Source organism: Anopheles aquasalis, chromosome X (genome assembly GCF_943734665.1).
Source record: "Anopheles aquasalis chromosome X, idAnoAquaMG_Q_19, whole genome shotgun sequence".
Taxonomy (NCBI): Eukaryota; Metazoa; Arthropoda; class Insecta; order Diptera; family Culicidae; genus Anopheles; species Anopheles aquasalis.
This window is the reverse complement of record NC_064876.1, coordinates 1,867,396-2,004,460: the sequence shown is the minus strand read 5'-3', so window position 1 is coordinate 2,004,460 and position 137,065 is coordinate 1,867,396. Positions and strand designations below refer to the sequence as shown.

Below are 137,065 nucleotides of genomic sequence, written 5' to 3'. Positions count from 1 at the left end.
ATCCCCCATCCCCAGAGGGACCGGGGTGGATGAGAGGAGAGACCTCTTCCTCGTCGTCGTCGTCGTCGTAGTCGTTTTGATGTTGGACGCGTGTTCTAAGCCAGTCCGTGGCCAGTCTGCCAGTCACGCGGGGTGGTCGGTGGGTGGGTTGGTGACGAGTAGGAAGGGTAGAAGGGGGGGGAACCGTGGTGGGTTGGTGGGTTGGTGCGATGAACCGCATGACCGGTATCGCATCGTCGCCGTCGCTTTCCCCCTGCTGGGCCCACTGCGCTTCCCCGATTCAAAAGACATCAACGACCCCCGAAATGGCACAAGCGACGAACCTGCCCGGCTGCGGAGCGAGGGGGCTTGCGATTGAAGGGTAATGTGTGTGCGCACACTGGAGCGCAGGGCATAGGCCCCCCCCGCCCGCCCCCCCCCCCCCCGGGAGAGGTGGGGGAGCCCGACAGCCCGCGAGGTTGTCGACCGGGTCCGCGCTGCTGCCCGGAAACCCGGAAGAGCTAGAACGAGAGCGACACATGGGGAGAGAGAAAGAGAGAGAGAGAGAGAGAGATAAAGGGGGGGACGGGGCCTAACCATGCGGTGGAAACTGCGAATAAATACATCAGAAAGTAATGCGCGTCAGTCAGCGTGGCCGTGGCACAAGAAGAAGAAGGCAAACGTCAGCAGCACCAGCACCAGCAGTAAGGGTTGAGGAGGAGTACGGGGATGTAAGGGGATGAAGCTTTCCAAGAACGGTACATTTCGATTTTTGGTTGGAAGAAAATTGCCCCCCCGCCCCCCCCCCCCCCCACGGAAAGCCCGGGAAACGAATTGAAAACGAGAATTGGCCGTTTTTTGTTTTCTTTCTCCATTCGTCCCCTCAACGTCCCCGCTCCTTCCTTTGCGCCATTAATTCACGAGAGGCTGGAGTTTTTCGGGGGATGGGGGTGCAGTTTTGCCCAAAACATCGCAACCGGGCCATGCGCGCCCTAAGATTTTTCTCAATTTCGCCGTCGCCATTTCGGTTGATTAGCAGCAGCGTTCCTGTGAGCGTTCTACCACCCCCTTCGCCACCCTTTCTCAACAATAACCCTTTCTCTCTCTCTCAGTCTCTCTTTCTCTCTCTCTCTCTTTCTCTCTGTTGGGTTTTTTTTGTGGGAATAACAATCAGGACATCATTCCCTCCCAGTGACTCCTAAACTTCCACCACTCCACTCCACACTCCTTCTCGCTCCAGCCACTCCAGCCACGAAGCAACAGTCGGCTCCTTAAAGGGGTTTTCGCTCTTCGAGGACCTCTCTATCATTAGTTCGGGGGGTGGGAACTGCCAGTGTGTTTCGGGTGGCTCGCACTCGCACTTCAAACCCGCATCATTCAGCAGTGCTGGCGGGATGAGGAGTCCGAGGGGGGTGGTTGCAGTGATCAGCGATCAAAACCATCGCGTCCCAGGCCTCCCATATGCTGCTATGCGAGGTTTTTCGGGAGGCCATACCGGCCATATGCTACCTGTCAGCCCTCCCTTCCACCCTCCTTTCTCTCTCTCTCTCCCATCTTCCATCTTTTACCTTTTTTTTCGTGTTTTTTTCTTCTTCTTCCTCTCTCTCTCTCTCTCTCCCCATCGGCATTCATTCTCTGCGCTCCATTCTCCGCTGCTTCGTCTATCATTAGCTTCATTTGGCCGATTCCACCAGCCAGCCAGCCAGCCAGCCAGCCCGCCATCTTCCTAGCCGCCGGAGCGACGCCAACAACTCCGGCAGCAAGAACCTGGCCTGCCAGCGGGCGCTGCCTGGCCTAACGATAATTTGTGTAATGAAAATGTACGGTACTCTTGCGCCTCGCTCCCCCCCCCCCCCCCCCCCCCCAGGGACCGTGCCCCCACCGTGGCAAGGGGTGGCCATTTTTCTAAGGGAAACGGGGGGGTTGATTTTCGCCGCGCGCCGCAGCACAAGCAGGCGCCTCTTACACTCCCCTTTATGGCAATTCTAATAGCCTTCCTCCCGCCACCCCCACCACCAGCAGCAGCAGCAGCATCCCCTCGCGTCGTCAAAAACTCACAGAAAAATAACAACGGCGCAGCGGTCGATTGGATCGACGGTTCTGTTGCTGCCGGGTGAACTGAACGAAAAAAAAAACCCCGGGATGCGCAACGGGCAGACAGGGAGAAGGCGCGCAGGGCACTCTACCCCCTAACCCTGCACCCGTGCGTGCGGGGTTAGGGATGGTTTTTTTTTTTTTTTTTTTTTTGTTACCTTCCTTCTATTATTATTTTTTTTCTCCCCCTTACCTGCTTTCGCCTTCTTCTCGCCCTTCGCGATTCCCGAGATTCCCGAGCGAGAGAGATCCGATCCGAGGGATGCGATCCCAAAAAGGGTCCCCTTCGGCGAGTTCGAGATCGATCGACGATGGACCAGGGACCAACCCCTTGATCGTCGATCGTCCGTGTCCTTGCGTGCCCGTGAAGGCGGCGTTTTCCCCCGGGGCGTTGGCGATAGCGTGAGAACCGGGAACAGGTGTGAGGTGCCCACAGCATCAGCATCAGCAACGGATGGCCTCAACCACACCCCCTCGCTCCCTCTCCCCCGGGGGCTGCGGGCATCGCGTTCTCGGCATCCCAAAAAAAAAAAAAAAACCAAAAAGGCGTCCCGATCGGATCAAGTTGCCAAATGTTGCTGTCGCTGTTGCTGCTGCTGCGTGTGGGAACCGGGATTCGTTCAGCAGCAGCAGCAGCAGATACCTTCTGTGTAAGCACTCCCGGTCGGTCGCACCCATAGAGCAAAGCCGTTGTCTGCCGCATCCCCGGGAAACGGAAACGCATCGAGCTACCTTCGGATCACTTCCGGCACTCCCCCCCCTCCCCCCCGTCTTTTGTCACACACCACCGTCTGCCTTGCGTTCCCGTTTTGCCACATTAATCGAACGCGAACCGATCGCTTCTGTAAATCTGTACAAAATCAGGATCAAAAGGACCTTTGTCGATATTTCGAACGGGGTGTTTTAATGCCGCCTAGATGAGAGCGCGCTACCCACGGTACGGTTCGCGAATGCTCGCGATTCTCGCGCCACAAAACACAATTAAATCCCGTTAACCACAGGACCGCAGGAGGATCCATGGGTGGAGGGGTGGAGGTGGGGGTCATGAGTGAATGCGCACGATCACGTTGCATAGAAGGGGGCGCGCGGGGTGTGAGAGGGGCACTCGCTGGCTGCCTGGCGCACAGAGAACAAAACAAATTTCGCGACCGAGCGCGCTCTACTGAACGCGCAGACGCCAGAATGTAACTCGGGTTAGGGGTGGAGGAAAGAAGGGATGGGGGGGGGGGGGACGTGGTGGCTACACCACACTCATTACCACTTCGGTGCGGCTCGAAACTTCATCTACTATCTGGCGTGTGGTTGGCTTTGGGGAAGAAGAAGAAGAAGAAGAAGAATAAGAAGCGGGGGGGAAAAAACTCATTAATTGAGGGCCGGAAAAAGACGCGCGCGAGAGAGAGAGAGATGAAGAGAAAAGAGGGGGGGGGGGGGAGGGAGAGCAGTAGCAACAACAACACACTCGCGGTAGCGCTTCTTCATATTCATCATCATCGGCCGGGTCTGTTGCCGTCCACCGAGGCCTTCCACCGAGAACATTCCAGCAACCAGCCGTTCTGCAGCCCCGCCAACCCCTGCTCTTCCCCCCTCCCCTCACACAAGACACAAGCACCCATACACTTTGGCTTCTTCTAAGTCGAGCGTGAAGCGTGAGGAGATGAGCAGCATAAAAAAATGTACCAGCGTGTGCGATGACCGCTTCTCACCTCACCACCACCACCACCACCACCACACTTCCCGGGGGGGAAAATGGTGAGGAAAAGGCTTCAGGAAAAATCGGACGCCAACGATTCGTCTATACGGTGCCACGGTGGACCCGCCGTGAACTTAAAAATGGTTTTGAAAAAAAAAAAAAAAGCAGGATTCGTTGCACTTTTCTATCGGCGTAACCGTGCACGTGTTACCTCAAATGGTTCGTTTTCCAACGTTCGTGCTGGACTGCTGGATCGATTGGGAATTTAAGGTATCTAGTTTTCCAAAAAAATGTTGATTTTGTTTTTAAATAATTCTGTAAAACGTGTTTTTCTGGAGGTAAAATCGTCAAAAACCATCTCCTTCTCAACTTCAAAATGCTGCCAAAAATAGGAAATTGAACAAAATCCAGTACGAGACTACCAGGACAATCTTATATTCTATTCAAAAGAATATTGATTAGCATATTTCCGATGAGCCATCGCCGGGCTACGATGAGCACCGGAAAGAGTGCATTTTTGCAGACACGCCTGTCTTAAATTGATGCCACGGATCAAGTTTTAAACAAATCTTCACCAAACTACAACCAAATATTCTTGAAAACTTGTATTTTAATATGACATTAGCTTGAGAAAATACTATGGAATGGTTTGTTCACAAAAACATCGTCAAAAATGAGCCGCAAAATTGTAGAAAGCTTGTTTTTTTTTAAATTATTTTCCCAATGCTACCAAAAAATGAAAAATTGCATAGCAAACCCAAACCCACCGCCGCCTGGACAATCTCATAATCTAACAAAAAAAAAAAACAAACATCGATTCCGATCTCGTAACGGTGCAAATGAGTCCGTAAGGAGTTTTAATACCAAGCTCAAGCTCACACCCTGTTTGCTCGGTCCCGGTGGCCGAACGCGGATTCCATTGACAGTTAGCTGGAGTGTCGTTAAACCTAGCCGTTGTGGCCAATTCAGTTGGCCATAACCCGCTCGTCTGTGCCGTCTAATCTTGCAAATTGTCAACTGGAATGCGCACAACCTGCCAAAGCCCAGGGCCCCGAACGGAACCCAATTAAAAGGACGGGCCCAACGGTTTCAATTTTCCCCGGTAATGCATATCGCCCTGTTCGCGGTATTAAATTCCAAATCTCGCTTTTACGGCCCGTTGGTAAATAAATGTTTTTTTATAGATGGTGACGCACGTCCTGGTGCATCGGTGTGTGCAAAAAAAAAAAACAACAACCCATCCAACGAGCTGCAGGCTGGGATTTGCAGGACTCCCGGGCCTCGGCCTCGAAACCAACCGGCGACGAAAGTGGGCGGTAATAAAATATTGCTGTACCGGAGTTGCAGTTTTATTGCACTGGGAAACAGTATGCCCCGAACAGCGCGGCACCTTCTCGTCCTGCTGCTCCGAAACCGAGTCTCCATTTTCCCCCATTGGAAGGGATGGAGGGGGGGGGGGGGAGGGGCAGGGAGGTTTGGTCAACCAATCAACCGAACAAACCCCGTAAAAGCTCATAAAACTCTAAACAGAAATAACGCATTTTATGGCACCCATCCAGCCAGCCAGCCAGCCAGTCAGCCAGCCAGCCAGGCCGACCCTCGACCCCACCGCACCCATCGGTGCATCGCATGCAGCATGCGATGCTCCTCATCTGCTGAAGCTCCGATTTTTATGTCTTTTTGCAATGGTTAAGGATAAAATGGCTTCACTCACTACGCGTGGCCACCGCTCTGGGAATGCGATCGAAACCGGACGGCTGTTGATCACGGCAATCGCCAAATCCGTGAATGTCGGAAGGGGGGGGGGGCCAAGGAGAGAGGGTTCGAGTGGTGCTGCACTTAAACTGCGGTGCACCAGATTATTACAACGGAAGAGACAGCACAGCATACTAGAAAGGGACGTGGACGCACGGGTTCGTCATTTGCGCGCCGAGCTTTTAAGGGAGGGGAGCTTCGATTATTTCTGAAACAAAAGGATCATTTTTGACGATTTTTTGTGACGCAACCATTCAATTTTATGCTTTCAAATGAATGACATATTAAACTGCAACTTTTGAAGAATATTTAATGCTAACGAATATTTAATGCACGATTTTTGACGATTTGTTTTAAAAAAAGTATCAACAATTTTTATACAATCTTGACGGGACTATCTGGCAAACAGTGTACAAATTATGGGCTCAAAATTTCAAATCGATCGGTACAGTAGTTTTTATGCTACTGAGCAACGACTACGAAACCGGTGACGAATTTGTCAAACCGGGTTCGTCGCTTTGAGTCTTTTGAACTGTACCAAAAAACGGCTCATTTTTGATGATTTGTTTCTGAAAAAGTATCTATCTATATGTATTTCTGTAAATGCCATAATAAACTACAACTTTAGAAGAATCCTTGGTATCATTTTGGGGAAGATTTGTGCAATACTTTATCCATGGCATCCAAATTAGAAATGCGTGTCAGTAAATGCATGAGGTGCGCAACTTTTCAAAAATCAGTATCATTGTCAGTTTTGCTTTGATTGATGCAAAACTTTTACACAATATTCACAAAAGGATCAGCATTCAGGGAAAAATGTTAAAAACATGTGTCACAAACACAAAATTAAGTACCGAAGGCGCGAAAATACGCATTATTTTTCTCCATGTGCGTTTTCTTTTCTTTGCCCTATCATCACCATCCATCAGGCACCCCTTATCGAGTGCCATATTGGCGCAGAAATCGTTCCGAGTTCCGAGCAGGCGGCCGCGGCATGATTTCCGGTTCCGCGCATCACCCAGCACCACCTGTCGTTGATCGATGAAAGGTAGTGATCGTCAGTTCGATTCGGTTACGGCCCCCAAGCCGACAAGGTACATCAGCTGGCTCGCCAATCGCATTGCCTTGCCGCACGAACATCACTATCCCTCCTTTCCTCACTGTCTGTTCCTTCCTTCCTTCCACTCCAGCTGGCGTTCTTTTGGGCAGCATTCTCGCGGAGCGTCAAGCATTAGCAGCAGCAGCAGCAGCAGCAACAACAACCCGGGCGGGCCGTCGCACGATCCGAGTTCATTGACTCACTCGTGGCACTCATGCTGGTGCCGCGCTGTTGGCGTAGTGGTTGGCGTTCTACTCGTTGCTTAATCGGATGTTGTTGTTGTTGTTGTTGTTGTTGCGTTCGTGTGCTTTCGTCCATTTCAGTGCCTGGCATTTTCGGCATTGCCTTCTGTTCGCACGAATGCCCCCCCCCCCCCCTCATCCCAAGCTTCTTACGTGGAGGAAGTGAAACATCAGCAACGCTCGCCTGCCTAGCGCAACTGACCCGATACCCCGAAACACTCCTTCCGTGTGTGCTTTTTCGTCGTTGTTTTTCTTCTTCTGCTGCTGCTGCTGCTGCTGCTGTTGCACTAGTAGCGAGTGAGTCATCGCCTCACTTCTATCCATCGCAAGCACGGAAATGGCAACCGTTCCGTTAAGAAGTTCCTGTCGAAAAGGATATTGAAAGGCCCAAGTTTTGAGCCTGCTGTACTTGGCTTTTGCGGCAAAACACTGACAGCACCATCCAGATTTTCATCACTTTCATCTCCTGTTTCATACTCTCGTTTCTGGCCATTGTAGGGCATTTTGCCATCGCTTAGTGCATCTGCAATCAACCATTTTCAGCTGCTGTTTTCTTCAACTGAAAAAATGGTTTTTAATCCTCCCCGAAAAAAGGAACTTATCAGCCACCAAACTTAACATTTTCAGCTCTGGAAAAATAAAGGTTATAGTTTATATTTTTAGTAGTAGCTTACTGCTTTTTAAAGGTATTTAGATATACTTTAAAACGATGTACCATATGGGGCTATGAGGCTTCCCGAAAAACAATGGAACCATCGTTTAACAGAAACATTTATTCCGGTATCTAATGCAGGGTGCGCCATCACGCGGTACCTTATTTTAAACGTTGAATAACTCTGTCATTTTTCAGCCGATTTTGGAAAATAAACCAGTTTTATTTAGGTTATTCTATGCCATTTATTGTGCCATACTCAAAATGTGATATCGATCAAATCGATCGCCTTCATTCGTGCATACAAAAAGCGCTCCTTTTTCGGGAATTTTACCTTTGTATTTGACAACATTCAGGGAGTTATGCTGGCAATTTCAGCTGCTAATATTTGCATTCAGTTGTTTCATAGCCTTCCACTTTGTTTGCACTAATAATAAGTAATAAGCGTTAATCGATCGGCAGCAAGATGAATGGAACCCCGTCCCATCTGTGTCTCAATTAAGGAGGAACGAGTTGGGGTACAAGCGATGCGTGCAAGTTTTTTGTCGGGCACCTTTTTTGGGGGGGGGGGGGGGGGGCGGAAGGTAGACGTCTTTCCATGCACTGCCAGAGTGCCAGGACATCCATCCACTCCAGCCTAGCATCGTCCACGCAGTCCTTACAAGCAGGCGGGTAAGCAGGCAGACGGGCGAAGCGAAGCGATGCAGCGAAGGAGCAGCAACCATTAATGGTCAGCTTTTAAACAGTTTTCCAAAACAAACCGCCCACCGCACACCGATTGATGATTGATGCGCATTATCGCATCCCCTCCCACTGTCCCGTATTACCTGTCCCCCAGCAGGAGTTGCACCCTCCCCTCCTACCCCTCCCAAAAAACCCCCGTTACCGCCAGAACTCTCGCCGGGATTGATTCTGTTTTTTTTTTTGTGTTTTGTTTTTCCTTTCGAAACCGAAAACCCACCTCGACCCACGTTTTACGACACCGGCATTGCAGGACAACGTTTACGCGCGGGGACGTTTGTTGTGCCAAAAACCCATTCGTCTGCCCGCCCAGCCCTGCCGTCGTGGCACCTACCTAGCGGACCTCACGCGAATACTTGGTGTAAATCCATTAATAAACCGTACGAGCCCGGTAAAACCTCGTGCTCTCACCCTCGCGGGGTGGGCCAGCGGGACACGGTACACAGGGTGCTGTCATAAACGAGATCTTAACGGGTCCGTTTTGTTTTTTATTTTTGTGTTTTTTTTTTTTTTTATTTTACGGCACCAGGCGAAGAACGAACGAACGTGCAAAAGGGGTTTGCAAAAAAAGGGGTTCTAAAAACAAAAAAGGGCGCAGGGTAGACGGGCGGTGGGTTTTACGGTGGGTTTTATTGAGAAATTCGGTAAGGTTCGCCAATTCCATCGATCGTGCAAGGGCAAGGGCTGCGGCAGGGATTGCTGGATGCTGGCAAGGTGGGGCGTTAAAGGGCGAAAATGCACCCTGCGCGAGCCAAGGAAGGGGTTTTCTTTCTTGTTTTTGTTTTTTTTTTTTTTTGGTTGACGCTGTTGCCGATCGTCGGTCGCACGGTGAGTGATTGCGGTAGCAATAGACGACGGCGATGATGATAAAACCTGTAAAATGCGTGCCCTGAACTGCAGGCTGAGGCTGTGGCAAAAAGGGGGTAGACGAGGGAGGAGGAAAAGAGATTTTGTGACGGGGGGTTTTTATTTTGTTTTGTTTTGTTTTTCTTTTTTGCGAATGGCGAATCCGCGGGCGTAAAACCAACGAGCAGCATCGAGCTGTTTTTTTTTCTCTTCTTCTTCTTCTGTTTGTCTGCCTGTCTTTGTCACCTCCTCTTCTTCTTCTGCTTCTTCTTGTTCGGCTTAGTCTTTTTTTACCGCTACACGGTTTCATTGAATTGAGCGCCCGAGCGCCGGTGCGATGAACAGAGAAAAGGAAAGACAAAAAACAGAGACAAAGAAAACAGGGAAAAAAAGAGCGAGAGCGAGATAGGACGAGTGGGGAGGAAGCATCCATCGTAAACTCGTGCGGCGTTTTACCCCGTTCTGGGTCGCAGCTTGTGCGCTTTACCCTAACCACTTTACCTATTGTTTGCTGCTTCTCCTCCTAACTCTTCTTTTCTTTACTTTTTCTTCTTCTTCTTCTTCTTCTTCTTGTTTGCCTTCTTGCTCATTTTTTTTCTCTCTCTGCTTTCTCATCATATTATTCTTCAGTTTTCGTAGTTTCTTTACATTTTTTTTATGAGCCGAAGCAATGGGGTATGTTTCGCAAAACATACTGCCGCAGCATGTGCGTGGTTTTTTTTTGTTGCTGCTGCTGCTGCTGCTGGTGGTGGCTGTTGTTTTGTAATTTGCTATTATGTTTATGTTGGGCCCCCCCCCCTCCCGTGTTGGCCTTCCCGGGGGCCTTTTGCGTGTACCCTCCCTGTACCGGAGAAGGTATTCGCAGCCGTTCTGAGCCGGAAACCTGAAGAAGAGTGAAAGAGGTGAGTAGTGAAGGGTGTATGGTGTATGAGGTTGAAAGAGGGCGAGGGTGGGGAGGGGGTTGATGAGTAGAACCGGCCACAACAACCTCCAGCACCACCACCGTCGCATCGACGAACGTCTGCAGCACCTGTAGAGTGAGCGCAACAGTGCGAGAGAGGGTGAGCAGTGAAGGAAGGGGTGGAGGGGGAGGGAGAGAGAGAAAGAGGAGCAAGAAGGCTGGCCAGCCAGAACGGCACACACACTCGCCTGGGGATGGGGCCCTGCCCAAATCGACACGGTGACCATCGATCGACGGGCGATATTTATAGAATACTAATAAACCAATCGCCCCCCCCCCCCCCCCCCTTTCCCCCCATCACCCCCTTCCTTTCGTGCCTTTTTTCCAAAACACAACATTCCGTCCCCCCCCCCCCCCCCACCCCCAAGCCGACAGCAGCAAAGAGGATGAATTGCGCGAGCGCGCTGCGTGGCCGAATGTGGGACGACCGGACGAAAGACTTCAATGCGCGCACAGCGCCTGGTGGCAGCGATGAACCCGACTTGTTGTTGTTGTTGTTGTTGTTGTTGTCGCTCTTCGTAGCGCGCCATTTCAGGAATTTGGGAATCGAAGCTTCGTCCTATCCCCTACCCCCTCCACTCCACTCCACTCCACCCCCACACCAATGGGGGGCGGGGGAAGGGGGATGTTTCGATCCGAACCGAAACCGTCGAACCGTCGACTAACTTTCTAATTTTCGTCGTCCATTCTCTGCTCGGCTATTCTGTGATCAAACCCACCCCCCTCCCCCTTTCTACCACCCCACCCCCCTTCCCGTTTCCCGGTAGCATCAAACCCAAAAGAACGCCACGAACGCGAACTGTGGCTGTGTTCTCTTCCCCGGATTCGCCCGGGGAAGCCTCCCGGGTTTTCTCTCTCTCTCTGGTTCTCTTCCGTGCTGTTTAATGGTGCCGCCAACCGCCTCCCCCTGCTCTTTCTTCTAGCCTGTTTTCCTTCTAGCTGCCACGGAGTGGCCTTACTGGTGGTGTTCTTACGGGTCCCCTTTCCTTTCCTCCGTTTTCCCTTGTTTTTTCCCGTCGTGCGCGCGCATACGTGTGGTGTGGCGGCACAACGCACGCACAAGGCGCGCGGCCAGTGATGGTAACGAGCAACGCATACAGACATCCGCCGTTTGGAGCTGGCCTAGAATGAAAAGGTTCTAACTCCGCGAGCAAACACGAAAAAAAAAACAAAAAAAAAAACGCAGCCCAGCGCCCAGGTTTTTCGGGCCGATTTGGCCCGCTCATTTGTTTGTTATTTTCACCGTCGCCGACGTCTCTCTCTTTTTTCCCCCTCTCCCCTGGTGACCACATTTGACCACAAAAGAGACCGAGATGGCGACGATCGAAGACGAAGAGGAGCAAAATCCAAGTCAAAATACCGGTTTGGGTTTCTTCCGCGGGCGGGCGGGCGGGCGGAGGGGGGCGGGGGGGCTTAGAACGTTCCTCTCTGCCACCGTTCCCCCTTCCCACCCGATTTTCTTCTTCACCATTCTCTCTCTCTCTCTGTCACTCGCAGAGACACGCGTGGAGCTCGCTCGAGCATCTGCCTCGCTGGCCTCGCTTCTATCTCTGGTTTCTCCTGGTAGCTGTCGTTGCGTAGCACGAGGTGGGGGCAAGTGGAGGAGCTGGATGAAGGCGGAAAAGTCGGTGGCTAGGTGGCAGAAGGTGGACGATCGTGTACGGGCCCCGTTCGTTCTTCCATTCCATTCCATTCCATTCCATTTCGGCCATACCGGTGGAACCGGCTCAGCACTGCTCAGGAGAAGAGGAGAATCCGGGGGGCACAATCCGGAAGAACGAACGCCACGAAGCAAGAACGCCGCGGAACAAGGACAAGCAAATCCCCTGCTGCGTGCGTGCGCGCCCGTCAGAGAGAGAGAGAGAGAGAGATTGAGAGAGAAATGGGGAGCGGGGATAGCAATTTGAGTGGACTACAGTTATACCAGCAGCCAGCCAGCCAGCCAGCCAACCAGCAGCTGCTGCAGCAGTTGATCGTGAAGCTTGAAATTCAACAACAACAACAACAACAACAGCGCATCCCGCATCCACTGGCCTCTGGCCACTGGCCACAGGGAGATAACGGTGGGGTGGAGTAAGATGGTAGGAATGGGGGGGGGGGGGGGCCAGAATGCTGCTCGACCTGCTGCGCTGCACTGCGTACGTCAGACGCTCTATGTGTGTGCCACGTTTGGCGTTTAGAAAAGGGAAGCATCGCCGTCTGTATGTGTGGGTGTGCGTATTATTTTTTTTCTTTTTCTTTCTTTTTTCCCATCATGTGGCCACCGTCTTGGAGGATTCTCGATTCGAATTCGATGGAACTGCGAGCGACTGATCTATTGTTTCACCACCATCATGATGATGATGATGATGATGATGATGATGGTCCAGCGCCCCCCTTTTTCCCCCCTTCACCGCACTTTCGCCATCTTTTCCTTTACACAAGGGGAGGGGGATGGGTTTGTGGCGCGGCGAATCGGAAATCACCATTTCCCGGTGGGGGGGGGGGGGGGGGGAGAAAATCCCGGGCCGTGGGTTCACTCACCTTTGGTTCTCGGTAGCAGTGCCTGCTGTTGTTGTTGCGGCTGCTGCGGCTGCTGCGGCTGCTGCGGATTTTCCGGTCGGGGATATTTTTTTTTCTATTTTTCTTCCTCTTCTTCTTTTTCTTTCCGCGAGCCACGCAGCTCGCTCTCCCCCTCTCTCTCTCTCTCTCTCTCTCTCTCTCTCTCTCTCTCTCTCTCTCTCTCTCTCTCTCTCTCTCTCGTTCTCACTCGATCATGTGGTGGAAATTTTCCGCTGGAGCCTCTGCTGGAGAAGCCAGCGGCTTGATGGGGTGGTCCGGGCCAGAACCTGGCCTGGCCTGGAGCCCTAAAGAACTCTTGCGAGCGCTGGATAGCCACCGCCACAGGAAAATGCCATAAAACGAACCCTTAGAAGCGTTTACGTGCGATCTGAGAGCTTTTTTGGGATTCGATTGGAGCTCGAGCAAAACAAAAAACAAAATAAAAAATACTAAAAATAATACGAAAACAAAAGAGCTCTACTGGTGACATCTCCCCGTTTCCTCGGTGCCTTGGTGCGTTCTCCGATCTCCGATATTTATTTATAGATGCAGTGGTCGGCATAAGCAAAAGCCCACCCCTATACCACATTTTCGCCTGAAAATTCGACACTTTCGGTCACAAAGGGCATGTGATTTTTTTTTTGCTAGAAGCTCAAACTTTCTTCCTTCCAAATCACCAGCTTTGAGCTTGATAGGTTTGATAGTCTCTGTTTGAAAATTCGTTCAAGTGCGAGATGGTCGATCACGAATGTGACAAAAGTAAAAGCCCACAGTGCAAGGAATCATGTTTATCGATTCATATTGGGCCACTCATACCCCGGATTTTCATTTGTAACTATTTTGACATGGTTTCTGATATGTTGTTCTCTTCGTATTGTCCGGTAAAATAATTCTTTTAATAGACACATCGTTCTTAATGAGAATTCTTTTTAAAAACTCCAATGAATTCTCCATCAGATACAATCTGAGCATTGACGACGAGGATGTAAATAAGAACTTATGGTTTTTGTTCAAAATGAGCAGCAATGAACTCAAGGTTAAAGGCCTTACAACTTCCAAAAGGCACACGATCCTTACACCGCAGTAAAAAACACAAAAAAGGTTCGGTGAGAACGAGCAAAGGAGTTGTTGCGCTTGCACGAAGAACGTGGCCAAAATACCGCAAGATCTCCTTCGTGCAGGATCAACCTGTTTTTTTTTTTTTTCTTGTACCGTTTGAATGCTAAATTGAAGGCAAAAAGGTTGGGGAATCGAGCAAAAGTGAATGGTTTCCTACTAAAAATTTGATAATTTTAAAACAATTTTCTCTTTGAACACAATTAAAACTGGTGTAACACAAACAAGTGATGGCGTTTTGGAATCGGTAACACTTCACCCTGGTCCGTAACCCTGTATAGTCCCTGTTTGCGTCACCAGCAGTGACGCTCGCGTTCGGAGCGTATTGGTTGAAAATGAAATCATATCCCGTTACTTCGACAACCGAACAGAGAACTCGCGAGAGAGAGAGAGAGAGAGAGAGAGAGTCCGGATCCCGGCGGGTGCCTGCGATGATGACACCACGGTGATGATGCCAATGTTTGCCATTCCGCGGATCTTTCACCTGTTCCGTCGCCACGTCACGTCGTCGGTCCGGTCCGGTGCGGGGAGGTTGTGTGAGGAACTCGTTCGAAAGGATTCTCCGATCATCATTTCTACCACCCGTGGCATAATGAGTTGAGAAGAAGAAACGGAGAAGGAGCAACAAACAACAGCAGCAGCAGCAGCAGCAGCGACGACCTCAACCACGATGACCCCGGGAATGTCCTTCTTTGCGCTTTCGGTTTTCGGATGAGTGGTGGTCCTTGGGGGGGGGTGGCAAATCGTGGCCCAACGCATCGTTCGACGAAAAAAATCGAACCAAACGCTCGGCTCTCTGGCTCACCACACGCCAACAAGACGATTGTTTTGCTGGCTGGCCAACGGTTTAACGGTCCGGTACACGGCTCCTGCTCCTCGATGCTCACCTCCCCCCCCCCCTCCCCTTCCTTTCCTCGCGCCTTAACGCGCGTTCTCGCTCGGGATGAGTAACGTTATGCGAGCGCGAGCAGCAGAACTCGCTCCCTTCCTGTGTTTCACCACCACCCCCCTTTGGGGGGTAGGAATCTTGGTACGGGGAAAGGCACCGGTGTGTGTGTGTCGAGCGATGTGAAGCGCAACCAGCCCCAAACCATTCGCTTGCTCTGTTCTTCGCTCTACAGCGCTAGAGCACCGGAGTTCAATAACCGATGACAGCGCAACCGAGCCAAACGACGCCCGCTGCGCTGTCCATCATCCGCCACCGTCGTCTCAAACCGCTGAACAAGCAACACGTACACAAGGGGTTATTCTTTCGTTTTTTCCTTCTCCTCTTTTTCCTTCTCCTCTTTTGCTCCTCCTTCCGCGCGCTCTGGTTTGTCGTTATAGCGCTGCTCGCGGATTGTGAATTGCGTGATGTTGCTGCTGCTGCTACTGCTACTGCCGCTGTTGTTGTTAATGTTGTTGTTTGTTACCGCAAACGCTGTATACGAGCAGCAGCTTACAATGTCGCAGTGGATGCTGAAGATGATACACAGAAGCAAACACAGATGATGGACGACGAGACGACGAGTCTTCTTCTTCTTCTTCTTCTTCTTCTTCTTCTTCTTCTTCGTCTTCTTTTCCGTCTTCTTCTCCTTCTTGGTTGTTTGCTCGGTTTGCACAAACGTTTAATCATTACTCCAGATTTTTGTCTTTATTTTTATAAATAATATGTTTTTGTTTCCATTGCCAGCCAGACCACACTGCCACAAGCACCGCGCGGGGGGGGGGGGGGGCGGGGGTGGCGGAGCCTTGACTGACGCGAAGCATCCCCCCCCCCCCCCAACCCCCTCCCCACCCCTGTGGGTGTCGCAAACTTGTCAAACTCCTTCCTTGCGTGTAAATTGCGTCAAATTGTATCAACGAATCGTCCTTTCTACGCTCAGCACACCGCACCGCAGTCTTGCCCGTTTGTTTGTGGTTTCATCACTCCACCATTCACCACCCATTCATCGTGACGTGGCAGATTGCCGCAGATCGGCCGATTTCAGACGTTAACTGCTGTGTTTGTCCCGCGTCCTCTGTTGGTGGACGCGTTCCTGGCTCTCGTTTTTTTTCTACACATATTTACATGTATTGCCAACAATCTGCGGGATCTGCGCAACCCGAAATGCAGTTTTGCTGAAGCCTTATGTGCCCCCTGCTTCCCCATCGACTACTCCCCTGTTAATAGATACTTTCTTCTTTGCGCCTTTCTGCGTGTTTGCTCGCCCGTAGAACGTTCGTATGTTTGTATGTTGTCTCGGTGTGAGAGAAAGAAGAGAAGAGAGAGAAAAAAAAACAATCCAAACTCAAGTCCAAACCACCACAGCGCGCATCAGCATTCTGCTGTAGTTTGTGCACGGCATTGCTGAAGGTCTCAAGGTTTGCTTATGCCCCCAAGAGAGTCCTTTTGCCGGTCGCTCGTTCGGAGCTTCCGTTTCTGATCTATTTTAATCCACGTGAGGTCCTTGTTTTCCTGTGCAAAAAAAAAAACACTCTCGCGACACGCGACGCGACAACAAATCGCGACAATTTTGCCCAATATGCAAAAGCTTGCCAACAACAGAGGGCGCAGAAAACGAGAGACTGTTGGTCAAAGATGGCCTAGAACTTCTCTTCCTAGGGCAAATGTAATTGAGAATGCAGGTGCAGGTCATCATCGACTAATTTCGATCGACACTGGCCAAACAATGAATTATAAGAGCAAGATGCAACATTTTGAAATGAGAAAAAAAGCACTGAAAACTGGCTTGTCGCATTTTTTTTTTTATCGGACACCCTATACATACCCACTCGCTTACGCTCGTTACTGCTTGTTGTTCTGCTTTGTTTCCCTGCCACTCTCTGTTTGTTAAAACGAATGTACAATTTTGCATGTCCTTCACAATTCGCTAATTATAATCATACATATATATGTATACTTTTGTTGGAAAGTGTGTACATATACATATGTATACATTTTTATAGTTTGTTTTTCTTTTTCTGTTTGTTAATTGTTCACTCGAAAACCAACCATCCCACCACACCATCTCGCTAACTATTCTAGCACTATCTGTTTGTCATTTAGATTTATACAGGTCCTCGGTACAGTTCCAGTGAAATTGTAGGTCTGTGTTCGGATGATTAATTTGTTCTTCTTCGGCCCACGCCCCCTTCGCCCCCTTTGTCCTATTCCTGTGATTCTGCTGCTGGTTTCACATGTTTTTTTTTTCCACGCACGCTGTACACACGCATGCACGGGGGATGCATGAAAGCGAAAACGGAACCATCAGCCTGAGCGCTGAGCTATTGCATCGTGCATCTCTCTTTTGGGAAGGAAAACAAAAACGGAAGATGATGGAGGAGGAGGAGGAGAAGCTGGAACCTACCGGAAGGAAGGAAGGAAAGGACAAGGGGCAGAGGGGCGTGTATGTATAACGTCTATTGAGCATTGATATTTCGTAATTTACAAAGAAATGTTCTTTTTTTTTCTTCTCTGCCACGACACGAGGTGTGACTGGGCTAAAATTGCTAAAACGATTTGTGTGTTTGTATGTGTTTGTATGGCGTTCCAAGCTCACACACTTGTAATGCTGCGAAAAGTAAGCTTCCTTCCTTCGTCCTTTTCCCCCGCCGGTTGTTTCCATCGGAGATGATCATTTTCCTATTGTTTTCCTTGTATCACCTAGCTCTCTTTTCCCTTTCATTCTTTCTCTCTCTCTCTCTCTCTCTCTCTCTCTCTCTCTCTCTCTCTCTCTCTCTCTCTCTCTCTCTCTCTCTCCGTCTCCCTCTTCCTGCCTCTGTTATGCAACAACTTTTTTTTTTCAACAGCTGGCTTGCTTACTGGGCCGATATTGCTATAAATTACAGTCTTATAAGATATTGGCGTATTTGCGTTTTCCCTTACATTCTTCCAACAAGCATGTTTGATTTTCTTTCTCTCCATCTCTCTCCCCGCTTACCTCTCTGCCTCTCTTTCCCTCACAGAGAGTGACAGAGCTGGCGCCCATCATTGATGATGATGACGAGTTTACGGCTATATTATCTTCTACTCCATTATCTGTGTTAGTTAATTTTTTTTTTACATTAAGCTAATCCCCTTTTGTTCATTCGCTAGAGCGCTCCGAAGATCTGTTGAAGCGAGCGCAAATGAACGTTAAGCCGTTGTGCGGTCGCGCCACCTGCCACGTCGACGAATCCAATGCACAGCAAATGCGGACAGCATAATCGGAAAGCAAATGAAATGGAAGTATCGATGAGTTTGTTCGTTAGGGCACGAAGGAAAGCCGCCGATGCATGGCTTCCCCACGCTCTCGGTATTCGTTGAAGTTTGTCACCGGACGGTCAGAGTTTTCTTTATAAGAGAAGAATTCGATGATACGTGTGTACGATGTAAGGTATTGGGGCAGTCTAGGACCCTCCCCCTGCCCTGGCTTCCGCCTTCACCATTCTTCCGATCACAGCACTACCACAACAAACATTCATTTCATCAAACCAGCACACATGGAGCAGCAGCAGCAGCAACAGCAGGAGGAGGAGGTTTCCACCGACGGCTGCTTCGCCACAAATTTTAAAGAAAAATATAGCGATGAACGTGTTTCTTTTTTTTTTCAAATCACCATCATCGTCATCACGGTTGAGATGGCGACTTCGATGGTGATGATTTGCTAAAAAAAAAGGTTCTCCACATGAATCCCTAACCACGTGCCAAAAAACAGTGAAACAACGCACATTGCATAGCGTCAGTACGAAACGTTATTCCACTGTTTTCCTCTTGTGTGTGTTGTCTTTCAATCTGTCGAGTGTAGCAAGGAAGGTAGGGAGGGAGAAAGAGGAAATGGTATTGCAAGAAAAACGCGTAACTTTGCGGCCAGCTCAGTGCATTATGTACAGGCTACTAGAATGTCGCCGCTCTTGGTCTTTTTGCTGGAAGATGCATGCCAATGACTTCTAGCATCTATACTTCATTTAATATATCTGTCGTCCCGTTTCTTTATTCTAAGATTTGCCAATGGTTTGTTTTGTTGTATCATTTTATTGTTTATGCTGCTGCAGAAACCTGAAGAGCTCTCTCTTTTTTTCTTCTCCGCCTTTCTTTCATTTTCTCTCTCTCTCTCTCTCTCTCTCTCATACACACGCACACACAAACACACTGTCTCTGTTTCTCTCTTTATCGCTCTATGCTTACTTTACAGTGTTACTCTGTACTCAACTCACTGAACGTTGCCGAGACCGTATTGCTGTGTGGGAGCAACCGCAAGGATGCTGCTGCTTTCGCTAGATTCTATAATCGCATTTGAGTTAGGCCCCATTGGATGCTTCGCCATGCCCTACAGGACACGGTGCAACGGTGTTGGCCGCTGGGTTGTTCTAAGCACGCATGCGTTCGTTGCTTGTTAAATGTGCACAGTACTTTTTTGTGGTTATTTTTTTATTTAAAACTGAACATAATACTATTCTTAAATAATTGGACAGGGGCGAGAAATAAATCCGGGATCCCAATGGAGGGGCCCGATCTAGGTAAAAAGAGAGAGATAGATATGCGTCGAGGTAAAAAACCGGTATCTAACATTAATGAGATGTTTCAGGACAATTTAGCTAGGCTGGCAAAGCAACTGAACATAAACGTTGCTCTCGTTGTTACTCCTTGCGCCTCGTGGAGCTGCCTCACGTGTGAGCGTGCGTGAGGGCAGACTACTGGAGAGAATGATAAATTTATTTAATACCCCCGGTTGCTAGCCCTGTAAAATCCTCTCTGGCTTGGCTGGCCCTCTTTTCTCAGGAGACAAGGGAAGGGGGGGGAAATGGTGGTAGAGTGCAGCGCCAATGCACGCAAATAAGGGCTCTAAATTAAAATATAAATGCTATACATAACAACGATTCTGTTATTTTCTTCCAAAGCCTTACCCCCTTCCTCTCGCCGATCCTTTCTACAATTAATCTCCGCACCGTCCTCGTGCGACTGCTTCTTCCTCGCAATATATTCCACACCTTGGCCCTTGCTTCTTGACGCGTTCGCTGCTTGCTTTATTTTGTTTAATTGTCGATCATGTTTGTAATTTAAAATTGCATTTAAGTAAACCTCATTTGTTGCATAATCGGGCGGAGATTCCAGGCATACAGGTCTTTCCTGGGTTTGCTTAAAGATGACTCTCTAGCGAATAGTTCGCAAAACGATCAATTTGATTCATATACCATTTTTGCTACGGACATTCAACTTCCAGCACACATACACACAAGCAGTTTTTGTTTACTGACTTTGATTTTGAAACCGAAAAAAAAAACAACAAATGCTTCTGCACACACCCGATACACAGATGCACATGTACATGTATGTAGCTAGCGGTAAGGAACGCCATCTTCTCTGACACACGTGGAAAAGGAAGACTCGCGCGACATAGCAGCAAATAATTCGTTTTGTGTGGGGGGGGGGGGGGGGGCAAAAGAGAGGGGCGAGGATTCGTTCTGAGAGTCTCATCTCTTGGGAGGTCAACGGAATCAAACAGAATAGTAAAAAATAGAATGCATTGTACAGTTAAACCCCTAAACAATCCGGGAACGATGAAATTAAAAACCGACTACCTATTGCTATACAGTATAAAAATCACATTGTTGATATAACCCCCACTTCGTTCCATCTCACTCCGTTTCTCGTTTAGAGTATTTCTGTCCGTTGTTCTATCATATCAGGGCGCAATAGATCATAATCTCAGGGCTCAGATCATATACAGATCATATATACTTTTATATATATATGTATATATATCGATCAAACACAGTGCAGACCGTGTATCTCTCTCTCTTTTTTTCTCTTTCTATCTTTCTCTGCTCGCTTCACCTCTCTCTCTCTCTCTCTCTTTCTATTTTATTTCGTTCCCTTCAGTCATTAAATGCAGTTCGTACTCGCTCGCATGCGTCACCTTTAATTGCTAATAATTGTTGTTCTTGCTTGCTAATCCCTAAGTGGCGTTCGTCCTACTCATTCCAATCAGGGCGAAGGTCCTGACTCAAACGATATCGGCGATCGGCGAACAGCACACAGTCTGCGTTGCTCCTGTGCTACACCGTATGGCGCCGTTTAAATCTCTTCAGTAAAGAAAGTAATTCAGCTGCACTTGCAGCTGCACCGAAAAAGTTTCATTGGAAAGCAAGGAAATAGGCGGATATATCTCTTCATTTTTGCACCCCAAAACCAATGGAAACAAAAGAAAAAACAAAATAAACATCAGATATCTCTCTTGTTTGAAGCTGGCTAATACAGCGTACGCATGAACCATTTTGTTGGACAGTTTTCAAAAAACCCGGCACACTCCCTTAAATCATAGGAGACCGAAAACACTCCCGTTTGCCGTTCCGAGTTCGCCGCCGTTCCTGTTCCTGAGCTGTCGCGTTATTATTTTTTTTCTCTCTCTCTTTTTTTAACCTATGATTATCCTTCGTTCACGGTTTTTCGTTTTTTATTCAGTCGTAACGTGGCCATTACCGCTGGGGTTTTCCTGTTGCTGCTGCTGCTGCTGCTGCTGCACCAATCACAGTGCACACAATAATGGCCACACCAAAGAGAGCTGGGTTGGATGAGCGTGCCGACTGTCGGGCGCCACGAACAATAGCAAACATCCAGAGACTTAAATAATTGTGTCTATTTGCCTAGCCTGGTGCAGTATCTTTTTCTGGTGGCCCACCAGCGTAATACCCATGTCGGATAGCTGCTGTGCCGTGAGCCGCGAGAGCTGCGTGAGTGGTGGGAGAGATATGGAAGATGGTATCAGAAACCAATGTGGGTGGCAATTGGAAAGGTAAAGGCGGCTAAATCCGGCCTGATCCATACCTGCTGTGCTGTCACGAGACCGGCTTCCTTGAAGTGCTGAGAGTACCGGGACATCTTGATGCTCTCCAGCCACAGATCAGTGTTGATGAAGATCGCCGGAGCCGACGGACCTGTCATGGTGCCCGCATTGCTCAGTCCGCCCAGGCTAGAGCCGAGCGTACCCATGCCAGACGGGACGACGTTTGCACCACCAGCACTATTGAGCACGCGTTCACTCGTCCCACCTAGCAGCATACCGCCGACGCGTTGCTGCTGCTGTTGTTGCTGTTGCTGCTGCTGCTGCTGCTGTTGCTGTTGTTGCTGTTGCTGCTGCTGCTGCTGCTGCTGCTGCTGCTGCTGGTGCTGCTGTTGTTGTGAACTGCTACCGATTCCACCAGCACCACCGGTGACCATCATGTCTTGGGACAGATCATCGACAATACCGGTGGAACCCAGACGGGCGACCGGATTGTCGGGCGAATTGCGTGTGGTGAGAAGCACTTGCGGTTGCCGCGCCAAGTTGTCGAGCGTCTGGGTGATGCTGGCGAACGTGGGCCGGTGCGTTCGCTGCTTCTGCCAGCAGTCCAGCATCAGTTGGTAGAGCGCCTCCGGACAGTCCATCGGGGCCGGCAATCGGTAGCCCTTCTCTATGCTCTTGATCACGTCCTGGTTCGACCAGTTCCAGTACGGCCGCTCACCGAACGACATCACCTCCCAAAGCACGACACCGTACGACCACACGTCGGACGCCGACGTGAACTTACGGAACGCGATGGCTTCCGGTGCCGTCCAGCGAACCGGAATTTTGCCCCCCTTAAAAGAAGACGAGACGAGATCAGGAACGGGTAAGCAACTAACACTAACAACACGGGCGGCTAGTCGATATCGATCGATGCCGGGCTATCGATGCTCTACTAACCCTTGTCGTGTACGCATCGCTGGCATTCTCGATCTCGCGCGATAGCCCAAAGTCGGCGATCTTGCAGACCAGCAGCGAGTTGACCAGCACGTTCCGGGCCGCCAGGTCCCGGTGCACGTAGTTCATTTCGCTGAGATACGTCATACCGGCGGCGATGCCACGCAGCATGCCGATCAGCTGGATCGTTTGGAATTTGCCATCGTTGGCGCGCAGAAACGTGTCCAGGCTACCGTTCTCCATGTACTCGGTAATGATCATTACCGGGTTCGAGCGCGTCACCACGCCCTGGAGAAAGATGACGTTCGGGTGCTCGAACTGGCCCATGATCGATGCCTCGGTGAGGAAGTCGCACCGTGCCTTCTCCGACGATCCCGGCTTCAGCGTCTTAATTGCCACGTCAATCTCCTGCACAAAGTTCGGCGGCACCTTCAAGCGGCCCCGGCAAACATCGCCAAACTCTCCGCCACCTACGGGCGAGCAAATAATGTGAATCAGCAAAACCGTTCCTTCCTGATCACGGTCACCAGCCGATCCGGCACGCTCGAACCTACCTATGATGGCCTCGATCGTGATGTAGCTGGCGTCTATTTCGCGCGCAAACTCGCGTATTGCCTGGTTCGGGTCTTCGTACGTATGCGGGTCCACGTAGCTCCTGCTCGTGCCGAACAGCGGTGTTGTCACTGCAAAATTGTTACGACGATGACGGTAATACCCGTAAGAACCACCTTTTCTTTCCACCAATCAAGGAAAGCGAAAAAGGTAGGCATTTTCAAGCAAGTCACCAAAATAAATTAAAAACAAAACACCGAAAAGTACCACAAAAGCACGCAGATAAACCAGTTTGGGGAGCCAGTTTGGTAACGAAAAACAAAACATAACCACAACCAGCCCAACCAAACCCCAACAAACCCCCCGCACGAGTGTATTCAGGCACGATCGTAAGTGGGAACCGGGTAAAATCGTGTGCATAACAATACCATCGGAAAGCGGAAAACCGACATCCATCATAATCAAAGCGATAGTTAGAGAGCGCCGGGTGGGTGAATAGAAATTGGGATTGGGATGTGTTATGATTTACCCCACCGAACAATATAACAAGCAGCAACAGCATAGAAGTTTTGTTTGAGGCAGGAAAGGAAAGCGTTAAAAGGCAAAAGTACGTAAGCGAGACCGTCGGCGGTGTTACAGGCGTAGAGTGTTTTTAAGAAGCGGTAGAATTAGGATTTCGGGCATTGATGATAGCCAACCGAAGCAAACAAAACAAAAAAGAAAAAAAGAAGAAGAAAAAAAAAGAAAGAAAGCAATTAGTTACAAAGCAGCTTATCATACGCATACAATAGGGGGTAGCGGGAAACAAGGGAAACGCACAGGACGAAGCGACGAATCTAGCGCTCAAACAGTTTGGCGGCTCGTGGGACCGAATGACTCGTTGAAATGTGCAACACATTCACAGTGGGTTCACGCAGGAAAACGATTGCGAAATTTCCTTCTTTAGTTCATCTTTATCGAAGCTAGTGTGTAAAACCATCGCAAAGCGAAACAGAGTGAGCCAGATAGGGTGGTTTTTGTTGTTATGCAAAGTCGGTTATCGAAACAAAGGTGTTAGTTGGTGTAGCGGCCGCACATCCTAATGGACTTGTGCAACCCGCAGCGGTAGTACAACGATAGCAGCAAGCATTAGCATTACGGGCGAGCATTTCTTTGCGTTTCGTAAATTTTTTCCCAAATTTTTAATTCCATTAATAGTTAACGGCCTGTGAAGTGAAGATGGTAGAAGACCCCACCCAATAGCCAAAGACACTTCTAATAGACTTCTAAAAAAGGCAGTGAAAGTTGGAGGAAACAGTGGAAGTTGAAGTGAAACGTTACCGTTGCTTTTCATCGTTTTGACTATAGGGGTCGTATCCATCGCGTGCACTAAATGGTGAAAAGTGTACGAAAAAACACACAAACACACAAACACAGATACATATATATATATATATATTGATAAGAATAAATCCATCGATAGGTAATGGGCGAGTGGATGTGTAAGTAAAGAAAGGGCGCATTGAAGGACACTAAAGCAATTAGCTAAGCCATTCCGCCCGGATCGCATTGCAATGCCAACAGGGCGCAACGGTGGAGCGCGTTTTTAAACAGGAGTCAAACAGGAGCGGGCCACTATAAGGGAAGCTAATAGGAGGTAGGAGGTTGTTTGTCCATATTACACGTAGCAAGCGGATAAAGTGTTGTAAAACCTAAAACATCATCAAACTGAATCTAGTGGATCGGCAAGTGATGCACTACACCACGCGCAGTAACGCAGCAACACGAAAAACTGAAAATGCAGCAATACCGTGGCCTACAAAACTCAAATACTCGGCACAGGGCACTGCCAGGGATTCTGCAGAACATGAAATGCGAACAACGATACATTACAGAAACGAACAAAGCATTCTATTTGCGACACACGAAACAGACGACTGTTTCGACGACTGTGAAAATAGGAGCTACTACAGTTGAATGGGAATGGCACGCACGAAATATGGCAAATCTGGTGACACAGCGCCACGCACACACTTACTATAGGTGACTACAAGTCCTTGTGGTAGGAGTGATGAGTTTTTTTTTGTTTTTTGTTTTGTTTTGTTGACAAATTTTGGATCGAGATATTTGGTTTTGGTCCGGATTGCGCGAAAAGGAAAGAAAAGTAAACAAACAACAAGAAGAAGAAGATGAATCCGCTATCCGAGGACGAGAGCAGCTGATCTGTTGTCCCAAGAAGGTTTTAGAATACGCGGTGGGAGAGCGCCATGCAGTTGGGTTGCAATTAGTGATTAGGGCAAAACAGGCCTCAGCCCGGAACCGAGGTTCAATCACAAGATCAATGAACTCCTCTTTAATGTAAAAAAGGAAAACAAGCGCAATCGCGCGAATGGCTATAGCAAAGCAGACAAGAACGCCGTCACGGTGCTGCGCCGAAACGCTTCCCCCGCAAGTCTGCAAGTGAATGCAATTTCCCGGAATCGATTCGGGGATCGCGTACCTGCGAAGCGGCCAATTAAGCGTCGATGGCGTCTTTCTCTACTCACGGGCAGCAGCAGGTAGGCCACCACGAAAACGTAAACAAAGTTGTAAGCTAAAACAAAACAATCCACAACTACGCGGCAAATAGCGTACCAAAGCGGAAGGTACAGTCACAGCGCTGCGCCGCACTTGCCCCCCTCCCAAAGTCTCAATTCCCGGAATCGAGAGGCACCAGGTGCCGATGGCTGAGCGGTCGATGGCGTCTCGCTGTACTGTAATGGTCTCGATCGACGTTTAATTGTTTTGGGGGATTCCCTCATTATGTGACCATGGCTCTACTAGACGGGAGCCCAGCGGCGCAGGTAGACTGCGAAAACGTAAACAAAGTTGTAAGCTAAAACAAAACAATCCACAACCACGCTGCGAATAGCGTACCAAAGCAGAAGGAACGGTTACTACTGCTGCGCCGATACTATGCCTCCCCCTGAAATTCCCGGAATCGATCTGGGTCGACGTCGATGCCGAGCTCCGAGTCGTCTCCGACCCAGTTCGATTCCGGGAATTTCAAGGGGGGCGGGGGGCATAGTTTCGGCGCAGCAGTAGGTGACTGCGTTCCTTCCGCTTTGGTACGCTATTCGCCGCGCAGTTGTGGATTGTTTTGTTTTAGCTTACAACTTTGTTTACGTTTTCGTGGTGGCCTACCTGCTGCCGAGGCCTGCCGTGACTCCCTCCGCTGTTGCTTCAGTAGAGCCAAGGTAAGGTAAACGTTGATCGTAACCTTGCGCTTGATAATTAAAGTACAGACAGACGTTATCGCTTTTTGTGCATTTTTTAGCGGGGCGGAATCAGAATGAAATTCGTCGGTGCGCCCATCACTGGTTGCAGTGCGCTGCGCACGGTAATCACAGCTGTTTGGCAAATGCAACAGCACAAAAAAAAAAACGGAGCGGGTTATGTACACACGGGAATGCTAGCGGCGATCGTACAGACCACTGCTTCCGTTTGGGCGTAAAAATTATCACAGCAACAAAGAACAAGGAGGTTTTTTTAGGGGGAACAGGGTGCAGGGGAAAACAGGGGAACGAGTACGAGTGCAGAGCACACCGAGTGTGTAGCAATCAAACATACCTTCGTTGCTGGCATAGTCCAGCGGTAGCGGCAGGTGATTGTTGGTCTTTTTGTCGATATCATCGTGGCTTTTCGACTTCAGGAATACCACTGTGACGACGATGACTGAAAGTGATGACCGTGAGCGAGTGAATTAGTGCATAATTGGCACCCTTAGCACACCGCACTACCCCGTTGGAATACCTACTCAGCACAAGAATGACGACGACCATGACGGTAGTGCCGGCAACGATGCGCATTTGGAATGAATCATCATACACTGGGACGAGGGGAGATGGGAAGCAAGAGAGAAAATTCGATTAGTGTGGAATGGGGAGACGCTACCGTAAGGCCGTCCTTACCGGGGCTGACACTCTGGTGTGTCTGGGCGTAGACGATGTTGCTGAACGTGCCCCAACCGTTGAGCGTTTTGCAGCGCACCTGGAACCCATACTCGGTGTTCTCCAGCAGATCGCTAATGTGCACCTTCGACTCCTTCGTGCTCAGCACGGACTTGTTCATGGCGTCCACCTCCGACTTCGGGAACCAGCGCACCTCGTAATACTCGATCGGTGAATCGCTGTGCATCGGTTTGTCCCACACCAGATCGGCGTCCTTGTTGGTGATTTGGATGACTCTGTGTGTGTGGGAGAAAGAAAGAACGTTACCGTTTCGATTCCAAAGGGACACGCGCGCGCGCCTGCACTTACTTCACGTTAAACACGGTGCTCAGAATGGCCGACTCCGTGGTAAAGGTAATCTCCGCAAACTCTGTCTTGATCTCGTCGAGATCGGAAGCCGCCCGCACGTTCACGACCGGTGTCGGTTCCGTCGCATGGTAACCACCGTAGTGCCCACCACCGCCGCCCGTGTACCCGACCGTGCTGACGTTATCGAACGTGGTACCACCACCGCCCCCGGTCCCACCACCGGTTCCACTCCCCGGTGCGTCCGGGTTGACGATCGGGTACGAGACACCGTGCTGCGAGTGTATCTGCACGGTGTACGTCGTGACCGGTTCCAGGTTCGTCAGTGTCAGCTTCGTATCGTTGAACGTTTCACTCGACGGGTTAAAGACGACGTTCGACGTGCAGGCAGCGCACCGGACGCGAAACACTATCTCACTGCGGAACACCGGATCCAGCTGCTCGTCCGGTGCCCGTTGCGGTGCGTTCCACGACAGGATCGCGCTCGTCTGATCGATAAACAGTAGCGTCAGGTTGGTCGGCATACCGGGCGGTTTGTAGCACGGCATGTGCCGGCCGTCGCGCGGATGCCGATAGTGCCCGTTCAGGCACGGACAGTACGGTGATCCGCTCTTGATCGACTTCGAGTTGAGCGGACAGATCGTGCACGACTTTACCTCGGCCGACCGGAACTTGCCGACCGGGCACACGTTACACGTCTGCCGCTCGCTGTCCGGCTCGTACCCGACCTTACACCGGCAGCCACCGCTCAGGATCGTCCACTTGCCGTCACCCTTGCACAGGTACGTCGGCTGCTCGAACGCTTCCGCATTCTCCACGCACACGCCCATCTGCTGCTCGATAATGGTCACCTCCCGCCCGGTCGGTGTTTCGTTGAAGTGCGCAAAGTTCACGGTGACCGCCGGGCACGTAATGTAGTACACCTTGACCGCCAGCACCGAAATGCACGCACCCTGGTCCCGGAACGCAAAGTACACGCCCTTCTTCGTCACCGCGATACTCTTCACCTCCACGTTAATGTCGACGTCCGAGTTCTGGTTGAAGCGGCCCTCGCCGGCCGCAATGCGCCCGATCAGCTTGTAGCTTTCCGGCTGCCACGGTGGTGGTTCGCGCGTCGCCGCATCGAACTCGTAGAACAGCAGGCTGAACGTTTCCTTGCACGACAGCGCATTCCCGGGGAACAGCGAGCAGTCGCGGATCGTGAAATGGATCTCGATGTACAGCCGGTTGGCCGGTCCCCGGTCGATGAACGGTGACCAGAGCCAGTTGTTGACGTTGTTGTACGCGACATCGCACACCACGTAGCTGCGCCAGTTGATGCCCTTCACGAAGTTGGTGAACGATTCTTCGACCCACTGCAACGAGCAAGCAAGCACACCGAGTGTGCAAGTGTTAGGGTGGGGGAGATTGGAGGCTTCCAGGTGGGGGGGGCAGCGCCCCCCTTTTAAACACTTACCCCCGGAGTCTGGGCCTGTGGTCCGTATGGGTAGCGGGTCCATTCCAGCGTTGCCTCCTTCGTGGTGTCCAGTAGAACGACTGTGGAAGATACATGAGGGGGGAAGCGAGGTCAGAGAAACAGTAACACAAGAAAAAGTGAGCCACGATAGCCACGGCTGGCTCCTATTTCAATCCTTTCCGCAGACTTTCCGCCGTTTGCCAATTGTCGAAGCAACCACGGCGCCGTGTTCGCTGAGGCGTACATAAATGTACCATTGTTTTTGTGCGTGACACAGGTGTCCACCGTGATTCATCCGGTTTCGGTTTCAACCCGGGGGGGGGGCCCGGTGTTGGTCGCGAAGGCGCAAACGCGAAACGCGACTGGATTTCAATTATCATTTTGCAAAAAAAAAAAAAAAACTGCGCTATTGGGCTGTTTTTGTTTGGGTGGTTTTTTTGTTTCCCGCTGGAGTAACTGGAGAGAGTTTGGTAATCGGAGACGGATGAGCACCGTATCCGTATGCTACTTACCCTGATCGCCGTGGACGACATCGAGCCTCCGGTACAGCGCAGCATAGCACAGCAGTAGCAGGAACGACCGATATTTATCCATATTCGTGACGATGTGGGCGCCTGTGCAGTGCCAGACCGACCCCGGCCTGCCTTGGCCGCCGGGCGGAACGGAGAGGAGGGCCACGAGATCGAAGAACGCGCCTGGCCACCGGTCAGCCAGGTCCCCCCGCACCCCCCCTGCCAAACAAAGCTTTCTTTCTTTGAGCGTTTCCGGTGAGCCCCGGGGCGCAAGGACAACCGGGGCAACACTTTCTTCCCGGTACGCTACGGTCAATCTCGGGACACGGGACACTCGGCACACACACACACTGCTAGCCGAGCTGCTAGCTACTTCCAAACACACACTCGCACACTGCGCCCCCTTCTGGCGGGCGGCACTATCGCCGCATCGTTGGAGCGTTCTTGGTGGAACCGAGTTTGATTGATTGTTGATTGTTGCTTGATGCTTGGACGCCGTGGACAGAGGGGGACAATCGCGAACTGTGTTTTCGGGGCGACACTCAGAGTACTACTGCCGGTACACTGACGCTAACTGGCGATGCACGGTCGACGGTGCAGCAGCAGCGGCAGCACGGATTGGATCGACTGTCGTAGCCGTTGCAATGCTACCGGAGGTTGTCCTTGCGAGCGGCCACACCAACACCGGTGCCATGTTGTGGTGCGTGCGTGCACCGCAGTTTGGGGCAATTTGTGGGGGCACCCGCGGCGACGACAACGACGACGACTGCTGTTTGTCTTGGTTTTGTCACTAGGATCTGTATCACTTTACCAACCTAACGCGTGCGTGCACCAGCCACCGTACAGCGCGGCTCGTGCCGTTACTCATTATTCGAGGGCCTCGCGCCAAGCGTTTCCAGCCCCTCCCCCACCCCTCCCCCGGGACAGCGATTGTGGTTGATTGTGCGTCTTTCTACTGACACGTTTGATTGTGGTCGTCGTGGATGGCCTTCTCGCCCACGATTTAGCCACGCGCCCGCGACGCACGCGTTCTCCTGTCCTATGCTCCCGAGTGAAGAGAGACAGAGAGAGAGAGAGAGCGAGCGTGGGAGAGATGAAGAGTATCTAGAAGCAGGAAGAAAGCAGAGAGAGAGAGAGAAGAAAAAAAACGAGAAAACATGGGAATGAGTGAGAGCAATCAAGGGAAACAATAGTTTCAAGTCAAGACGGAAACAATTGCGAACAATACTAAACACAGCTGAAACGACTGTTTAGAGCGGTGGATTGGATCAATAATGGAGTGGAAAGAGTGTACAAGAAAAAAAAAATAAAAGAAAAAAACAAGCGGACCCGACATCGAGTCGCGCAATACCGCCGCCAATCTGTTTAAACTCACTCGCGCTCACTGCGAGCGAGCCGCCCTTTATCCCATTCGCAGGGCACCACATTGGAATTGGAAGGGCAACCGGGCAGAGCGAAGCTCCCCTGCGAAAGCAAGCGGGAAGCAAGCGCGGGATCCCTTGTAAATATATTTTCTCATACAATTTTGCTCCTTGTGCCTGTGCGTTTGTATGTATGTGTGTATGGATGTGAGAATGTGTGCTCGGTGTGCTGGAAGGATGCTGGCTGGCTGGCTGGCTGGACGGTTGATGCCGCCCGGATTCCGATGCGATTCACAATTACTTTCTCTCCGTTTCGTCTCATAAAAGTTTTCGTTTAGTTGTGGACGAGGGAGTGGAAGCAGCCGCTCAAGGATCAAACGGAATTCGTGGCGAGAGAGAGCGAGAGAGAGAGAGAGAGCGAAGCGTGAGTCGCGCGACTGATGTGTGTGTGCGTGTTTGTTTGCATATGCGAGCATGCTTATTGTGCGTCTGGTATGGTGGTGGGCGCACGCGCACCTTCGATGGGCTAGAGGGCAAGCCGCAGCCAACTGAACAGCATCGCATAGTGGAAAAAAAAAAACACCACAGAGCCCGTGATTCGAGCGAAAGAAGAACCGCGAGGTAACGTCTACTGTCTACGCCGTGTTTCTTCACGTTCGTGTGTATGGGTGTGTGTTTTGTATGCGCGACATAGCAATTCGGAGGAACCAGGACGAGGGAACAGCAAAACGGAAATAGAAAGAAAAAAAAAGAGAAGAGAGAGAAAAAAAAGAGAAAGAAAAAGAGAGAGAGAGAGAGAGAGAGAGAGAGAGAGAGAGAGAGAGAGAGAGAGAGAGAGAGAGAGAGAGAGATAGAACCAAATGTTCCCAGCGAAACAGGAAAAAGGAAAAAGCACAAAACGGGGACCGGAATGGGCCACAAAACGGCGTGCAAGGACCCACAAAGGACCGCCGAAGGAAAACGGTCCCGAGGATGGGTCGAAAAGGAGGGCCGCCAGCACTCATTGTTGGCACTGTACCCCGCCTAGGGGTCCCGCACCAGCCGAAGCATTCCCGCAAGCGCAATCCAGTCAATTCCCTGTTGAGTGGGTCGGGCGGAAAGCGAGGAAAGGAAAAGAACAGAGCGACAAGGAAGAGCGGTACGAGTGGGCAGACTCGCAGACAGACTGCCCAAGGAATGGAATGCGGGAGACAGCGCGCGCGCGCGCGCGCGCGAGAGAGAGCGAGACCTCGTTCGAGAGGAAGAAGAAAACCGCAGGACACCGCAACACCCCCGAGAGAGAGAGAGAGAGAGGGCGCCGAGTGCAGTGCCGGTGGAAAGGCAACGCGTTGTTGGTTGGCTTCTAAAAACACTGCGCGTCACGGGTGATCATCCGGGCGACCTCCTCCTCCTCCTCCTACGGCTGCTCTCAGGTGCTGCTGGACTGGAAATCGCAATCGCGGAGCATAAAAGCGTAGAGGGAACACTCCCCCCTCAACGCCTTCAACCCTATTCTTCCCTATTCTTCTCTCTCTCTCTGTGTTCTCTCTGGTGTAGAAGGGAGGTTAACAAACCGTAACCCATCGCAGTGTGAGTGTATGTGTGTGCGGTGCTCGGCGTGCATTCTGCTGCCATTTGCCACCCCCCTCACAACAGACAGCATCAGCGAGTGACGGAGAAAGTTTAGCGCTGGTACAACAGTGTCAAGCAGCAGCAGCAGCAGCACCAGAAATCAACCAACAAAAAAAAAAAAACCAACCAACCAACCAACACAACAACAACAACAGAAAACCCGAAAACGATGACCCTGGAGCGATTTATGCTCCGGTCGCATGGGTTGCGCTGCTCGCAAACGGGGGCAGATCAATAAGGAGGGCGACTGGGAAAAAGAAGACGAAAAAGAGTCTGGTCGGATCGGGCCCAGAAGGTTTTGGGCAAAAAGGGGAAGGGAAAAACGACCTGAACTAGCATTAAAGGTATGTGCGTGCCAGGCTCTCTCGCTCTCTCTCTCGCTCTCTCTCTCTCTCTCTCTTTCGCTCTCCTTATTTCAGTTTTCTTTACGATTTCTCTCATTCTATGTATGTATGGATGGGTGTGTATGTATGTTGTGTGTGGGTGTGCGCGCAGGTGAGCACAAAAGCACACCGAGAGCATGCGAACGGTGTAGCACTAGCATGGAGCACAGATCAAGACCAGTCCAGAAGGTGGTGAAGAACGGGAAGAGAAGGGAAAAAAAAGAGAGAAAGAGTGAGAGAGCGAGAGAGAGAGAGAGAGAGAAATGATGAAGGAGGAAAAAAGAAAAGAGAGACAGGAGGATGCGAGTGGAGAAGTACAGACTGGAAAAGAGATTTGTTGAACCAAAAAAAAAAAGAAAAAGAAAAAAAAAAACGAAAAAGGGATTTCGCTGAAGGTGTGCGTGTTTTTTTTGGAGAATCGTGGGGGGGGGGGAACCGCGAGCTTTTACTAGCTGGAGCTGCTTCCCAATCAACCTGTGGTGGATAGGGAGCTGCTGCTGCTGCTGCGGGGCGGGGGGTGGGTGAGGGCGCGCAAGAATCTCGCGCATCTCGCCGCCAATCGCCGTATCGTGTGGCCGCAGAACGTCAAACAACGTTTTGGGAGGACGCTTTTTTTTTCTTTTCTGGGAGTGACCATGAGACAAAACCGCCCGTCTCGGCCGTCCGGGAGCCAGCCTGGATCCAGGAGCGATCGGATATCGCTGGCTCGAAATGCGTCCCCCGGCCCGGGTTTTTTGCTCTGCTCCCGATTGTGGATCCCCATCGTGTTTTGGAAGGCCACGGGACCGACACAACAACCCAAAAAAGGGAGGCAGAAGAAAAAAAAACCTCCCCCCCCCCCCCCGGCCCAGCGCCGTTGTTACTTGATCCACTCCGCACCAGTTCCGGCAATCCTTCAGAGCTTTCTGATGCGAGACGGGATCGTCCACTGGGGGGGGTGGACAGCAGGTTACGGAGGTCGACGCAGCTCCACTCTCTCTCTCTCTGTTTCTCTCTCTCTCTCTGTTTCTCTCTCTCGCTTGCTCTCTTTACTAGTGCGCTGGCCTCCATTTAATGCTGCTGCTGCTTCTTGTATTGATGGATGGACGGATTGGTAGTGCTGCTGGTGCTGGTGCTGCGCGAAGACGCGCGCGGGGCCACGCCACACCATCCAAATATGGACGGGAAACCCCCGGGGGGGGGGGGGGGGATGCAACGCCCGGGGCTGCATTCACACCATTCGCGCCGCCTCGTTCCTCGTTGGTCATTTCGGTTTCGGTCAATGGCACACACTCACCCCCAGCGGTAACACCACACACACTCACGGAACACGGCACGGACAATAACGCACCTTAACGCCTTCTACGCCACTGTCACACTCCTTGCGCTGCCTGTCGATCCTTGGAGTCCAGTTATATTACACTGTTTTTCCTTTTTACGTTTTTTCTTTTTTACATTCGCATAATAACACGAAGCACTACACCATGGGCCGCATCCTCACAGGCCAGGATCGCCATCTTATTCTTCGGCTGCGGTGGTTCGGTGGTTCGAGGGTTCCCTGCACGACGAGACAGCGGCGGTTCTGCGGCCGGATGGGGCCCTACACCACATGTGGGGCATTTATTGCGTCCCCACTGATTTGTTGCCACACCAGCACCAGTAGTGTGGCACTCGGAACACGGTTGTGTGTTACTAGCTTTTGCCGAGCTATTCGTCCGTGCGCCCCAAACTAACGTACGCTGTACCCCGTGTGCTACGCTGCTGCTGCTGCTGCTGCTGGTGCTGCTGGGTTGCAGGAGGCCACTTTTGTTTCTGCTTCTTGCTTTTGTTGCTGCTTCTGCTGCTGTACCACCGTAGGCGCAGCATAAACGCATACATATGTGTGCGCCCATCTTCGCAATGTTGGTGTCGTCGTCGTCGTCGTCGTCGTCGTCGTCGTCATCATCATCTCGCTTCCAGTGCTCGCTGCGGCGCCACCACCTTTCCCCCACCCCTTCCACCTCCATCAACATGTTGCACAATGGTATTCGTGGAAGCGAATGCGACTCACACAACATTACGAGGGAGAGGGGGCGGGGGAACTTGAAACAAAATGCTGATTCCTGTTCTGTGTTTATGAATGGCGGTCGAAAGGGTTAGATTCGTCCTTTTTTTGCCCCCCCCCCCCCCCCCATAACTTTACGCTTTAAATTACCCGATAAATCGGTAGTAGACGTGTAGGAAGGGGCGAGCGATCAAGATGATAACGTACAGCCGAGGTGCACTCCCGTTGCTCTGTTCGCCGGGTTCGCACCAGCACCTTTTGGGAGAAGCCTACCGTTCCGGTGGGAACGGTTTGAATAACTGTGTTTTCAAACGTTTCAGCAAAACGGTCGCGGAAAGGAAGAAGAGGACTTGGAACTGGCACAGCAAAAAAAGGCTAACAATGGTGTGTCAAGGAAGACCCGTCCGTCATCTCGTCGCTATTAACGTCGGTAGAGGTTCCGTTTTATTTGACTCCAAATTACCTCTTCATGGCTACGTCAGTCGCACAGCTCGCAGTGCGCAGTGCGTGTTGCGCCATCCAACAGGACACGTTTAAACGTGGTTCTTTTTTTTTTTGAAAAATTGGCCGTTGGCATGAGATGAGACGAGCGGGTTGGATTTGTTGCTGGATGCTGCTGGCGCCACTCAAACCGACGGCACCGGTTAATGCGCCCAACCCGGTTTACGGTTTAGAGTTTTACGATATCGAAACGAACGGCCCGTTCCACTACCCAGCGGTCACCAATGGCGAGATGCTGGGGCCCGATGATGATGGACCGCGCACCGTCTTTCACGACCCCCAGTGTTCGTGTGCAGCACTCGGCTGCTTGTGCTGTACCGGGGTGCGGATGGAACGGTTTAATTTCAGCCAAAAAGGTATGTCGGCCCGCCCTATTATGCTCTACGGTGCAATCCCGATAAATGGTTTTTAATTTTCGCTCTCCAACGTCAACAGTTTGTTCGGCCATTAGCTACGAGCCGTACGATTTCGCCATCAATCTGGAGGTGTCAATGAATGACACGGCGGTGTACACGGGCACGCTCTCGGCGAAGAATCCGCCGGCACTCTGCCTACCGGTACCGGTACCGTACGTTCCCGTGATGGCCACTCTGTGTTTGCGGCTGTTCGATATCTACACGCCCGGGCGCAACGTGCACCTGTGTTTCGATCTGGAGGCCCGGATTTGGTCACAGCCCATCCTGGTGCTGCACTTCGAGTGTATGCGGATGGGGGCGGACGGGCTGCTGTTGCTCAAGCCAACCGACGGCGATGGCTTCCACCCGGCTCCGGCGGAAACCCGGATGCCCACGGAGGGGACGGTTGATTGAGAGCAGAGCTGCCGTGCTGCAACGAACGTTAGGGGGGGGGGGGGGGGGAGGAAAAAGAAATGTACGTTCCAGGGTGGTTACCTAACGAGTTTACAATATATGGTATATTCTTCCTGATAGCATCTACTTTTTGGAAGCTTCCTTGCTTCCGTACGTCATCCCCACGCCCACGATTAGCGCGATCACCGTGAACCCTTGCGCCAAGATACGGGCGCGCATCATGTACTGGGACATTTGGGACCGGCCCTTGCGGAAGTTCCAGAGCCCCAGCCCGAGCGCCGTCAGTGTCGCTGCGCAACCGATCGGCACCAGCGGGTTCTCCTTCACCTTACGAGCCATCTTTTCCTTCGTTGTTTCGGCGTGCATGCCGGAGAAATCGCTCCGCATCTGAATCCAATCGAGCTCTCCCTGTGACGGCAGATCCGCCGGGGCGGCCGCGTTCGAAACCTTTGCCATGATCGCCGATCGCCAAACGCTGTCCCGGGATCTCTGCAGGGTCGTGCGTGGAAAGGAGCGAGTGTTTTTTTTTTTTTTGGCTTATTTGATAATCACAGCCAAACCGGGTGCTTTTCCCAAGCACTACCTCCAAATACGTACCCGCGGATACTGCGACGCACTGGGAATTGGGAATGCGGAAAATGGAATTTCACCGGATTGCGTTACTGCCTGCGCCTTGGTTGCCAAAGAAAAATATTATGCTAACCCGTTTAGACCGACCCGGGTTCCAAAAGTTGAAGGTGCGGGAAAACTGGCTGCTCGCCTGCTAACGGCTCGGAAAAAAGGCGAAACATTTTCCCGACCCTCGGCTGAAACCCCTCGGCGAGTGCGGGGCGTTTTAAATTTTTTACCACGGGCGAATTGGTTTTGAAAAGTTCAAATTTAAATTGCACATAAAGCATGCACGACCTGTAAATTACATTGCTTCCGGGCAAAAAAAAAAAAGGACACTATTTGCTATGCATCTCAACAGGAAAGGGGAAAACTGCGTACGAACGAACCGCTGCTCTGTATGATTCATTCCATTCCATTTATTGCACCAAGGAGTCGCGCTTTACAAATTGATTTAATAATTTACTACTACGGTAACAATCTGTTTCGAGCCATTCGCTGTTGCCGGGTGGTCGCGACACTCCTTGTATCTTCAACAATAACATCAATAACAGTTCACGAAACAATTCTTATCATTTGTATAAATTTACCGATAGGGATACCAGTCGGACCAGTCTGGTGGTTCATTCCTGGTATTAGCTACAAGATTTTGACCCTCCCCCCCCCCCCCCTCTTTCGGAATCTACACATCTAGCCCGTTGGCATTTATATACCCTGCCCGAACGAAACATTGCACGCTTGTATTGTGTTGCTGCTGAACTCCAACATACCCATTCCTTGTCGGCGCGGTTCCTGATATAACTCTCACCAAATTGGTTAACATCCATTACTTAACATTTCTGGTGGTTCATGTGCGTTCACACACACACACAGATAATCTTATTGTCTGTCGTGTTGCGAAAATTAAATAAACGATTAATGGTTCATAAAAAAAACAAAAACCGAAAATCACACTGCATTCAATTACAAAACAGGTGTTGATTTTTCTTTTATAAATAACAATAACAACCATTAAGTGATTAAAATTACAATACTAGAGAAGCTTGAACATAAAATTAACACATTTTCGAACGCGGTGCCTTTACCTTTTCTCCTTTCTGTACACGCAGTATATAGGCAAATACATAAATAATTAGCAGCGATGAAAGATAACATCAGTATCATCAATACACAGCGCAAATATGCCCGCCGCTCCAATTTGATTGTTTCTATATTCCTTTCCTACCTACTTGAGATGAATTAAACATATTTGGTAAGACTCAACCATCACATCTCTTGTGTAATCATTCAGGGGGTTTGGGGTCCCAAAACACTACTGAGTAGAAACAGTCTGAGAAATGTGATTAAAACGTCTCATTAAAACGAATTCATGAACAAACAAACAAACAAACAAAAGATAGAGCAAATGGAAGTTCTCGTGGTAGCCACATTTGGAAACAGGAGAGCGAAGAGGTCTTTTCCAAACTCTATTCCGCGCTGCATGTGTTCCGCTTCTTTCAACAATCTACCCATGCGGTCATGGTCTATAGCAGCTATTCAATTCATGGTGTATAAAAATAACATTAGGGAAGCGTAATTGATTACTGTTGGAAACGAAAAGTAAGGTTCGCTTCGCTAGAGACGAAATCACAATTTTGATTAGCAGCTATAATTGGCATCATACGATCGAAGCCATTCGCGGGTAGGCTCGCTTAATTAATTAACCCTTTTCAGCGTTTCAAACCAATGGGGTCCATTCTTTGATTTGACTGCGCGCGTCATGACAGGTAGCGGATGGATAAAAACACATCTCTCGTCGTCAGTGGCGAAGTTTCCGCTCGTTGGCCACTCTTCCCTTGCGGTGATGGCGCCGAGGGCGTCCGGGGCGACCGGGGCGACCGGGGCGCCCGGGGCGCCGCTGTTGGCGCTGTTTCCGGCCCGTAGAGTAACGCTTAGCATCAATAGCAAGTGAAGCCATTCTGCTCCCTGCCCTATCGACAGTAGCGCGTGCATCGGTTGATGCCGTTGCGGCACGGTCCAGTTCCAGCATAGCCTGCTGGATCGCATGCTCGAGCTGTGGGTTCAGTTTACGGCTCCTGTTGAGTAAAAACCAAAAAGAAAAACCCCCACACATATTTCAGTATTAACATTTCGAGCATTACAATCGCAAGGAAGACGTTGACTGTTGAGTCGTGCATGAGATGAAAGGTCCGCACGTCCTATACGAAGGGGGGGCGCACGCTCATCGAACGGCCCGACCCGACCAAACCATCTCGGAATGTCAACCATAAGTTGCTCACTTTCTCGCATCCTTCTGCGCCCGGTGATGTGCGTCGAGGCCTTCGGAGAGACTTTTCAACGTGGCCACCGCCACCTTTTCGGCGCTAATGCGCCGAATGCCAAACCATCGCACCCACACACAATCGTCCGTTGGCCAGCGCTCGCGCTCTTCCTGCAGACCGGCGGCGGCGGACGGTCCCGGCCACACTTTGCCCGGCCAGGCCGGATATCCTCGTACCGCGCCCCACACCAAATCGCCAACGCCAAACCGGCAGGTCGCTGCCGGTGGTGACTCGGTCTCGGTCGGGCCGCAAACGCCGGCGGTATCCGGTGGGCGAATCGGCGGAATCGTACCGCGCTGCGACGAACATCCTGGACCTGGACTCATAGCATCTGAATTTCGCCCCACCCAAAAAGGTAACAGATACTTGGTATCAGTTGTTGTAAAATCGCATTGCTGTGGGTGAGTGTTAAACTATGCCATAGAACTTATGCCAGCGGCTAGGAAAAGGGTTAAACGGTTTAGTCCAGACCGTGAAATATTAGCAAGTGATAATTAGCAAGTGAGCCCCGCCCAACACACAAAAAGGCCGCATATCGTACCGAGTGCATTTGAAAGAAACTGATCTTTCCCTGATTAGGAAAACAAAACAAAACAAAACAAAACAAAAAAACAACAACAGTTGCAATCACAGCGATGTTTGGTTAGCAGAAAGAGAAGTGAAGTTGGATTAGGATCAAATCTCTACCCAAAACGAAGGTTACGAAGAAGGTTCATTAGCGGTAGAAGGTTAGATGAAATACTAGCTGAGTGTCGCTGATAGTCGGATCAAACTTTACTGCACCGTTACTACTGGGCGTCTAGCTAAAAAGGGAGGGGGCGGAGGGGGTGGTTTTGCTTACCGTTCGAGTGCTGTTTCGCTCGTCCCTCCAAAGCATCGACCACCATGGGAACGCTGCGTGGCACCTCCTTTAAGGGCGATACACCGATACCAATCGGTAGCGGATACGCTCGCTGGCCATCGCCACCGAATGCCAGCCCGTTCCGGTTCGTTTCGTTCCCATTGTCGTCCAGCATTGCGCAGCGGTTGTCGTTGCTCGTCAGCGACACGGTACGGTGGTCTGGTCCCGTTCTCTTCGCCGGTTGTTTATCACGTGCCGTGCGTGCTGCCGGTTCGACCGATTCCACGCTAGCAGTACATTTGTTGATTGTAGACTGTAGAACAGAGCAAAAGGGGGGAAAGGGGAACGGTTGTTAACTGTAGAAGGTGTAGTGGTAGGCAGGAAAGTAGGTAGACACTCACCGTACTACCATCGATGCCGGCTGCACAACCACCTTCCTTGAGGTAGTAAATGCTGGCCGTGCTATCGGCCACCTTTACCTCCGCCGGGGACCCACCGAACTTACTGAAACTCTCCGAGCTAATCGCGTGGCAGCGTGCCGTAGTGTCGCAGTGCACAAGCACTGGCTCGGCGAACGGTGTGCCCGCATCTAGTAGCGCCGTGTCCGCGGTAGCCGCACGTACACCGTCCACCTTACGCGCACCGCTAGCCGCCAGCGCTATCGGTGGTTGTAGCTGCAGTGGAGTGCAGTGCGGTGCTAGTTGGGTAATCGATTTCGCACCAACGACATTCGACGAAGTGGCCGCGTTACTTCCAACGTAAGCACCACCACCACCACTACCACCAGGCGCACTGTCACCACTTCTGATGCCATTAAAAGAGGTAGCAAAAACCGACGGCTGCAGTACGGTACCCGGCGAAACGTGTCTACCGTTGCCGTTCGCACCGCTACCGGCGATCAGCGTGAACGGCTGGTGGGTTATAGTGGGCAGAAAACTCGCGGTCGGTTTGCTGTGTCCCGTGGGCATGCTTTGCGTGCGTAGTACGAGGCCGGCCGGTGCCGTTAGCACCGGTGTCGTGCCACCGGTACACTGTGACACAGATTGTACCTGCAGTAGCGTCGCGGTAGTGTTGGTCGCATCGGCAGCCACTATCATGCCGGTGGTCGGTAGCAGGATGGTTTGGCTGTGCCCGAGCAAATTGTATGCAGCCGGTTGCCCTTGGTTGTGATGGTGCAGTTGCGTGTGCGTGTTCGCCGCCGCCGCCGCCGCCGCCGCCGCCATTACGATCTGTGTAGAAGAGCCGAGGGTACCGAGTGTGTTCGGTTTAGAGGCGGGCACGACAGTGATACCGGCTAGGCTGGGCGTGAGCTGAATGTTCTGCAAGCTGGCATACGGATTGACCTGCACAAACGGTCCTTGCAGCTGCATTGCTGGTGCTGGTGATGGTTGCGGATGGTGATGATGGTGATGGTGATGGTGTACCGGTTGCTGTAGCTCGACCGAGGGACTCGAGAGCAGTATGTTACCAGCACTGTTGTTTGAGTAGGTGGATACAATCGTTGGATTGACCTTTGCCCTTTTGATCGTTTGCAGCTTATTCGCTCGAATCGAGGCACTGTCTTGCGCACGGTCACGTGGTGCCGTCACGCTTGGGTTGCTATTGTGCACTTCCAACTGACCGGCGGCAGCGGGTTTGCAGAGGAGCGAGGTAAAGCACGATAATGCGGCACTATCGTTCGTGCTAAAGAGGGGCGTACTGGTGAAGCACGTTGAACCGTTGTTGGATGTATCCGCCGGCATGTTTACCATCGGGGAAGCGGTTGGCGGCCCCGGTGGTGACGCCAACGCAAAGCCAAGCTCGTTGGTCACCAGTGGCGCCTTCACACCCGGTTGGCGGCTGCTTGCTACGACGGTATTTGCCGTTTCGCTCGACAGTACCCCGTTGATGGTTGCTAACATTTGCGCCGGGGGCGCGGTATTGTTTACGATAATATTCGTACCATTGAGCAGCACGGGCGTTACCGTTCCGTCGCTGCCAACAACGTGATTCCGATTGATATCGTAGCCCGCCAGTTGCGCTGGCGGTTTTGCCGCCCCAATGTAGCACTGATCTGGCGATGGGCGTACCGGGTAACCCGTGAGTTGAAAGTGGTTCGCCTCAGCACTCGCTGGCGCGTTCTGATCGATGACAACGATGTGGCCGGTGCCGGTGGAAGCCATCGAACCTCCCGCCAGAGTCTGTACGTTGGCGGGATACGAAGTGGGCTCCATTTTGCCTGCCATGGTTCCAGCGGGCAGCATTTGCTGGCAGGACGCCAGCGACGTGTTTACCAGCTTCACAAACGGCCCAGCACCACCACTGGCTGGCTCGCTGTTCCGTGCCGGGTTCAATTTGGTTTGCTTTGCCGGCGAGCACGGATCGGGCACGGCGGAACGCGCCTCGCTACGGACAGCGAGGGACGCTTTCGGCTCAACATTTGCCGCGGGGGTGTTATTGGTTTTTTGGTTGCACTTTCGCCTCACTCCACCGACTAACTGGACTTCGGTGGCGATTGGCGCTGACCCAGACGACGAAGGCGCCCGGTTTTTGCTCGCCACCGGTGGGCGTTCCTTTTGCAACGTGTCCACCACCGTGTGCACCATCGGCACTATCCGGTTCACCGTTTTACTGCGGCAAAGTGGGGCGGCTTTATTCGCGGCCGTTTCGCTGACGGTTGCCGCTTGACGGTTGCTGGCCACACCACCGGGCACCGGTCCCGGTGACCGGCGGTCGGGCGAGTGGAGAATGGATATTGAACTGTGCAACATGGCCGTCTGCTGGTTCAGGTAGCCCGTTGGATCATCCTTGAACGTGACTTTCTTCTCCCCGGGTGAGCTCTTCGTCGCGGCGGCACTGCCACCATCCACCGCTCCCTTTGCCGGGTAGTCTGTGGTTTGAATTTGATTTTCACCGATCGATATACTGAGTGGTTTGGTTTGGGCCGCCTGAGACTGTGCTTGTGTGTTGAACACGAAGGTGGTGGAAAGAGGACCGGCAAGTTTCGTCGCTAGCGGCAGCTTCGTGGCCTGGGTGGTCACTGGGGCCGCCACAGCAGCAGCAGCAGGATTGGATAGCGATACCGGAGATACACTTTTGCGCCAGGATGGTATTTTTTTCAACGCTCCCGAGCGGGCTTTACGATTTGTGGTGGTCAGTTCGTGCTGCGCTCCTGCACTCGAGAAAGGATTCTTACGATCCAAGCCAACGGATGCTGCAAAATTAAAACCAAAAAACAGTCAGACGTGTGCACACTTTGCGAAGGTAAACACAGTAACATTTACCTGTATGGGCCGTTTCAGAGCGAACCGTCGACGAAGCAAACGAATGTGAACAGAGTGTTTTCCCATTTTTCGATGTTTCCAACATTAAGTTCGGTACCTGAATGTTTCGAACGGGGAGAAATTCGAACAGGAAAAATATGCAATTGGAAAACATATCTACAGGGTGTAACCCATAAGCAAGAAATATGAGAATGTTTCCATTGCTCTGTTTTGGATTTTGTCGCGAGTGTGCTTCGCACGCAAGAAAAAATCTCGTAGCAATAACAGCGGTTCTCAGAAGTAATCTTTGGCATTGTTTACAGGGTTAAACGTTCTATTCAGGGCTGTGTTCTGAAGGGCCAAGACCTAGAAAACACGCGTAGCAGGTCGGCAACGTTGGTTTCCCTAAACCAACGTTCTCAAAGTCGGTGCCCATCCAGTACCGTAAAAACTACTGGGCCGATCGTTTTGAAAGTTTTTACACATAATCTTTACACTCTTTGCCAGGTAGTCCCGTCGAGATTTTGTGAAAATTGTTGATACTTTTTTTTTACAACAGATTTGTGAAGTTCGTTTTTTATGGCAGAATCGCAAAAAGCATCACTTTTGCAACTTCAAAAATCAGGCCACAAATCGTAAAATAGGAAATTCAACAAAAACTCTCCGGGGCTACCTAGAGAAACTTATCAGCTTTCTAACGAGTATCGATTTGTACTTTTTCTGGCGACCCATCACGCAGCAACGATGGTTTTTGTTTTTATGGTACACCCTGTAATCCCCCCTTACCTGACAATCGAACTGAAAGAACACATCGGGATGAAACGGACACGGTAGACCGCACTTACAGGTGCCAGCGGAAAGCAGATACTCCCGTACTTGCTTCAAATTGTGCAGCATCTTCTCCGAGGGACTACAAGAAGGAAAACCCCAGAAAAATATAAAATCGTCAATCCCCCCTTTCGGACTCTCCCATGCCCCTCCCGGGTGAATTACCTTATATAAACGACTACTTGATTGCGCACCACTCGCCGCCAACCTGGAGCGACATTGTACTGTGCCTCGGGTTGGCCCGCAATCGTCTCCGATGCCGCTGTAGACCGCGGGCCTGCCGGCACACTGTCCTTCGCCTCACGGGAACATTTCGCAAATGCTATCGTCCGTACGGCGGCGGCGGTGGCGGCGGCGGCGACGGCGGCGGCGGGGCTTTGCGATTGCGAGCGCGCCGGAATGCTAACCTGCAGGGCACCACTGCCAGCAAAGCTGACAATCGCATTCAAGCCACCCGCTGGCGGGCCCGCTGGCTTTGGTTTGGCGGGTGCATCCACCGAGCGTGCCCCGAGCTGGCCACTGCTGTCGGTATTATCCGCCATCACGACCTTCCGCACGGTGCCAACGGTGCAAACGGGCACGGGAACCGCGCAGATCGGTGCCGTCGACTGGTGCATCCGTGGTAGCACCGTCGCTAGCTTACGCACCACGCTTGGTGTGGCGTTCGGTGGCAGAACATTCGTCGGTTTCCTTCTGCTGGCCGGCAGAATCATCGGGGAGGAGGGTTTTGCGCGCGGTTGTATCGGGTGGTGGCCTTCGCTAAACTTCCGCTTCTTGCTGTCATACCGAGCCGCTGCCATCGCCTAGCCTAGAAACGCCTTTGCGGAGTTAGGCAAGAGAGTGACACATTTTGATGAATTAGCAAAAACAAAAAAAAAACACACGAACGCAAACGCCGCTTCTTCTCGCTTCTGATGTTAAAACGAATCCAGCTGCAGCTCGTGCAGTGGGGCCGAGCGGTTACAAAGGGCTGTTAACGCAAACGAAACGTAAACTATCACCCCTTTTTGAAACACCACCACCCAGCCCAGGGGGGGTGGTGGCTGAGTCACAGGTGCATTGTGGTGCTCTAGCTCCCCCTTTCCAACGCCTTTACGCACTGGTCATGTTGTTCCCCCTCAAGGCCTTTTACATTACGCGACGTACGACGCAAGACTGGTGCCCGGACCAGTCCGGGTGAGTAGAGGGCCAGGGCGGGGGCGTAATTTTCATGCATTCACGTCACAAAAAAAAAACACCTCTTTCACCACACACTACACTCTCTCACACACAGGGGGTACACAGTTTTGCACGACGAGAGTGCACGAGCTCGGGAAGCTAGACGTGTGCCAGCCTGCCAGCCAGCCAGTTTAGACGGTTGTACATACCCTGCCCTACATGATATAATCCGGACGAACGGGAAACGGTTTGACACACATTCCACGGTGGCCCCCCCTACACACAAATCATAGCGTTTTTTTTTTGTTTTTTATTTGGTTGGAAGCTCCACCGACACCGCAGATTCCACAGCACAGCGCTTGTTTGCTTTCGTGCTGCGCACCTGCTCTCGTGGTGGCGCTCTGTGTATCACTGCATGCGCTCCGCGTTAGCTATAATATATGCTCTCCTTCTGACTGACGGGCGCACGAATCCGGGAGCGGGCTCGCGAGAGAGAGAGAGCGCATGATTTGTTCTCGCGAAACTCGCGCGCGCTCGCACACCCCCAAAACACGCCGCGAGTGTCACACCGAGGTAGCCCCCCCCCCCTCCCCCCGTCCCGAGGACCCTGCGTTTGGTGGCGAGCATCGGTGCATACAGCATAGCCACGTTTCCTTTGTTTGCGACGCCGCCGCGACGAAGGAACCAGCTGTGGCGCTGCATCAAAGCAAGGATACGGTGTTTTAATCGGTTCGCTATCGGGATTTTCGGGCACGCAACACGCAGCAGACTGAGAGGACGCAATAATGCTATTCATTTGTTCTGTTCGACTTGGTATTGGGTTCTTTTTGTTTTTTGTAATCTCCTTCCGCGGTGCTGATTTTGCTTTTTATTGTCCAGTTATTTAATTTTAATTTAATTTTAATATTTTCCCCCCCACAGTTCAATTCAAATTCAATCATTTATATTTTCTTAACGGGTGGACCAATTTCTATCATCAGAGTGTTTTGTTTTAAAGAGAAACTTATACAAATCAATTAAAAAATATGTTTCGGATTCACCCCCCACTCCTACCCTTTTTTACGAGCTTCAAACCGCTTCTAAACTCCAACGCACGTGTCACGGACGACTTTCAGTGACATTTCCTCCCATAGTTTTGAGATTGTTGCTTCAAAGTGAATAAAATTAGACAATTGTTTGTTCGTTTAGGTTCAATAAATATATAAACAAATGATAAAGGGTTAAGAGCTGGTGAACTGGGAGGCGATTCATTCTTTACTAAAAAATCAAGTTATATTGTTCGTGCACGAGGTTTGAACCCAAATTGCTCCTCCAAGAGCGCACCATCATGCTGGAACACATAATTTTCGTTCCTTAATGTTTCTGAACCACAATCTATCGTTTTTGGACATCACACCTTTGCTCTAGAACGAAAAAAGGCTTTTCATCAGAGAACACACAGTCGTGCCCAGCGTGCCGCGATACAAGAAAAGTTGCTGTTTCATTTGTTTTTTTTTTGTTGGTTAGCTTCCGAAATTCCGTGAGCTTTCTATTTTTCATAAACATTACATTCTAGCTCCTAATTAAAAAAAATGTATACGTAGTTGATATCAAAACTTTCAAATTTGTAACCATTCTTCGTATCGAACGTTGAGGATAACGTGCGGATACGTTCCCGAACGGTCTTGGTCACTTTTTCAGTACTAGCCGACCGCTTTCACCGCGATCTTTTTTTGTAATTTAAAGAGGAAGTCGTAAGCTATCTTCTAATGGTTTGATATACGAAATCGCGCTTGATTCCAAGATGCTTCAAGGTTTTGAAAATAGGGCTGAGACGCTTCCTTGCTCAACATCGTTTTTTATAACACAGACACGTAATTGTGTCATGGTTATTAAAATTAGACCCCCTACATGAAATAGACCAATTCAACTGTTAAAATCTTAAGTAAACACTACAATTTGAGAGAACAATATTGATACTTGGGCTAGGTGCAGTGAACATACCAAAAATCGTCCAGCAAGCAAAGTGTATGAGAATATATTGGACACGGTGTAAATATTGCTTTGACCAGTTCTTTTCCGCCTTTTTTCTCTCTCTCTTTCTCTTTTTTTTCTTCAATTATTTCCTAACAACATCACACACTGTGCTGCTGCCAACCAGACTCCTACTCCATACCGTTTACACATTAGTTAACGTATTTTTTTTTTCTTTAAATGAATGACATCCAAGATTCGCCCGGTGGTCCCGGAGCTCACCAACGAAAGGTGGGTGCCAACGAGAGGCACGATTGGAGTTCGGGAATCCCGGCGAATATGTGATGGCCCTGTATGTGGCGGCACTTATCACTTGCCCGCGCCTTACCGGGCACATTGACCAGCAGGGCGTGCCAGCCGGCACCCCGGGCCCCCTGGTAATCTTCCACGCACAGATTGCCGATGTGCAGTGCTTCGTGCGGGTGAATGACGCCTTCCGCCAGACCGTTCGCCCTTCGCAGAGCGGCGTGGAAAATGGTGGGATCAGGCTTTTCCCTTCCGATTCCATAGCTGGTAAGCACAAAATCGACGCCGCCGCCGCCGCCGCCACCGTCACCCGGTTTGAGCAGCTCATGCCGACGCAAGATCGTCGGCAACCGGGGATCGAAATTCGACACGATACCGAGGAGCAGTGGCTGGTTGGATGGTTCGGTGGTCTGCCGAAGCTGCTGCAGAAAATCATCCACCCCGGGACGTTTCTTCCAGCACACACCAGCGGCATCGCGCGTGTAGTCTTCGATCAGCTGGTCGGCGATCCTGAGCAGCAAACCGGATGGAAGTTCGTTCGCACTTCGTTTGGCCGCATCCAGTATGACACGCTCGACCAGGGTGCGCCACCACCAGCGCCAATTTTCCACGTTCGGTACACGTTCATCGAGGTGTGCGGGAGGGGAGCTGCACCCGAAATTGGGATGTTGTGTTTTCAACACTCGGAAGCAGCGCCCAAACGAGTGGGCAATCGCTTGCTCGTCTATCGTGAGGCCTAGATTCGGTTTCAGCACACCGTTTATCACCTGTGCATAGTAGCATTCGGGTGGTGTTGCATACTCCAGCAAGGTATCGGTTACGTCGAAGGTGATTAAGCGAAAGCGGGACAGATTTTTCCGCACTACAAAAAGAAAAACATCCATTTTTTTTCAAAAAAAAACTTCCCATCCAGCACCAAACGGGAACTGCTACTTACAGTGGTTCATCGTCGATGGAGACGCAAGCGAATGCTAGCGAATTGCTCAATTATGTAATTGGCGGCGCGGTGCTTTGCAAAAGAGGGTAGCTTTAGTTTTCCGCGGGCGTTACTGGCATACTGCTTCCGAATAACAAATCCACCACACACCAGTGTAATTACACTCGCACGGTTCTCATTCAAAACACTTCGACGAGGCGGCACCGCTCAAGCTAAAGCTCCAAAATGTCAATAAACACTTGTCCGGACGGGAGACGTCAGCTATCAGCTGTTTGAATCTGTATTCTCCACCCACCCTCTCTGGTCGCGGTCGGCAACGTTCGGAATAAAACGACCAACGAGCCGCGCTTGCTATTTGCTTTGGGATCTGCGCTTTATTGTTTCTACATTACCTGATATTCGCCTTATAAAGCTTGGAACACTTAATATTTGGCCGCACTCTTCTACTCACTGTAGCGCTCCTGGTGGTCGCTTTGCTACACTTGCGTTGGTGTCTTTTGAAAGGTCCAAGTGTTTTCTTTTAGTGAGGAAAAATGCGTCAAAATCGAACCACACCTTCAATAGTTATTGCGCAATAAAACACGAAATGAAATTTCCCGTAAATTACACATTTGGCAAGCGATCTCTGCAGTTGTCGTTTGAAAACGTAGGGGGTGGTTTTATGGCGGGAGGATTCATGAACGGCCGTTTGTACAAAAAGAGAATGCCTGGAAAAGATCGGTTTTATCTTTTATTAAGTCTCATAAAGGTCCAGTTAAATTTTGGTCCGCACTTAGCAAGCTGCCATTCCCAGTACAGAGAGCATATAAATTGGTTTCGAAACAACATTGCATTGATTTCATGCCAAAAATCCTTCAAACCACCAATTATAAGAGGGCTATTATCAACTAGTGGCTACAGAAACATTGTAAAATGATTAAAAATCCATTTGTAATGTGCAAATGGTGTGAAAAAATGGCCTGATTGAGTCTTCTTCCACCGACTGTGCAGAAAATGATGTGTAGCATAAAACCCAAAAGTGCATAAATTCATCCGCAACGACGGCACAACAAATTTAATCGCTATTTTGAGCTGGATAGCTAGATAAAATATCTACAAAAAAGGACACTTTTACCATGTGGTCTAGCTTATTTCTAGCCTGAGAGGTGACCTGTTTTATGCGGCACAAATATGAACTGTTCCATGCTTTATCGCAACTCACCGGTCCCGCGTGTTGCCGTGTTCGTTTCCGTTCAATGGGGCCACTGGTAGAGCATGGCGCTCGCTACCTTTTCCGCTACCTCCTGGCTCACCAGCGCTGCACCGACCGTCAAGGCAAAATCAAACGATGTCGCTGGGCCCATACTGGTGATGAGGTTGCCATCGCGTACCACCCGCCCGTTTGGCGATTGGTCCGGTTCCTGCCATGCGTATCCCGCACCGGTAAGCGTATCCTTGAAGGCCGGATAGGACGTGAGGCGGCGGCCCCCGAACAGTGAACCGTGAGCGGCAAACACGGTCGGTGCGGCACAGATGGCGGCCACGATTTTCGTTTCGCTTTTTTCATAGTGACGCAGCAGCTCGCCGACTGCCGGTGCCTGGGCCATCAGGCGGGATCCTTCGAGGCCCCCGGGAAGGATGATGGCATCGGGAAGGGTCGCTTCGTCGCGGATCTGCTCTCGCACGTATTTGGCCAGCGTTACGTCCGCTTGCACGTTAACGTTGCGGGAACAGCGGGCCACCAGATCGGCGTTGCTTGGGTCCGTGGCCCCGTCGCCGCCCTGTACCAGGGCGACTGTCACATCAATCTGTACGAAGGGTAGAAAGTGGGGGAGTTAAAATCTTTTTTTTTTTTTTTTGGGGCTTTGGCTTGGGCTGCGCTGCTCACATCGCAACGGCGCAGCACGTCGACGGCCACGACCAGCTCCATCTCCTCGGAGCCTGCGGCCAGCAGTGCCAGGGCACGCTTTTTCAAATTATTTCCCACCGAGGAAGCCATTGATTTGTTACTGAAATGGAGAAAAACACCGGTTTAGCAAACGATGCGGCACTTTAATTTAACTGAAATTGGAAAAAAAAAAGTTCATTCTATTGCTTTTGCGATCAGCTTTCCGCTCCGTACCCGTACGTGCGGCTATTCTGTTTGACCTTTCTCCCTTTAACTCTGTGCGTTGCAGCCGCACCACCAAGGCGATGTCAAAGCGCCTGTGTAGTGTGTAAGCACACTATGCTAAGGGTTATTTAAAAACTGGCCACATCAGGACTCACCCAGCAACGTGGTCGAACATGCAGCTCGCGGTGTCCTCGCACGCACTCACACTAATAGCATAATCTGATCTGGTGTTCGTTACAAGCAACGCATCGCTCGGGCGTACGCACAAGGTTTTCTATTTCTATTTCTATCTATTGCGCGCGCAGCGCTCTCTGTTTAGCAACCGGGCGAGGGTACACTCGCACCCAGCACAAGCTCTACCGACGTCACCATCCCTAGGCATGGACGAGACGAGCAGAAATAGTGCGAAGCTCGACATCGAAGGGGTTAGGCAGCAGTCAGTGAACGACGCGCTACGGGCGGACAGTCGAGCGAAGGAAAGCTACAAGCAAATTGGTGAGGCGGACATTAATCGCAACAGCACAAACGGTTGGTGGTTTTTTATTTTTAAATTACTGTAAGATGCACACCTAGTTTTCACGAGGATAACATTATTCGACTAGCAGTTAACCTAGGCTCAGTGCATGGTCCGTTGCTGGGAGTGGGTAGGGAAAGCAGGTACAAAAAAAAAAAAAAAATGCCCCATGGCGAGCGTAAGCTCGCAGGCAGCTTTTTGCACATTTGAACGTTCAACTGATGCTCTTCTACCACTCTCGTAGGCATACCAGGCGAATTTGAAAGTTAAAATGTCCCTAATGTACCTAGCTTCTATTTTTCCGCCACAAACATCTCTCGTGTGACCTTCGGGCATGAGCAAACTGGTTACCACATGTCATCATGTAACCTAGCGCGTAAATGATGGCCGTGCGTGCGTCAGAACAGCAGAAAACCCGTTCCTAAAATTATCTCGCATTATCTAACAAAATCTCTCTCTCTCTCTCTCTCTCTCTCTCTCTGTCGCGTTCCGTTCAGGCTTCGGTGATAAGTGTACTAGCAGCGGAGCGACCGATAACAGCTTCCAGATGCCACGCGAGAACGGCACGGGCGCCCGGGAGGGTGAGGACGAGCGGATGTTGAATGGTGGCGAAGGTGGCGGTGCCACCGTCGTCGTCCCGAGCAACGAGGACGCATCCGAGAAGGAGAAGCTTGCCCAGAAGGAGGTGGAGGTGAAGTTTATCTCCTCGTCCAACGGGGATGCCCGTATCGATCTGGAGGTGGAGAGTCAGGTATGTAGTTGCCACTGTTGAGCAAAAAAAAAAAAGAAAAAAATAGCGTAAAGCAAATTCTGGAGCGTCGAAACGAAAATAAAAGTTATTTAGTTCGGACTCGCAGCGCACTGGTCAGCGCATTACCGGCATGGTGCTGGAAGCGTCCTGATTTGGCGATGTTTTTTCTAAACTAAAGGACACCATGAATACTCTCGAGTATAAAGCAATTATGGCAGAATGTTAATGCTACCTCACGCAGAAGAAATCGTGGGTATTTCGCACAGGACAACGATCCAAACCATACATCAAAACTTATGGAAACATGGTTTGTTGGAAATAATGTGTCAGTTTTGCCTTGGCCATGTTGCGACACATATTATTGACATTTTTCCCGGAATGCTGATCCTTTGAAGAACATTGTGTAAAAATGTCGCTATCGCTACGATGGGCACCGATGGGCATGTCGCTACGATGGGCACCGTAAAAAGTACCTTTACGATGATTTGCCTACCAAAGTGTGATGCCATGGATTGAGTTTTCAATGAATGTTACTCAAAACAATACCAAATATTCTACAAAAGTTGTAGATTAATATGCAATTTACTTGAAAAAATAAAATAGAATGGTTACGTCACAAAAAATCGTCAAAAACGGGCTTTCCATTCCGGCAGTAACTTGTCCCGATTTGGTCGATTCACTTTCATAGCAAGAGTGCAAAAAGTTCCGTGAATGTTCCGAGGGCCAAAAGGAAAACCGTGTCCACTTAATTAATGTTTACCCTACCCTTCACTGATTTGCCTGATTGGCAAGCCATTTTTAATTGCCTTCTTTTATAATAAACCTTAAATTACTTGCAATTTGAATCCGTTGGCATTTTCTTTGTATTATTTTTGGCTCTGCTATGTTGTGCTATCATTGGAATACCTATAGATACAGTAGATGTGTGTAGGTTTTTCACCGTTTTCACCGGACGGCAACTGTTTTGGTGACTTTTAGCAAATTAACACCTCAGGCGCCCTAACGAGGCGTAGATGGTAAAGTCACGTCTCGTTAACTCACGTTAAAAGGGATACCGCACGGCGGACGAAGCGTGCGCCAGTTGTGTTTTGGGTGTACCGCTCGGCTGTTGCTGTGCTGTTGCTGCGGTCCTGATCGCCTTCTCCGGCTGCTTTTCTCCTCAACAACGATTTCCAGCAAACGTTCTCCGGCATGACCAAGGAGGAGCTGATGAAGTACGCCAACGACCCGTTCTGGGTGCGTCTCCGCTGGCTGCTGTTCGTGCTGTTCTGGGGTCTCTGGGTCGCGATGCTGCTCGGTTCGTTCTACATCATCTACGATGCGCCCAAGTGTTCCGCACCGGTTCCGCTTTCCTGGTGGCAGCAAGGACCGCTGATCGAGATCGACGAGACGCAGTACGAGTCGCAGCTCGAGACGGTTGCGCAGTACGGTGCGAAAGGGGTGGTGTACCGTTTGCCGGCCAACGAAACGTACTTCATCGAGTCGGAGTCGGTAAGGGAGAAGCTAGAGAAGCTGATCACCACCTTCCGGTAAGTGTGAAACCGTGCCCACCCTTTCCCACAAACAGGAATTACCCTCAATTAAGGCTGGCGGCCGGTATGCGCCGCTCAAAGATCCGCCCAACTTAAGAGTTGCGTCTTCAAGCCGTCGTTGATCTACTGAATGAAGTGCTTCCGTTTTGCGCGGCATATGCGCGAGCTATTGTCCCCCCCGGGGCCGGTGCTGGTGTGCCGAATTATGTGCTGGAAGCATGAATGGAAGCCGTTTAATGGGCAATTTTTCGTTTAAAACAGATAGCGTGCTAAGGCTGCCTCGATAAAAAAAGGGGGAAAAAAAAGAGAAAACTACTGTTTGCTGATAAATCCATTGCCGTGGCGATCACGTGGCCCACGGGTACGGGCAACTTTCACGCGCTATAAATACCATTTGCCTAAAGAGGAAAGGCGCTAACTCCTCTGTAATGTAGAAGAAGAAAAGAAAAAGCGCAAAATGTGCGAATGGCTATACCAAAGCAGCCAAGAACGCAGTCACCGTGCTGCGCCAAAGCTTGCCCCCACCCCCTCACGCCGCAAAAACGTAAACAAACGTAGGCCACGAAAACGTAAACAATGTCGTAAGCTAGAACAAAAGAATCCACCACTACGCGGCGAATAGCGTACCAAAGCGGAAGGTACAATTACAGCGCTGCGCCGTACTCCGCTCCCCCCCCCCCCCCTCCGCGCGGTGTCTAGGTCGGTGTCTACTCGTAGGTAGGCCGCCACGAAAACGTAAACAAAGTTGTAAGAATCCACCACTACGCTGCGAATAGCGTACCAAAGCAGAAGGAACGATTACTACTGCTGCGCCGAAACTATGCCCCCCCCCCCCGGAAATTCCCGGAATCGAACTGGGTCGGTGTCGATGCCGAGCCCCGAGTCGTCTCCGAGCCAGTTCGATTCCGGGAATTTCAGCGAGGTGGTAGTTCGGCGCAGCAGCCTAGTGACCGTTTCCTTTTGCTTCGCTGTTTTTGAGGGCGTGGAATTGCGTGCGTGCGATTCCGAGCGCCAATACAAAAACAATTGATCAATGAACGAAAATCAACCCTTGCATTTATTTTCTCTCTTAACGTGTTTTTTCTTTTTTTTTTTTGCACATTATGCGTACCATAGGTCCAAGCAGATTGAAGTGGTGATTGACATCACGCCCAACTTTGTAACGGCAGACGATCCACTGTACAAGCTGGCCCTGGAGAAGGGACCGAACGATCCGGCCTCAGCGAGAGCGTTCATCTGGAACGACCGTGCGACGCTGCCGAACTGGCTGTCGGTAGCGGAAACCGGTAGCGCCTTCAAACCCGTCACCGCCACCCACGCCATCCTGTCCCAGTTCGGGCCGGGTCGGTTCGATCTGCAGCTCAACGAAACGATCGCCAAGGAGAAGCTGAAGGGCGTGCTGAGGACGCTGATCGGGTACGGGTTCCGCGGGGTGCGCCTAGCGAACGCCAAGCACTTCATCGTCAGCAACAGCGGCAACGAGGAAGCGATGCCGAGCCCCGAGGCGAACAAAGCCCTCTCGATGGCGGACTACGGTTTTTGGACGCACATGAAAACGACGTATGTGGCCGGGTTGGGTGAGCTGCTGCACGAGCTCGCCGGTGTCGTGCACGGGGAGCTGCACGAGAACGGGTTCCTGTCGGTCACGGAGGACATCCTGCGCCCGGAAGTGTTCGCGTTCAACGGTACCCTGCCGATCGATATCCCGCTGTACGGTAACATCGAGTACGATCTGCGGGAAGCGAACAACGCGAACGCCACGAGAAAGCTCCGGCACGACATCGAGAACACGTACGAGGCGATCCGCGCGTACCGGACGTGCTGCGGTGGCCAACCGTGGCTGCAGCTGCGCTACAACAATGCCTCGCTGCAGTACCTCGGTGCGTCGGAGTACACCATCTTTAACTTCCTTCTGCCCGGTGTGCCACTGTTCGGTCTCGATGTGCTGACGGCCAATGGCGTTACGAGGGAGACGATCGAAACGCTGGAAAAGTTCCGCGCCTCACCTTCGTTCCAGCACGGCCAGTTCGCTGTGTACAACGATGCGTCCGCTAGTACGATTGCGTACATACGGTAAGTGGTGGTGCCTTGCAACGGGTGGTCGCTAGTTTGCCTTCCCTAATTCACTAACCGGGGCTAAGGGGGGGGGGGTTATCACTGCTCATTTTACTAATTCTCATTGCTCTCTTTACCCTTCATCTCGTGTGCTTCGTTGTGTGTGTGTCGTTCTGTATCTAATCGTACACGTAATTGTACACTGTGCGCTACTAATCAATTAATCCGGGACCATTGATGTGTAGACATATGTAAGTGGTTCTTGCCCGTTAACACTCTTCACTTAAATTGCAACAACCTCCAACATGAATTGCCGGCCGGAGATACGAATATATTAAAATACGCACTGCTTTTCGCTCTCCATCCCAATCTAAAGGCTAAAGTCCGGCAACCCCGGATACTTTGTGGCGCTAAATCTCGATCCGAGCGAGGAAAAGGTTGCCGATTTCAGCGGCATTCCCGGTATCGGCACTGAGCTGACGGTCGTGCTGACCAGCAACAACTACGCCGTCCCAGACGTAGCCATCAAGTGAGTAAACGCACCGCAAACCGCATGCCTCCCTGCAACGCTCGGCATTAATCTTGGCTCTTTTTCTTTCCATACTACTCGCGCAGGACAAAGGTGCAGGTGAAAGCGGTGCGCCTGTCGCCCAAGTCGGCCCTCATCGCCACGTATGTGCCGGCCAAGTAGGCACGCCGTGGTCGACGGTACAGGCGAAGCACAAATGAAATAGAAAATATATTGAACATCGCTCATAAATAATAATGCTTAATGCAGAGCAAAAGCAAAAAAAAAAAAAATAATATGCTCCGATGCACGCACCATCGTTCGGCAAATCTGTTCTGCTCGCTTTTTCTTACTATGCGCTATTCTCGTGATCGAGTAACGGGTTTCCATTGTGGCCAACACGCATTTGCCGTTACTGCAGGACACTGCCTATTGGGTGCGTGGCTAGCGCGCAAGTGGTGTCGAGATCGAAATAATATCGTTTATTGCAAGCATCTCACCGAACTGTTGTATTAATGTTACCCGAAATGTCACCCAAACTGAGCTGGCTAGACTGGCAACAAGGTGAAGAAGGAAGGTTAGGATTATGCTCGTTCACTGCCGGTAGTCCTCGTAGATGGGAAACGCATCGAAATCATGTTGAGATTATGGGGAGAGTTCGGTATTTTCGGGCCAAAAATAAGCCCGTTTTTGACGATTTGTTGTGGCGTAACCATTCAACTTTAGTTTTTCAAGTAAATTGCATATTAATCTACAACTTTTGTAGAATATTTGGTATTGTTTTGAGTAACATTCATTGAAAAACTAATCCGTGGTGTCAATTTTTGCTAGGCAAGTCATCGTAAAGGTACTTTTTCCCGGTGCCCATCGTAGCGACATGCCGGGTCATCCGAAATATACAAATCGATACTCGTTAGAAAGATTATAAGTTTATCTAGGTAGCCGCGGAGAGTTTTTGTTGATATTCCTGTTTTTCGATCTTTGGCAGATTTTTGAAGTTGAAAAAGTGATCCTTTTTGTCATATTTCCTGAAAACACGATTTTTGAAGGTTTGTTTTAAAAAAAGTATCAACAATTTTCACAAAATCTCGACGGGGCTATCTAGCAAAGAGTGTACGGATTATGTGTTCAAAATTTCAAACCGATCGGCCCAGTAGTTTTTACGCTGGACACTGACTTTGAAAACTTGGATTTTGAGCGTTGAATGTAACGCGGATTTAGAAAACTCTGTATCTTTGTCAGTTTTCCGTCGATTGATGCAAAACTTTCACACAATACTCTTGAAAGCATCAGCTTTCAGACTACTCTTGATGAACTTGTTAGGTTAACATTTGTTGGAAATTTGTTTTATTTTCTGTGATAAATAAGCACATAGTACAGGAAAGGACCGAAGGGAAATTAAGCTAATGCCCGTGCGCAGCAAATTATAACAACATGATATTTCCTCGTCGCTATTAATTAACTAACAAAAACAAATATTTTCCGAAAATCACGATAGAATACGTACGCATCGAGAGAATGAAAAAAGAACTCTGGCAAAAGGGTAATTACCACTTGAGCTACCGTGCACGAATGGGTAGGCGAATGACGGCCGAACCACGCCGAATCAATCCACATCACCGTGCATGCTGCTGCCTAGCTCGTTTTCGGTATCCCTCCGGCCCCCACCCCCCTCACCCTCAGTGGGCTCATCGTCGTAATCCGCGCTGAGATCCTGAATGAACTGGTTCAGCAAATCGCCAAACGCAAACGAACGCGACTGCTCCGGCTGGCTGGCGCCGAAAAACATCACACCGATCTTGCGCAGATACCTGTCGTACGATGGATCCCGTTCGAGCGCGGGCTTGTACAGATCGCACAGCGCACGGAACACCGCGTACTTGCGGCCCTCCTGCTCGATCGCTTGCAGCAGAAAGAAAAGGAAGTTCAGCAGGGGCCGCGCGAACGGCGGATCGGTGCAGGCTATCCGGGGATGAAACTTGATGTAGGTGGCAAACGTTTCCGTGGCGACGGCCGGCTCCTTCAGGCAGAGCAGCTGCAGTACCATCTGCGCGACGAACAGGTCCACCTCACCGACGTACCCTTTCGCCTGGCTCAGCTCGATTAGCAAAAACGCACAGCTAAAGCCGTCCCGCGACAGTGGATAGTGGTACCGGGCCTGGGGCAGGTTGTTCTCGTTGTACATGATTTGTGCGATCAGCTTGTGCATCAGCGGGTGGCCCATCGGTGATTTGGCCACCGTTCCGCTCCATTTAATAGCTTTCTCCTGTTCGTGTTCGGTAGCGGTGGAAGGGAAGAGAAGGAAATAAAAAACAAAACAAAAACGGAAACCTCCCATCACCCGGTCGGATCACAGGACAGAACCGTAAAGCTTACCAAAACTGTTTCCCGTTCGTTCACGGACGGTTTGATTTTCTCGATCAGCTCGCTCAGCCGCTTCATCCACTCCTCGGCTGGAAGGCGCGTCGTTCCGGCGGACTCCAGTGTCTGTATGATGAGCAGACCGAGATCGGCCCCGCTGCCGTACTGCAGGTGGTCGAGCATCGTGACCGCACCGTTGTACAGCAGCTCCAGCAGCTCGTCGTACTTTGCCTGCGCGCTGTAGCGAAAGTACAGTGTCCGGTACATCTGGTGCGCTTCGTAGAAGTTCCTGGCCTCCATCGACGTCCGCAGCTTTTCCAGCACGCGCGATACACCGCGGGCATGTTTGATCTGGTGCTCTGCCGTGCCTTGCTCCGCGGATGCCATCGCTCTATGGCTAGTTGTTGGCGGAACGCTTTGTAGGACGAAACAGAAAAAACAAAAACCCAGTTGGAATCGATAAACACAACAAGCAGCCTTCCCTTTTGGATGCTGGGTCGCCTGGGATGCCGGAGTGGCACTGTGCGGGCTCCGGGGGAATGCCCCGGGCCTGCGCCAGCAATTCGGGCCAACAGCTAGCCCTCTACCTACCTGTTTCGTGCGGGATTGTCCCTGTATCCTGGAAAAGCGATTTCGAGCTCCTGTATCCGCGAATATTCTCGATGACGACAGTGACGGCAGCCCGACCCGTGTATTAAGGGGATAATGGGCGAAAACGAGAGGCAAACGAGAAGGCGAGCGAGAAGGCGAGCCGCACACACCTGCAGTGTTTACGCGGAAGGGGTAAAAGATTGACAAGGACCTCCCCACTCACGCGTGTGCTATTGAGCGACTGAAACAATCACCTTTTCGCTGGTTAACGTGCTTTTTGAACTAATGAATCCTTCCCCAACACATTGCTTAATGTTTCTGCCTCTTTCAATGAAGCATTGTTGGTGAAAAATGTACAATTGAGCGATTTGTTCGGTCACTCAGTAGCTCACCGTGAGTGGGGTGGCCCACTTCAGTCTTTTACCACTTTCGCGTAAACGGCGCGCGTGTTCATCCCCGGACATGTTGAGGCAATTTATCGCGAAGCGTGGATCGTGGACCGTATTCAGGCTCGGTAGCCACGTGCTGCTGGTTACTGGTTTTCGCAAAACAATTTCAACGGTTGTTGTGCACCGCAAAAAAAAACAAAAAAAAAACGCTACAGCAATGTCGACTGGAGCGCGACTGGAAGCCGCGGCCCGTAAAATTCCCGTCCCCAGCAACTATCGGTACGCGGCGAAAATCCTCCGCCAGGTGACGGAGGAAAAGCAAAGCGTCAAGGCGCTGCTGCGGCGCGATGCAAAGCATTTCCGTGCCGGGCGTACCATCATGGATCGGTTGCTGGTCAATCTGCCGCAGATCAATGCCATCGTCGCCCACCTCGACCTGACGGCCCGGGAGCCGCAGCTGAATCCGTGGATGGCACGGGCGCTCATCTCCGAGCTGCTGTACGGTCGTGGTGAGCTGGTCGGCGCTTCGTTGCCGGTGGAGTGTGTACGCCGGTACGAAGCCGACATACGGAAGGCTTATGAGGCGACGAAGGCAGACATTCCGGCGGTCCGGAAGTTTGCGGGTAAGTGGAAGGCAGGCACATTTGTGCATTTGTCCCCATAATTGGTCATTTTCGGTCGCATGCCTTTCCAGAGCCACGCTTCGTGAGGGTGAATACGGACGTACTGAACCTGGAGGGTGCCAAGCGGCTAATGCAGGAAGAGGGCTGGATACTGATAGACGAGCAGTTGCCGGACTATCGAGCGTTTTTGCATCGCATCCAATCGCTTACCGACAGCGAGTACCTGGTGGACTTCCATTTCCCCGATCTGCTGGTGTTCCCGCACTGCTCCAAGGCATACTGGGCTCGGGCTGAGCATCTGTTTTCGAAATTTTTCTTACAAAACAAGGTAGTTTTAGTTATTGTGGCCCGCGTGCGCTTGATGCTAATGCACTCTTTTACCCTTTTTGTTCTTCTTCTTCTTGTTCTTCTTTCTCGAGGCTTGTCTGGTGCCGACGTACCTGCTGAAGCCACCGAAGAAATCGGTCGTACTGGACATGTGCGCGGCACCCGGCATGAAAACCACCCATCTGGCCAACCTGATGAAAAACAAGGGCCGCATCTATGCCGTCGAGCGGAATGCTGAGCGGTACCGGTCGTTGTGCCAGTATGCGGCACCGTTCGGCGTGATCAAAACCATCCACGCCGACTGCCTGGACCTTACCGACGCGCAGGTACCCGGTGTCGAGTACATTCTGCTGGATCCGAGCTGCTCCGGCTCGGGCATGCTGGATCGGCTGCGTCGGCCCGAGCAGGTCGACGAAGGGCGCCTGTACAAGCTGGCCGGGCTGCAGTACAAACTTCTGTCCCACGCGATGAATGCTTTCCCGCGGGTGCGTCGCATCGTTTACTCGACCTGCTCGGTCCACCCGGACGAGAACGAGAAGGTGGTAATGGGCGTGCTGCGCCACAACAGCCACTTCCGGCTGCTGGACGCGCGCACCGAGCTCGGTAAGGAGTGGTTAAACGTTGGCTCGCCCGACTATCCGGGTGTTGGCGAGCGGTGTCTGTACGCGCGTTCCGAGATCGATCTGACGATCGGTATGTTTGTGGCCGTGTTTGAGCGGTGCGAGGACGGTGAAGAGAATGAGCTCTACACGGCACACGAGCAGCAGAAGGAAAGCTACGCCAAGCTAGCGGCGATCGGTGGCGAAGTACGCAAGGGGAAGAAACAGCGCGGTGGCAACCACTGTAAAGCCTCCGTTGATGAACCAGTGGTACAGGAACGCGAACGAGGTTTTGGGCAATCCGCTGAGCGACAATACACAGGTACTGCAGAAGAGAGATCGATGGCTAATGAAATGACCGAACAGCCTTCTGTGACCAAGAAGAAATCCAAGCGTAAGGCTGATTCTCAACACAAGGACTCTGCTATTGATGAATCGATCGCTAACGGAGTGATCGAAGAGCCATCTGAGAGTGTTAGTAAGAAAAAATCAAAGCTTAAAGCTGATTCTCAACAAAAGGACTCTGCTAATGATGAATCGATCACTAACGGAGTGATCGAAGAGCCATCCGAGGGTGTTAGTAAGAAAAAATCAAAGCTTAAAGCTGATTCTCAACAAAAGGACTCTGCTAATGATGAATCAATCGCTAACGGAGTTATAGAAGAGCCATCTGAGAGTGTTAGTAAGAAAAAATCAAAGCTTAAAGCTGATTCTCAACAAAAGGACTCTGCTAATGATGAATCGATCACTAACGGAGTGATCGAAGAGCCATCTGAGAGTGTTAGTAAGAAAAAATCAAAGCGTAAAGCTGATTCTCAACAAAAGGACTCTGCTAATGATGAATCGATCGCTAACGGAGTTATAGAAGAGCCATCCGAGAGTGCTAGTAAGAAAAAATCAAAGCGTAAAGCTGATTCTCAACACAAGGACTCTGCTATTGATGAATCGATCGCTAACGGAGTGGTAGAAGAGCCATCCGAGGGTGTTAGTAAGAAAAAATCAAAGCGTAAGGCTGATTCTCAACACACGGACTCTGCTATTGATGAATCAATCGCTAACGGAGTGATAGAAGAGCCCTCCGAGAGTGTTAGTAAGAAAAAATCAAAGCGTAAAGCTGATTCTCAACAAAAGGACTCTGCTAATGATGAATCAATCGCTAACGGAGTGATAGAAGAGCCATCTGAGAGTGTTAGTAAGAAAAAATCAAAGCGTAAGGCTGGTTCACTACTGCAAGACGCGGAAAAGGCCACAGAGCACCAAGATGCAGAAGAAAAGAAAGGGAAAAGCAGCAAGAAGAAAGATCGCAAGAAGCAGAAAGAACTGCTTGCTACAGGGAATTGCGCAGAGTAAAGAGCATGCACACCAAGCATTACAATGCTATTATTTCATTACATATTCAGCTCATATAAATCAATTCATACAGTCACATTTAACGCGTGTACGTTGCGTTTAATCCGGCCTCAAAAAGGCACATTTTCCTTTAGCAGCTCATGCGTGCGACGTAAGGAAGCAGTGGAATGTGAAATAGAAATGTAAAGTGTTGTAAACAGTGCGTGAGTTAGGGGCCAGTGCGCATTCGACGACGCTGAATGCTGAAAGCTGAGAACTGTGGTAAACAGTGCGTGAGTTAGTGCGGCCAGTAGTGCGTTACGCGACGGTGAGTGCTGAGCGCTGAGGACTGAGTGTTCTCGCGAAGACGAGAAAAGGGGAGGCGCGCGACAATTAGGCTCATTCGGATAGCAACAGGGACTAAGTTGTGGTTCCTTTAGTTAGCTCCGCCACCCCAGGCAATAAAAAGAAAGCTATCGCTTCCGACAATTTCCCTGTTCCATTTCGAGACGTTAGCATCAATTCTAACATAAAGCATGGAATGTTAAATGAAAATGTTACAAAAGGATATCGCATTCTCCCATTCTAGCCCGTATTCCCTTTCGCTTTTCGTTATTTTATTCTTTCGTTGTATTAGTGGATAGTGGATTTATGCTAAGGCACCCGTTGAACGAAATCGAAATTAATTTAGATTTGTTTTGTTTTTTTTTTAATTTTCATCCCCACCCAACGGACACAGACGCGTCGTGCGTGCGGCTCGTCTTTCCTAAAAAAAAAAAAAAAAACAGACACCTGATAGATGATGCTGCCGCCTTACGTTGCCACCCATGCTGGCCGCACGCCTTTGACCAATCGGTACCAAAATTGGCGTGCGAGTTAGGAAATACTCGTTTTCTCGCCGGCCTCTCGCCGTTTTCAGTGAACATTGTTTTACATCACCGCGTGGCAAACGCTGCGCCACGCTGGTGCAAAAGGGAAAGGGCGGCCGCCCGGGTACCCCCGCTGCACCACCGAGCAGTATACTGCCTGGTCCCAGTGCGAGTCCTGGTGACCCTTACACTTCGCACTACAAATTCGCTCGAAACAAAAAAAAGGGTTTAAAACCGCGTGACATCATTCAATGACGTCACCATGCCACCGTTCTCGCTATCACGCTCGTTCCACATGTGCCCAATTGAAGTGAACTGCTCGTAATCAGCGGTTATCGCAACGAATGGGGCAGATGCTCTCTGCTGTCCGTTGTCCGGCTAATGGCGTCGAACTGCATGTGTTTCGAATGTTTCGGTTTTTTTTTTTTTTGTGGGGCGCCCGTGCCCGCGTTAGCGTATCGCGCGTAATCAAGCGCATGCGCGGGTGGATTATGCATTTATCATCACGATCGCGACTGAAAACCACCACCGCGAAACCAGCGCAACTGACCCAGATTACCAGGGAGGCCGTAACACATCCAGGCATCCACACGGCACTGTTGGCCCAGGGCAGGCGCACTTTTCTGATGCACTTTCTGGTGCACCGACCGGACTTTGGTTTGCCGTCTTAAAATTGTCAAGCGACGGGCGATGGGACGGACGGTTGGGTGTTAGGGCGGGGAAAGGAGAAAGTTTCACAAACAAAAACAAAAAAAAAACCCCCTTAGGATCTAGATTGGCCGCTCGCACGTGATACGCTGCGCCATCCGGCTCTGCGCGCGCGCGCGCACGTTCGATGCATAAAAATCGACGAGTCGAATAAAAAAGGCGCAAGACGAACGCACCCGGGACCCTGTTTTGGGGGGAGGGGGTGAAATCGGGCCGGCGGTGCGTTGGGCCGCATGCAAAACTTGGCCTCTCCGTCGCCGCCGCGCTTGCGCAAGTGGAGTAAGCGTGATCGTGTTTTAGGAACGGTGCGGCGTGCGTCCTTCCTGTGCGTTTCGTTGCGTGTGGCAGAACTTGCGGTCGCTTGCCCTGGTGACTGCCCCCGGGGGCCTGGGAAGCCAAACAAATCGGTACGCTATTCGATACGCTGGCTGGCTGGCTTGCTATTCGACCACAGCGTGCAGGGCTGTGCTATCTGCTGCACGGGTGGCCTTGGGCACCTCATACGTCCCCGCCCTTTATTCGGTCGTCAGGTGACAGGTTACGTGGATCGTGGATCGTGGAATTAAAAAAAAAAAAAACAAAAAAAGAATCGAAATCACATCGGCGACCGGCTGGGATCCAGTTACTTGTGCGCTCCGGGACCGGCACTAATATTTCGTAGCTAATTTTCCCCATGCTGGCCAAACCCCTTCAATCGGACAAAGTGATTTCGATTTTTCGATACCCGTCTCTCAATTCGCTTATCGTGGTCCCCCCCCCCCCCCCCTTTTGGGATGTCAAATTCGTTCACCGCACCGCATTGCGTGTGCCAGGTGTGAGTAATCCGTGCGCGCATACGCTGTTACTCAATGCGGTGGTTATCGGGCCACTCCAAACCGGGCGAGCTTGCCCGAGCAAGTCGGCCACCGGCGGGCGGGCGGTGATCCGACAACGTGCCCGAGTTACCTCGTTTGACCGCGCTACCGCGATTGCGCCACCCCTCTGTTTTGGGGGGGGGGGGCACAGATCCACAGATGCGAGTAGAATGAGCAACTACAACTCCTTAACAAACGGGGCCCCGCGGCCCCTTTCTCTCTCTCTCTGTCGCGCACGATAACGCGCCAACCGGCGCCGCGCGGTTTGTTGGCCACGATGCGATGCGTAAGTGCGTAAACGGTAACAAGCAGCAGGTTTTTGTTTTGCAGCATTTTGCTTTACATAATATCGATGGATGGCGTGACGGGTGTTCTGCTGCTGCTGCTGCTGCTGCTGCTGCTGACCATTTGCTTGCCTCATTACCCGTCGTCGGCCGCATTCCATACCAGATACCAGACATCTGGGCTGACGACATCGGGCCGACAACTGCCGTAAAAACAAAAACCCCGAGTGTCCTGGGCGCGTTTTCCCGGTCTGGCGTTCCGTGGCGCGAATGTCCTCGAAATCCTGTCCGCCAGCAACCCCTGTTCCCGGGCCGCGTTGTCCGTCGACGGTGGCCGTGGTGAAAGCAAGTCGCGTTCCGGTCCCGGTCCGGGCATGCTGGTTTGGATGGTGGTGTTGTGAGCTAATCGTGTGTCGCTTTTGAACCATTCCTCCGGTTTTGTTGGTTTGTTGTTATATATTTTTTTCTTTCTTTACTGGTGAGGTGGTGGGTGTTGTTGGGTGCGTCTTCACGCCCTGCGCTCGTGTTACCCGTTACCAACAGTGGTAGACATGCGTACGGTCGCAGGTAGTTTTTTCGCAGTTTTTTTTTGCTCGTTTCTCTCATTTAATTGTTGGCGAAAATTAATTGATGTGTTACCCTGTCCTTTAATAAAAGGCTTTAATCCCCAATTGATGAAGGAAAATTATCTTCCAGAGTCTCCTTTGACATCCCGGAGAGCATTTGAGTTGAAACTAATAAAAGTGGAAAGCTGTACGTGATGAGAAAGTTACATTCGACACCAACTTAAACAACCAACAAAGCTTAACCACCCTTTTTGGATCTTTTCCGTAGGAAATTATGGCTAGATTTCTTGAAGGTATCGATAATTGCAACAACAGAGCGATTAGAAAATGCCGTTTATCAAAGCTAGCTTGATTTTTGGTCGTTTTTCATTTATGTGTCAGTTACCCTGGGCGAACTATTTTTATAAATAATGATTAAAAGCCATGGTGTTACCAAAACTTTCAAACCATAACATTGAATGCTGATCCTTGCAACACTATTGTGTAAAATTTTGGCACCAATCCAAGCAAAGCTGACCGTGATACAGATTTTTGAAAAGTGGCGCGCCTGATGCATTTACAGACACGCATTTCGAAATTGCATGCCAGGGGCGTAAGATTTTAAAATATTTGCTCCAAAATGCGACCAAATTTTCTTCAAACGTTGTAGTTTATTATGGCATTTACAAAAATACATATGGGTTGATACTTTTTTCAAAACAAATCATCAAACATGAGCCGGTTTCTCGGTACAAATCAAAAGACTTCAACGACCGGGTTCGTTGACGAATCTGTCACCGTTTTCAAAGTCGGTACCCATCGTAGCATAAAAACTACTGAGTCGATTGATTTGAAACTTTGAACACATAATCTTGAAACTATTTGCCAGGTAGCCCCGTTGAGATTTTATGAAAATTGTTGATACTTTTTTTGTAACAAATCGCCAAAAATCGTGTTTTTAAGCAAAATCGCGAAAAGCATCACTTTATCAACTTCAAAAATTGGATGCCATGGACGGAGTTTTTATTGAATCTTCCCCAAAATCGAACCAAATATTCTTCAAAAGTTGCAGTTTAATATGCCATCCAGTTGAAAGAATAAAACTGAATGGTTACGTCACAAAAAAACCGGTCAAAAATGATCCTTTGATACCGTAAAATATTGAACCCGTTCGTAATCGATTCCCGGCTATACTCTTTAGTCTCCAGGTGCGGCCATACGAATGTCGACCACCGTCAGGCCTTCCTCGTTAGCGCGGTGCGCGCGCCGAGCGCAGGAGAAAGAGAAGAAACCGGAACAAATGTGGGCAGCGGTGCGTGCCTGCGAGTCGCGCCCCGTGCGCAATCACGTCGCCAACGGATCGGTCACAGCGGGCGACCAGGACGAACAGGTGGCCGTGCCTTTGCGACATGCCTTTGGGTGATGACAGGGCTGCTCCTCCTCCGACTCCGTCGACGGATTTCCCTTTCGGATGTCGCGAGCCAGCGAGCAAACGAAAACGAAACCACGGGGGGGGGGGGGAACTCTCGTTGGATGACCGAATGATGGTTTATGTTCCAAAAAAAAAACACGCGCGCGCGCACGCGCTATCCAATCGCCTGGCTTAATATATACTAACCGACACTTTCCTTCCGAACCAGGGGGAGAGAGGGGGGAAGGAAAGACTGGCGATGCTCGCTTGAAAACCCATTCGTTCCAGGCTGATGCGCCGACTAAAAGATCACACATTAATGACGGTGAGAGTGACGACGACGACGACGACGACGACGACGACGACGACGATGCTCGCCGCCCAAAACGGTTTGAAATCCTCGAAAATATCTTTATAGTCCCTCGCTCCATTCCACCACCTGTCGTGTGTGCGGTGTCCGTGAAAGGAAAAGCGGCCTGAAACAATGAAAGGGAAATTGCGGCCCGGGCGAAAGCGTGGGCGCGCGCGCGCTCCCGCCAGAGAGAGAGAGAGAAAAAGAAGAAAAAGTAAATGGAGCTCTCCCCAATGCGAGGATACGATTCTAGGATGCCAGATCGCAGCTCGGTGGAAATTTCTAACGCACGCAAGCGCAAATTCTTTAGCAAAACAAAGCTAAAGTCGTGTCGGTTTGGTGAATGCGTGGCGGTTCCGGGTCGCCGTGGCTGGCGTGGATCGGCGACCGCTACTCGTCGTTCGCCAATTGGTGACTCCTATCGAACCATGAAAATCACCGTTCACTACAGCGGGGTGACGGGGTGCACGAGCTCGCCACGTTGGCCTTTTTTTTGGGGGGGGGTTTTGTTTTTTTTTTTTTTTAATTTTGTTCTTGTTTTGCTTCTCCGGCAGCGGCAGAAGAGGTTGGAAGAAGGAAATTGACCGGCTCATCGTAATTAAATGGTAAACCCTCTCCTCCCCCCCCCCCACCGCCCCTTCCTTCCACTTCCTGTTGCATTGCGTGGCAGGCGAGAGAGAGAGAGAGAGGAAGAAGTGAAGCGATCACAGCAGCCAGTGCTGAGCAGCTTGACCTTGGCAGCAGGCTAGCGCCAGCAGGAGGCGAATGGCAAGATCGTTCCCAGCCCCCGGGGGGCCCGGGCTGGCGGTCACGTTGTCCGTCGAACACGCGGGCCATCTCCTGTCCGGCTGTCGCCGTTCGGATGTTAAGCTTTTTATTTATTTATACGTCCAGCAACCAGGTAGCTAATGCTGCAGCTCAGCAGCATCTGCGCCCGAATCTGCGTGCTATCAAAAGATACAATCACGGTCTCCTCCTCCTCCCCCCCCCGGGGTCAGTAGGGGAGGGGCGAGCCACCGGAAAGTTAGCGGCCCCGGAGCACTGTTACGACATCCACCATCGCTACCAGGTGTACAACCTTAAAATGGCTGCTTTTTTGTCAATAAAAACACCGTTTTTTTTTTAAAGTAGAAAACCAGAAACTAAATCATTCAAAGTGTTTTCCCGTGCTAGCTATACAGTTTTGCCTTTCTTTTGGCCAAATTGGGGGGATACCACGCCGAAAGAATTCTTCATTTAGTAAGGCTAACCTCCCATAAAATCATTTTCCGACCATTTTACAAGAAGCCGGAACGACTTTCTATTTTGCCTAACAAACAAGAATTCGCATGTGTTTTGGCGTCGCTCCATTCATTCAATTAATATGGCACCCATTTTCCAGCTGTTTCAACCTTTCCGTGACTCTTAAGCGTCTGTAAAGGCTGCTTAAGTAATTCCTATCTACTGGGCAGGTATTTTTTAAACGATTACGTCTGATTCTTATAGAAAAGAACCTTGAGATTCATGATCCTTAATTTATTTTGGGTCGATTTTCACGCTTCTTGCGCTTTGAACCGATTTAATCAATCTTTGCAAATGATTTCCGCTACCAAATTGTCACCAGAGGCCTCCTCACAAGCAATTAATGTGATTGGATCGACTATTTTTCCAAATTAAAGGACAAAGTTGGAGCTTCCCGCATTATGCTGCTTCTTCTGCCACAAAACTAGTCATGATTACGCATCGAAAAGAAAATATATGTTGTTGTGTGGTATCACTTATGCTGTGGACTGATTTATGTAAACAGGTATTGAATAAACACACAAAAAAAAAAACAGTGTGTCATGTCGATGAAACCTCATTTTGGTTTGTCTACAAACAAACAGCCAGGTTTTAGGTTCTACTCCTGCAAACGCACCGATTCTTAACGCTCTTGTGGATCGCGGATCATCGTTCCGAGCACTCCGTAGCCGGTCGGCGACTGATGGCAGGGATTGAAATGTCACTGCCGAGGTCAGCAACAGCGGTGCTACGGGTCACAGTCGGTAGTGTGCCTCTGGTGTGGCGATAATGTTCCCGGTACAACATGGATGCGCTGCTGGGATTCTGTGGGAGACACACAGGGAAGCGAGCCAGCACTGGACCATGGCGCTCACTTCACCACTACTACCACCAACTAGCACACTTGATCGATCGATCCTTTTATTTCTGGCCCTCTCTCTCTCTCTCTCTCTCTCTCGCTCTCGTAGTTGCGTTTTTTGTACGCTGCTCGCGGCAGAGGTCATGGTGTCGGGAACACAAACACAGACGACGACCACGACGGACCCGCGATCGATCGTTCGCGATCAGGGGAGCAGTGTGTAATGTGGGTGTTGCCGGCCAGACTAAAACTCCCGTCGTCCCGTTTCTATCCCGTTCAAAAGCGACGAGCGATATACAGGGCGAGGCAAAAAAAATGCTGCAGAACACAATTAAAAACGCGATATCTTTTTCATTTTTATCTTTAATATTTTTATTGAATATTTTTATATTCAAAAATATGTTATTTTTTAGGTGTAAGCTTGCTCTTTAAAATGCCACAAACGGAAAAGTCCCGCGCTTTTTATGTCCACAGATATTGACAGCCAAAGAGACATCGAAATGAAGTGTGGAACGTTCCTTTTTTCGCCAATCTCACGTCTCGCTGTTGCTTTACAGAGTCCTGTTGCAATCTCCGGGGCTTTCACATGAATTGTTTGCATTTCTAGGACTACAAGCAACCCTTTAATAGCTGTGGCACATGAATTTGTTGATTTATCTCGGATTCACCGATCAAAAGGTATGCGAGGAATGCGAGAAATTGCGTATTATCGCATCTCAAACCCGGTTATCAAACCCGGTTTATGTGTCCTGGTGGCCAACCGAGGGTATAAATCATCAGCTGAACTCTCTGGCAACTAAATCCCATCGCTTTTGTTTTCGTTTACAAACCACAGGATAACGAACGTGTTTCTCATCGAAGCAAAAACCAAGGTTCGAAATTTCATTTATGGCGCTTTTTTTTTTAATTGTGTTCTGCAGCTTTTCTTTTGCCTCCCCCTGTAGTGTCCGGCACCAAGGCATCAGACGCTCCTGCTCCTTCGCGATCGGCAACCCTTTTACCCCCCCCCCCCCCCCCCCCCGTCGCGGTGACTTTTGTGTGCCCGTTGGTTGAATCATTTTCCTTCTTTTTTTGCTTTCTTTCGTCTACCGCCTTTCTCGCGCTCTCTCTCTCTCTCTCTCTCTCTCTCTCTCTCTCTCTCTCTACCCCTTTTCTGTCTCTATTGCGGGCCAGCGATGATTAGAGCGCGGGTCCGTGGGCCGCAGCAACATCCGTGCCTGCCGTTGACGCTTTCGCTCTACAACTAAACCACCCCATCTCCCCCCCCCACTCCCTTCACACCGCCTTCTCTAAAACTCGATCCCTCGAATCCGTTCCAACCACCTCCTAAAACCCTCCCCAGTTACTTCTTCCATCGTCGCTTCCCACCCCGCGGGTGTTCGCTGCATTCGCCGTTCCGTGCTCGATCTTCGGTGCGGTGTGGTGGGGAGGGCGCTTCGCTCTCGCTTGCCCAGCGAGCGAACACGACTGGGGGGGGGGGGGGGGGGGGGAGCGGAGGAAAAGAGGGAGGAGGAGGGGTGGGGGGGGGCGCGCGCTACGATCGGGTCGTGGGAATGTTATAAAACACAGTGCAGATCGTCGCAGGCGATACATTTTGCAAAGAACCGTTCCCCAGTGCACAGCAGCAGCAGCAGCAGCAAGTCGCGAGTCCCTGGCCACCAAGACAGTTTCGGTGGGTGGCGCAGCCGGAACGCAATCCTAGATTTACCACTTCTTCCCAGGGACTTTATCCCCCTTTTTTTGCGTTTTTTCCATTCTTTGCGACTCGCGGATCGCTCTCGACTCGATTCAATCCCTTATTCAGGGAGCCTGGCGTACTCGTGTGTGTGTGTGTTTGTGCATGTGTATATGTGTGTGCCTGTGCAGTGGGTGGACCAGTGCTGGTCGGTGTCGGTTGGGAGGGTGGCGGTCGAGAGGATTTGTTTTCGTTTTTTTTTTGTCTTTTGGATACTTTCCTGGAGGCAACTTGGGGAACTTGGGGGCAGCTGCGACCATCACCACCACCACCACCACCACCAACAACAACATCGAAAAACATTTAGAACTGTGCATGTGTGTGTTTAGACCTTTTTGGGACCCCAAACCGGGGCGGTGGGGGGAGACAAAGATGAAGTGGATTCACAGCAACAGCAAACAGCGCAGGGGAAAGTGATCGCATCTCTACACGCCCGCTAGCATCCCGAAACGGCTCCCATAAACACTCGACCATATCAAACATCTCCTTCAACCCTTTTTTGAGTGTTTTTTTTTTGTTGCGTGGAGGGAAGCGAACTGAAGCGGTGAACGGTGGAGGTGAGAGAGAATGGTGGCCAACCCCGAGAATCCCCCCGGGGGAGCAGCGTAGGAGCGAAGGGGGCGCGAAAGTAAAAGTCGTCCGCGAACTAGTCGCGCGCGCGCGCGCGGAGGAGGGGGGGGGGGTCGTATGGGTCCCTCACCACTGAAGGGAGGTCCTCCTTGCCACTCCCTTGCCACTGCAAACCGTCACCACACATACATAGACGGTCGCCGCAGCTGACTAACTATAAAATAACTCTTTTTTTTGTCTCTCTCTCTCTCTCTCTCTCTCTCTCTCTCTTTCTTTCTATCTGTTTTTTTTTTTGGTTTTTTCTTGATTTTTTTTTTGTATCTGACCCTTTTTTCCACCAGCGAACTTTTCTTGTGGTGACTTGCGCGGAGCGACAACAACAAGCGACGAACCCGACTCACCCCCGCATCGGTGTGGGTGTGCTAGTGCGTGCGTGCGTGCGTGCGTGCGTGTGACTGTTTTGTGTAGTTGGCCGTTCGGTGGCCAAAAAGCAAAAAAACAAAAAACAAAAAAAACACTCCGCCAAGTGGATCGATTCCGCCGATTTCGTCGCGGATCAACGCGCGACTGGTTGTGTGATTCGGTGCGTGTCTGTGGGCGTGTTCCCGGGAGAACCACACCCGGGAAGGGGCCTCGATCAATTCCGGCCGGTAAACACAAAGCTGCCCCCCGGGGGTGCGGTGCGGTGCGGTGAGCGAGCCAGCCAGCCAGAGTCAATCAACCTCTTCACTCATCCGACGAAGCAAAACAAAAAAAAAACAAAAAACAAAACACGACGCAGCAGCCAGAATGCGTTTGCAACAAACGGTAAGTGTGTTCCCGGTTCGGTGTCCTTTTGTGGGTCCTTTTTCGATTCGCCCCCTTCCCCCACCGCCGATAGTACCGATTGCATTACGCAACCACGCAGTGGGGTCTCGATCGGGCCATAATTCGGGGTATCATAACACCCACGGCACCTGCAAGTGGCCACTTCAGCATACTTCAACATTTTGGGTATGCCCGCAGCAATCCCCCCTTGTTTTACTTTTTTTTTTTGTTGACCATCGTGGATTGGGCCCCCCCGCCCGGCATCAATCTTGTTGATTTTTGGCAGATGTTTGAAGTTGAAATAGTGATGCTTTTTCTTCATTTTGCCTGAAAACACGATTTTTGGCGATTTGTTACAAAAAAAGTATCAACAATTTTCATGAAATCTCGATGAGACTACCTTGCAAATAGTTTCAAGATTATGTGTTCAAAGTTTCAAATCAATCGGACGAGTAGTTTCTATGCTACGATGGGTAGAACGACTTTGAAAACGGTGACAGATTCGTCAACGAACCCGGTCGTTGAAGTCTTTTGATTTGTACCGAGAAACGGCTCATGTTTGATGATTTGTTTTGGAAAAAGTATCAACCCATATGTATTTTTGTAAATGCCATAACAATCTACAACTTTTGAAGAATATTTGGACGTATTTTGGGGAAGATTTGTGCAATACTTCATCCATGGCATCCAATTTAGGAATGCGCGTCTGCAAATGCATTAGGCGCGCCACTTTTAAAAAATCAGTATCTTGGTCATTTTCACTTCGATTGATGCCAAAATTTTACACAATATCCTTGTAAAGATCAGCATTAAGGGAACAATGTTAAAAATATGTGTCACCAAACAAAATTAAACACCGAAGCCCCCTTTTAAAAGCAATTTGGTCTCTTTCTCTCGAGAGAGAGACAGACAAGACAGTGTTGCAAGTGGGCATGTCACCACCACCACCACCACCATCGGGGAACTTGCACGTCATGTTTCGCTTCCCCTCTACCGCTGCCACCCCCGTGGGTGGCAGCAATGTGGAAGCAATTAACGCAACATAATCGAGCGAGCGAGCGAGGGCGCGCGTGTCACCCGAAAAAGGTCCAAACGGTCTCATGTCGTCATGGTCGTGGCTGGCTGGTAGGGTCGGTCGAGCTGCTTCCCTTCACCACGCGATCGCGATCGCGCTCGACGCACAACGTCATCACCCGATACCAAAAAGCCGCAGCGAGTCTGCGGTCTGAGACGGCGCACGGCCTGTGCAGGGCCGCGGGAACTGCTTATGCTGGCCAACCAACCAACACACTCATAACCCGCGTGTGTACAGGGGGTGGCAACATGGAAGTGATGCCACGCTGACGCTGGTGGCCGTTTTAGTCAAGTTTTTCTTTATTTAGATTTAAACATCTAAACATTAAAGCGACGTGCATGAGTTACGAAACTATAACATTATTTGTGACGCCATAAAGTCTGGTGGTTGTGTTTCTGTTTGCGAAAAACAATGCGATAGCAAACTAGTGAGAGAACAAGTTTATAAGTTGGCATTTTCAACAGAACATCAGTTTTTCTGTCGGACGAGAAATGGTTTTCTCGGAAGCCAATGCTTCTGAACGAAACGATGAAACTGTGACGGATGTTGTGTATTTTTTTCCAACAGAATTCAGCACCAGCGCGTAAGCGCATTGCAGGCATGAGGTTTTATAATCTCATCGTAGTCGAACCTCCATTGTTTCCTAATTTAAAAACAAAGAGAATTCTACGCATGAGGGGAAAAAAACATTTCTTCAGATACCTTTTAAAAACAAAAGGCAACCGGTAAAGATTTGGGGAAATTAATTAAATCGAACAATACAAAAATTCGCAACGAATGAAAGATTCCAGGTTCCATTTTCTGACTAGCAATGAGTGAGTGTCTCACTGTATGTTGCGCGCGTTCGGTGGTGCACGATCGTGCCGTTTTGTTGTTGTTGCTGCTGCTGCTGCTGCTGCTGTTGTTCTTGGTGTGCGCTTATGCGATGCTCATCTTCTCCTCCCCAAACACTCTAGCGACTCTTCGTGTGCCCTGGCAAATGGCATTGCAATGCACATCGCTCTGCTACTGTTGTTAGTGGTTGTTGTGTTTACATTCCACGTGTTTTCCACACGGTGTGGACGATCGTGGCATGTCGCCCTTTACGCCACGTCGTCGTCCAACGCCAACTCCCACGACTCACATCGCTCTCGGTCGCTTTTGCTTCGCCGATTTCTCCAAAATACAAAAAACACACCAAAAAGAAAAAAAAAAACAAAACTTCCCAGCGTTGTACCACGCGGTACGCGGTTCGCACGGTCCCGTGAAGTTGGGGGAGTGGTGGGGGGGGGGGGGGGGGAGGTCTGGGAATGGCCGATGGACCCCGGGGAACTGGGTCAAGGTGCGTTTGCCACCGCCACCGTTTTTCTTCTTTCTTTTTTTCCGGACGAACGACGAATTTCCGGAGGATGCGCGTTCCCGGAGTTTCGGCCGCACGGCAACCGGAAGTGATGAGCCCTTCGGTCTTTGGGTGGGGGGGGGGGGGGCGATCGATCGATTGATCAGTCGCTGGGGTCTCTCTGTCTCTCCCTCCCATGTTAAGGTTCCCACCGGCCAACCAATCGGGTCGATCTCCGTACATTGCCTGATGATGATGATGATGATGATGCCCCGCGGTTGTTGTTGTTGTTGCGGGCACGGTGCTACCACCGCACTTGCCATCCAGCTGGCCACCTATGCTCCTTTGTCTCGGTTCACGAGCTGACGATGAGCAACGGATCAGTAGTGAAGAAAAAGATGAAGAGAGGGAGAGAGAGCGAGAGAATGGGAAAAGATATGTATTATGTAACCTTCCTGGCTGGTGCAGTGCGTTCCTCTCCTCATGCCTTATTTTTTTTTTTTGGGTCATCCCTCATATTCCTCCCCAAATAACCCCATCTCTCTCTCTCTTTCTCTCTCTCTCTCTCTCTCTTTCTCTCTGTTTTTCTATCGTCTGGAGTGTGTTTATATGTGTGTGCTTAAAATCGTATACCGACCATGATTTTCATGTTTTTCTCTCTGCACTTTTGTGTGTGCCTGACTGCTGTGACTGGACACCCCCCCTCCTCCTCCTCCCCCCCGGGGTGACTAAACTGGTACTGTGTGGACCGGCCGGATCGATCGAACGATCGATCGAACGATCGCTCGCGGTCCAAACTCGAAAGATCCAGATATAAAGGGAGGAAGTTGCTGGGACGATGGTTACGGCATTACGGGAATGACCGCGGGCAAAACCACCGACCCACCCACCCACCCACTCGACCATCGGTAGCGTCGAGCTGGCTGGCGGTTTCTACGCATTCACATTCGCTTTCATTCGCACGCGTTTGCCACACACTCGCGCGCACCGCAAACGTCCATACACTTTCGGTTATTTGCTTACCTAAACAAGGATCATTTTTTGACGATTTTTTTTAGAAGAAACCATTCAATGTTATTTTTCCAAATGAATGACATATTAAAGTACAACTGTAGAAGAATATTGGGTTCAATTTTGGGGAAGATTTGTATAAAAATCCATCCATGGCAACAAATTGAAGCACTCGTGTCTACGACAAGATACTTTCTTCCGGTGCCCATCGTAGCTGCGTGATGGATCATCAGAAAAGCACAAATCGGTACTCGTTAGAAAGATTATAAGTTTATCCAGGTAGCGCCGTCGAGTTTTTGTTGAATTTCTCATTTTTCGATTTTGGGCAGGTTTTTGAAGTTGACCAAGTGATGCTTTTTCTTCACTTTGCTCCAAAACACGATTTTTGGCGATACTTAAAACACTCAACGCCGTACCCGTATAGAACGCCGTACCCGTATATAGTACGCCGTTAACCATTAAAAAGTGTGCAGTTTGTTGTCACTTCTCTTTTCTTCGCTATTTTTTCATCGCAAATGCAACGTCATCATCATTTGAAGTGTGGGTAGATGAGCGCCAAGCGGTGTTACGTCTCGTGCTGTGACCATCCTTTTTTCTCTCTCGCGTGCTCCCTTCCCACCCACCCTTTTGTTTCTCTTTCATTCTCCTTCCCTTCGCTTCCCCGCCAATTTCTTCACCCTGCGCGTATTCTCACGCAAACTGTCACGCACTGCTACACCATGGCCGCCGACACCGAAAAATGCCGACAATATAATGACAGTCGGACAGTGATTTCGCACCACCACTGCCACCGCCCGTTGCATTGCTAAAGCACACACGCATCTGCAGGCGCCCCGGCGAGGTTGGCCTTGGGTCGGCGGTCCCTACTTGGTGGGAGATGACGGCGAGGGACTGCGCGAAGGGGAGATGCAATTTTGTGTGACCGGTGCCGGAGTGAGATTTTTCGCGCGCGCGCGCGCACCTCCAGCCACCAGCACTCTCTTTCTCGGGGTTTTGGATAATCGTTCCATGCCCACCATCATGGTCAGTAGCAGCAGTGCGCTGGTGGTCCAAACTTGGGTGCAACGCCATTTTGGGCCGCGGACAACCATTGCAGCATTGTTGGCTAATCGCCGGGTCCGCGGGACCGCAAACGGATTGACAAACATTTCCATTGAGCACCGGGGGTGGAGAGTAATAAACGCAGGGGGGGGGGGGCATTTTGGGACCGTGACCGTGAGAAGACGGTGGACGCCAGAAGGAACACAATGGTGCCGCCGCCATGGGATAGTGCAGACGGACGTGACGGCGTTCTCACGCCAGCTCCCAGATCCGTTCCGAGACGACTCATCAGACAGGTTCGGCTGCGGCTGCGGCTGCGGCCCCTGACCTGCGCTTGGGTGGTGAAGGGCTGTGGGAAAGGCGTCAGGAGGTCAACCTTGCCCCCGCCTTCCCGCTCCTGGTGTGGCCGGCCGCAGCGCCAGCATCCGATCGAAACGAAATCAGATCAAAATGTCAAGGTAATGGTAGCCCCAAGTGCCGGCCGAAACGGTGCCTTCTCTTTCAAGTGACAGTGGGAAGAAGAATGGCGCTCCGGGGCATCTGACCACTGTAGGCGACCGCATCCTGCGAGCTGACCAGTCACCAGTCCAGGGCCGGCCCAGTGCAGGCCTTGGGGGGGGGGGGCGCTGATGTCACTTCCGTTCGGGGTTGTGTGTTGGGGAACAGGGAGAGGAAGTACCGCTACGGCAGAGAGGAACTTGCCGGTGGTCCATGTACTTGCTATTCGAGGCGATTAAATATCTTTTGAAGTTTATTTAGGAATGCTGCTTTTTCCCTGCTGTCAAGCCGGATACGATTCGGGGTTCAAATATGACCCTTTCTCTCTTTTGTGAAAAACAAACAAAAACAGCTTGTCAACATTACAAAAACGGTTAATTTTTGATATTCTTTTTGGTGAAGAAACCTTTCAACCTTTCAACAACAACGGTTTATTTGTTTTCTAAATGTTATATTTAGCTACAACTTTTCACGAATGTTCGGTTGCATTTTGAGCAAATATGTTTTAAAACTATATCCATGGCTTTATATTTTGGGAGCCACGGTCTTCGAAAAGGTACTTTCTTCCGGTGCCCATCATAGCTGCGTGATGGGTGATCAGAAAAGCACAAATCGATACTCGTTTGAAAGGTTATAAGTTTATCTAGGTAGCGCCGTCGAGTTTTTGTTTAAATTCTTATTTGTCGATTTGTGGCAGATTTTTGAAGTTTAAATAGTGATGCTTTTTGTCATTTTGCCTTAAAACACGACTTTTGGCGATTTGTTTAAAAAAAAGTATCAACAATTTTCACAAAATCTCGACGAGACTACCTTGCAAATAGTTTAAAGATTATGTGTTCGAAATTTCAAATCGATCGGTACAGTAGTTTTTATGCTACTGGGCAACGACTACGAAAACGGTGTCAGATTTGTCAAACCGGGTTCGTCGCTTGAAGTCTCTAGATTTGTACCAAAAAACGGCTCATGTTTGATGATTTGTCTCTGAAAAAGTATCGACCTATATAAATTTCGGTAAATGCCATAACAATCTACAACTTTTGAAGAATATTTGGTACAATTTTGGGGAAGATTTGTGCAATACTTCATCCATGGCATCCAATTTAGGAATGCGCGCCTGCAAATGCATGAGGTGCGCAACTTTTCAAAAATCAGTATCATGGTCAGTTTCGCTTCGATTGACCCAAAAATTGCACATAAAATTCTTGAAAGTATTCATGGAAAAATGTCAAATATAAAAAGGGTTAAAAAATAGGCTAATTACCTTAGCCCCCCACGTTAATAGAAATTACAAACTTTGCCTCCTTTGGTGCCAAATTCAAAACAAAACTAGACCACCCTTCTCTCGCTGGCCTTCACCGGTCGAGCTCGAGTGCGCTACGGCAACTGTGAACACGGTGTCGTCTTGCCGTGCTCGTCTCGAATTTCCAAAACAGGTGTCCATAACCCGTGCTCACCCGGATTCCAGACCACTCTGCATGCTAGTGCTATTGTTAAATTGATTCCATTAATGGTGAATGCCACCCCCGGTGGGGGGGGCTCCAGGTGCTCGAGCGTGGCGTGAGCAAAGCCCTTTGCACTTTACGCGCTTTACGTGCTGCTAGGCTATGGCTTACTACTGCCTGCCTGGTGGTGCACTGGCTTCGGTGACGTTGTTGCAACAACTCGCTACAATGCCAGACAGCAGAGACTGTTGTGTGGACACTTGCCAGGTGTATGCGTATGAAGCCGTTGTTTTAATTCGAAAGAGAAAAATAAAAACGTTTTTTGTGGGAAGACGGATAAACGTTTATTCTCCAAAGTAACGGCCATTCGTTAGCTACACAATTCAACTACATATCTTTATTCAATCTTTTTATTCAAAAGACTCGTTAGAAATTGATTAATTGTTGCTTGTAACGATCGCAAGTAACCCTTTCTGGCCAATAAGGCCTGCAATTTGATGTCTTCAAACAGTTTCGCTGGTTGGTGGTTCTCACATCAATATCACTACTTTTAAAATGTTTAAACCACACTTTGCACTGTGTTTCAGTAAGAGCATACCCACCGCTAACCTTCAATAAAAAGTTTGATGCGATTCGGCCGCCGATTTTTGGAGACAAAGGCAAAAAACGAACGATACCAGGAAAGGGGTACCAGGAAAAAGATACCGGGTGCGCCTATCAGGCGGTACCCTATTTTAAACGTTGAATAACTCTGTCATTTTTCAACCGATTTTGACAAACGCGACAGTTTCTGAAACTTCAGTCTAGGCCATTTTAGTAATGGATCACTTTACGTTAAAAGTGTGGACTGAAATTGTCACACTTTTGCATTGAAAATAATCGGTCCATAGTGGAAACTGCGATGGTGCCTTTGCCGCATTATGACGACGCTGGCCTTTTTTTCTGTGGTTCTATTTGAAAGATAAGGTTTATGCCAACAAACCGAAGCCTGTGAAACAACTTCGAGCAAATATTGGAGCTGAAATTGCCACAATAACTCCCTGAATGCCCGAAAAAAAGTGCCGCTTTTTTTTGTATGCGCGAATGAAGGCGATCTATTTGATCGAATACCATATTTTGAGTATGGCATTAATAAATGGCATAGAATCACCTAAATAAAACCTGAAAAATGGCAGAGTTATTCAACGTTTAAAATAAGGTACCGCCCGATGGCGCACCCAGTATTTGGCTATCATTTATCATCATCATATCATTTACAATTGTCATTAATCTCCTCTTCCTGTCTCTCTCTCTCTCTCTGTCTAGTGGTTAATGGTGGCGGTGGTCTGTGGTGTGCTGCTGGCAGGATACGGTGCCGACGCCCAGACGCGACGCCTCCGTGTACGGCCGCGTGTCCTGGTCGCTCCATCGAGCGCCGAGTACAGTGACAGCGCGGAGGAAGCAGCAGACGATAGCCGACCGCAGGCGCAGGGTGCCATCCCGCAGTACTACCGGGCGCAGGACCGTATCGGTGACAGCAACGCTGGTGGTGGTGGTGTTGGTGGACAGCGTCTGGTGCTGGTTGCGGCCGGTGACGATGACGAGTACAACCAGTACGGCAGTGTGCAGGGAGGTGGGCGGGCACGTGCCGAACAGCAGTACCAGCGGCCAGCGGCCAAAAGTACCTCGGCACCGACGGCACCGGCTGCCCGCTCGAAGGCGGCCCAAAGTAACGAGTCGCGGGCACCGCCGGTCCAGACGATCCGCAACTACAGCAAGGTGAACGATGATGGTTCGTTCACGTTCGGGTACGAGGCGGCCGACGGTTCGTTCAAGGAGGAGACGCGCGGTACCGACTGTGTGGTGCGGGGCAAGTACGGTTACATCGATCCGGACGGTAACAAGCGGGAGTTTACGTACGTGTCGGGCAATCCGTGCGACCCGAACAACCCGGACGGTAGCGAGGAGGAGGAAGCGGGTGGGGCCGAGCGGGACGGGGACGGTGAGTCGGGTGAGAATGTGCCGCAGAACTATCCGCAGCGTCGCCCAGTACCGCCGCCGCCGCCGCCGCCGGTGGCCGCCCGTCCCACGGTCCGACCGGTCACGGCACCAACGGTCCCGGCGCCCCGTCCCACGACCACCGTCTTCCAGAGCGACTACTCGGACCGGAACCGGGCTGAGGAGCAGGAGGTACAGATTGGCCAGCGGGGTAACGGGGGCCGCCCAGCCGCTCGCCCCTTCGGTGGGGTCCAGCAGCAGCCACAGCCAACTCTGGCCACGGTGACGCAACGGCCACGGCCGGTCCAGCTTGTCCCGACCACACCGAGCAGCGTGTCGCCCACCTACCACAGTCCGTCCCCGCCACCCCAGACCGTCGTACCGGTCAACATTACACCGAAACCGGTCTACCGGGTGTCCCCGCAGCCAACGCAACCGACACTCGCACCCACCACCTACCGGCCGGCCGGTGGGCCGGCGATCGGTGAGTTTGTCGGCTCGACGGTGAGCACGCGCGGCCCCTCGAACATCGACTTCGAGGCCGAGTTCAAGCGCTTCCAGCAGGACAACAAGGTACCGGTCGCAGGGCCAGGGTCACCGAGCAGCACCAGCAAACCATCACCCGCCCCGTTCGGTAAGGCACCGGGCCCGGCGACGGTCGTCGGGGTTGCCAACGGGAACCCCATCTACCAGTCGCAGCTCATCTTCGATCCGGCCTCCGGGCAGTACGATACCGCGCTGTACCAACAGTTGCCCCAGAGTGAGGGTGATTTCCAGCTGAATCACCGCATCCAACCGTACGTTGCCGCTGGACCGCCCCATCCCGCCGCCGGCCATCTTGTGTCGCTCGAGCAGCTGCAGCAACAGTCGCCACTGTACCGTACGGCCGGCCCAACCGCTAGCCAACCGCGGCCCCAACAGCAACAGGTCCAGATCCCGCAGCAGCTCTACCAGAAGCAGCAGAACGAGCTGCAGTTCATCAACAGCCAGCAGCTGTTTGCCCAGCAGCTCGAGCTACAGCAGAGTCAGCTGCGGGCGGATCGGCTCGAGGCGGCGAAGAAGGTGAACGGACCGCCGGTACCGCTCCATCGCTTCCAGCCGCAACCGCAGCCGCAGCCGCAACCGCAGCAGCAGCAGCAGCAGCAGCAGCAGCAGCAGTACTACTTTATTCAGCCGCAGGGACCACCGCACGGTGGTGGTGGTCAAATCGATGCGTTCCTGCGTGGCCACAACATTGACTACTAGGCGGCGCTTGCTTTCCTTTCCTTTTCCTTTCCTTTCCTTTTCTTTTCTGCCCGTTACGTGGCTACTTTGTTCTTCCTCCGTTCTCTTTAGTATTTGTATCCTTTTTTGTTTTTGTTTTAATTTTGTTTCCTTCGTTCCACTGCTCCACTGCCACTAAACGGTGGTGTTGATTTTTTTTTTCCACAACTTTCTTCTACCATTTCGTTTTTTCTGTGCACTACCCAGCGCGCGCCCTAACTCTCTACTGCCTTTCAGTTCTGTTCTCTTCCTTTCCTCCGTACTGCTTGTTTTTTCTTCTTCTTCTTCTTCTTCTTCTTCTCGCTCTCCATATTTAAGACTTATGACTAATTTAATAGTTTTGTACAACGAACCCGTACATAATACTCCTACTACATCATCCCTTGCTGCATCGGTTTTTTCTTTCTTCTTCTTCGGTCCGCCGAAAGAATGCACAAACAGGGAGGCGCATTCTCGTTAAACACTTCAAAGAACACCCTGTTCCCCCTTCGAGGGTTGCGCACAGTCTGTGCAATTGTGCGGATTGTGTTGCGCGTGCGCGTTGTATTTGTTGAGGGTGTTATTTTTTTTTTTGTTTCCATTTGTTGTATAAAACACAATACGGACGTGGACAAACGATTGCTGCTTAAACGAATGACGAAAGGACAGGACCCAGGTGCCCCGAGTGTCCGCAGGCTTCCGGTTAGGATTGTGGTTGCGATTAAAAGCACTACACAGTGTTTTCCTTCGAATGTATTTTATGAAAATGGTATCTAATTAATAAATAAAAAAAACACAAACAACAATACGAAAGGAATCAGGATATATAGACAGGGAGAAGAGAGAGAGAGAGAGAGAGAGAGAGAGAGAGAGAGAGAGAGAGAGAGACGGATATGGAAAGTAAAAACATGAGAAGAAAACCATTTTGATTTTCTGCTGTGCTGAGACACTACTCTTAATAACCAATTTGTACATAACGTTAGGCCGCAGTTCAGCGCATTACGAGACTCGTTAATTCACGTTATCCTTCCACCACTGCTCTCCCTCTCCTCCCACATGTACTTTACCTAGACGTGAGCACTCCGGCACGCTCTAGCATCTTTGTCTGACAAATTAAAATACGAACAAAAATGTGCAACAATGTGACCACGCGCTGATTCCGGGACGAAGGGCAGCAAACAGGACAAACAGAAGAGAAAAAAAACAAAGAGACGGAAGCGACGGAACAACAAAACAATGAGTGTGTGGTGTTAAGGCAAATCAAGATTAAACTTAAACAGAAGAAGTAATGCAAGTATAGCGTGTAATAAAGAAAATCGTTCGAAACAAAACCAAACCGCCCTTGAACAAAGCAGATTGATTGTGCTCTCGATGACATTGAAGCGCCTCGACGATCATTGTGCCCTCCTTCGTTTGTACCTCTTTGTGTGCTTTTCTTCTCTGGGATCGGGGAGGGAATCAAAGGTTGCAACAAAGTTGCCCTGGTGTGGAGATTACATATTTAGAAAATAGCCAAGTGCCAGTGTGCTGTCCGGTTAACGGCGGTCTCAATATTCCGGCTTGAAACATGAAAAAAAATAATCAAAAAGATCCGCGAGAGAAGGGGTAGAAAACCGCATACGAAGCAGCGTTATAAGTGGCTCTGTGCAAATGGGGCCTTGCGGCACGATCCCTCCCCCGATTAAGCTCCGCAGCGGACGTTTGGGCGTTGGACAAAAGCGGGCTGATCCGCAATTCAACGACCTTTCCCTGTCCCTTCCACTAACGGCCCTCAACGCGCCATTCTGTCGCGGTGGCGAGCGCGAGAATAAATGCCACAACATCAGTGCCCGTGCCCGTGCACTCCACCCATGGTCACCCGCTGCTTGAGATGCAGTGAGTGGCATAAGTAAAATGCCCAAGAATTTCGTTTTTTTTTTGCCTCTCTCTTTAGAGTTTAGGGCCGTCAGGCGTTAGGGCCCTTTTTTAAACGTTGAATCACTCTGTCACTGTATAGCCGATTTTAGAAAATAACCCAGTTTTATTTAGGTTATTCTATGCCATTTATTATGACAATTTCAGTCCACTCTTTTAACGTAAAGTGATGCATTACTAAAATGGCATAGACTGAAGATTCAGAACAGGTCCTAATTGTTCAAATCGGCTGAAAAATGACAGAGTTATTAAACGTTTAAAGTAGGGCACCGCCTGATGGCGCACACCGTTTAGAAGTTCTGACATTCCTCTTCCAAATTCACTAGCTTTCAGTTCGATTGGTACGATTACATATTGTTGATAAATAATACTAAACCAGAGAGGGCGATCGATTGTGATCGTGCGACAAACGTTGAACAAAAGTTCACTTTACAGTAAATATTATTGCGTCTCTGGTCACGTTATCTTTTGAAGGGGTTTTTCCTTACAATTGGCTTCCTTTTATCAACCAAAACTGGAGCAAAAACACATAGATATACCTCTCGGAAATAACTGCAGGTCCGTGGTTGATTAAAAAATTAGAAAAATGCATTCAAAACAGCACTACAACGATTCTAAACATATCGCAACATAAAACCACCGGTGCTTATTTATGTTTGCTCTCGTCGTCGCTCGAATCACCTCCTCGAAACCTTCAGGTTTTGCATCCGGTTGAGTTTTTTGTTGTGGCAAAATCGGGCGGCGATCGAGAAAAATCGAGAAACAATCCTAATGCTGGACTTGTGCCAGTCACTGTAGCTATTGTCCCCCACCCACCGCCCGGGTGTGGCGTGTGAGTCATACCGTTGCTAGGTTCCCCTGGAACCCCCCCCCCCCTTTCCCCTTGAGTGGTGCTTTGACGGAGATAACGCGGGTGTCTCCGGTCCGGAACGCTTGGAAGCTCAGCTCTATTACGTTACGGTATCCCCACATGCTACCCACGGTGTTAGAAGCTGTTCTTGTCTGTTCTGGTCCCGTGCTTTCCACAGTGGCTGGTATTTATTAGAAAGGGCGTCGAGTCCGCCGCCCAGCTGTGGCGGTGACTCAGCTCGGCAAGAATGCGATCCATTTGCTCAGCGATCCGCACGCCGAAGGTCGAGCGGCGGCTCCACCACAACACAACGATCACCGTTACCGCGTGTTGCAAGGACGTTCGTTTTCCCGTTTTGTACTGCGGGGTGGGGCCCCCTCACCGGTGCCCAATTACATACGTGGCGTGGAGTGGCGAACCGGATCTGTGGTAGATTAAGATCGCGCATACCTCTTTGCGGCCTTTGTGCCGGTGTCAGTGATTGCCCCGGATGGATTTGTGTCGGTGCGTTGTCCATCACCGGCCCTTCCCATGGATCCGCTAGCGCTCGCCAAGGCACTAACCAATGATCAGTGCCTCGCGCATAAGGTGACGCGCGAACTCGCCTGAGGCGACGCCGTCCAAGGTCCCAAAAATGGGCAAGCTCAACTCCAATCCACTCCACAGTCTCGCAGCCTTCCTTTTCCACTGCCCCCACAGGGCCCCACAGAAACGGTGTGACCCCTGCAGTGGAGGATTGAAACACAAAACGAAAAAAAAAAAGAAAGAAAACCAAAAAAACACCGTCGGTCAAAGCGAAATGAAACAAGTTTACGACCTAAAATACGACCAACGCACAACGAGCGCGCACAGGCAGGCGTGCAGGCCGGCTTTGGCCTTAAACTAATTTCTCGAAGCCCCCTCGCAGGCTCAAGCAGACGCCGCTCGCCGCCCGTGCTCTCCTGCGCTGGGATGATGCGCACCGCCGCTATTTATCACGCTTGCAAGCCAAGGTCAACCTCCAGTGCCGCATTAATGCCTGTGCCCGGGTGGCCCAATCAGCCTGTGCCCTGGCGATATGCACACTGTTTGTGAAAAAGGGATTCGATTGGAGTGTGGTATGATATGCGCGGTTTATGAAAGAAACGAAAAGCATTTTGCATTCAAAAACGGAAATTCGGTTTTGTTTTCCGACGCGGACAGTAATGCATACATAAATCATAAAATAAAACCGATGATTAACCGTTGATTAACCTTTAATATTTGGCGGCATAAAATAGGACACATCTCGGGCCAGAAATGAGCAGGAAACAGATGGATAACGGTGTCATTTTGTATGTCTTTTAATAAGCAGAATGTAGCAGCATAAAACATAGCGATTAAATTATTGGGCCCCAGTGTTGCGTATGAATTTGTCCCACCATTTATAACATTACAGCTGGATTTTTAATCAATTTAGATTTAGGTTGTTTTGTTCGATAATAGCTCAATATTATTGTATTGGACGATACTGTGGGCATTTTGCCTGTTTAAAGGATTGTTGGTATGAAATCAATGCTCCAATACGCATTTATGATCTCTATGCTGTAATGGCAGCTTGCCAAGTCGGGCCAGAACTTAACGGGACGTTTGTGATAACTTAATAGAAGGTAGAATGATCTTTTCCAGGCATTCTTCTTTGCACAAACGGCCGTTCATGGACCGTCCCGTGATGAAATCTTTCGTTTTCAAACCACAACCGCAGAGAACGCTTGCCAAATGAGCAGTTTACGAGCAGATTTATCGGCGTAAATGAACTAAAACCTTCCTTTCGTATTCCCTCTTTGATTGCTAAAGTCAAATTTGCCACCCGCTTTTGCAGTTTTACGTGCAAATGCAGTTTTAGGTGGGTTTGTTCTCCAGTCAATTGAAGGGGGTCTTCGGTATTTAATTTTGTTTTGTGACACATAATTTTAACATTTTTCCCCGAATGATGATCCTTTCAAGAACGTTGTGTAAAGTTTTTGCATCAATCGAAGCAAAACTGACCAAGTTACAGATCACGCTGCTACGATGTGCACCGTGAAAAGTATCTTATCGAAGACACGACTGCCTAAATTTGATGCCATGGATGGAGTTTTTATTCAAACTTCCCCAAAATACGTCCAAATATTCTTCAAAAGTTGCAGTTTAATATGCCATTCACTTGGAAAAATAAAGTTGAATGGTTGCGCCACAAAAAATCGTCAAAAATGTTCCTTTCCATTGTGAGTGTGCAGACGTTTCTTTTCTCCCTTCGTGTTCCTTCGGCGATAACTTTTGAAATTGTGGCTCGATTTTAACAATTTTTTCCTCACTAAAAGAAAAGACATAGACCTTTAAAAAGACACCAACAGAGTTGCAAAGCAATCACTAGGAGCGCTACGGTGAATAAAAGAATGCGACCAAATATTAAGTGCTGCAAGCTTTGTTATGTTTTTAGAGGCAACTATGGAATAATAATAATCAATCCTTGCTGCCACTTTCACTTCACTGGAACTCGAGCTAATCTTCTTGTGTGAACGCTAGAACGAAGCAGAATCGTAGCAGCACCAGTCCCGCAATCGCCCTGTCTGTCACGCATTGCGTAAGTCAGTCACAGATGAGCTTTATCATCATGCAATGAAGCGATGGAGACGGTGGTACGGTGCGTCTTTGTCAGCGCTGGTAGTTTACCGGTAGTTGACGCTACCGCCAGTGTGCCAAACGTGTCCGCTACTTTCTGTTTCCTTTCCTACTAATCAAACCAATTGGATCCATCGTTTTTACTTTCACTTTCCAGCCAGCATGTAGCCGTGTTCTCTCTCCTTCGCTCTCTCTCTCTCTCTCTCTCTCTCTGTGTTCAGTTGTTTGATGTGCTGGGAACACGGCGAAGCCCGCTACACTAACAGACACTCACTGGCGGTCTATAGCTTCTGCTAGATTCCCCTTTGCCCCCACCTGGGGGTGTCTTATGTGTCCAGCTAGTGTCTAGTCCACTGACCACCTCAACACAGGCGGAAGAGCGATTCACACCGAAGGTACCGGTGCATACCGAACCGGTAGATTGCCACTTTCGCCACATGTGTCTGTTCCGGTATCTGGCTTGTAGGTCCGGGGGTGTGGTGCAGCTAAACCACGATACGCACGCTACCTACAGGCAGCTCGTATGCATATCCGGTACACAGGAGGCACGGAGCGTTTTGCGCGTTTTCACTTCGACTATCGTAGTCGTAGACGCTGTCGAGACGGTCGTTTTGCTTCGAGCGCGCCAGCCAGCCACTCTCGCCACATCCGTTAGAACAACAGCCAGCCAATAAACCTTTTTCCTGTCGCTTTTTTTTTCCACCACATAAAATGTCCCTTGCGGAAGGTGCTATTGTCTTCTAATGATCGTTGATTAATGGCCACGAGAACGATCGTGGCTAACCTTGCATTCCATCCGTTGCATTGCGCTGTATCATCCAATACAACTGCACTCTCTCAATATCTATCAAATCAATACGATCATACGATAACGCAAAACGATGAAGCTGCCTTGCAAATAGTGTGCAGATTACGTGTTCAAAATTTCAAATCGATCGGACCGGTAGTTTGTGAGTGAAAACGGTGACGGCGATTTGTTAAACCGGGTTCGTCGCTTTGAGTCTTTTGAGTCCCATTAAAATTGGCTCATTTTTGATGATTTGTTTTGGAAAAAGTATTAACCCATTTATATTTCGGTAAATGCCATAACAATCTACAACTTTTGAAGAATATTTGGACGTATTTTGGGGAAGATTTGTGCAATACTTTATCCATGGCATCCAAATTGGAAATGCGTGTCGTGTAAATGCCTGAATCGTGCGACTTTTCAAAAAGCAATATCCTGGTCATTTTGTCTGCAAATGATCTGAAAATTTCACACAAAACTCTTGAAAGCATCAGCATTGAGGGAAAAATGTAAAAAAATACTACAGTACCTTAGCCCCCCCCCCCCCGCGCCGGTCTGAACGAGCCAGCAAAATTTTCCTACAAACAGGGAAATTTTATGCACCGAAATCGATCGCTACTTCCGGCACCATCAGCAGCAGGTAGCGGGTTTTGCAGTGACATACAGAGGTGGCATAAGCAGTGGAGGATAATAACACGATTGGGTGCTTCTGTGTATTATGCAACTCTCGGTCGAGTGCAAAACAAAACAAATGCAAAAAAGAAAACCAAGTGCAACACATTTCCTGTGGCCTCTGTGGCGATTCAGGACACCGGGACGAGGCGCCATCGGCGCCGTCTTCCTTATTGCCTAGCCCCCGGGGGGCAGCGTTGGCGCTTTGATGGAACATCCCTGTTCCGGTTGCGGTTGGTGGTAAAAACAGGCCGAGCAGGAGCAAGAGCACGCTGGCCAGCCGGCGGCCATCTGGTAGCAAGCTGGTTTCTCCCTCCGTCTCGACCGTGGCCGGAAAAACCGGAAACGGGCTGATGCAGTACAGCCTCCTTGCGTAACGCATACGAAAACCGATAGCCGTCGTTTTTAAAGCTTCAAGCTGTTGGTAGCCAGTGCGCTAATCGGAATAATGAAAGCGGCTAATCGCTTGATCGCGCACAGTGCTTCGATGGAGCCGGAAAAAAATGAAGACGTGACTCCCGCGGACGCGGACTGCCAAACCAGAAAGTGTCCTTTCCCAAATAAAAAGAAAAGGTGAAAAAAAAATGTAACGAACGTCACGATTCGATTGCCAGCGTTGTGGTGTGGCCAACGGTAGGCAACGTAGGGCATTATGGCAGTGGCACCCTGCGTATCATACATTCATCCCCTATCGTAAAGAGAAAGGCACCCCGAGACCAAGAGAGAGAGAGAGAGAGAAAGAGAGAGAGAGCGAGAGAGAGCGAGAAAAAGAGAGTTAAAGGAGAATGGGCGCGGTTGGTATTAGCCAATATGCCCTCCTTTAATAATCGAACACCGAAAAGCGACTCCGTGCAACGATTTCGAATGAATGTTTTCGTTCATGGTTGACGCTTCAGCACCGCTGCGGGAACTTATCACCAAGATCGCGTAACAAGCACGCTGTCCACCTGGGGAGTAGAAGGGGGCGGGGGTTTTTTTTCTCTCCGATCGATTGGGTACACCGGGCCAACCGATAAGGCCGTTTGCTCCGGTGGCGTAATGTTTTTCGCACAAATTACTCATTAATCGCGCGCGCGCGCGCGCGCGCGTTACGGTATGGCACGCGGTGGTGCAATGGTGCACCGATAGGGCGATAATATGCGACAGCGCGTTGGAGTTAGATGGGATGCGGCATGCTACACCGCAGCTACGTCACGTCATTTCAAATCTTGTTACAATCGCGATCCAGGTGCTTCGCGTTCTATTGGATTTACTTTGACCTTAACTTTTATTGGGTTATGGTCTGAGTCATGCAGTAGAACGGAAGCGAACTAGAGAGGAGGCGAGAGCGTGAACGAACGAGTGAGCGAAAAGCGAGAAGAGATAGCTGCCCGACACGGCACAGTACACAGTGTAGCAAGATTTCGTTTGTCTGCTTCACATTTTAATCCATGAGCTTCATCCACAACTCATCAATGACTTATAACAACACGTTATGATGACGATGATGATGGTAGATATTATTTATTTCGCTTGCTAAATGCTCAATCGCAGAGAAGGATAGTAAAGGGTACAAAAAAGAGAAGCATAATGAGCATAAAATGTTTCACGCGCCCACCTCGCGATAAATGAAGTGGTCTATTGGACTTCTCGGTCTTTCAATAACCCTTTTTTGTGTCGGTAAACCCTTTAAAAAAAACGGCTCTACCACGCAACTTGTACGGCCCTCCCCCCTTTTTGTTGGACGAAAATTAACAATAACAATTTGCCTAACTTCAGGCGGTCAATCTTTCAAAATGTAACGGTTAAGATTAACTGACGACACGTGCCAGAAACTTAAAACTACGCACATTGAATTAATTTGTCACGAGAAAAACTGTGTAAAAGAACGTCAAACGAATGAATGACAATGAAAAATTAGTGCCTTCTTCTTTAGTACGCTATTCTTTCTTATTCTTCTTTGAAGTGAATGCTGTGATAAAACTCAACACATCTATAGCTCCGTCGGATTGAGGCTTTGCATGCTATTTTTGCAACGGAGTGGGTTGCGGTGGTGTATGTCACATACTTAAAGGAGTTACTTAGCCTCCCAGATACTAGATTTCTCTGAATGCTGATCCTTTCAAGAACATTGTGTAATGTTTTTGGATCAATCGAAGCAAAACTGACCAAGCTACAGATCGCGCAGCTACGATGGGCACCGGGACAAAAATATCTTTTCGAAGACACGACTGCCTAGATGTGATGCCATGGGTGAAGCATTTCACAAATCTACCCCAAAGTACGTCCAAATATTCTTCTATAGTTGTAGTTTATTGTGGCATTTACAGAAATACATATGGGTTGATACTTTTCTTGTAACAAATCATCAAACATGAGCCGTTTTTCAGTACGAACCAAAAGACTCAAAGCGACGAACCCGGATTGACAAATCGCCGTCACCGTTTTCAAAGCGTACGCCCATCGTACCGTAAAAACCACTGGACCGATCATTTTGAAATTTTGAACACATAATCTGTACACTGTTTGCCAGGTAGTCCCGTCGAGATTTTAGGAAAAAATGTTGATACTTTTTCTTAAACAAATCACCGAAAATAGTGTTTATAAGCAAAGTGACAAAAAGCATCACTGTTTCAACTTCATCCACTCTAACGTATGTGCCACATCATATCCGTATCATCGGTGTGTGTGCTGCTGTTGGAAAACAAAAGTTAATGGCCAGGAACGCACAATGCAACAGTCAGAGCGCGCGCGCGCCCGCGCGCGAGAGAGAAAAATGCCTTGTCACCGCGCACGTGATTTCCAAACGTCGTCACACGCCTCGCATCGCCGCGTTGTGTCACATTCCTGTCTAGCATTCCCTTACGTCACACTATTCCATCCCCGCTTCCCCGTGCATTGCAGCGTATTCGGGGCTCGGTTGCTTCCTCGCGCCGCGACGCAGAAAATCCGCCATTTCGTGTCATCAAACCGTCGGCCAAACCGTGAGTTCCCAGCCAGCAGCCAGTTCTGCTGGATCGGGTTGAGCGTTCTGGCCGAGGATCCTGGCATCTTAAGACCTCACTGTTTTTTTTTTCTTTCTTCTCTTTTTTCTTTTTTTGCGTGACTTTATGTCACTCTTAATATGCCTAATGTCCGTTTGTTGTGTGGTGTGTTGCTGTTTTTTTCTTTTCCTTTGTGTTTTCGGTTTTCGCCGCTGCTCCTCTCGCTCCTTTTGGGGACCATGTTTCATTCAAAAATGTTCCCAAACACACCGCGCCCCTCCTCAGCAGCCAGCCTACCGGCGGGATCGCGAAAAGCCGCCCACATACACGCGCACACAGCGATACCTCGCTTGCCGGCACAATGCACAATTGCAGCGCGTGCGCTCGAGGGCGAACAGAACGTTGGCGAGAAAAGAAGAAAAAAAAGAAACAAGAAGTAAACGAAGATTAACGTGGTTGGGGGAGGGTTGAGGGAAAAGGAACGGGATGGGGGGGGGGGGGGGGGATGGAAAACGAAAAACAAAAACTAAAACGCGAACCGAGGAAAATGAAGACAAAAATACGTCGCACACAATACAATAGGATGCAGTGCCACGGGGGGGGGGGGGGGATTCTCACGACCCCGTACTGTGGCGCATTATGCTCTGGCTGAAGGGTGTGTGTGTGTGTGGGGGGGGGTGTGCGTGTGCCCCTAGTGTGTCGCTGGTATTTCACCTCACGAGGCCATGCTGCAGAGGTTGCGACAGGATGGGAAAATTATTGGCGCTAAGGGCTTGGGTGCACCCGTTCGGAGTGACCGGCTGCAGGACGGGGTGCGAGCGAGGAAAAGCAGTAGGAGGAGGAGGAGGAGGAGGAGGCGGGGGAGCCAGAAGGAAAAGCCCAAGCCTCGGACTCGAAGTGGCAAAAATGATCTTAATGACATGTTCCTGGTAGCCTCGCGGGGCCTCCCAACGCGGGTTTTCGGCGGGAGGTTTTATGTGTGAGATTTTCCACTGTTGATTGTCCCACTGGTATGCACGGCCACTGGTTGTCTGCAAGCGTGGACCATGGCCAACCGTTGGCGGTTGGCAATGGGTTGGGGGTTTTTATTTTTGTTGTGTTCGGGGGGCGTTTTGCTAATTCTGGGCCCCCCGGGGATTGCTGAGCACGATGTGCAGCTGTTGAGTTTCACGGAATTCTTTACTAACAAATAACTGCACAGGACGAAGTAATCGAGGAAGGATCTCTTGGAGCATCCTGGGAACGTGCATTCGGTTCGCGCAAGAAAAAAGGCAGAATCTATGTTCAGTGACTAGAATGAAACAAATGAGGATGTGAAGAGTTGTGGCAATCATTTAGTAAAATACTTGTTGTTTTGTTTTGTGCCTGAAAAGTAACTTTGGCGGGGAGGTATAAAAACCCATTTTTCATTTGCAGAAAACAGCTGCAGAAAATTATCATTTGTTGGTGTGGGCTTATGGTGAATATGCTCTGACTTAAAAACAGGGCAAAAGCTGGCTTCAAAGGCTTAGAAGCGGAGATTTTTACGTTAAAGACCCAGAAGCTTACATCAGAGACAGTGAGAAGATCCAGTTTTCACGCGTATCGTGCAGCAAGAACCTTTGGTAACGGGTTAAATTGTTGATGGAGAACGTTAGCAACAATAATTGATCCATTTCACGCAAGCTCTAGCCAGAGCTAGAGCGGCAAAAGAACTGGATTAGCGACATCGATAAACTGATTTTCAATGGAGAGATTAACTAAATTAAACCCATTTTTCATTTGCAGAAAACAGCTGCAGAAAATTATCATTTGTTGGTGTGGGCTTATGGTGAATATGCTCTGACTTAAAAACAGGGCAAAAGCTGGCTTCAAAGGCTTAGAAGCGGAGATTTTTACGTTAAAGACCCAGAAGCTTACATCAGAGACAGTGAGAAGATCCAGTTTTCACGCGTATCGTGCAGCAAGAACCTTTGGTAACGGGTTAAATTGTTGATGGAGAACGTTAGCAACAATAATTGATCCATTTCACGCAAGCTCTAGCCAGAGCTAGAGCGGCAAAAGAACTGGATTAGCGACATCGATAAACTGATTTTCAATGGAGAGATTAACTAATGATGTTGTTTGTTATGGGAAATGTTACTCTCTTTCCCCGCTGTATACGCCAGACATTGTTCTTTCTGAATACTACTTGCTTGGTTGCTAAAACAAAACAAAAAATGTTTGCACTGCACAACACCTCACACTTTATGGAAGTGATTGATAAACGGGAAGTTTGACTGGATCGCTCCAAAAGAGTTCTTCCGACACGGAGTTCGGAAATTGCCTGAAAAAAGGGAAACGAAACTCGTGGCCTAATATTTTAATTGATGGGTTTTGATCTTTTGGTTTAATAAAAATCAATCGTTTTTGTTAAACCAAAAAACACCCGCAAGAATTCATGCAGGTACCTCAATAGAATAGCTCTATAGGGTTTGGCGAAAATTCTAACTCTAGCCTTTCTAAGTCTTGCCCGCCCGTAACGCAAAAGGCAACAAAAAATGAAACAGAAAGCTAAATGGCAACCGCGAGCCGAGAAGGAAGAGATGTTCGGAGGAAGCTTTGCCGATTTATAGCGTCTCCCTTCAGCGGGAGCGACATTAGTGAGACATTAGCGCCCCAGTCATCACGCGCCATTCACGCGCGCGCTCTAGTGTTTGGTGCGTGACGAACCGTCCCACTGCCTTCAACAGAAACACAACATAAAAAAAAACAAACAAAAGCACACAAATTGTGGATGCTGCAAGTGGAAATTAGCGAAGAAAACCATCCGTTCCAGCAAATGGCAGGTTGACCGGGGGGTTTGAGGAAAAATAATGCGATTTTCCACGTCCATTCTCGGGCAGGCTGGCTGGCAGGCTGGCTGGCTGGCTGTGCGAAGTGAGGCACTGGGGCGCATTGTATGTTTTCCTAATGCTGCGCGATGATCGTGGCAAGAGACACATACGAGCGCGCGGTATTTTCCACTCGCAATGTCGCTTTCGTCACTCGCATCGGTTGTCACCTGCGTCGCGAATGCTGGTGCTTGGGATTTATTCAGATTTTGCTTCATCTCTCTTTCTCTCTCTTTCTCTTTTTCCCCTTTGAACGCTTTGGTTGCAGAGTGAGCATAATTGATTTATGAAATGTTGAGGTTGCGGGATATAAAATTGTTGCGAGACTTGCGACAAATCGCGACTGCCAGCCTATGTCCAGCGCTGCGTTCCTGTGTGCCTCGGTCAGACGCATGCTGGTCCGCTAGGGAATGCTCTGCTGCTGGTGCCATTTGCATCGTACCATACCTCTTCGTCCCACCACCACCACCGAAAACGCACGGTGTTTGGCAACAGATGGGAATGAAGGCAGAAGGCAGCGCGAGCATGCAGAACAATGAGAGCACAAGATCGTGTTTGTGTTTGATTTTCACGCCCCCCGTCCAGCGAAACGCAGCAGCGAAACAGGGAAGAAACATTGTTCCAGAGGGAAGATGTGAAGTGTAACCTCGATTACTGCAACCGACCCCCGCCCACCCCCAATTTTAGGACGCGGAGGGCGGAGGGGGAAGGTCTTCATTGATGAATGGAAGCGGAGCCGTTTTTCCAGCGAGCCACGCGGGTGGCTGAATTATTCATGTAGGTGTTGCACCCGGCAGCAGCGCCTAGCTGCTTATAGCCCTTTAAGCTGCGGGGTCATCAACGTGTTTATGGTCCCATTTATTGCGCCTGCTGCGATGCGACACACGCGCCACTATTGCGTGGTGCGTTACGGTGCAAAACCACCAAAAAACATTTCGACAACATCGCAACCAGACAAGATCGCCGAGAATCGTGGACGCGGTGCACGTGACAAAGGGAAGGAGCAGTAGCGAATGGTAAGATTCAGGTATTCTGCTACTCCCTTGGCGGTATTTAGTAGAATTTTCGGGGTTTAATTACTCTGAAGGACGTGTGTCTGGGTTTGTCACTTTATTTTTCGTTTTTCTTTGCTTCTATCTGCCAGCTATGCACAGTAATTAACGCTACTTCTACTCTTTATCAACGCCTATCTAAACTAAACTCATCAGAATGCTATCCACTACTGTGGTTGTACGACACGACACATTAAATCTTTTTCCCAAATCACAAGCGATTTATTAACGCTGATCCCCTCAACAGTATTGTGTTATTTGTTTTGGATCAATCGAAGCAACACTGACAAAGGTTATTAATTTATGAAAAGTCGCGCCTTATGCATTTCTGCAGACACGCATTTCTAAATTTGATGCCATGAACGTAAGATTATGAAATATGTTCTCTAAAGTACGTACAAATTTTCTTCAAAAGTTGTAGTTTATTGTGGCATTTACAAAAATATAAATAGGTCGATACTTTTCTAAAAAACAAATCATCAAAAATGAACCGAATTTCGTTCCAAATCAAAAGACTCATTAGCGACGAGTTATTAAACGTTTAAAATAGGACACCCTGTACATAATCGGTGCCCAATTTCCCTGGCAGTCCCGTCGAGTTTTCGCCGAAAATGTTAATCCTTTTTGTGTCTAATAACTGTTCCTGTCCTGAGTTACTGTTCTGAGTTGTTGTTGAGCCTTGTACGAGAGCATGCTCAATGTGTTTTCTTTTTGTTTTAAATTTATTTATTCAATGTCGAATCGCTCTATAAATTTAAAAAGCAAATGCAGGGAGAGAACACTACCTTTGTGGTACCCACCGGACCGGAAATGGTGTCCGCTTTTGTCTTGTGGAGGAGCACAGCGATTGTGAAATAGAATAAGGGGACGGGCCCGACAGTTCCCAACACACCCGCGACGAAGGACATCAGCGATTCGCGCAGCAGCAAAAGTGGGAAATTCGGAGCCTCGCTAACCGTCATACGGGCATAGCGTTCGGTCGTTTGTTGCGATTTGCTTAAAAGCTTCTATTTTTTTTTCTCTCAACCCATTCAGTCGATCCCAACAGCGTTGATGCAACACCCAACGTGTCGACAGGTGCCATGCGCGCACGGGCACGTACAAATTCATTGATCGAAAGGGACCGAACGCAAATGAGTGCAACGCCGCGGCCGCGACGCTTATGGTGGTGGTGGTGGTGGTAAACGGGTCCGGATTTTTCCCATACTCCCCTCTCTCCTCCTCAAGGAGAGGGCTCCTTGGATCCGAAATGGGAAAAAAACCAGTACGCTCGTCAACGTCGCCATTGTTTGCGCCGTTTGCGTACTCTGTGGCTCTGATGTGTGGGGCAGAACAACATAAAACATGTCGCCCCAAAACACACATTAGGAAAATCGCAATCGCAATCGCTCTCACCCTCTCCCCCCCCCCCCCCCCCCCCCCCCGGGGGGGCCACCGCGTCACGCCATCGCATCGCTCGATATTCAGATTTGGAACGGGCCACGGTTACGGGACCCGTAACCTCCAAAAAAAACCGGCGCGTCTAAAGCGGACAAACAATTGGCCAGTGGGCGCTGGGAAATTGGTAGACATCTGGGATTTTAGGGGGAGGAAAAAAACTGGTGGCCCAACACGATCACAGCTTTGATCCATTTTTGGCGGGGGGGGGGGGGGGGGGGAGGCGCGCAAATGGTGACGATTCGTTCCAGCGCCAGCATCCAGCAGGCGGCAGCCACCCCTTTAACTTCTCCATCTTCTCCCCAAGGTCGGCCAGACGCCACAACGGGGCACAACCGGGTGGAGTGCAATTGTGGATGGCGAGCAGCAGCCCAAAAGATGGCCAAAACAAGCGCTTGACCGAAGAGAGGAGACAAAAAAAAAAAACAAAAACAAAACAAAAAGAGTGAATAAATTTACTCGAAGATCAAAAAGCAGAGCGAGAAACCGTCTCCCATCACCTTCAACTCGCACGCCCAATGCTGCTCGCTGACCTTGGGGCGAACACACGGAGCGGTGACACGGCCCCACCCCACCCCCGCCAATGATTTATCGACAACCCGGGGGAGTGCATACTTTGCTGGACGGAAGACGGTACGGAAGGCTCTTCCAAATCGGCTTCTAACCCCATTGTAGTCAATGAGGGGGGGGGGGGTGGGCCTTGGAAACGTTGGTTCGGGGCGACCGGAAGGATTAACCGCGAGTCCCTCTCCACAACAACAACAAAAAAAAAGCGGAGCCTGATCGCGAGGCATGCTGCTGCTAATTAGATTGCGACGTGGCGTTCTGAGGCTCCAGATAGCCAGCAATGGGGCGCAGGAGGTCACGCGCAAGCACAAATGCCATTCGGAAAACTGCGTAGCGTTATCGTGGGGCAGCAGCTTCCGTGTGCCCCGGGGGGGGGGGGGGGGGATAAAGCACGGAGTTACAGTCCCCGGGAGCTGAATTGTGAATTGTGCGGCAGCGCTGAGGCGCCTTATGCACGAGGGAACCGAGGGTTGACTTCAACAAACACATCAAAATCCTTGTGTCTTGTTGGAAACGTGGCGCATCATTATTTTAAAATCAATTTCCTTTTTTTTATACATTTTTCCGTCAAACGCTGATCCTGTGCAAGAATACTGTGTTACATTTTAGCATCAATCGAAGTAAAGCTGACCAAGGAATTGATTTTTGAAAAGTCGCACCACCAAGTCATACCTTTCTGCAGACACGCATTTCTAAATTGGATGCCATGGAGGTAAGATTATAATAGATTTCCCCCCCAAAGCACGTCCAAATATTCTTCAAAAGTTGTAGTTTATTATGGCGTTTGCGAAAATATAAATAGGGGGATACTTTTCTAAAAAGAAATCATCAAAAATGAGCCGTTTTTAATGCGAATCAAAAGACTCGCAAGCGACGAACCCGGTTTGACAAATCCGCCACACGTTTTCAATCAAAAACTAACGGCCCGATCGATTTAAAATCGCGAAACCCATACTCTGTACACTATTTACCAGGGAGGGCCCCACGAATTTTCCCAAAAATTGATAACGCACTACTGTCAGTGACTCCTTGCATGAAATTCATGGTGATCATGAAATATACGCCACAGTATCGTGAAGGTTCGCGAGCACCCGGGAGGGGGGGACCACAGACTCCGTGCCGTCATTGTGTGTGCCGTGAAATGTACGAAAGGCACGCTGGGCGCAGACTTCGCACGGTGTTTACTTTCTTTCGCCAACGTTTCGGTTCCGCTTGCGCTCCGGTAATCGGTCAAGGTCGCGCCAAGTGAATGCGGATGAGGGCGTTCAGGCGTCAGGCGGCGTTGGCGATGCATTTCGGCATTTCTTCTTCTGCGGATTCGGATCACGGAGCGCATGGGGAAACACCTTCGATGTAATAGCCGGCCATCGCCGGGCCACCACATCCGGCCATATGTGCCACCATTAATTAATATCCAAGTGGAGGCGTGCGGTGAGCGGTGTCGCAAATTGCGTTATCGCTGCGACTGTTTGAAACCGACACCGCCACCCGAGCGCGAGCTGCTTTGTAGTGCGATAAACGCGTGGTCCATCAGTGAAGGGTGCGGGAAAGGGAAAGGGAGAGGGGGGGGGGGGGTTTGCTCTGCACCGCAATCGTGAGGCGCTTTGTTTTTCGTGGGTTTTTCGCCGCTCATTTTTCTCATTAGCACACACGCGCGTACACGCGCGCTCTCGCTCTCTCTCTCTCTCTCTCTCTCTCTCTCTCTCTCTCTCTCTCTCTCTCTCTTCTGAGGGAGCAAACCCTTCCCTATACTCCCATATGGTGGGGTGGGCGCACATTTTCTTAGCATTTTCCTTTAGCAAATAGCCAATTCGCTTGCGTCACATGGTTGCTTCGGAGCTGGGGAAAAATCGGAGAAGAGAAAAATCGAGCGCTATTTTTTTTCCCCCGGCACCGGGATTCACAACTCGATTGGCCGATCCACCGGGTGCTGGCTGGATACGTCGGAACACCCGCTGTAAAGCAGGCGAAATTTGGCGCCATTCTGCCGTGCCGTAAAATGTGCAAAAGCATTGCAGGTCGATGACTTTGTTCGATTCGATTTTCAAAATGACGCCATTTTGTTTGGGGAAGGTTCACAGGCCCGTATGTGATGTCGATTTAAAGTACAACTAAATACCTTTAAAATGCGATAAGATACTGCTCTTAACATTAACTGTAACCTATTTTTTTCTTGAGCTGAAAGTGTCGAGCTTTGGGTCAGAAAAGCAACTTTTGCGGGAAGTATAATAAAACCCTTTTTTTCATTTGCAGAAAACAGCTGCAGAATATTAACATTTGTCGGTGTGCGCTTATGGTGAATATGCTCTGACTTAAAAAAAGGGCAAAAGTTGGCCTCAAAGGCTTAGAAGATCCAGTTTTCACGCGTATCGTGCAGCAAGAACCTTTCGTAACGGGTTAAATTGTTGATGGAGAACGTTAGCAACAATAATTGATCCATTTCACGGATGCTCTGGCTAGAAAGCGGCAGGTAACAGTATTACCAACACGATCCAAAATTATTAACAGAATGGTGGAAGGGATCTGTTCGCCTCCTCGCTGTATTCCCCAGTCATTGTCATCCCCAGTGTTTTTTTACGAAAACTACTTGTTGTTGTATCGGAAATAAAAGGGTTTTTGTTGAGCGCAAAAATCGAAAGAAATAAAAAACTAACTCAAAGACCTAACAGAGGCGACACTAAGGCCCCAAAATTGGCGTGCAGCTGCAACACAAATTGTTTTACGCGCTGGTCTGTTGCTGGTTGCTGGTGCCGCGCCAGGTCAGGTCAGAAGCCGTCATAAAGCAATCGGTGCGCCACCGCCACCACTGCTTCTCCCGCTGAATGTTTGTTGTTGCTGTTTTTGAATGGTGCACCATGGCGGCAAGGGTTGAGATCTTGAGATCGCAGCAGCACGTGCAGAGTGGGGGAGGCTTGGTGTTTGGTGCCGAAACAGTAGCATTAGTAGTAGTAGTAGTAGTAGTGGCTGGCAAGTGGCTATATAGTAAAGTGCCGCCCACACCACTGGACTCATTTGAGCGGTCGAGCCCGACCGAGGAACGGCTTGGCGATAAAACGGTAAACAACTGGTTGTGGTGGTGCCTGTTTTCTGGCTCTAGGATCAACGTCAAATCCTTAGCGGGCGATACAGTGGTGGTGGTGTGTGGTGGATGGACGATCGTGTGCAGCTTATTTGTTGGCTGGATTTTGTGGGACAGTGTTAAGTGCTAAGTGGTGCCGGCCCACCAAAGGACACTCGCTACGAAAGGACATTCAGAGCAACGTGTTTAGACCACGCCAACGTCAACAATCAAACAGGAACAGTGTGCCCCGTGCACTTTTATTGTGTGTGCTTGTGTGTGTGCTTGTGTCCGTACGCGCGTTTGTGTGTGGTTAGTAGGATACGCTTGGCAACTATCAAACTACCAGCTCCACTGGCCGGGTTGGTCAATCGAAGAAAAGAAAAGAAGGAAAAAAATCAGCAAAGATACAATCAATATTGCTCTGTACTGTCCTCGCTCTCAAGGTGGCGTGGTGTACTTTTAACGACCGTGCAGCTCCAGGGACTCTCCAGGGAATTCCGTGTAGCCTGCAAGGCTCAAGCGAACCGAAAGTGAGCAAGTTAGCGCCACAGACAGGCAGACAGGCAGGCAGGCAGGCAGGCAGGCGTGATGGGATCATCATCCCTGTGGATAGTAAGGCGGGAGCGTTGAAACGATCACTGGGAGTTGCATGGTGCTAGGTCTATAACTTTTTGAATTTTTGCGGCTTTTTTGGTGTGTTTTTCATTAGGGAAAGGTTAACAGCACTCGACGTGATGTCGTTTTAAAGTCTAACTAAATAGCTTTAGAACGGAATAAATCACTGCTCATCATATTGACTATAACTTATTTTTTTCTCGAGCTAAAAAAGTCGAGTTTTGAAAAGTAAATTGTGCGCGGAAGTTTAACAACCTCACTTATATTTGTAGAAAACGGTTGCAGTAAGTTATTGTTTGTTGGTTAGCTCCATAAGCTAATGGAGAACATTATCGACAATAATTGATGCATTTGAAGCTGTAGCTCTACCCGAAAAAAGGGCCAGAAAGGGGTATCCTAACGTGTTAAACTGATTTTTCAAACTGACAACTGCTCGAGCACATGCTACGAAACCAGAATCAGAAACTATTTGCGCAATTTCGCTGTGCAACAATTTCGTAAGACATGTTTCTTTCTGAATAGTACTTGTTGGGTTGTTTATTTTATTTTATTATTTTGATACACAGAACCTCACTCACTTATGTAAGTACAGTGTGTGCCATCAGGCGGTACCCTATTTTAAACGTTGAAAAACGCTGTCAGTTTTTAACCGATTTGGTCAAATGAGACAGTTTCTAAAACTTCAATCTATGCCATTTTAGTAATGCATCACCGTAATGCATTAGTAATTCATATGCATTTACTAATCCGCATTAAAAGAGCGAACTGAAATTGTCACTCTGTAGTGGTCGTGCAATGGCGTCGCCTTCTCGCTCACCGGATTTGAGCGGCGCTAGACTTTTCGCTGCGGCTCTATTTGAATAGTAAGGGCTTATGCCAACATTTGCCGCAGGTTACGAAACAATTTAGAGCATATATTGGAGCTGAAAGTGCCAAAATAACTGCACCAAATGTTGTCAAATACAAATGCAAAATGCCCAACAAAACAGTGGCCGCTTTTTGTATGCGCGAATGAAGGCGGTTGATTTGATCGAATATCATATTTTGAGTAAAGCACATTGAATGGCATAGAATAACCTTGATAAAACTGGTTTATATTCTGAAATTGGTTGAACAATGGCAGAGTTATTCAATTTTAAAATAGGAAACTTCCCGACGGCGCACCCTGTACCTAAAAAAGGGCTTTTAGAGAAAATTCTTTTAGAGGCTTTTAGGGAAAGAATTCACCAAACGGGTTGAACGTGAACCAACCATATTCCGTAGAGCAGCAGCAAGAGACAAGGAAAGCGGTGCGGGAAACGGAGCGCCAGCGCGTTCGAAAAGCAAAATTTGCACCATTTCCCGGCCTTCCCAAAAAAAAATTTGAACGACAAATTGAACGACGCAATGAGGGGCGCCCCGCGTGTTGTTATTATTTACTTTTTTATCGACGACGTGTCTCCGGCGTCTTTCGTCCGTTCGTCCTTTCGCAACGCTTGCTCCCCCTCTCCCCAGCAGAGACCGAGATCGTGGTGGTGTCGATGCGCTCTTGGGTGCACTGACGTGCAACCGGTGTGCGGTGTTATTGCTAAATTATGCACTAATTAATTAAGGCTGTGGGCTGCCCCCGGGGGGGCGCGTCGAGACAATGCCCGCCCGGCTGCTGGCGAATTGCGATGTGAAAAAAAACGACGACGCTCAGCCACCGAATTCCCACTGGCTGGTGCCACTGGTTGCTTGCTACAGCAGAATCCGTTATCACCTCGCGTAAGGGTGGCGTAACGGTGACTCATCATATGGCACCACCGTCCCGTTGCTCCATATTCATTTCGCTGGCGGGCCCCTTTGGCAACGCAATCCGTAATGTAACGCTCCGTTGTTTCTTTGCAGCAGCAGCAGCAGCAGCAGCAGCAGCAGCAGTGTGCAAAAAGGATCCACGAAAGAGCATCAATGATGCACCGAAGCATGATGGTAGCGTTGGCCGCGCTGCTCGTCACCGGCCTCGAACCGGCGTCCGGCATCACCACGACGGAATCGCTGGTTGAGGCCACCCACACGACACTCCCGGTGCTGGTGGACCGAGAGACCGACGGCGAACCGGTGACCACCGGTGGCAGAACGGGCGATCTGGCCGAAGCGGAAAGTAAGGATCCGCAGCGGCTCGAGATTATCAAGCAAATCCGCAAGGTGAACCAGGACGGTTCGTACACGGTTGGGTACGAGGCGGACGACGGTACGTTCAAGATCGAGAGCCGGGACGTGCTGGGGAATGTGAAGGGTACGTACGGGTACATCGACGCCAACGGTGACATCAAGCGGGTATCGTACGGCGGTGGAGGAGAGGGCCGGGCACATCAAACCACAGCCACGCCGGTGACGGAGGAGGAGGAAATTGTGCACATACCGCCACGGTTTAATCGTTCCCAGCATCATCATCATCATCATCAGCAGCAGCTGCTGCTGGTACCGACGACTCGCCGGCCACCAAACTATCAACCACCGGCGCAACAGCTCCACCACAATCCGCACCATGCGAGCACGTTGCGCCCGAGTGTCATCCAGACGATACCGCGGAAAAGGCCCGGCTACGCTGCGATGACTACCACCACGATGGCAACAACGATGACGACGTCCGCGACGACGACCGCGACGACGTCCGCGACGACGTCCGCGACGACGACACCGGCAACAACGAGCGCCGTACCGACCGTCACCGAACCGCCGTCACGGTACGGTGAACAATCGACGGCTTCCTCACACACCGCCCCCCTGCTACACACGAAACCGGCCGGGCTGCTCATCATACGCCCCACGCCCCTCCCCTACCAGGCGCTAAAACCCGCCGAACAGCAGCTAGCCCGGCCCGACCGGTTGCACGACCCGGCCGGCCCCAAGTTTGTCCCCAGCGTCCCCGCGAAGAAGCTGGCCGGCGTTCGGGGTAACTTCCTGAGGCGTCAGCTAGCGTCACCGGCCGTCACCGAGTCCGGTGAACAGTTTGAGGCACACCAGCACCAGCAACAGCAAATCGTGTACGGCCAGCCGGTGAGTGGTGGGGACGGTGGGGGTGAGCTGTACGGGCGCCCCGTCTATCCTGCGCCCCGTATCCCGGCCGCTGTGCTGGCGGCACGCCAGCGTGCCGCCCACATCCAGAGCGTACTGCAAACGGTCCCCCCCACGGAGCGGGTCTACGTGAAGCAACCGGTACGGCCAGCCAGCCCGGTACCGCGCCCCCACGAACCGGCACCGATCGTGTACGAACCGTCGACGGAACCGTCATCGGAGAACGCGTACGTGACGGACAGTCCGGTGGTCAATACGCGGCCCGCCGCATCGGAGTCGGACCCGGAAGGGGGGGAAGAGCGTCGGCCGGTTTTCCGGCCGAGGCCAACGCTCGAGTATCGGGCACGGGACGCTGGTGGACGGTACCGTACACCGTACGGACTGCCAGCACCACCACCACCACCACCATCATTTGGGCGTCCTTTCACTTCGCAGGAGCACGATTTCGGTGACGAGGTTGATGGTGGCCGTGGGGAGCATTCGGAGGGCGGCGCGGCGGGCCAGTCAGCGTACCAAGGGCTGGCGCCGTATCGCCAGCAACGACGCCTTCCACTGCCAGCCGGCCCTGATACGGTTTACAACCACCACCAGCACCAGCAGCAGCAGCAACAGCAACCACAGAACGCTTATCCTGTTCCGTACCCTGGGGCGGTACGGTTACCACCCAGCCCGTACTACTACGACATTCCGGCCGAGCGACCGCTAACGGCGCGTGACTTTGAGCGCATCCTGCAGGTGCTCATCTACCGCCATCAGCAGCAGGCCCAGCAGGCCCAGCAGGCCCAGCAGGCACTCCGCTATCGCTCCGGCGCACTCGGCGGTTACGGTGGTGGTGTACCGGCCGGGTATCCGGGTGGCCCTGCCAGTTACCCGTACAATCCTTACTTTCCGGACCTTACATCGGGCGCACCGTACGGCCTGGGTGCCGGTTCCTATACCGGTGGGTACCCACAGCAACAGATCCCAAGACCCCCACCGTTACCGTTCCCTTACGGTGCCCATCCGGCCCCGTACGATGGTGGCTACTACCCGAACCCCCTTTACAGTCCCTCGGCACCGAGCCCCACGACCGGGTTGATGGCTTCGCGGCGCCAGGGACAGTACTATGGGCCGCAGCCTTCGTCACCTTCGTCCCAGCTCGGCATCGGTGGATCTTCGGGCGTCGCAACCACCACACGCACATCGCCGAGCGGAGACTTGCTACCGCCGGAGGTGCGCGAAAGTTTACTGTACCGGATGCTGATGCTGGCGATACAGGCACCGGGTGCGGGGGAGGGCGTGCTGCCCGCCTTACAGGGTGCCTCCTCGATGCCGCTACCGCACAGCGTACCGCGTAGCACCCCGACACCGCAACCGGACACCGTGCCGTCGACGGGTGTGTCGACGGTGGTGGCCGCTGCCACCATGTCGCCGCCGTTGATGTACAGCAAGAAGCCGGTCCGGAGTGTCCAGATACTGGGCGAGGAGTGACAGCGACGTGACGTAGAGCGTAGAGTGTGTGTGTAGTGTGTTCACCAAGGAACCCCCCGTTTTTTTTTTTAGTGTTAGTCAGTGTGTTAGTTAACTAGGCAGCCGCGCCGCCGTTGACATTTTGTTTCCATTTTTTTTCGTTTTCCAAAAAAACAAGCAGGACTGCGTGGTCCCCTCTAGCAGCGCGTGCTGGCGGTGCGGCCAGGCCACTCAAGTGCAACCGTAGGAAGTAAAGTGTTCCAATCCTCCCAATCCCACCCGAAACTGAATAAAAACGATAACGACAACAAAACTCATAACACTCTGCGCACATCTTTGTTAAAAGGTGGGGGGGGGGGGGGGGAGGGGGAGAGTTTCGGTATTTCATTTGTTTTTCCTCTAACATTTGTGTTTTATAATTTGGGATCAATCGATGCTAAACTGACCATGAGATTGGTTTTTGAAAAGTCGCGCTCCTCATGCATTTGCAGACACGCATTTCTTAATGGTGAGGCCATGGGCGTAAGTTTATATGAAAGATTTGCTCCAAAATATTACCAACTTTTCTTCAAAAGTTGTAGATTATTATGGCATTCACACAAATACACACAGGTCGATACTTTTTCCGTAACAAATCATCAAAAATGCGGCGATTTTCGGTACGCATCAAAAGACTCAAAGCGACGAACCCGGTTTGAAAAAGCGGTTACCGTTTTCGAATCAAAAACTACTGGGCCGATCGATTAGAAATCTTGAACACATTCTGTACATTATTTGCCAGGTAGCCCCGTCGAGTTTTTACAGAAAATGTTGCTACTTTTTTTAAAACTAATTATGTAGCACAAATTTTCTTAAGGAAAATCGTGAAAATTAACGCTAGTCATCCCGCTGCTCCGCGCGGAACCGTTGCCAGCATTGATCATCGAGCAACTAAGCCATCAAAGAACAGCAACTTTCTTTTATATGTAGATATATAGATATAGAAGTAGAGATAGAGGACAGCGGACACGACGTTGGTTTTTTAGCCTTCGACTATTTATTGTTCACTGACACTCGATCACTGCAGTGCGATGAATTGTATAGAAACATTGCGTTCGATCACTAGCACCGTTTTTATTTCAATAGCATGGTGTATGCTGTAACAATAGTTTTCCATAAATTACCAGTTTTACCAGCTAGGCTTTACGCATCAAAGCTAATGGTTTCGCTTTTAGAAAACGATTGAAGTTTTATTTCAATTACCCGGTCACTAGACTGTGCTAGAAGGCTGCGCTTGCTGCTGATTACGGGTCGCGGGTATACGGGATTTCAAAGGTTTTTGGGAAAATCCGCGCTTGTGTTTAAGGAATTTTGAAAAAAAAAAGAATATGTTATGATTTAAGACGAGGGCTGCCTGTTACTGTTAACATAAAAGAGGCACCACTGAAGTGTGCCATTCGGCCATGACTACATCGAGGAGCAACTGTCCGGCTTCAACTCTCCAGTGTTTGCCTATGGTCAGACGGGCACGGAACGCCACGGAAAATATAGCAGTCCATTGAAATGAGAGAGAGAAATAATGTTTAGAGAAGCGGAAAAAGAGAGAGAATAATTAAAGGAGCTCTTCCAAACGACTGCTCCAAATGATATGTAAAATATTGAATTGAAAAAAGAGTGTGCGCCATGGTAGTGGCAACATGAGTGAATTAAATTGTGGAATATTCAAATGAGAAAACGAAACATGGGCTTCCATTAAGCAGCGGTGCTACTTTTTCAAAAACTTGAGCAGCATCGCCTCTTGCTTGGAATGCTGCAGCTGTGTTTGCGTTTTGGCACTGTTTGTGTTGCGTTCCGGTAGGCTAGCCGCCCCTGGCGCTTGATTGTCCTCACGGTGCTGCTGCTGTTCCGTGGTGGCGGATGTTGCTACGCTGGACGGCACTGACGCACCATCACCTCCGCTTTTGTTCGATGCACGACGCATTGCCTGAGCTGCAACCTCCGCTGCACCATAAACATCGGAAAGCTGATCCATCAGTTTGCTTTGCAGATAGCAGCATCCACTGGCAGGCGATACGCTAGGACCGAAATGAAGCATCGCTCTCGGAACGCAATTCAATTCGAGCAAGGTTGCTGTCGACGGTAGAATCTCTTTCGGTGGAGTGGTATCTTTTGGGCGGGCGTGGAGAGGGAAAAGGAAAAGAAAAATAATGTGTCATTTCTACCGCAATTAACATTGTTACAGGTCTCGACTGACGGTCGGAACGGGAGAACTTACAGAGTGTGAATGGTGTGGCTGGATCGATCAAGAACTCGCGGACAAAGTTCTCTACATCCGCAACCGTCTCATGAACCTGAAACACGCCCTGCAGTATGTATCGATCGGGAAAGAGTATTCTGATCACTGACTTAGGGTAGTGGCTGATCAAATTCAGCATTGTCTTTTGACGCTGTAGCTCACGCCATGTTGAGGCTACTAGCGGCATTGATTCTAGCTCCCGGACACGCTCCTGCAGTTGCTTCTGCAGCTGAATCACTTCCGCAACGGTCAGCTCGAAAAAGGAATCATCCTCATCGTTGTACGGGGGCTCTTGTTCGTATAACTCACGATGGTAAAGGACTGCCTGCCGGTCGCCAATGTACACAATTTTTCCCGGACGCTCACTGCAAATCTTTGGCACCGAGAGCCCCTCGTCCTTCGCGGGAACACCGCTGGTGATGTTCTGGTTGATTGGTGTGGCGCATTCCGAAACAGATTCCACGGGTGGTGGTACTTCTGCCGGCTGTTCGGTTGCTAGAAGAGGCACTTGTTGCGCTTGAGGCAACGGCTCAGCACATGCCGGGGGGGTTTCCGGTAGCTTCGAGACTGTCTCGGTTGCCTGCACCTTCTTCGTTATCGGTGCAGCAGGTTCCTCCGCTCGCATTACTTTCGGCAGCGGCGATGAAACGTTGGCCTGTAACTTCAGTTCTTCAGGTTTTCGTTGCAATAGCCGAATGACAGCACCACCACCGGTCTGACCAAGGTTTTCTAGTGTCGTCTCCGCGAGCTGATCCCACAACAGTTCGCAGCGCGTATAGATCATCACCGGATTCGCATCCGCCCGGGCCAATTCGGGGCAGAGTTGCTGTAGCACCTCGAGCAACGATGCAGTAGGATGAAACGTCCCAGATGGACGTGCACCATTCTCGCAGTGCAGCACAATCGTCACCTGCGATAAGACGCGCGCTCGCTTTGCCCTCTCCATTGCTAGCATCGCTTTGTTCGGAATCCCCGAGAAGCGAAACATCAGTGACGAGTCCTGTGGCCGATTGCGGAAGACTAGAATATGTTCCGCTGGTTCCAGATTGGTTTTCTGACAAACATGCTTCAGTATCTGCAAGCGAAAGGCGACAAATGAGCGATAGAATCAGCGTTGCGGTGCGCTGGGCGTACTTACATCGTAGAATGTTATGTTTGGCACCAACGGTACAGTGTACTGGCGATTGTTCATCGCACGGACGATCACAAACTTCTGCTGTTGCTGCTGCTGCTGATTCGCTTTCATGTTGATTGTGTTGCGATTGAAATACCTTAAAACACCGGTCGACGCCGTGTCCCGAACTGCAAGGATGCAAGGTTCCGCCTTGGGGTTCCGCTCCAGTTACCCAACAAAATCCACGGGATCCACGACCAGAGTGCAGTTTGTTGGTCTAGTGCATGGAATGGAGCAGAACTGTGAAGAATTTCGCCCTTGTTACAGCGATTTTACGCGGAAAGAGTGTTTTTACGGGCGATGTTAAAAATTACACCATGATTTTTTATACCCTCGCAGCATAATTTTCCCTCCGTTTGGTTTATACTGGTCCGGTTCCGCGCTCCGGCAGCCTTTTAACGCTGTTTTTCCGCTGTTTTCCCAAAGTTTTCCCATAGTTTTGGATAGAAATTGCGAGCTCTACATGCAGGAAATGGTTTTGGTGACTTTACCTGTTTTCTTTAATACACTTTGCTGTTAAAAAAACACCAAAAACCACAAGTCATGACAGTGTCTATAAAAAAATATGCTATAATATGTAAAAAATTGCATAACTGTGGGAATGGGGGGGTTAATATTTAAACTATTTTGTTGTGGAGAATGGTGTAGGAGGGAGATAAAAACCGGTTATAAACCCACTGTTACCACCTCCGTCACGTGAGTGCCTTGTTTTGTGTCCTTTCTTTCACAGGATCAAATCATGGAAACGTAAATTACGGTACTAGGAAAAAGGGTGGAAGGGCGAGTTTTGTGGTCTAAACATTTTATAATAATGTTTGTGGTGTTTTACACTCCCCTCCGACCTTCCTTACTATCTAAATGTTCGGTTTAAAGTCGTCCCACAAAAATCCACTTCACCTATTGTTTGTTTCTGGCGCGTTTCATGCTTAACGCATAAAGTTATGCTATTTGCATACTTCCGGTCGCTCCATACAAGTCGCATGCTAGAGAGGTCCTTTTTTTTTAAAAAGAAACATATACCGCCAAACAACGTAAACCCGATGATGATAAACACTAAGCATTTATATGTATATACATATATCTATATGTATACATATATTTACTAGTAAACGATGTAACAAGTTATAGTAAAGAATATCCATAGTTTTGCCGTTTCGGGGATCCCATATTCCTTCACCAAACCTATGGCCCAAGCACCAACGACCGAACGCAACCGATGCGAGTACACACATTCCGGGGTTTTCTTCCGGAGGGCGGATTAACGGGGAAAATGGAGAGCCGCACGGTGGCAGGGTTCACGCTTGAACTGCTTAATTTGTTTTTGGAAGAGATGGCCTTTTGGCGCGTGGCGTCAAATAGAAGCGAGGTGCACGCAGGAGAGTGTGACGGTGGCTGTTTGGTGGAGCGGAATCGAACAAAATGCTGCTGAAACGGGGGGACGGGCCCGCCACGCGATATCCTAGCGCTGTCCGCCGAATTGCTTGGTAGCCTGCAACGGGGGAGAGTGGAAGAGGGGTCCGGGTGAGAACGGTGAACGGATTTGAAACCAGCACCGCGAGCGAGCTACGCACCGCCACACCGGCATCCTTGGCCGCTCGCTGAAGACATGGCGCTTCCTCCTGGCCGCCACTAAAGTTAAAGACAGTCTTTTGTGCCCGGGGCCAAAACGTTGGCGGTGGCGAGCGAATCATGTGCTCGTGCACTTGCGGCAGCGCCAGGGGATCGGTTTCCGCATCACCGTTCAACTCCTGGTGTTATTGGCACAATGTAAATGGCACATTAGTCGCAGCGTTACTCTCTCCCCCTCCCCAGCAGCACACACTTACGTCCGACATGAGGATGAGGATCGCATCGTCCGACTCGGTATCATCGATGACATCCGTCGTCACGTTGTCCCGGCTGGCCAGTACCTTCTGCACGAACGGGTTGTCGTTGCGGGACAGCCGGAGTCGCGTCACCTCCAGCTCGTCGTCGGTCGACTTCTGGAACTTGGCCGGCGACAGGCTGAGCATCGAAAACGACGGCGATGACTTCCGCTGGCAACCCTTGCCGGTGCAGCTGTACGTCGATACTGGCGGGAAGGCAAACGAAAAAGGGTACATGTTTGGGGTGGGGGCTGGCGGAGACGATGCTCAGCCTACCTGACGGTTCTGACCGTGCCCGACAGTTCATCTCCCGGTGGAACATAATGTCGTCGTACTTGATGATTTTCTTCATCTTCCACATGTTGGATATGAAATGGAAGGGCTTTTTCCGGGTGCTGCTTCGACTGACGCGTAGCCCCTGCTGCTGCTGCTGCTGCTGCCCATTGATCGTGCGTGGTTGATTTTTGTTGCCATGAAGGATGCCACCGCTGGTGCTACAACTGCTGCCACTGTGGTTGTTGTTATTCAGGACGCATCCCGTGTACTTGCAGTGGTTGATAGTGGCGGATGTGGTGGTGGTGGTGGTGGTGATGGTGGTGCTACTGCTGCTGCTACTGCCACTACCGCAGCCACCACCGAGGTGCTGCGGCTGGTAGGTGTTGTTTTTCATGTTGCTTAACACCCCCTTAATGGCACCACTGAGACTGGGTACTGGGTTACTTTGCTTGTTTCTGATTGCCTCCTTGTTGTTTCTAGCCTCTCTTTCACTGGATCTTAGAACTTGACCACCTTCCAGGTTAATGCTTGTACAACAGTGGAGACGACGACGTGGGTAAACATTTTTTTTTTCCACCACCCAGCTGCCACTGGCGCTTTCTGGCGCTTGCCAAATACCAGCCAGCTAGCCAGCACCTGTAAGAGGTGCTGCTGCTGCTGCTGCTGATGGTACTTGCACCAACGAACGGGGGAGGTCAGACCTGCGCACTGCGCGCAATAACCTGTGCGTGCGTGTGTGTGTTTCGGCCCACGAGGACCTGGATGTGTCATGACAGCAAATAATCACCAGTTCATTCGCCAGGGGAGTTCGCGTGGTGAGCCCAAAAGCACCCAAAAGCTTGCTAGAAGAATATAGTATCTTACCCATTGGCACCCCCGATGCGGCGAGCGTATTGTTTACTCATTTTTTACTCCATTGCTCATTCCTCCGTCATCTTCTACCAGCCTCGGGGGCCTCCTTTCAAACTCCATGCCACCCGCTCACCTTAATTGGTATTTTGTTTTCGTTTTTGTGACACATGCTTTTAACATTTTCCCCTGAATGCTGATCCTTTCAAGGACATTGTGTAAAGTTTTTGGCTCAATCGAAGCACAACTGACCACGTTACGGATTTTTTTTTTTAAATTCGCGTTTGATACAAGGGTTCCATGCAGCTCGTCGGTTTCGTTTTCAAAATCGGTGCCTAGCGTAAAAACTACTGGACCGATCGGTTTGAAATTTTTAACACATAATCGGTACACTGTTTGCCAGGTTTACCCGTTGAGATTTTATAAAAATGGTTGATACTTTTTTTTGAAACAAATCGCCAAAAATCGTGTCTTTAGGCAAAACGATAAAAAGCATCAGTTTTGCAACTTTAAAAATCTGCCAAACATCGAAAAATAAGACATTCAACAAACGCTTGACGGGGCTAGCTGGATCAACTTATAATCTTTCTAACGAGTATCGATTTGTGTTTTTCTGATCATCCATCACCGAGCTACGATGGGCACCGGAAAAAGTATCTAATCGAAGACACGACTGCCTAAATTTGCTGCCATGGATGGAGTTTGTAATGAATCTTCCGCAAAATTGAACCAAATCTTCTTCAAAAGTTGCAGTTTAATGTGCCATTCACATGGAAAAATGAAGTAGCATGGTTGCGTCACAAAAAATCGTCGATAATTATCCTTTTTTTGGGCATCATCCGTTAATAGAATCCAATTCTTTCGTTTTTTGGCGAGCTCCAGTATTTCGACCGCAAGAAGTACACGCAGTTACGAACGTGGTGAGGTCTAGAGAGACAGACAGAGAGAGAGAGAGAGAGAGAGAGAGAGAGAGAGAGAAAGAGAGAGAGAGAGATTTGCCACTCTAGTACACAGTACACACGTTCATTTCCGTACTACTTTACTGGGCTGGGTGGAATAGCGTATCATTTATTCGTTCCCGTTCGTAACAACAAAAGACAAATTGGTAGGTTTGCGTTGAGGAACCGAAACGATTGGTAACGAGTATTGCCAAACGGAAATTGGTCGAGCGGGAGTGTGGAAAGTGAGGCGCGCACACCTCTCTCTCTCTCTCTCGCATCTCTCATCACTTCGTGCGCTTCGCACTGCGCTCCTCTGGGACATAAGCATGATAAATCTAATGCAACACAAGCATCCACTCGCTCACACACATACGTACATAGGCACACAAACATAACAACACAAACACGCACTCACCGGAGGAATACAGAGACATAATCACTTAAGGAAAGTACAGCGATTAAGGGGCAGTGGTGGGTTTTCCGGGCATCGCAGAACCGTTGACAATTATTAACCCCCCCCCCCCCCCCCCCCTAGTATCCTTCCACCCTGCACTGTCATGGGGTTGCAATTTAGAGTTTTAGAAGAGGATATAGGTCACTAGGCCATCGCATTTTTTTCTCTCTTTCTCACTCTCTCTCTCTCTCGCTGTCTCTCTTATTCTTTATTTTCCACTCCACTCCCGGGAGGGGGGGGGCCCCTTCCGCTCTAGCTCGATGCCATCATATAGTCGTCCTCGTTCGTGCTGGCGTCATCCGGGCACGTGGAACTGCTGGCCCGCTGCCGTCTACTGCCGGTGCCCCGCTCTTTGTCTTTGGGTTGCGCCGCCTTGGCGCCGGGCACCGCCGGCTGTCGCTGATCCAGTGACCGCAGCTCGTCCAGGATGTTGTCCGGTTCGTGGTGGTGCTGGTAGGTGGCCGCCGGCGGCTCGTACTTTGGCGCCCGGTGGGAGTAGGCCGGATCGTTCGCGATGTTGATGTCGGCAAAGTCGCGGAAGTTGGAGAACTGTTCCTCCTTCGGTGCCGGCCCGCCTTGGCCGGCCGCTTTGGCCGCCTGCACCAGGTAGCCGAGCTGGGGCCGTCCGTGCCCATTGTTGCCGCCCGGGTAGCCCGACAGCCGGTAGAACTCGTCTAGGAAGCTGCCACCACCACCGCCCTTCCCCGGCACATCGCTATCGTAGTAGAACGTACCACCTGGACGTGAGAGAGAGAGAGAGAGAGAGGGGCGAGAAATTAGCTCCTGTTTGCCATGGGGGAGGATTTGTAACCGAGCTACTTACCCTTGATGACACCAAAGTCACCGGAACCGAGTAGGGCGGGCAGGGCAGCGGCAGCCGGCGCTGCTTCCGGCAGGGGCACAATCACCGGACCGCCCCCGGGAACCGCCCCATTCTGCCGGAGTTTGTTGCTGTAGCGTGGCTGTTGTTGCTGCTGCTGCTGCTGCTGCTGTTGCTCGATGAGTGAGGGGTCAACCGGTGGCTGGTAGTAGGGCCGCGAGTGCCCTAACGGTGGAATGTTTCGAAAGAAAGCCGGATAGAGCTTCTGGGCCGCCGGTTTATGCTGCTCCAGGACCAGCTTCTCCGCGATAGGCGATAGCGCAGAGCCAAACACCGACCCGGAGTCAGCGTCATCGTCGCCGTCGCCGTCACCGTCACCGTCACCGTCCTCTTCCTCCTCGTGTTCCTCCTCGAACTGAATCACTACCTTCTTTGCTGGGTGGATCGACGAGCGGCTGATGCGGGGCTGGTTTGCTTCCGCTCTCTCCAGCGACGCACCAGGGTTGAACAACACTGCAAAGGGACAGAGGGCGCGAGGCAGCGAACAAGAACCCGTCCACCCGAACCGGGCGAACCGGGTTGTGCCGTGCGCGACCGCGGAGCGGTTTCTGTAGTATCCGTTTCTTACTTCAAGTTTTGCCAATCCCACTCCCCCCCCCCCCATTTTGGGATCGTGCCTGATCAGTTCCGGTTACGGTAGCCATCCACCGTACGCGTCCAGGTGTTTTTTTTTTGTTTCATCGGCGGTCAATCACACCGCCATCATAAACCGTCGGTGTACCACAAAAAAAAATAAGAAAATCCTTTAACGATGTTTCAAGCGATTTTTGTTCGTTTCCTACGGTTTTAAAATATTTCAATTGGCTCGATATTTCATTGTTTATCAAAAACAACCCAAAATTAGTGAATTTGTCGGCCTGCGTTCTCAATTAATTTGCCCCGAGCGGTAACGAATTCGAGAACACCCTCGGTAACATCAGGTGTTCAACTAAGGACGCCTTGGGGGAGGCACAAATCTTTCGATCAAAACTTCATGTTCTCCTTTAACCATGTTTGAGAGCCCGTTTAGATGTATGGCGGGGGGGCTCCATCTTGCTGAAACGCAACATTTTGCTTTAATCCATGGTAAAACGTGTTTCATTTAAAAAAAAATGAGTGGATCTTTGTGAATGTTGATTTTTAATAAAAACCTCTCTACTGTATTCACCTCCCTACTGTAAAAGTACCAGCTCAATCAAGTGACAGTTTAATGGTCAAAATGTATAATTCTTCGACAAACTTCGAATCGCAACTTTTACTTTACAACTTTTACTCCACCATTTCTCTGAGCACTCGCACTCTGCAAAGCAGTACTATGTGCACATGTGAAAGTGAGCTTGAAGCGGGTTATGCGGCTTCAAAACTTCCATCGATTCCATCGATCGTCTCATTATTAAAGGTGTTTTATCCTTCCAACAATTAAATTAAACGCTTCACCCTAGCTCTAGAGGTTGCTTTTAGGACATATTTGGCCAACCGATGCATGGAGGATCCTGAGAGTTTCTTTATTATCGTGTAAACAGTGCCAAGATTACACATCCGAGAACGGCTGTTTTTTCTTGCCGGGAGTTTTTTCTTGCGCGCGAAGCAAACTCGCGACACCTGTCGCCTTTGGCTTAATTTTCCCAATCATTCATCTATTGCACGAGTACTTTTTATACATCATTTGATAGATATGAGTCTCGCGAATACATACGGGTGTTGAAAAAAGCAAATTCAAAACAGTGGACTCAATGAAAATATTCCCCTTTTTTTCTTCTTCTATGGTACACCCTAGTCACGCACAGCCACTAGCTGTCGACATTCGATGCAATCGCGACATCGCGGATCGACCGCTTCCATCATCACTGGCATTGTTACACATCGCACACCGCGCATCTACATGAAGGGCCCCAATCGAGCCCAAAAACCCAACAAAACCCACGGCGTGCTGCACGGCGTGTGCGGTAATAGCACCAAAAGGGGATACCAAATGGTGAAGGTGGTGGTGGTGGTGGTGGTGGGTGGTGGCGTGCGCCTTAATTGATCAATCGATCGTTGGCTTGCGATCGCTCTCGGTGGTTTGGCGAAAAATCCGAAAAAGAAAAACCCAGAAACAAAAAAACAAAAAAAACCGTGCCAAACCGATCGATCGAGAATTGGGTGTTTTGCGGATTGGACCTAGAGCGCGGAAGGTGCGCCGCGGTTGCGCGGCTCTGTTGCGGGGGAGCGCGCCGCGTTATTCAATCGCCACTGAGCGCTGCATGCAACATGCAACAACAGAACGGGGGCGCATTGTGGCGTATCGAGCAGCAGCACTGCAGCTAGGACTCTTGTTTTTTTTTCTTTTTTCTTTTCTTTTTTCGGGTGGCTCACTGTAAGCCCCAATAGACGTGTAACGCACTTATGCAATGGACGCAAATGCGCATGTCGGATAGCAAAAACCAAAACACCAGAGCGATCGTGCTGGCTGGCTAGATGGCTAGAACAGAGCGTTGCACAAATCGATCCGGCAAACAATCGCTCGCTTTCCAATTTCACCCCAGGTTTGCGGTGTGTTGGCTCGAATGGCTCGAAGCTCGAGTTCGAAATCCCTTGTTATCCCTTGCGTTACGGGGCCATATTGTTTCCTTGTTGTGCGTCGATTGTGGCGATTAAATTGCTGACGTATCAAACCACGACGGAACCACGGAAGTGGTGCCCGGGTGAACCGCTCGAAAACAAAGAGATCACGCCACGATCAATTATCGGACAACCACCTGAGCTAAGGAACCAGCTAGTTAATGGATCTTTTCGCGAAAGTTGACACAAAGGGGGAGGTGGGAGTTTGACACCAGCAGCAGCACCAGCACAGCACAGCAACAGTTCAAGGTTGAGCTGTGGAGGGGTTTGGTGATCTCTGTACCTTTGAAAGTCTAGACCGGCAACAGCATCAGGCTGACTGATGGGGTTAGTTTCTTCCGTGAGCGAGAGAGAGAGAGAGAGAGAGAGAGAGAGAGAGAGAGAGAGAGAGCGAAAGAGAGCTGCCGACAAGACCGTGCCGTGCGAGAACGTATTTAGAACGCCAAACGGTACCTTACATCAAGCGCACAAGGGGAAAGGGGGGAGGAGGGGGTGGACAGGGAAGGACCCAGCACCTGCTCTCAAACCTGTTCTCTCCACACACACAACCACACGCATACGCAGACTTTCGGTTTCGTCCATCGGTCGTTCGTTCTTTTCCTGCTTTTTATTTTTGCTTTTTTTCCCCGTCGCCGCCTCCCCACCATCAAAGCATGTCCTGAGACCGGTCTAATGGCAACGGGTGGGGGGGTGCACGGGGGTCAACGTACTGGGCAGTCTCAAAATTGGGAAGATAAGTACCGGGGCCCCATAGTGAGAGCTGCAGTCATCTCAGTGAGGGGATTTTTTTTTTCCGCGTGGCTATCGCGGTTCGAACGAGCGACCGAGAGCGATACTTTGCAAAAACCGAGCGCAAGTAGCGCCGCACCCACTTCCATTGTTTTTTTAGCGATGCGGATCTGTTTACCAAGCAGCTGTATGCTGCCTCCCACCCAAAAAAAAAAAACAAAAAAAAAACCCCAACCCCAACAAGAATCACACCACAATAGCGAACGACTGGCCAGCCACCCCGTTTACGAGAATGCCAAGCCAAGAGGTGGCCTCTTTCGAGACGTGGGCGCGCGCGCGCCCGTGAGGGGTTCAACAGCCACCGAGCACTCAAGACTCGGCGCACTAGAACGCTAGCAGCACCACACCACTACCAAGGGAGAGAGCGCGCGCTAGTGCGCGCTATAAAGCGAAACCGCCTCCTTCTAGGGGTACCCTATAGAAAGGGTTGTGTTAGCTGCTAAGGGAAGTACAAGACGGAAACTACTACCAACCGGCCAACTGGCAGAGTGTGCGCAAGCACACTAATAATGGCCTTCTAGTCTTGTGGTTTTTGTCGTAGTGTTGCGAAAGGTATTGGCTGCTGCTGCTGCTGCTGCCTGGTGACCCTGATTGTCCGCTCTGATTCCATCGCGTCCCAAAGGGCCTGCTTTGGAAGTGTGGCGGAAGAGTTAGAGGCACGCTCTCGCGCCACGTCGAACAAATAAGAGAATTCGGTACACAATTTGCTAGTGCTGACGAAGTTTTTTTTTTGTTTTAAATCTCGTATTTTTTGTAGATTGCACTGTGCACTGTGATTGACATCCATGGCAAGTTTCACGTCGAAATGTTTATTAGTTTTTGAGATATGATTTTTTGTTTTTTTTGGTGAGCTACTAAAAGCGAGTTCTTCGGTTTTTGCTGTTTAGAAATTTTTGGAGCGTAGAACTTGCATAAAGTTTGGTTTGCGGATAGGTAAAAAATGATCCAGCAGAACGCCTTTGGGGACGCCACTTAATTAAATAAAAATGTTAACAAGTGGTAAAACGACTTCCACGATGGTCAGGAACGTGTTGAAGACGAAGAACGCCCTCGGTGATCATCAACGACGAATCGATGACGCTGCACGCCCAACGAATCAAACGATTTGGTGTTTGGCACTCGATTGACAACTAGAGACCTTGCAGGTGGTCTCTATTTATTCGGCATCAGAGGCATTCAGATAAATCATCAAATACATTTTGCAAAAACGTTTTGCGCCTCAGAGCGCATCAGCACTCGACTGGTCGTTGGTTTTCTGTGACTTTTTCGCCAAAAACTCCACTCATACCGTTCCCAGTCCATCGTCCAGTCCCCTTGATTTGGCATGATTTGACTTCTAGCTATTTAAAAAAAAAAAAAAAGCACAAAAGATCGCTCCGGGGACACCGTTTTGCAAAGCGCGCGCCGATTTAAGCCGCTGCCGAAAAGAAAGCATGAGGGCCACCCCTAAGGTCGACTTTTTCACATGTGTTTCCAAAGCTGGAAGATCGGTTTTGCACAGGTGCATTGCATCGCGGAGGGGGAAAGATTACTGTGAATGCGACGAAATTGATTTGGAGGAATTAAAGCAGGAACTTTCAAAATAAAAAACAAAAAACAATCACAAATCCTCTTATTGGACCCAGCAGTTTGTCTCTTTAGTTGGACGATCTTCCAGTTGGTCTTTCCCCCCCCACCCAGGGCTCGTAGTCTCGTCTATGTTACGCGTTCGCGTCCGCGCCGGCCCCGGCCAACGAGGAAAAGCGACTTAATTAGTTGTGTTATGATAGCGATCCATCGGGTGGCCATCGAGACACCGGACCGGATTGTGTGTTGCGTCAAGGTGCGGCCAAAGGAAAGCTGCTGGTGCTGCTGGCGGATGGCTGGCTGGCTGGCTGGCAGCACTTAATGCTTAAGGCTTTTCCAAAACCTGCTTCCGTCTGCACCTCAGCAGAGCGTTTGTGCACCTCCCCCCCCCCCCCTCTCTCTCTCTCTCTCTCTCTCTCTCTCTCTCTCATTAACAGAGAGGGCTACGCACTAGCGTTGACGTTGAGACGCCACAGCAGCAGCGGAACGGAACGTGGACGATTACGAAACGACGACTACGGTGGTAATCCAGCCCGCACCTCCTTCAGTGCTGACCGCTTTCACCCCCCTCAACCCCTTTAACCCCCTTCACCGGTCGGAAGTGTGTGCCCGGCATCACCATGGCATCACTCTCCATCCTCCCAAGTGTGTCTATCTGTGTGGCTGTGTGGTTGTTGTTGTCCAGCGGTGCCGGAAACAACACAGATTGAAACCCCCCCTTTTCTACCCCTTCCTCTCCCCCCCCCCGCGAGGCTCTTCTGCTGCACCACAACACTTTCTTCACGTACTCTCTCCGTCTACATTCCCTCCATCTGGCCCCTCCTTTTCTCTCTCTCACTTCTACTGAGCAGTAGTGTGCTCTAGGCCTTGGAGGTCTTGGAAGATTATTCATAGCGATTGGTTCCATTGGCGATCTCACAAAAAAAAAACAACAACAAAAAAAAACAAAACAAAACAGCTCGTAGTACACTTACCTCCATCATCGGCGATGGTTGTCGGCGTCGCTGCCGGTTGATGATGATGCTGGTGCTGGTAGTGGCTCCTAGTTGTTGTTGTTGTTGTTGTTGATGGGTTGATCGATGCAGCCGCTGTCCGGCTGTCCACCACTACTGGCGTCGCCCACGTGAGATGAAGAAGAGGAGCGAGCAGCAATAGCTGCAGCAGCAGCAGCAGCAGCAACGAAGGAGAACGATCGGCGATGATCCCGGTGAGGATCGGTTCGGAAGCCATCTTGTACACCTGGGGGGGGGGGGGCCCGCGCGCCCGCTCAAACAAAAAAAACACCGGTACCGTGGCGAGAGAGAGAGAGCGAGAGAGAGGGGGCCCGGATTGCATAAGCGCACGCTGCTGTGCACGCTGCTGTTGGTGTGGTGTGGTCCCAAAAAAATAAAAAAAAAACACCCGCGCGTGTTTGCCTTTTTGTTTGTTTGTTTGTTTGGTAAGTTTGTTTTGGTTACGAACACTTGATGCGCCTCCACTTCCGGTTCCTTCCCACCACCTCTTTGCGTTTCGTTGTGACAGACAGGTGCGTTCGTCGCTATCGCTCCTTCTCCATCCTCCTCCCTCGCACTCGCACTCTCCTCGTGATCGATTCGGACGGGGATCAAAACGGGGGTTTGTTCGTTCGCTGTCGATCGCTGCGACGACTGTGACGGAGTTCAGTGTGCAACGTTCTTTTGCAACCGTTTTTCACTTCTTCTTCGGGTGTGACGACACTGCAAACGACTTTCACTTGATACTGACACGCCCTAGCACAGCACACACGCGTGACACTCGGTCGATCCTGAAGCGCCGGAACGCAACGGTTCGCAACCTGGGAATCGCAACCTGGACACGGTCAGATCATCGATCCATCCATCGATCTTGGTCTCGATCGATCGTGTGGGGGGGGGGGGAGCGATTATGTGCGCGGTACACCCTCTCTCTGCCTGCGCGTGCTACCGTTCCAACGAACCTTGCCAATCTGACGTATTTTTACCGTTGTGTTGTGTGTCCTCTCGGTTCGGTCCCCCCTCTTCCATCTGCTCGCGTAGTGCACCCTCGAATCCCCTCCGCAACAGCCAGTGCCCAACAGTACCCCCTTCACTCCATGCCACACCAAGTGTGCAGTTCGGAGAGCGAGAAAAACGACTTTTCACTTTCTTCATCGCTCGCTCGCTCGGTCGTTCGTTCGTTCGTTTGTTCGTTCGCCAGGCCTCTCACTCACAATCACCACGCGAAAACTAGATGGAAGAGAAGGGGCACGGCGCGGGTGCTTATGCGCGATTGTTGGTTCAGTCGTTTGGACCACAAAAAGGGTTAGCAGCGCTTCGAGCCGGTGCTGTGGTGTGCTGGTGTTGGCCTTTTAAGCGCTCGTGCGCACGATCCCCCCCCCCCCCTTTTCCCTCACTCTTCCCCCGGGGTGTCTCGTCGCCCCACCGCCAATAGATTTGTCCCCGTTCCCCCTGGTTGTCGTTATGCGAAGCCCGCAAGATCGGCGGTTTTTTGGGGCGATGCTGTTGTGTAGTTGTGTCTTGTGTGTCTGTTGTTGGTTCGCACACTCAGCATCGCCAGACTACTTCTCTCTCTCGCTCTCTCTCTCGCTCTCTCTCTGCCTTCTTTTTATTTCTCTCTATCACTCTCTGCGGCCTAGAAGGTGTTCTGGAGCCGAAGTCAATGATTTGGAAGTGAAGTTCCAACCAAATTCCTATTGGCATCAGTAACCCGGGACACGATCCATCCATCTCGCGCCAATCTACTCCTCCCGCCCGTCACTCTATCCACCGAAATCTGCAGCGGTTGTGGCTCGCGCTTGGTTTTGTCCCTTCTCGATTCCGCTTCGGAGCTTCCGTTGGCCGATTCCTCCTTTAACTGTCGTGCCCGAGCAGCAGCTTATGTTGCCTCATCCAAGCCACAGCACACCGGGACCGCCAATAATGTTGGCTGCAATTTTCCATATTTTTAAAAAATTAAACAAAAACAAATGCCACACCGTCCGGCTGTGCGCTGCCAGTCAGTTGCCAGTGCTAATGCTGTTAGTGAAGGCTACGCTGAAGCAGTCGTCAGGGAAAAACAAAGTTGCTTTACAGAATTCTTAAGGAAGAAGGAAGTAAGTGAATTCAATCTGAGGTCATTACGTGTTAAAGTAGTCGCAAAATTTGTTACAAAATCTTCTCTGCTGCTGCTACTCCATGTTTTACGATGTTGCAATGTTGCTCCTTTTTTATGCTACCGAGGTGGATGGATCGGTTTACAACGTGGAAGAAGAGGGTGATCGCAATGGAGGAGCACGCTGTCCCCGCTAGACTTCTTATAGTACCCGCGCACGATGTTTTTTTGCGCTCTTTATGCTGCTCCGAAAGATATCCTTTGTGGGGGTGGGTGGAAGGCAGGTACCGGGCAGCCCGCACGGTTTTATCGTTTTTTATTCCGCTTTTCTCCGCCAACGGTCGGCGAGCATGGCTTGAATGCAACATTTCAGCGCACGATTGAAATGTTTCCTTGTTCGAGTCCTTGAAAAAGCATAAAACAAGGCGGGTCCTAGAGCCTGTCTCTACACTACGCAAAAGCTTCCTCTTTCATTTTGGGGGACGCGTTCACGACAACACCCGATCGTTCTCATCGTTCTATCTGCCTCGTACACGCGAGAAGAAAAAAAAAACAGCTAAATAAGCATCCTTGTTATGCTGGCGTTTTGTTCTCGATCCTACTGGCGGGGTTTTTGGCAAAAAATCGAAAACTACACTTTTACGTAGTGCAGAGACAGTTTTAAAAATATCACAAAATGGAACAATGTGGGTCAATAATTTGGTAAACAGGCAACGCATCTTACGTACTTTAGCTCATGTACAGAGAGACGATTCTTGGGACTGGAAATCGACAATCCAAAGTATCGAGAAAAGGATCTCGCAGCATAAATTTCAACGTACAAAAACAACTCTCTCTCTCTCTCTCTTAAAGAAAAGATCCTTGAATCGTGGTTTCTTAAAGATTCCCAGCCTTTTAGGAAATAGAAACAAACAAAAAACCCACTGTTCGCCAAACAGATTCGTGATGAACATGCAAAAAAGGGGTAACGAAAGAGATTTGCAACGAGCACGTAACATTGCATACCTTTTGCTCGAAAGGGTTGCAGCCCAACAAACAATTGTCGGCCGTTTTAAAGCTATCGGCAGCATCGAAAATTGTGCAAAATGTGCAGAATGAATTAAATGCAACCGAATCGATGCCGTACCACACGAGCAAATTGTGTACTTCATTTTTTTTAAATACAAGCAACGTGGATGACATTTCTCGATTACACTGAAAGTGGCAGCCAGCAGCCAAAACAAAAGAAGCAACTGCAGCAGCAGCAGCAGCAGCAGCAGCAGGCGTAAGTATAGCAATTTTCAAGGCCACTAGTTCAGCAAACCACCAACAGTATGTTGGGAACGTGCAGCGAAGCGAGCGCTGCTACTACTACCACTATTAGTAGCACAATTCCTTCGGCACTATATCAACGTCATGATCGGCCCCAACATACACGCCTGGTTTAGTGAGGTAGGAATCTAACAGTGCAATGACGGTATGGCGGTTAGCGAGCGGGTATGTATGCAGAATCCTGCCACTGCCGTCGCTGGTGTTGATGTCAGCTACCAGCCCAATGCAGCATCCAAGCAGCAGACTCACACACTCATTCACACACAGAAAACTCATATGCACGCATACTAGAAGCGTTTGGTGGGCTATTGTGGCCACATTCCGATGCTGATCCATCATTTGATCCTACCAGAACGAAGGCGAGAGAGAGAGAGAGAGAGAGAGAGAAAGAGCGCAAAATAGAGAGCGTGCTAAGCTTCTCATGCGGGATCCTGCGCTGCACAATGCGTTCCACTCCGCCATGATGCCATTCGGGATTCTGGCCACCTTGGAGGCGGAAATTGGCCGCCGGTACCGGTGAATCGGTATTGCGCGGGCGTTCGATTCGATTTTGGGACCATTCGGGTGGTCGACGCACGGTGACAATCGACCCGCACACACTTAACAGCGCAATCTGACACCATCCACCAACCAACGGGAGCACCACTTTGCGACCACCCATGGGAACCGGGCAGCCAGCGAGGTCCGGGAGTGCAACGACTCCGCTAGACGCAACCGGGATCCGTAATCCGTGCCAGCGTGCACACGAGTGATTCTTGTTTTTTTTTTTATAAAGCAACGTTGAAACATCTTCATCAAACAACATAATCGTCTTCGGGCGGGATCGATTTACGGTATTTAATTTTGTGACATTTATTTTGGTTACATTTTTCCCTCAATGCTGATCGTTTCAAGAATATTGTGTAAAATTTTCGAATCAATCGAAGCGAAACTGATCAAGATATTGAATTTAGAATAGTCGCGCGCAACTCATGCATTTGCAGAGGCGCATTTTTTAAATTGATGCCATGGGTGAAGTATTGCACAAATCCTCTCCAAAATTGTACCAAATATTCTTGAAAAGTTGTAGTTTATGATGGCATTTACAAAAATATATATGGGTTGATACTTTTCTTGTAACAAATCTTCAAACATGAACCGGTTTTCGGTACAAATCAAAAGACTTCAACGACCGGGTTCGTTGACGAATCGCCGTCACCGTTTTCAAAGTCAGTCTACCCATCGTAGCATAAAAACTACTGGGCCGATCGAGTTGAAATCTTGACCGCATAATCTGTACACACTATTTGCCAGATTGCGCCATCGAATTTTCATTTAACAAAAAAAAAAAAAAGGTTAATACTTGTGTTTTGTTAAATAATTTCTGTTCCTCATTCTCTTTCTCTCTCTCTCTCTCTCTCTCTCTCTCTCTCTCTCGCCTTCTCTGCTCACCACGCAGCGTCGTTGCGTTGTGACGTGCGAAAGCGAAAGTATTACTATTACCGCGGTATTGTGACGCCGTGTACGAAGGTCATCGGCACACAGCGGCGACCAGGCCGCCGCGCGCGCTCGCCCGGTCCGCACTGCGACTTCCGCGTTCGAGTTCATCGTCACCGCCCAGCGTCAGGGCGTGTGTGTGGGTAGAAGAAGAGACTTTCTTTGACGGAGCCCATCCAAGGCTGCCTAGCTGGCTGGCTGGCGGGAGGTTTGGCCGCCTGAGTGCCGTGCGGAGCTGTGGGTAATGAGCCGGGATTAACCAGGGTGCATGGACTGTGTTGTCTCTTTGGCCCCTAAAGTCTACGGAAATTGCCTTTAAGACTCTAAGAGCATTGCTTGCTCGGCGCAACGCAACGCATGATCAGAGCGCTGGGAGAGTAATTGTAAAAGTGAAGAAATCGTTCGTCCCCCGGGCCCCGTTCAAAAGCAAAGCCATGGCAAAGTCAGTGAAGAGTAGATCGCTAATTGGGTTTAGGGGTCAGCGCATTCTGGCTGGCCTGGCTTCGGGGCTTCTGCTAATTGCGTTACCGTTGCGTTGCTACACTCTGGGCCATTGATTTTTTGGAAGAGAAGAAGGAGGAGTAGGAGGAAGATATGCGAATCCCCATACAGACCAATTGCAATCATCCGTGGCCACTGCCGGTTCTCGCCCTCTTTTCCGCTCTGCGACTGCAGCCGCTTGTCGAATGTGTGTGTGCCAACATCCTCGACTCAAAATCTCACGAAAATGAGCACCATTCGTTCGAAATTCTCATCTCGTGGAGCGCTTGCTTGCTGTTCAGTTCTCGATCGCGTCACCTGCACCAAGCAGCCGCACGCAAATTCCCATGTTCCCATGACAAGCTGCTGCTGGTGGGCGCTGGTGGCAGGAAGATGAGCAGCGCGTCAGCAGTTACCAGTTGCCCTCTCGCTACCCCCAGAAAGCAGCTGGACCGGATATGCCGTTGTTTCACGTGTTTCCCATTCTCACCAGACGATGATGATGATGATGGTGATGATGATGGTGCTCCTACACCCTCATTTGTCGTCATCCGGGGGGAGGGGGATGATACAGAGGGTGAAAAGTGTCTCGCGGATCGGGGGTGTATTTCCCAAAGCATTATTAGGAATGTTGATGGCCCTGCTCCTCGCTCTCGATCCCGGTACGGTACGATCTCGCATCGAGCATCGTTATGCTGCGGCGCGGCAAAACAGGGGTTGGTCCGGTCAACCCCCCGGCCGAGGATGCGCTCGATAACACGCGATTCACACTCTGTGTTGATGGGAAACGAAACGAAAACAGTAAAAAAAAAAAAAAAAACGGTCACCACCTGATCACGGGTACCGTTCGTGGTTGTCCACCCCCATGTCCACATGTCCATCCCCTAGCTACCAGTCACCCAAAAAAAAAAAAACACTTCTGTTCAGTTCAGTGTTCGTCGCAGTTTGTCGATGGGATGATGATAATAGTGTGCTGTTGTGTAATGTAATGCTGTTTTCCTCCCTCTCTTCACCCCCCCTCAACTTATGCTCTCATGCACAAAGCTGGCAGCAGAGCGAGCGTGCTGGGCACCAGGGGTTGCTTGAACTGAGGGCTGCAGCGTGGTTTCGGCTCGAATCCGAATCTCCAGTTGCCAACCAGCTTGAAGCTTAGCATGGTAGCGGTGGATGGTGGAGAAGACGGGGGTCACGGGCTACCTCTCGCTTCCCGGTCACCCGCCCTCCCGGCGGGGCGGGGTGTTGTAGTAACTGACTCGCTGAGCTGACTTGCTGGAAACTGGAGCAGACAGGGAAAGCCGATCGATCGATCGATCGTGGCGTGGCGATCACCTGCACATGGAAAAGTGGTCCGGTGAATTGGGAAAATCAAATCGAAAACCATTTGCCCATAACGAACGGTTCGGTTCGGTTCGGTTCGGTTCCCTTGGGCCCATAATTGTGCGTCCGCTGTGTGGCCACAACCAAATTTCCTTTTGCTTACGCCGCGTAACGTAAGCGCGTGTCGCATGCGCGTGCGCGCGCGCACGCTAGTTGTGTGGCGTGTGGTTTTGTTTTCTTTTCTGGCATCAATTAAATCTCTTCGCTTTTAGCGAACGGCCCACGCTGGCCCGGCATGGCGATGTGTGCTGCTGAGTGCCAAATGAGGGACCATGCTAACTGTGTACCATGCTAAGTAAGGTGAAACGGTATTGCCGGTATTGCCGTTGCGCGTGTGAAATTCTTTTATTTGCTGTATTTTTGTATTTTCATGACAAGCTGTACGTCAAACATTAACATTAACGCATCGTTTTGTGCGCTATTAGGTACCGGAATTAATTCCTGCGTTTGGTTATTCAATGTTTGTGGCCTAATTACTGCTACACTTAACTTATTACTAACTGGTTGAAAGTATTGTCCGTCGTTAGCTACATCTTGCTCCTATCTTTCAGGTAGCTACGGGATTAGATACGGTTGCTAATGCCGGGTTTTCTTTTTTAAACTGGAAAAGTGTTTCGAAAACTAGAAAATACGTCAATGCATAAGAGCGGGGAGAGATTACTTTGAGTTTGAAAAATGAATTAAGAATTTAAAATAATAAAACAAACTTTCCTTTCCTTTTCTGTACACTTTTTCCGTCATCCGTCATGTGGGCTAAGCACGGGAACGGGTTCCTTTAATTCGAGTGCGATTTTCCCGTCCAAGACACGACACAAGGAAAGTGCGCGAGCTGTGACTTGTAAGTACTGTAAGCATTACGGAGTCATTCCCGTTCGCCGATTGCACGAGGCGAGCGAGTGTTAAAGTCGCTGTCAGTCAGTCAGTCAGTCAGTCAGTTAGTCAGCCAGCCAGCGCTAGTCAGGCGAAGCCGGGAATCCGGGGAACCCATCGGGCGTCCCTCGGTGAGAGCCGCTCCGAACCGATCGGAAATGGCGTAGCGACTAGTGGGAATATAGGCCCCAGGGGATACCCAGGCCCGCGGTGGCGTGGCGGTCAAGCATGGCCAAGGGCCCTATCATCGTACCGAGCTTATGGCTGATCCGCTTCTTTTTTGTTTTTTTTTTTATTTTATTTTTGGGCTCCAGTGAAGCCGATCCCAGCGGCAAACCCGGAACGGTTCGTAGAAGCTGCACGAATGCGCATCCCAACCCAAGCTAAGGCTATGTGTGTGCGCTTTGTACGTGCGTGTGAAGAAGGGCACAGCCGAGCCGAGGTACACTCCGGGTCCCAGGCGGCCGCGGTGCCCGGTATGTCCCGGTTACGGTTACGGTTGAGTGGAGACTTGAGGTATCTTCCCTTTTCGGGGTCCCTCGCCCTCGCTGTTGTACTCGCGCCTGTCTGCTCTGACGCAAAGTGATGCACCCCTGCCGCTGCGACGGAGTAGCGAAAATTAAAATCCTGCAGCAACAGCAGCTGTGCAGCAAACAAAAAAAAAGAAAGAAAAAAAGCTGTAGTTCGGTTCACTTCGACCTTCGACGCTAAGGATTCGCCTCGATTACTTCCACTATTCCAGCGTTTCCGCTTTTCCTTGCTCTCTCTCTCTCTCTCTCTCTCTCTGTCTGTCTCGTTTTGTTGGTTGCTGTGGTGCCTTAGTGAACATCCGCGAGCGAGGCGAGTAGGGAAGCCCTTGGGCGGCCTGCGGATTGCGGATTATCTGGTACGGGATATGGATCACATTCAATCGTCAATATTTCGCCCTCCTTTTCCTCACTTGCCTCAGTTATAGAATGACTTTGTGCCGCTTGCTCTAATTGCAGCGAAGCCGAATGAAAGCCACCTAGCCTCGAGCACTGAGTTTTTATTGAGTTGCCTATTTTTCAACTTTTGGCAACGGGTTGCAAGTTTTTAAAAGTGATTGACGATTCCGCCTAAAAACGAGTTAATTAACTGTTAGTTAATTAACATAATTATTGAGACGATGGGGAACTGGATTGGTATCAACTATGAACACGATGACAGATTTGTCAACCCGGGTTCGTCGTTTATGAGTCTTTTTGGATTCGTACCAAAAAACGCCTCATTTTTGATGATTTGTTTCAACAAAAGTATCTACCACTTTATTTTTTTCTGTAAATACCATAACAAAGTACAACTTTTGAAGAAACTTTGGTCGTATTTTGGAGAAAAATCTTCCGTAAACTGACGACTACGGTATGCTTTGCTTTATGCTTGGATGCTTTTTATCATTTTGCCTAAAAACACGATTTTTGGCGATTTGTTTAAAAAAAAAAAGTATCAACAATTTTCATGAAATCTCGACGGGAATACCTGGCAAAAAGTACACAGATTATGTGCTAAAAGTTTCAAATCTCGTTTATATGCTACAGGGCAACGACTACGAAAACGGTAACGAATTTGTCAAACCGGGTTCTGCTGTTGAAGTCTTTTGATTTATTCCAAATATTTACTCGCTTTTGATGATTTGTTATGGAAAAGGTATCGACCTTCATATATTTCTGTAAATGCCATAATAAACTACAACTTTCGAAGAATATTTGGTACAATTTTGGAGAGGATTTGTGCAATACTTTATGCATGGCATCCAATTTAGAATCGCGTGTCTGCAAATGCATGAGGCGTGCGACTTTCCCAACATCAACATCTTGGTCAGCTTCGTTTCGATTGATGCAACAAAAAAAATTGACACAATATTCTGCCATGCAATAATTCTAAATAGAATTTTACAAAATCAAAAATACTTTAGCTCCCTCCCCCCCCCCGAGAGGGTACATACTTAGCCTTTCGTCTGTTTAGAATACTTGCGCTCGCTCGCTCGCTCGCAAAGTTTAATAATTTCCCCCGGGGGGGACATGTTGATCGGCCGCTCGAGCACGCTCAGGGATCCGGTTTTTTGACCGGTGGTGGTGCGGTTCGCGGGCCTACCTATATACAATACTGGCAATCCGCGGGGACCGGCGAATCCGTTGCCGGTCGGATCCGGTGACAGCACGCAGGCACAGCGCACTAACCGCCCGATGATACTCACCATGATCGCTCCCATTGTTCTTCTTCTTCTTCTTCTTCGTGCGTGCGCTCTCTCTCTCTCTCTCTCTCTCCCTGTCTCTGGCTGTTTCCCCTTGGTGCTGCTGCCGATGATGAGTTCACACCATGAGCTGCTGCTGTTGCTTCTGTTTTCCCCTTATTTTTCCGACGTGCCTAGGATTAACGGCAACCATTGATTGTTGTCACCCGGAGAAGGAGAAGGATAGGGGATGCGGAAAAGGGTTTGGTTGGAGCCAAAAGCGCAGGGATTCTGTTGATGCGCTACCTTCAGAGAGTGCCATGATGGCCGCTGCCTTCGACGGCAGTACACCTGGACCGGGACGTCCAAGGACCGGCGGGGACCAAATCTGCCCAAAACAGACCCTGTGTGCTTGTGTGTATTCGTATGCGAGAGAGAGCGAGAGAGAGAGAGAGAGAGAGAGAGAGAGAGAGAGAGAGAGAGAGAGCAATATCTATGTACTCTTTGTGGATAGGGGATGACCCATTGAAGAGGAAATCCAGTCCACAGACAATAACGGGGGCAGAGGAGGACGAGCAGGAGTAGGATAGAGAGTCTAATGATGGTCTCACCCTGTGGTATGTATTGGCACAACAACCGATCGGCAAAAAAAAAGGGGGTAATGGAGGAGAAGAAGGAGAGGATTTATTTGGTTTCCCTACTGCTGCTGCTGCTGCTGCCAGGCCGGCCAAACCAGGGGACTGGCGCTCAACCGTGCCACGTACTGCTGCTGCTGCTGCTGCTGCTGCTGCTGCGTTACGCTCGAGCAGTGCCACCAGCGGTGGGTTTTGCGAGGCACCAAAAAGGGCCAAGCTCTCTCTGATCGAGTGACTGACTGACTGACTGACTGACTGACTCGAGTGACTCGCTGACTGCGGCGGTGACTATATGCACTGCGTGCAGTTACCTGGCGCAGAACCGGAGACAAAAACGCGCGGGTAGCAAAGTTCGGATGCTTGGTGCCCCTCTCCGCCTAGAAGCCCAGGAAGAAGCAGACGAAGAAGCAGCAGAAGCAAAAGAAGGAGAAAAAGTACAAAAGCTGGCTGGCTGGCTGGCTGGCTGGCTGGGTGGGTCGGCCGACCGGTTTTTCCTTTTTGTTTTCTGCCGCCAAAAAGCAGGAAGCCAGCCAGCCAGCCAGCCAACCTCAACGGGGGCTCTGGTTAGGTCCGGTTTCGGTATCATTCAGTGCTGCTGCCCATCGTGTTCGTGAAGGCCTACCGTGACACGGTGCGCGCCCTTATTCCTCGGGGGTTCGTTGGCGCGGAAGTTGAAGGCCACGAGCGAATGCCCCCGCTTCGGGCGCAAAACGGAACGCGCGAAACAGAAACAGAAACAGATACGGAAGCAAACAAAACAAAAAATCGTGTAGAAGGTGGAGAAGGTGGGCGACGTGGTCCGGTTGCGCACCGCACCAAGGTCCCAAGGTCAACTGGTCACCTGGTTGGCGAGCGCGATCCGCGCCCCAGCACCGTAGACATCCCCGTGGAGTCCCCTGAGCTCCCGGGGGGATTTTTGGACCAAACTTTGTAGGAAAGTTGAAGCTGGCATGCTAATGCTCTGACTGCCAGAGCAGCGCTTCACTAGCGCCAACCCCTGTGGAGGGGGGGGGGGGGGGTGGTTCGCGAAAGGGGCTAATAAAAGGGTGAGGCACAGAAAAACTGCAACACATTTAACAAAAAAAAAGGCCATATCTTTTTGCGCTTTGTGGTATTTTGGCTCCCATTCTTGGAGAAGCGTTTGCATCAGCTGTTCAAAACTATGTCATTTTTTAGGTCTAACCTTGTCCTTTAAAATGCCGCCAATGGAGAAGTCCTGCGCTTTTTATGTCCATAGATATTGACAGTCAAAGGGACATGGACATGAAGTGTGAAACGTTTCTTTTTTACGTCAATCTCATGTCTCCCTGTTGCTTTAAGGGAAGGTACAGAGTCCTGTTGGAATCTCTCGGGGCTTTCACATGAATTGTTTGCATTTCTAGGACTACAAGCAACCTGTTTAATAGCTGTGTGGCACATGAATTTGTTGATTTATCTCGGATCCACCGTACAAAAATGTACGAATAATGCGAAAAATTGCGTGTTATCCCATCTCAACCCCGGTTATCAACCCCGGCTTATGCGTCCTGGGTGGCCAGCCGAGGGTTTAAATCAGCAGTTGACTTCCCTGGCAACTAAACACCATCATTTCTTGTTTTTTTTTGGTTTACAATCTACAGGATAACGAACGTGTTTCTCATCGAAGTACTTTCTGCCAAGCGGCTGAGGTTTCTTCTACGATCTCAAGACCATAGATTCATCCAAACAGTAACATACCGTAAAAAACTAAACTGATTCTGAAAGTTTACAAAATTTCCGACATTTTTCGGTTTCACTCAATAAAATCCTAACAAAACTGAAAAAGATATGGCGTTTTAACTGTGTTGCAGTTTTTTTTTGCTTCGCCCTGAAAAAAGGGTAGCGTAAACGTCTCCTCGCTCACCACGCTCACTGGCTCCATGGTCGTAGGTGATCCTATGTGCCAATTTGTCGTTCGATCGCCCTCCCACCCCCCCCATTACCATCCCCTAGGCTCATTATGCGGCAGACATGCGACTGACCACACTGGCACAGGGGGGCACAACACGGAAGCCTCGCCTCACACCAGCATGTAACGTACGAGACACATACGGGCGGGCTTGTCCTAGTTTCGTCAGAATGCTCCAAACGTAGCCCGTAGCCACTCCAACACTCGTATCCCTTCCCGTACAAACGAAAAAAAAACGAAAAAAAAAGAAAAACCCAGAGTGTAGAGACCGTAACATACAGCAAGGTGTAACGGGGGGCCCCTTGGGGAAACTCTGTCGGGGGGGGGGGGGGGGGGGGGGGGCGTCGCTGTTTGGGCAGGCCGGCCGGCCGGTGGGCGCGCGCGCACCCCCGCACAAAGAGAGAGAGAAAGGGTTACGGGTGGAATAAGGGATGACGGAGGAGAATGGGGGGAGAGTCGTGCAGCTTGCCCAGTAGGTTTCACGGTATTACGTAACGCAACGTGCCGCAACGACGTTCGCAACGCCCAACGTGCAGCCCAAGCGGGATACAAAGGATACGGTGATAAGAATTTGGCGACGCAGACGGAGAATCAAAGTGGGAAGGGATGCGAGGGGTGGGGATAGTGAGGGAAGAGTTTTGTTTGGTTGGGTTGGGGTTGGGCGCGCGGGAGCGAATCCCACACGGCTACACGGCTGCTGAAGATGCTTTTCCGACACCTTAGTGAAGGTGTTTAATTTTGTTGTCGTGATACATTTTTTTTACGTTATGTTTTTCTATGAATTCATATCCTTTCAAGAATGTTTTGTGAAAGTTTCGGTTCAATCGAAGCGAAACTGACCAAGATATTGAGTTTAGAATAGTCGCGCGCAACTCATGCATTTGCAGAGACGCATTTTTAAAATTGATGCCACGCATAAAGTATTTCACAAATCCTCTCCAAAATTGTACCAAATATTCTTCAAAAGTTGTAGTTTATTATGGCATTCACAGAAATATATATGGGTAGATACTTTTTCAGAAACAAATCTTCAAAAATGAGCCGTTTTTTGTTGCGATTCAAAAGACTTCAAGCGACGAACCCGGTTTGACAAATTCGTCACCATTTTCGTAGTCGTTGCCCAGTAGCATAAAAACTACTGGGCCGATTGATTTGAAATTTCGAACACATAATCTGTACACTTTTTGCTAGGTACACCCGTTAAGATTTAATTAAAATTGTTGATACTTTTTTCTGAAACAAATCGCCAAAAATCGTGTTTTTAGGCAAAATGCCAAAAAGCATCACCTTTTTCAACTGCCAAAAATCGAAAAATAAGTCTTGCAGTTGCAGTCTAATGTGGCATTCACTTGAAAAAATAAAATTAAATAATTTCTTGACAAAAGATCGTCAAAAATGAACCATTGTTGGACCGCAAAAAAAAAACACCTAAACCCCTCAATTACACTTAGGCACACACTGGAACACAAGTGCACAGGACAGCAAAGGGGACACCACTTCCTGGCTGGTTGCCTGGCCCTGGCTGGCAACGCCCCGCAGCCTCCCATTCTCACGCTCATGATCCATCAGCTGTTGCTGCTGCTGCTACTCACACTACTGCCACCGCCATCTCGGGCCTCGCGTGGCTCGCGTGTGTTGGAGTGTGATTTCATTCGCTACGCTACGCTCTAGCGGAGATCCGGAAATCGAACGGTTCGTAGCCGCCCGAGCGCCAAGGAAGTGGCAGCCCATGTTCTCGGACCTCGTCCTCCTCTGCCACCCGGTCCTCCATACGCCAAAGACGCCACCAGAAGAACCCAGAACTGGTTTCCTTCTGGTGAACTGAGACCGCCTTCTGGTGGTGTGTGCTCTTTTCGGCTTCCCGGCGGTTTCGGTTGACATTTAGAAGGACTTGCCAGTGATGCCCAGGACCCTAGGTCCTGTTTCCATTTCCTATCCGAGCGACGGCCTTGATGTTTCTGGATGCTTTGCTAGGACTATACCCGGGCGCCCAAATACGGAAATGCTTCCCTGGCCTGACACGCATCCACCGCTCACTGTTCACTTCGCTTCGGTGCAACCGGTCGGAACGGAACGGTTTTGACGGTGGCGCGGTGGTGGCGGCCCAAGGTCATCCAGATCTGCGCGAGCCACCCGGCGGTCTTTCTTCAGCCCTCTTCGCAATCTTCGCGTTCTCCTGGTTCTCCTTGTTTTTTTTTTTTTTTTTTGTGTGTGCAAAGCAATCCCAAGTCGGTTTGGGGAACGAAAATGCACCAAAAACTTGCCACAAATTCGTTGTTTACATTTTTAATGCACGAGTAGAAGAGTAAAAAAAAAAAAGAGTTCTGAAACTGAGCAGCCACATGAGGGGTAAAAAGTGTGTGACTGTCCGTTGCGAGTACCAAAATGATTGTAGGCCCGCGAAAGCGTAAAACCGAGCGTAAAAGCAAGCGTTAACGCGTCGCCAACAAGAAGCGTAGCGTTCTGAAGAGTGGAATGTTCTACAATCGCCAATACACAGGCAGCAGCATCGTAAAATGTATAAAAAGATGTGCCAGCAATCAACTTATCTCCTTTTGCGGACCAAAAACACCTTTAACTGGAATGTAACTGCCGCACGAAGCGAAAACCTTTTTAGTATTACATTTTCTGCGTTTGCGCTTCACGTGTGTCCCCGGCTTTACGCATCGTTTCGCAGGCGCAGGAGCGCCTTGTCCTTAGAACCCGTGCCGTGTCCAGGACATGCTGAATGCGCCCCGTAAATCGTATCCGCATCGCATGACGCGCAGGATTGGTGGCCTCGGTGTCGGTGGTGCGGTTGCGGCCAGCAACAACAACCAGCTACAGATCTCCCTTCCTACCCTCCTACCCCCCCCCCCCCCTCCCCCTTCCTCTTCCAACAACCCTTCTCTTTCAACAGGTAATCGGTTGGGGCCCAGACGACGACTCTCTCTCTCTCTAGTAACTCCGTCTTCGAGCTCGACTACTCGCTTCGCTTTGAACGTTCGTTCCTTGTCTCTCTCTCTCTCTCTCTCTCCCGCTCTCTCTCACCTTCTCTTGCTCACTCACCCAGCACTCTAGTGCGCTCGATGACGAAGGGTGTGGTGAATGTAAAACCAAACCGCCGTAGCAAACGTAGTGATCGATCCGGTGGGTGGGTGGTGGGATGGCAAAACCAATTTTCCAAGGCCCCCTTGGTACCCAACCGGGCCACACTGGCGGGCGGGCGGGCGGGCGGAAGGGGGGTGGGGGGCAACGCTTGGTCAATATATAAGTGCGGCCCTGGACCCACCAGAAGTCAGTTCATTCTTCGCCCCCAGCCGACACGGATCGCGTCCCGCCTCACAAGCCGGAGAGGATCCACCGAGTCGCTGCTGCACAATTTTTCACCCTACCCACCCTCCCCCCCCCCCCCCCCTCCCGCCCCCTTATTGTGCGCGCGTGTGTTTTTTGTGAAATTTGTGTAAAGGCTCGCCAGCAGTTTACCTCACCCGAAAAACAAAAAAAAACCCTCGCTCGCTCGTTACAGCTTTTGTCGGAAGAAGAAGAAGAAGAAGAAGAAGACGCAACAACAACAATAATGTTCCGATTTGTGAGTTTTCCCTCCCCTTTCCCTTTTGTCTCGTTTCTCCTTCCTCGTTTCTGGCTGCTTCTTCTTCTGCTTGTTGTGTGTTCAACTTCTCTTCCGTCTTCGTCGGCCGCGACCTTACGGACCTTATCTTCGGCTTCAGCTCCTTCTACAATCAATCGCTCATCGGTGATCCGCACCTCAATCAACGCCAAAAGTTGACTGGAAGAAGAGGAAGAAGAAGAAGAAGAAGAAGAAGAAGAAGAAGAAGAAGAAGAAGAAGAAGAGGAAGAAAAAGAAGCACAAGAAGAAGAAAAAGAAAAGTGCAACAGGAAGAGAATGAAGCAAAGGGCAAACGCCGAAAAGGGCGTCTAAAATGGAAAGCAAAAAAAAAAAAAAACTTATGCCCCCCCCCCTCCCACACCATGTTCTAGGTGCTGCTATCAACGCTGCTGGTGGCCTCCGGTGCCCTGGCCCAGTACGGTGGTAACGGTGGTTACCACCGGGACCCGAAGACGGCCGCCATTCTCAGCGAACAGCGCTACCTGTCCGGGGACGGCAAGTTCGGTGCCGCCTACACGCAGGAGGACGGTACGGACTTCAAGGAGGAGACGGACGCGGACGGTAACCGGCGCGGTTCGTACAGCTACGTCGATCCGACCGGCCAGCGCCGCACCATCTCGTACGTGGCCGGCAAGAATGGGTATGTGGTTTTTTTTTGCCAACCCCCCCCCCCCCCCCCCCACAACTGGATCCACCCTCTCTTAACGGGGCTCTCTCTCTCTCCCTCTCCCTCGGTTACAACAGATTCCAGGCGTCCGGTGACCACCTCCCGGTAGCACCGCCGGCCCCGGCCCAGCCAGCACCACAGCCCCAGTACCAGCCGGCCCAACCCTCGTACACCGGTGGTCGTAGCTACGACCATGACGATGGCCAGTACGATCCCCGCTGGAACGATCCCAACTTCAGCCAGAACCAGTACGGTGCGGCCCCGGCCCCGGCCCCGGTCCCGGTCCCGGTTGCCCCGGTACAGCACCACCACAACTACCA

At 50.2% G+C, this 137,065-nt stretch overlaps 14 protein-coding genes across 22 annotated transcripts in view; 6 read left to right on the top strand and 8 right to left on the bottom strand.

Moving 5' to 3' along the window:
• Positions 1-20,875: 20,875 nt before the first annotated feature.
• On the bottom strand, positions 20,876-34,329 carry LOC126571690 (ephrin type-B receptor 4b). Of its 6 annotated transcripts, none has more exons than XM_050230467.1 (12): positions 33,859-34,329; positions 29,174-30,277; positions 28,662-28,741; positions 27,209-28,560; positions 26,861-27,135; positions 26,707-26,778; positions 26,520-26,624; positions 24,949-24,966; positions 22,934-23,062; positions 22,383-22,849; positions 21,485-22,276; positions 20,876-21,386 (listed from the first exon to the last, which is right to left on the bottom strand). In XM_050230467.1, the coding sequence occupies exons 2-12, from the start codon at positions 29,253-29,255 to the stop codon at positions 21,282-21,284; spliced, it is 3,477 nt and encodes a 1,158-aa protein (XP_050086424.1). In that variant the 5' UTR covers positions 29,256-30,277; positions 33,859-34,329; the 3' UTR covers positions 20,876-21,281. The 6 variants fall into 6 exon arrangements, with proteins under 6 accessions (XP_050086424.1, XP_050086391.1, XP_050086407.1 ...); XM_050230434.1 differs by lacking the exon at positions 24,949-24,966 and adding an exon at positions 24,252-24,299; XM_050230450.1 differs by lacking the exon at positions 24,949-24,966 and adding an exon at positions 24,252-24,299 and having other exon boundaries at positions 34,253-34,303.
• A 948-nt stretch (positions 34,330-35,277) lies between these two features.
• On the top strand, positions 35,278-35,966 carry LOC126572210 (uncharacterized). The gene is made up of 2 exons (XM_050231348.1): positions 35,278-35,408; positions 35,488-35,966. The coding sequence occupies exons 1-2, from the start codon at positions 35,285-35,287 to the stop codon at positions 35,859-35,861; spliced, it is 498 nt and encodes a 165-aa protein (XP_050087305.1). The 5' UTR covers positions 35,278-35,284; the 3' UTR covers positions 35,862-35,966.
• Positions 35,939-36,565, bottom strand: LOC126572242 (HIG1 domain family member 2A, mitochondrial). The gene is made up of 2 exons (XM_050231398.1): positions 36,459-36,565; positions 35,939-36,350 (listed from the first exon to the last, which is right to left on the bottom strand). Exon 2 carries the CDS (start codon positions 36,315-36,317, stop codon positions 35,985-35,987), a length of 333 nt encoding a protein of 110 aa, XP_050087355.1. The 5' UTR covers positions 36,318-36,350; positions 36,459-36,565; the 3' UTR covers positions 35,939-35,984.
• An 863-nt stretch (positions 36,566-37,428) lies between these two features.
• LOC126571650 (uncharacterized) lies at positions 37,429-45,258 on the bottom strand. Of its 2 annotated transcripts, XM_050230373.1 has the most exons (8): positions 45,070-45,258; positions 43,868-44,520; positions 43,661-43,784; positions 42,896-42,992; positions 40,034-42,825; positions 39,633-39,945; positions 38,750-39,122; positions 37,429-38,545 (listed from the first exon to the last, which is right to left on the bottom strand). In XM_050230373.1, the coding sequence occupies exons 2-8, from the start codon at positions 44,500-44,502 to the stop codon at positions 38,269-38,271; spliced, it is 4,611 nt and encodes a 1,536-aa protein (XP_050086330.1). In that variant the 5' UTR covers positions 44,503-44,520; positions 45,070-45,258; the 3' UTR covers positions 37,429-38,268. The 2 variants fall into 2 exon arrangements, with proteins under 2 accessions (XP_050086330.1, XP_050086338.1); XM_050230381.1 differs by lacking the exon at positions 38,750-39,122 and having other exon boundaries at positions 38,389-38,545.
• Positions 45,259-46,852: 1,594 nt separating this feature from the next.
• Positions 46,853-48,266, bottom strand: LOC126572064 (rhythmically expressed gene 2 protein-like). The gene is made up of 2 exons (XM_050231090.1): positions 48,057-48,266; positions 46,853-47,981 (listed from the first exon to the last, which is right to left on the bottom strand). Exons 1-2 carry the CDS (start codon positions 48,064-48,066, stop codon positions 47,092-47,094), a joined length of 900 nt encoding a protein of 299 aa, XP_050087047.1. The 5' UTR covers positions 48,067-48,266; the 3' UTR covers positions 46,853-47,091.
• Positions 48,267-49,079: 813 nt separating this feature from the next.
• On the bottom strand, positions 49,080-50,418 carry LOC126572133 (protein dj-1beta). 2 transcript variants are annotated; one of them, XM_050231203.1, is made up of 3 exons: positions 50,304-50,418; positions 49,924-50,044; positions 49,080-49,843 (listed from the first exon to the last, which is right to left on the bottom strand). In XM_050231203.1, the coding sequence occupies exons 1-3, from the start codon at positions 50,321-50,323 to the stop codon at positions 49,289-49,291; spliced, it is 696 nt and encodes a 231-aa protein (XP_050087160.1). In that variant the 5' UTR covers positions 50,324-50,418; the 3' UTR covers positions 49,080-49,288. The 2 variants fall into 2 exon arrangements, with proteins under 2 accessions (XP_050087160.1, XP_050087169.1); XM_050231212.1 differs by lacking the exon at positions 50,304-50,418 and adding an exon at positions 50,158-50,282.
• Positions 50,419-50,513: 95 nt separating this feature from the next.
• On the top strand, positions 50,514-56,002 carry LOC126571929 (uncharacterized). Of its 2 annotated transcripts, none has more exons than XM_050230846.1 (6): positions 50,514-50,643; positions 51,160-51,413; positions 52,590-52,942; positions 54,062-55,018; positions 55,377-55,529; positions 55,616-56,002. In XM_050230846.1, the coding sequence occupies exons 1-6, from the start codon at positions 50,529-50,531 to the stop codon at positions 55,689-55,691; spliced, it is 1,908 nt and encodes a 635-aa protein (XP_050086803.1). In that variant the 5' UTR covers positions 50,514-50,528; the 3' UTR covers positions 55,692-56,002. The 2 variants fall into 2 exon arrangements, with proteins under 2 accessions (XP_050086803.1, XP_050086794.1); XM_050230837.1 differs by having other exon boundaries at positions 50,514-50,676.
• Positions 56,003-56,832: 830 nt separating this feature from the next.
• On the bottom strand, positions 56,833-58,589 carry LOC126572044 (Golgi to ER traffic protein 4 homolog). Its single transcript, XM_050231069.1, has 3 exons — positions 58,461-58,589; positions 57,885-58,284; positions 56,833-57,774 (listed from the first exon to the last, which is right to left on the bottom strand). Exons 2-3 carry the CDS (start codon positions 58,254-58,256, stop codon positions 57,115-57,117), a joined length of 1,032 nt encoding a protein of 343 aa, XP_050087026.1. The 5' UTR covers positions 58,257-58,284; positions 58,461-58,589; the 3' UTR covers positions 56,833-57,114.
• A 454-nt stretch (positions 58,590-59,043) lies between these two features.
• Positions 59,044-61,826, top strand: LOC126571788 (uncharacterized). Its single transcript, XM_050230593.1, has 3 exons — positions 59,044-59,472; positions 59,544-59,800; positions 59,892-61,826. Exons 1-3 carry the CDS (start codon positions 59,067-59,069, stop codon positions 61,746-61,748), a joined length of 2,520 nt encoding a protein of 839 aa, XP_050086550.1. The 5' UTR covers positions 59,044-59,066; the 3' UTR covers positions 61,749-61,826.
• An 8,639-nt stretch (positions 61,827-70,465) lies between these two features.
• Positions 70,466-82,472, top strand: LOC126571940 (putative RNA exonuclease pqe-1). Its single transcript, XM_050230859.1, has 3 exons — positions 70,466-70,541; positions 71,516-71,981; positions 79,672-82,472. The coding sequence occupies exons 2-3, from the start codon at positions 71,964-71,966 to the stop codon at positions 81,586-81,588; spliced, it is 1,935 nt and encodes a 644-aa protein (XP_050086816.1). The 5' UTR covers positions 70,466-70,541; positions 71,516-71,963; the 3' UTR covers positions 81,589-82,472.
• Positions 82,473-102,924: 20,452 nt separating this feature from the next.
• On the top strand, positions 102,925-105,486 carry LOC126573281 (trithorax group protein osa-like). The gene has a single exon (XM_050233306.1). The coding sequence runs from the start codon at positions 102,925-102,927 to the stop codon at positions 105,484-105,486; it is 2,562 nt and encodes an 853-aa protein (XP_050089263.1).
• A 992-nt stretch (positions 105,487-106,478) lies between these two features.
• On the bottom strand, positions 106,479-121,062 carry LOC126573195 (uncharacterized). The gene is made up of 9 exons (XM_050233186.1): positions 120,089-121,062; positions 114,123-114,632; positions 113,564-114,036; positions 111,056-111,323; positions 110,741-110,985; positions 110,486-110,662; positions 108,879-109,064; positions 107,720-108,815; positions 106,479-107,610 (listed from the first exon to the last, which is right to left on the bottom strand). Exons 1-9 carry the CDS (start codon positions 120,447-120,449, stop codon positions 107,210-107,212), a joined length of 3,717 nt encoding a protein of 1,238 aa, XP_050089143.1. The 5' UTR covers positions 120,450-121,062; the 3' UTR covers positions 106,479-107,209.
• On the bottom strand, positions 110,031-111,634 carry LOC126572070 (uncharacterized). The gene is made up of 4 exons (XM_050231103.1): positions 111,056-111,634; positions 110,741-110,985; positions 110,486-110,662; positions 110,031-110,403 (listed from the first exon to the last, which is right to left on the bottom strand). Exons 1-4 carry the CDS (start codon positions 111,447-111,449, stop codon positions 110,374-110,376), a joined length of 846 nt encoding a protein of 281 aa, XP_050087060.1. The 5' UTR covers positions 111,450-111,634; the 3' UTR covers positions 110,031-110,373.
• A 14,699-nt stretch (positions 121,063-135,761) lies between the features above and the next one.
• Positions 135,762-137,065, top strand: part of LOC126572126 (larval cuticle protein 1) — a 2,071-nt gene continuing 767 nt past the window's right edge. Inside the window, exons 1-3 of the mRNA XM_050231191.1 lie at positions 135,762-136,039; positions 136,450-136,718; positions 136,823-137,065. The exon at positions 136,823-137,065 is cut by the window's right edge and continues 767 nt beyond it. Of these exons, the coding sequence (XP_050087148.1) occupies positions 136,028-136,039; positions 136,450-136,718; positions 136,823-137,065 (524 nt within the window). The 5' untranslated portion in view covers positions 135,762-136,027. The remainder of the gene's footprint in view (positions 136,040-136,449; positions 136,719-136,822) is intronic.

What these genes read in the sequence shown, in the direction of transcription:
- LOC126573281 (XM_050233306.1), top strand. Translation starts at nt 102,925, where the DNA reads ATGGTAGCGTTGGCCGCGCTGCTCGTCACCGGCCTCGAACCGGCGTCC.
- LOC126572210 (XM_050231348.1), top strand. Translation starts at nt 35,285, where the DNA reads ATGCTGGGGCCCGATGATGATGGACCGCGCACCGTCTTTCACGACCCC. An exon ending in GTTTAATTTCAGCCAAAAAG is followed by an intron (nt 35,409 to 35,487) that starts GTATGTCGGCCC and finishes CAACGTCAACAG; the next exon opens with TTTGTTCGGCCATTAGCTAC.
- LOC126571929 (XM_050230837.1), top strand. Translation starts at nt 50,529, where the DNA reads ATGGACGAGACGAGCAGAAATAGTGCGAAGCTCGACATCGAAGGGGTT. An exon ending in AAGCTGATCACCACCTTCCG is followed by an intron (nt 52,943 to 54,061) that starts GTAAGTGTGAAA and finishes TGCGTACCATAG; the next exon opens with GTCCAAGCAGATTGAAGTGG. An exon ending in AGTACGATTGCGTACATACG is followed by an intron (nt 55,019 to 55,376) that starts GTAAGTGGTGGT and finishes CCCAATCTAAAG; the next exon opens with GCTAAAGTCCGGCAACCCCG.
- LOC126571788 (XM_050230593.1), top strand. Translation starts at nt 59,067, where the DNA reads ATGTCGACTGGAGCGCGACTGGAAGCCGCGGCCCGTAAAATTCCCGTC. An exon ending in GGCGGTCCGGAAGTTTGCGG is followed by an intron (nt 59,473 to 59,543) that starts GTAAGTGGAAGG and finishes ATGCCTTTCCAG; the next exon opens with AGCCACGCTTCGTGAGGGTG. An exon ending in AATTTTTCTTACAAAACAAG is followed by an intron (nt 59,801 to 59,891) that starts GTAGTTTTAGTT and finishes TTCTTTCTCGAG; the next exon opens with GCTTGTCTGGTGCCGACGTA.
- LOC126572070 (XM_050231103.1), bottom strand. Translation starts at nt 111,449, where the DNA reads ATGAAAAACAACACCTACCAGCCGCAGCACCTCGGTGGTGGCTGCGGT. An exon ending in TCCTCATCCTCATGTCGGAC is followed by an intron (nt 110,663 to 110,740) that starts GTAAGTGTGTGC and finishes CAATAACACCAG; the next exon opens with GAGTTGAACGGTGATGCGGA. An exon ending in CCAAGGATGCCGGTGTGGCG is followed by an intron (nt 110,404 to 110,485) that starts GTGCGTAGCTCG and finishes CCCCCGTTGCAG; the next exon opens with GCTACCAAGCAATTCGGCGG.
- LOC126572044 (XM_050231069.1), bottom strand. Translation starts at nt 58,256, where the DNA reads ATGGCATCCGCGGAGCAAGGCACGGCAGAGCACCAGATCAAACATGCC. An exon ending in ACGAACGGGAAACAGTTTTG is followed by an intron (nt 57,775 to 57,884) that starts GTAAGCTTTACG and finishes GAACACGAACAG; the next exon opens with GAGAAAGCTATTAAATGGAG.
- LOC126571690 (XM_050230434.1), bottom strand. Translation starts at nt 29,255, where the DNA reads ATGGATAAATATCGGTCGTTCCTGCTACTGCTGTGCTATGCTGCGCTG. An exon ending in CACAGGCCCAGACTCCGGGG is followed by an intron (nt 28,561 to 28,661) that starts GTAAGTGTTTAA and finishes TGCTCGTTGCAG; the next exon opens with TGGGTCGAAGAATCGTTCAC. An exon ending in GGACTATGCCAGCAACGAAG is followed by an intron (nt 24,300 to 26,519) that starts GTATGTTTGATT and finishes TTCACCATTTAG; the next exon opens with TGCACGCGATGGATACGACC.
- LOC126573195 (XM_050233186.1), bottom strand. Translation starts at nt 120,449, where the DNA reads ATGCAATCCGGGCCCCCTCTCTCTCGCTCTCTCTCTCTCGCCACGGTA. An exon ending in ACGAGGACGACTATATGATG is followed by an intron (nt 111,324 to 113,563) that starts GCATCGAGCTAG and finishes AACCACTGCAAG; the next exon opens with TACACGGGATGCGTCCTGAA. An exon ending in CAAACATAACATTCTACGAT is followed by an intron (nt 108,816 to 108,878) that starts GTAAGTACGCCC and finishes TTTCGCTTGCAG; the next exon opens with ATACTGAAGCATGTTTGTCA.
- LOC126572133 (XM_050231203.1), bottom strand. Translation starts at nt 50,323, where the DNA reads ATGTTCGACCACGTTGCTGG. An exon ending in ATGTTCGACCACGTTGCTGG is followed by an intron (nt 50,045 to 50,303) that starts GTGAGTCCTGAT and finishes TCTCCATTTCAG; the next exon opens with TAACAAATCAATGGCTTCCT. An exon ending in ACGTGCTGCGCCGTTGCGAT is followed by an intron (nt 49,844 to 49,923) that starts GTGAGCAGCGCA and finishes CCCTTCGTACAG; the next exon opens with ATTGATGTGACAGTCGCCCT.
- LOC126572242 (XM_050231398.1), bottom strand. Translation starts at nt 36,317, where the DNA reads ATGGCAAAGGTTTCGAACGCGGCCGCCCCGGCGGATCTGCCGTCACAG.
- LOC126571650 (XM_050230373.1), bottom strand. Translation starts at nt 44,502, where the DNA reads ATGGCAGCGGCTCGGTATGACAGCAAGAAGCGGAAGTTTAGCGAAGGC. An exon ending in CCGGCATCGATGGTAGTACG is followed by an intron (nt 39,946 to 40,033) that starts GTGAGTGTCTAC and finishes TCTGTTCTACAG; the next exon opens with TCTACAATCAACAAATGTAC. An exon ending in GCGCAGAAGGATGCGAGAAA is followed by an intron (nt 38,546 to 38,749) that starts GTGAGCAACTTA and finishes TTTACTCAACAG; the next exon opens with GAGCCGTAAACTGAACCCAC.